The following is a 113,028-nucleotide window of genomic DNA, read 5'->3' on the forward strand; positions in this document are numbered from 1 at the left end:
TCAAAAATTGAATATAGATAATTAACTACACATAAAATTAAAATGTGGTAATTAACTATGACATTTGAGCTTATAGGGTGGTTATTAATGTAGCTAAAATTCATTATTTGTATTATCAATTGAGATGGGAATGGCACTTAGGTGCGTATTTCAACCCAAATATGAGTGAAGGATGAGTGTCGAATGGATTGTGATGATTTGTAGGGGGTTTTGCTACTGAATAAGATCAAGATCAGCAGTTTTATTTAGCCAGGATCATTTATTTAAAGCCCAAAATGATCAGGGTCACAGCTGGGGGTTCAGTTTCAAACCATCAAAAAGCTACTGATTTTTCTCCTGATCAATTACAGTACTATACAAGCTACAAAATATTTGATGGTTTATAAATAGTTAAACATCTTTTGGTAACTATTAAAGACTATCAAGTATATTTAAACAAGTTTTTTTGTATAAAAAAAAATGCTATCAGTTATTATTTATTACTAGCTGTGTGCCCGTTCTACGCACGGGGATCTTATAGTAGTCAGTTGAAACCTTCTTATATTAAGATTAAGAACAGCAATTAGTTTGCATATTTGCAGATATGCTGGCAAAACTATTATATATAAACCTTCGCAAATACAGTATCTGACAGTTCAAGCCAAAATAAATGCTTCGCAATTAAATGTCACCCGGATCGTGTTGGTCCATATGTCCAATGATTAAACTAAAAAATGTTTTATAGATCCATGAAGCGTAGCCCTAAAGTAGGCCTATAATTGAAAGTTACTTACCACATCGGTTAACTTAAACGTATTTAAAGTACTACCTCAACCTCACCATTTAACACTTTATTCCGGTTGACATTTTCAGTATCAAAGGTGCTCTTGTCCATTCCGTGAAACACTGAGAAATAAGGACATTAATGCGTTACCAACATACAACAAAACAACACAATACAACAATCCAACAAAGGCCACGAACTATTGATACATAAACAATTTAAAGGCGTAAACAATTCATGATGGTTTGCCTAACAAATGTTTTACTCAAATAGGTTATGATTTTCTTAGCATACCGGGTAAGCTAAGATTTGGAATCCAGACAGAAAAAGCAAAACTTATACAGAGTTAAGACATCACTTAAATTGAATACGGACGGCTCTAATAAATAAGGTGCAACACCAACGATATAAAATTTGTAAACTACCGGTTCTAAGGAAAAGAACCAGTACCTACGTAAGAACCTACCTAAGAACTATTAGTAAATCGGACCAATTAAATACATTAATATCTAGTCCCGAGGTTATTGATCTCTTGCTTTTGGATTTTCTCGTAAAACAAACAACTTTTTGTTATTTAATATATTACGCATTCTCTAAATAATGATTAGTATATCTATTAACATTAGAAGGAAATGTGACGAAAATCACACAATGTTGGGGTTTTGGTCATTTGTAATTTTATTTTTTAAGTAGGTAGGCCATGTATTCTATGGAAAAGTACCGGTATCAAGGATCGTCGTCAAAAAGGTTGTTATGAATAAATATGTAGGCTTACGTACCCAAGATATGAGCTATGGGCCTATTGGCTGTATGGTCCAGCGATTGCATCACACGGTGAGTAGAAACAGAAAGTGACACATCGGAAAAGCGAGTTTAGCACTTCCTCTGTTAAACCTCTGTTACAATCACCCACTGCAGGTGTGATTTTTTACTTTACACTTTACACAACCGCCATTGAAGCGCCGTCAATGAGTGGAAACCTTTTTTGTAAGCTATTGGCGACGATCATTTCAGTGTCACAGCCCTATACAGCACTGATTCAAGGTCTTCTTCTTTCTGGTTGTCAAAACTCAAGAAACATTTTATACTCAAAGAATTTCTGGTTCCGATTTGGACGATGTCTAGTTATTTAATTTCATTTATGGTTACACTATTAGACTATATTATTGCACTTGCGATTAATTAAATCCGTTATGTAAGAAAAACGTTTTTAATCTCACTTTGTTGGGATTTGCTTTCAAAACGTGATTCGAAATAGTTGCGGTATTTGTAAACAACATTTGTAAACATGTCATTGACAGCTAGAAAATATAATCTTGATCCGAACAGCTGTTCGCTATTTCATAGACGATTATGTGATAAAAATTGAACGAAAATTTGACAAAAATCGCACAAAACTACATTTTTAAACGTCCGTAATTTTATTTACAAAGTAGTGAGGCTATATTTAAATCACTAAAGACACTCTCGCCAATCCAGTGAATACATTAAAATGACTTGGATCTTGATATGTACTCTGGTTTTCACGGAGAAGATTGCGTAAAATGCCATCTTGAGTGTTACAGACAAAGGGACAGACAGACAGACAGACAGAAATTGAGATAAGACTCGTTTCTGCTTCTTTAATGTATAAAACGTAAAAATAACCTAAAAGTATATAATTCTGAGCAATGTACAGACAAAACTCTAATTTTATTTATATAGATGGTTCAAATCTGAATATTTGTTGTGTTTTTTTATGGAAGAAACCGCATAGGCCCTACTTAAAAGAGTAGGTAAAAAAGCTTTAAAAATGTTGCACATGTAGTTAAGTTTCTGATGGACGATGTAAACATAATTCAGTGATTTTCTTATATCTGAGCCATTTATGAAAAAGCAACCACTACCTACTGAAAAGTATATTTGCAAAATATTTATTGACAATTGGAATATAGAGAAATTACTGTACATGCACGCTTCAATCTCTAAACCACATTTTTAAGCAGAATTTAATTTGAAACATGTTGATTAAGTAAGCAAAGAATGTTTAAGTAACTTAAAATACGAAGTATGTTTTTGAACAAACTGTGTACATCTATATTGTAAAATTACAGGTTGACAGCAAACTTCTCATTCTAGTAATTGGTAAAGTGTTATTTTGAACTGAGACAACATTGACAACAATAGTGAAAGGACTGAAAGGAAAGCTTGAGGCGGAGGTTAATGCAGCTGCACTCAATAACCGACCCATTCAAGGCTCACCCGGGTATCATTACATAACAATGCATATCCCGCTTCAATACTGTATACTCCCTTCCTAACACAATCTACATACAATACCATAGTTATCAGAAAGTGATCCTTACGGTAGAATATATTATAATACACCAACAGAAGTAGGTGGATGTTTACCATCATTTTTAAAGATTTTAAGTGACATTTTTTTAAATGCAAGAATTGCAACTTGTGATTTTCCCCATACATAGGAGGGGTAAAGTTTGTTAGCTGTAGTAAATTGTTTTCCAACATCGGTGGAAAGGATAACTTTCATACATTGGTTTGAACAATTTTATGGTCAACACTGTTTGAAAATAAACGGTATCAGCAATCCAACACATGTTTTCTCCCATTATAGCTTGTCAACAACCCTTATGGACAGGCAGTGGGAAAGCCATAGTTATTTTGTATATTTGTCATATATTTTTTATGGGTAAAATCACAAAAGCTGCAATAACTCTTGAGCTGTAGTTTTTACAGCTAATGAGGGTCGCAACGTTTTGTTAAGAGTTAAAAGGTCTATAACATAATATAAATTTATTCAAAATCAGCATTAGAGGGGTTTAAAAAAAATGTTTTTTCTGTCCTTTTATGGAAAAAATCATCGTTAAAAACATAATTTACAATAATGAAAAACCCCATGTAGATACCATGGATTGGTACCCATGTACAAAATTTAATTTGAAACCCACTTTTTTGTTCAGTGGGACCGAAAATAATATAACCACCCAAAACTCCAACTCAAAAATGTTTACAAAAACAATACTCTCTCCAAATACTATATGTTTAGGGGGAGAGAGTACAAACTCAGGGTTAAACAATTCAAGTATTTTAAGAATCCTAACGGGTTACCATGTTGGTTACAAAATTAGCAACATTGTAAACGAAAGAAACAAAAAATCTCTGAATAGATTAACAAGTTAGCAAACAGTAAAGTACTATTTAATGGATTACAAATACATTTTTGAAGAACGTTTAGATAAATAGCGTTGAACAAGGATTGCTCTTGTACTACACCTATTTTTCCCTGTGTATGACACCCAGGTACTTTATATCATAAGTTTAGAGGTGTGACTTTTTAGTTTGTAGCCTCTTTGTCTCTAAGGCGATCTGAAGAAGGAGATAAGGATTGTGGCTGGTAGGAGAAATTACTAACATTTTACAAAAAAAAAACAGTTTTACCCTCCCTGATGCAGCAAACCTAAGTACTTTTTAAACTAATTCTATTTAATCGGGAATAAATGTTATATTTTTAAGTAGACATTTCAGTGTAAATCCAATCAGTCAAATGGAAATTCGCTTAGTCTGCAGGTTTGCTGCGGCGGGGGTATTTTAGATTGTATTTTATTTTAATTTTAGTTCAAATAACTGTATAAATAACTGTAAATAACTGTAATAATCTACAGTTATTTGAACTTATGCCATCAACTCTACAAGCGTTCAATCTAGTTTATTGTTGAAATAAATCTTTAAATCGGTTCTATATTCAAAAGCTAGGCCCAAAATTTTGATTGAATTGAAAACATCTCCGTAAAATCCAGCCAAGGCAATTAACTGATCAAATGTAGCAAGGCTCCTAAGATGTCAATTTACCCTTCTGATTAATGAACAAGCAGGACAATACTTCCATTTACGCTTTGTTTTCTTAATACTTGTCTCTTGTGAATACCTGTCTACAGTAACGACATTGCTAATTAAGACTCGCATAATTTTCACACGGAAACTTTCTATCCCCTTTAAATTTGTCTTGGTTTAATTCACGTGAAAATCTTATGTTTTATTTAGATACAAAGTAAAATAAATTAATGCAAGATTCGTTAATGATTCAAGTATTAATTTATACTAGAAGTCGTCCAGTGGTCGAAAACTCAACCAAAAATACGTAAAGTACAGACTTCTCTATTTTCACCCCACGCTGAAAATAAAACATGTGATTGGAATTTCTTCCATTTGTTTTTATTTTCTGCTCATATTTCGTTGTTATTTCGTCACTAGCATGGCAACCCATAAGCCTGTGTTACATTTTAAATTCATTTGTTGTGCTTATTTTTGAGCTTATTTTAATTTATAAAGGAACTGTGCACATCTACAGGCTAATATCTTTCTAACAGTATGCGTAGATTTCCCCTGCGATGCACACAAGCTGAAAAATATAATTTCAAGAAACATGTTTGCTTATACAGGGTGTATAATACTTCACACTACAATGTTTTAACGAACTTCCCATGCAAGGATTTAGTCCAGAAAACAGCTGTTTGCCGCCAGCTTAATAAAATGGGGTTTCATTACATAGGCCACTACTGTACTGTAATGAGTTTTTACCGGATACTAACTATAATATAGCTGATTATCTTTGGCAATGAGTGGTTAAAAACAAAAACATAACCTCTCATAGGGGTGATAGTAATGATTGTTAGTCCTTTAGTCGGTGGAAATATATAGCGATTTTTATTGTTTAGCTGCTAGAGTAGTATGGCGTAAATAGTATATTACGTTACTAGTCCTAAAAATAAGTGTTTGCCGGACGAGTGTGGTCGTTCCCGTGCGAGAAGTCGAGTACGGGATTACCATACGAGTCCGGTAAACACATTTTGGATTAGTAACGTACGATAGTTTACGACATACTACTAAATCTGTACAAATCCTTATATATTATCACTGACTAAAGGACTAACAATCACTAGTCATAACCTCGAAGCGAGAGGTTATGTTTTTTGTTTACAACCACTCATTGCCACCCAAATACAGTATAATCAGCTGATTGGTGTCCGGTAAAACTCATTACAGTACAGTAGTACGCAATGAAACTCCATTTGATTAAGCTGGTGGCAAACAGCTGTTTTCTGGACTAAATCCTTGCATGGGAAGTTCGTGAAAAGAAGAACCTCTTTAATCCGAACTAATTGGGACCGGGGGTAGTTCGGACTATTGAATAGTTCGGATTACAGAAAAACATATTGTTGTTTTTACATAACAATAGCTAGAGAAAAGTGTAAATTGCTTTACAAAGTAAAATACAGTGTTTATTTAATAGTGTAGTAAACATTGGGAATAAACAGTACTGTACATTACAGTTGAAATAATTACGGTGCGTATATCAATAAATACAGTATACAATAAAGAACTACTGTACTGTGTATAGAGTACAGCAATGAGGCGTTCGGATTAGTGGACGTTCGGATTACAGGGGTTCGGATTAAAGAGGTTCTACTGGCGTAAAATTAATGTTATCGTATAATTCAGCTGATTGAACATCAACAAACTGCCAAAACAATCAAACAAAATTTGTTGGTGCCAGGCAAAGTATGTTTGTGTAGCGGAAGTAATGTTTTTGTCAGGAAAAGTCAGCTGATCACTATTTGTTTTTGGTGTATGGAAATTATTGAAAATTTTTGAAGATCTCAGGAAATGGGCTATTTTCGAATACATAATTATGAAAAAAATCTTATCTAGATAGCCGATTAGTTGTTGTGTTCGCTTTAAATATGGAGGTCACTAGTTCAGTTCCGAACAATATCGTTTCTGAACCCAGATACCATTTTTCATTGGGCTATAAAGTAATCAAGCTAGTTATAATTAATAGTCAACATTATAAAATAAATATTTATATAATCAATGTATTAACAGCTATTTTTGTAAGTTTATATCCCGATGCAATGTGCGCGGCTTAGTAGAATCTTAAAATGAATCGGTTATTGTATGGACACAAAGTATAATATTTCCACACGACGTTAGAAGGGCAGTTTGAACCTTGAACGATAAACCTGTCAAGCGAGCATGAAAGTAACAAACGGTTAAATAACGTTATTGTATTTAACAGGAATTTATTTTCGTACGTCTAAATTAGGCTCTTTTAATATTTTCCAGTTTAAGTATTCTCAACTGACCAAATATTAGTTAACAAAAGGTCGACATTAAAATACCGGGGTTTGGACCGTTCCATAGCGTAAAAAATCCAAGTCGGGGAAGCATAACTTCCCATCCCCTATTCAATGTAGTTAAACCTTCGGAGAAATCTGAATTGATTCTATTCTAACGATTATAAGTGCAATGCACATTCGTCAACAAGGAATTGATGTGTCAAACGCTGTAGGATCTAGGGGTGTGTGGTGGGTGTGCGGGTGGACAGTATCGGCGAGCGTTCCTGCGCATGCGCCAGGACCAGAAGAGGCTGCGGTAGTATCCTCGACGATCTTTGATAAATCTACATCCACCAATTACCAGTAAGTAAGACAACTATTGTATGTTTTACAGATAAACCAACACCCGTGAGTGCAGAACGCGATGACATCCAATCGTCAGTCTGTGGACCAATCGGTAATTGGTTTGCGAGCACAATTGGTTTGGATCGGGAGTTGACTTGTCTGTTGTGTGTTGCTGGTCAACATCTACGGTAGCACTTTAGTGGGTGATTGTACATATCGGAGTTTTAACTGTAATATTTAGTTTGTTATTTTATTTTATTGTTTCAATCTTAATCTTTATCTTTACTTTGGGTTTGGAAGATTTTGCTGTACAGTTTTGGTATCTCTAATATCTTAAATCCACAATTAATTACTCGAATGAGTGTAAATACCCGCTAAATTTAAAGTAATAAAGCTTTTTTATATTATTCACTTGGAGGATTTAGCTTATTGTTTTATATTATTAGTGCCTTCATTGCCTACTCTTTGACTGCAGTGTTGTAGTTTGAATGTGAAAAAATCACATGAATGTGTAACACAAATCGGAAATAAAATAATTTTTGAGACGTATTTGGTTTTTGTAAATAAATATTTTTAAAATAAATCGCGGATTGGCCTAATTAAAATTACTTTACTAATTTTTAAATGGTGGTTGTCTTTTTTTCATAATAAAGTAGGTAATTATTTTACCTTTGTGAACATCATCGACCTAAAAGTTAAAATTGGAATTTGATTTGTGATATCAAGTAGGCTGATCCTATACGGCCTCTAATCGTAGACCGTATTTATATTATACTAGCAGAGTACCAGTCCTTCGTACGGGGTTGGCATCTATATATATAAAAGGCAAAGCCCTCACTGACTGACTCACTCATCACTAATTCTCCCACTGCCCATTTACCTAGGAGGCTGAAATTTGGCACACTGATTCTTTAGGCATTAAATAGGAAAACTAAGTGGTTTTTATTCTGATCGGACTCTCGGGCTCCGCCCCAGTGGCTCTGGAGTTTCCCATGTTAACCTTATGAGAAATGGAATAAATGAATCTTAACAGCTGTTTCAATTAAACAAGTTGGTTCTGTTCTATGATGTCCAATAGCATTAAAGTTACAAGAATTACCAACAGAGTGCAGCACTATTATTTTTTTTTAATATTTGACAACAGCTAATTTTAAACCTAAGCAAAGCGAACGAACTTCAACCCAGAGGCGAGTTAGCGTAGCGAACGAGCTAACCTGAAGGCAAGTGAGCGCAGCGAACGAGCTCCAACTTAAAGGTGAGTGAGCGTAGCGAACGAACTTCAACCAGGACGTGTGAGCGCAGCGAACGTGCTCCAACCTAAAGGTGAGTGAGCGTAGCGAACGAAATTCAACCAGGACGTGATTGAGCCATGCGAACGAGCTCACATATGAAGTTAAACGGGACAAAGCCCGCGGGTACAGCTAGTATAAGTATAAAATGCTTATTGCAGTTCTACTGAAGCTTTGCGTTTGCAATGGAGGAGGACACAGTTTGGTAAAATTTGCTTCTTTAAATTTACGGTATGCTTTAGTAGTAGTTAACATGGGGAACTACAGAGCCACTGGGGTGGAGCCGAAGAGGATTTTTGAGATAAAAATATGCCTATATGTTAATCGGGAATGTGAGCTATCATCATGCCAAATTTCAGCCCAATCTGTCCTGTAATTAATGTGTGATAGAACTTCAAACAAACAAACAAATTATATTGAATTTGAGCCTCCTGATCTCATTTAAATACTAAATAATTGGTGTAAATACCTGCATTTATAAGATCAATGTGTTGCTAAATTGCATTTATTTGTATACACTATAACAGTATGTTTTTTATACTGAAACGTATTTATTTATTATGAATTGACGACCTTCCAATCAAGCAAGAAGACATCTGTACTGGCCCGACGATGACTCCTTTGTGAGTCAAAACCGGATGCAATATTTAGCAACACATTGATCACATAAATGCAGGTATTTACACCAATTATTTAGTAAACAAACAAACATACAAACACACAAACTTTCACATTTTATAATATTAGTATGATTAATCAATTGCTTAATCTTTTCATTAAGCAGTAATGTGTTTGGTTTATGTGTCTTACTATGCTTAAGTTTTTAAAAAGGAAGGGTATCTTTAGGGAAGAATTCTCTTGCAATGTTTGTCTACTGATACAGTTGATTAAAGCTAAACTTAAATATGTATGAAAAACAATCGTAAGATTATTTATGTTTGGATCTTACCGTTGTCATCATTTGTGATAAGCTCTTTAATTACACAACTACAGCTCTAATTAATCAAGATAAACAGGAAACACAGTAATGAAATGTAGATATATAAACAAAAGGACATATTGCGCCCTCTTTGAAGACTGACTTAATATACGGACACCATCTTTAACTTTAACCACTATGACGAAAATGTACTAGACCAGCCCTAAATAAACTTAGACGACAAAAATAGATGGATCAACGTTGTTGATTTTGACATAAAATGTTATGTTTTTAATATATTCTTCTTCTCCACTGAATTAAGAGATGTTTTATCGTAGTGTGTAAACCCCGGATAATCCGTCTCTGAACTATTTTTGTACTTTGCATGTTTGTTATTTGAGGGATTTTTTTCGGAAATTTCCTTTTAAAATAGGTAAAAAAACACAAAGTTTTACATCATTTCGATATATGAAGTTTGATCCCATCCTCAGGCGTGATAACACCTAAACCACTTAAAAACTTATTTTACTACTTGTGGTGGTAAATATATGCAGTCCCTAAAAGAACATAAAATTACCATAACAAAAAAAATGAACTTCCAAAAAAGTAATTGAATTTTTATTTGAAGCCTAGGCACTGGTTCAACCCTAAAATATAATGTGCCGATTTCAACTCGAACAAGTATAGTTTGTTTGGGGACGTTGATATTGTATCCAAGTATTCTTTGCTGCAATACTGTGGAACTAGTGACCTCATTAAACGAAATGTCAACGTTCATGAGAAGCTTTTACAACAGTGGGATAACCTAAATACACTCTCAAGATGCATACACATTTGATATGTAGAATACATATTTATTCCACCGTAGGCCTACTGATAAAATAAATATTAGTGGTACTCAAAGTGGCACTAAACTTTCATGCTGTGAGATTTCGTATAGTGCAGTCTATTACAAAATCAGTTTGTATTTATCTTATTGGATTTGAAGACTGATGACATAAGAAGTAGGCTTGTAGTCAGTGACACGTTAGATCTTGAGTGATCCGTCGTTTATTTATTTTATTGTATTTGCAACACAAAAATATAAAATTTTACTAAACTTCGTATATTCAGAGATTATAATTATTTCGCTTTGAATAATTAAAAGCTAAGATATATCCGACTTAACTATGAATCGCAGTTTTTGGAACGTTTTTCAATGAGTACGTGGACTATCGTTAAATGGGTTAAGGGGATTCACCACTGAAAATAGGGGTAGTGAAAAATCATAAAATTTTCAAAAAAAGTATTTTTGCCTGATTATGTCATTTTGAACTTACTGAACAAGAATATAGTACCCTAAGACCTAATATCTTAACCCTTAGTATGAAAAACTAACAATTTTTGCATACACGTCAATGTCCAAAATTTCACATTTTTACTTTCAAACGCTGTTTTCCGAAAGCTTGAATTTAAAAAACATTGACAAAAATCGATATATCTTGAGAACCAATTGAGATAGAGGGTTCACATTTCCACCACATACTTAGTAGATCTTTTACTAAATATTTAGGTAGAATTAGACTTTTAGGTAAATATGTTGCTTATGAACATAATTTTATATATATATATATGCATGTCTTTTTAAAAAAAGTCTAAAGTTTACTCAACGATTTTTATAAACAAACCACTAATGCAACCATGATAAATCTACCTAAATGTTTAGATTAAATCATTATTTTCAAAATTAGACCATGAGCAGCGCAATATGTTGCATAGTTTCTTAGATATGTTACTTTGAAATATGGTCTAAAAACGTGAAAAACCAGTTTTTGTTTGCTGTAGCCTGTATGTGACAACTTTTTGGCCGTTTCACATTTTTTTATTTTTCGGTTAGCTTACTACACACTAGAAAAAATAGTTAAGCCATTTTTATTGTGTATTAAAAAAAAGTATTTTTTTCAATTGTGAATCATTTAGAGCGATAAACATTTCCACGTCAACTCAAACAAATTTAAAATAGTATTACTGTAATCTCGAAAATTGTTTATTAGGACATTTATCCAACCCCGATTTTACATTTTCTTTACAATATGTAAGGTCTGGTAAACGTTTAAATTTATTACTAAATCATATCCATACGGTACGTGCACAATCGTAAAAATAAAACTCCAGCTTAATTTATATTGTACCGGGCGACCGATGAAAGCGTGTGGCATTTGAATTTTGGCCAATCTTTTCAACAAATTTTATTCCATTACAAAACTAACTCTTCTTTAATAGGCTCCTGCTTTCTTTAATATTTCGATGTGGCTGGGTATCTGAGTGGTTATAGTGCTCGCATAATAATCAAAAAGGTCGCCGGTTCGATTCTGAGAAAAGTCAGAAGCTTTTTGATGGTTCGAAACTGGACCCAGCTGTTCCTGATCATTGGGCTTTAAATAAATGATCCTGGCTAATGAAACAGTTGAACTTAGTCAGTTACAAGCTACACAGGTCACACACCATTCTACACTCATCCTCCACTCAAATTTCGGTTAAATTACGCACCTTGGTGGCGTCCCCATCTCAATGATTGATAATTGATAATTGTTGATAAACCAATATTGTTGACTAACTTAATTGGTTAAAAACAGAAAGAGTGTTATTTGCAAACTCATACTTCCCTCCTCCACGGTGAGCTAACTTACTTGATTGATTCAATCATACATAATTTAAATTGTGAAGATTTTCGTTTTAAAATATTTTCTACTGAATGGTGAAGGATAAATAACGAAACCATGCAAATTTTAAAATTTCTCTCCAGCTTTTAAACATGGTTCTTCGTGTTTATTATGCCAAAACAAAAGCAATAACTGTTCCAAACAGAGGACAAATACGAATCGAGCTCGGATATCGGAATCGAATTACAGTATAACTTAACTTTGTGTTGGTCCTTTCACCACCAAACTGTTTATTCCGAAACTGATTTATCCCATTCTGAAATAGACTGTTGATTTCTTAAATCGTCCCTAGATATATAAATTACTTATCATTGACAGGGTGAAAATATATAAATTCTCGCATTGGTAGGCTTTTTGATGGACTCGTATTTTTTATTCTTCTGGGTTTTGTGACTAGAACTCGTTTAAAATCATTTAAAATAAACTAAGCCTATTGTCAAAAATATATTTTCAATTTAAGATTGAATTTATCCTTACGCTAAAAAATGTAGTAAATGGAATGAAATGAAATAATATTTATTTCCCAACTGCTTAATACAATTCGTGGTATTTACATAATTATATACAATCCTTAACTTAAAAAAAATAATTACAAAAGTATACTATATCTAAATGGCACAAAGAGAGAAAAAAAAATACCTTATCAAATTAAGGAAAAGGTCTACATAGGCAGGGGCCTGTCCCAGACAGCACACTTTCTCCTCAGGACATCCCACGGATATTGCGACAGGATATTCAAGATATCCCATAGTGGTCCTATGGTCAACCTGGGATATCCCAGGATATCCGCAGGAATGCGTAATGTCCCCGCCCGGGGATGTCCTACGGATAAGCTCACAGCATATCCGTGGGACATCCGAGGTCATCCCAGGGTAGTCCTCAGGACATTCTCAGGACATATGGGACTACTATGGGATGTCCCTGGGATAAAGTGTGGTCTGGGCCTGAACATAAAAAACACAAAATAATATAGATTTAGTATGAAAAGCTTAATTATAAGTTTAGTAAATTGATTAAATACCTATCAGTATATCCGGCGCGCGTTGCTGCGCTTAACAACTATTATTTTAAATGGTAATTTGTTCTTTACGATAAATAATAAATGTGTTTACCAAAAATAAAAAATAGAATACTTTACTTAATTGCCAGTGGATAAACAATGTTTTTTTTTTTTTATTAGGTGTATAAGTATATAAGTTTTCAGGCGTACCTACCACCACGTGAGCATGCAACATACAGCTGTCCGTCTGAAAAGCATGAATTTTCTAAATTTAAACCGACGATAATCAGGGATTGCCCTAGTGTCTTATAATGGTGATTGCGAAAGCAAGATTCAAAGCAAATGTAGTTGCTTAAATTGAGAGGGTAATTCGGATGAAATCATCAGTATTCTCGGGATTAAGACATTTTCTCCTTTAAACTTACCACTGATAATTTTTGCTTCAATCAATTTCGGTGTCTTTTTTAATCGTCAGTACTGTATAGTAACGTTGTACAGCTTAGATGGATTTAAGTTTCTCATTAGTATTATTGGAGTTCCTTCTTTTAATGACAGTAATGTGGTGGGTTAATGACAAATTGAGAGGCATTTCAATACCTGAGATATCATGCACGATTATTATTCACTTAATAATTTATGTTAGATTGTGTGGGTATAGAACAAAAGATAAAAATATTAAGGCGTTGGCATCCCTTTTATTGTTTATCATACTTTGATAAAGGTTTTTATGTTTAAATATTTAACATTGGAGAATTTAAACGTTGTTGAGTGCACAGGTGTGGTGTGATTGGGGTTTAATATATTTGGACTTATTCAAATGTAAAATAGTTTTCTGTGCTGCACTCTGTAGAAATATTTGTAGCACTATTTCAAATCATGACTATTACAGAATGTTGTGATTATTCAAACCTATGAAACAGTTGGTGAAAGTAAACATCTGCTTTTAAGTTATACTAGCTGTTATAGTCAATGCTGTTACCCACGGGCTTCAATCTGTTTCACTTCATAAGTATTAATAAAACCAAAGATTACATAATATGCAAGTATTGATTGGTTAAGTTACGCTGAAATAAACAAAACAGAATACATTAATACAAACAAATAATCACACCTGACCTGTAGGTAATAAATTGAAAGAATAACACAAATAAGTACAGCAAGGGTATTTTTAACATTAGGTATATGGAAAGTTCCCTTTTGAAAGCAATTCTGACCTTATAGGACAATTTATGAAATAATGGATATTTTAACGCAAGGTTTCTGGTCATTACGAACTTTTTAAGTATATGGTTTATGGGGGTGTGAATTGTAGTTTTCTCAAAAGTTCATGGGTACTTTGGTCTTTATATATAGATTTATTTGTAAACATTGTAGATCAAAAAGTCTGACATTGGCCCACTTAAAACCCTCAGGGGCGGAGCCCTTTTGACGGATCTGCACCAAACTTCACGCAAACCATCCTTGAAAGATGCTTAATAATGCCTGAAAGTTTTTTGGGAGTTATATTTTATAAACCTATGCCATTAGTATTCATGAATCAGCGCTATCGTAGTTTAGTTTACATCGGACAAATCCTGGTTTCAATGTAAAATTTTTTTTATTTACTAAGCCAATGACGAAGAGCTTGAAATATTGATTTTTAAAGCTACCTTTTTATCTATTAGGGGCCTTTAGTCCTTGATGTGAATTTCTGTCTCAAAATCCATTGAAATAAGAATTCTCAAGAACTTGTGTACCTAAATGGATAAAGACATAAGATCAATTTATCTCCTTAAAAACTTTAATAACAATTGGAAAAAGGTACCGATAACTTCTTTCCATGTTAAAAACAATAAAGACGTTTAATTTCATTTTATTATGAGCTCTTAAAAATTATATGCAAAACAAACATAATCATAGAATATACAGTACTATAGACCTACATATTTTTCAGACTGATATGAATTAATTGTTAAACCAGTCAAGAATGAACTTACAGTACGGTAATTCAATTTTTCGTACACTGCAATTCATAACTCAAAAGTTCTTATAATAGGGTTTAGGGGTTGAGCTATATTTATTTATATAATGGCAGAATATCTATAAGTAGGCTACTAATTTCAATATTCCAGATTAAACTTCTCACAAAATAAAATATTTACAAATAAGTTTAACACTGGAGTTTTTTGTTGCAGTCCTCCTAGCTTCTGCTAAAAATGAACATTAAAACTTATTTACAACGATAGAATTTTCATTGACAGGAAAGATACGATGCAATTGATGTAAATGCAAAGCTGCTATTCGATAAAAAAAACTATCGAGCACAAATAACCACATCGAAAAATTAGCTATCGATCGTCTTCGTCTGAACGATGACGTCATGACCTGCTCTGCTCTGTCTATATAATATTTCGCTCACATTCACCTATTCTATAAGTTAACAAGTTATTATAAGCCAATCACCGGGTAATGCCCGGTTCTCGGCTTTTCAAAGAATGTTTAAAAAATTAAACAAACTACTACTATGTCATGTTGGCTACGGCCAAGTGGTTTAGTCAGATCGCTACTCCAAAATCACTGCGAGTACCACCAGATACAGAGGGATTATAGTAAACTATCTAGGCTTTGAATCGCAAAATGGATCTATAGTTTAACACTAAGAGTTTTTTGTAACTAAAGCTAAGTGTTTCTAAGTGTTTTTATTTTAGCTTACTAACATTATATCATTAATGAATAAATGAACTATAAACCCATGCAGAAACCTGTTTTAGAGACATCTATCAGTGAATAGGCGAACTGCAGCGCACACTGGTGGCATCTAGCGGTGAATAGGCGAACTGCAGCGCACACTGGTGGCATCTAGCGGTGAATAGGCGAACTGTTGCGAACAATGCTGGTGAAACCAAGTGGCGTTTATGCGAACTAGCATAATTGAAAGAGTGAAATTGATTCATCATTTTGTCACGGCCATCAAACTACTGGAAAGTTCAACATACCCCCGCCGCAGCAACCCTGCAGACTAAGCGAATTTCCATTAGCCTGATAGGATTTACAATAAAATGCCTCCTTAAAAATATCACATTTATTTCATATTTAAATGGAATTAGTTTAACGAGTACTTAGGTTGGATGCAACAGGGAGGGTAAAAAGGTGTTTTTTTTTGTAAAATGTTAATAGTTTAGTAAGAAATGAACGTATTTTCCAAATTCGAAATTCATAAGAATAACATGGGAATTTTAAATTTAAATTTTTTTGGAATTTTATCCTTAACCATTAGGCGCACAATAACGCTTCAATATACTAAATTATTTGTTTTTTAAGCTCTACAAAATGGTCTGGAAAGAAATGGTGAAATTTTGTGTTTTTATGGGAAAATATGGGAAAATTTACCATATTTTGCAATTTTTACCCCGTGTCCATAGTCAGATCATGCTGGTTCACGAACTCGTTCGAATAAATGTAGGTTTACATGTTTGTACCAAAATTCATCAAAATCGAATCATTTTTGCTCGAGTTATCGTGCTAACGGACACACACACACACACACACATATATATATATATATATATATATATATATATATATATAATTGAATACAAAATACCAAAGTACCCTAAAAACATTTTATTTTATATTACCATTGACTATATACCTACTGATATTACTTACTGTCCGCGAGAGTAAAGAAGTCCCCTGAGCTCCGGCCTATTCGTAGTTTGAAGGCGTTACGCTTGAACATTTCGCGTGACAATTAGAGCAGTCTTCACTCTGCTATGTTAGTTGTTAGGCTTAATTTTTGTATGTAATATCTATATGATTTTTATAAATCTATGTCATAAATTTTTTGTGCATGGTCATACAATAGAAAGAAACCCATTTTCTAGTGTTACTAAGGCAAATCAATAACCTTTCTACTTTATGATTTTTGTTTAGTTAAATGTAACAATACCAATAAAATACAATACAATAAAATCCTTTTTAAATCCGAGTTTGAAAGCACTAATCCCAAATAATTAGTTGATCCATGAATATACTTACGGTGAATGCATATTACCGGTACATAATAAGTACAAGAGTACAGCAGTTTTAATAGCATTTATCAATAAACAACTTATTAAAGTTTTTAATCCTATTACCATAAACCTAAGCAAACAATCAAGAAAACAATTGCCAATATAGTATTTTACTTACAAATGCTGATATTGTAAGAGTTTAAATGTAACACCATTTAATTTTTACAGTGATCTTTTTCAAGAGTTTGCGACAAATTTTTAAATATATGTATTGTATACATATTATTTAAAAACATTAAGTTTTGTTCGTGATTAGTTCTTTCAAAATGTAAAATATTGAATAAAATAAGTAATTAATTAAAGAGTGCCGATAGAAAATTTCCCTTTTTTGCCCCCAGCGTTCTTATCTCTCGCAAATACTTAAACGTACAATTAACAATGTCAGGCATTTCAAACATTTTCTTTTGGAACCACATTTCTTCCACTTGAACCACATATCTTTTAAGAGACGCCGAAGTGCCCGTTCGCTCCATTTAAAATTAATTCTTTCTCTCAAAACAGGTAATAGTTTTTTGCACGTAGGGACAATTTTTTTGTTTGTGTAAAAATCGCGTATTACTACGATTACTGCCTATCAAAGCTATCTATTTGTACTTTATAGTGGTTAGACTTCTTGCGTTTTTTCCCGGGTGTACAGAGCTTTTCATCCGGAGTTTGTTTGCCGGCTTTTCTAATTCGTTTATTAGTTTTTTTTCTGACAGTTTACAATAGTTTGCGGCACGTTATGTTGCCTTTTCTATCGGCACTTATAACTTTTTGTCTTTACATTCGTTGTGACAACGCTCGATCACCCATCTAATCACCACGTTTTCTTAAATCCATAGCTACAAGGACCGTCCAAAACAAAACAGAACTCACTACGCAAACACACGAGACTGCACTGAATCAAATGACGTGACCACATGATGATAATCCACTTACCAAAACAAAGATATGAGTAATTATGTTTACAACAGTTGTTTACAGACAGACATAGAGGCGAGGCGCCCAGATGCTTAGCGCCTGCAAATAGTGTGCGATACCCTCACGATTACTAGAAAAATACCGGTATGGATCATAAACATAAACAAAATGACGTTGTTGGCCCGAATCCTACTAATAGCATTGAACATATGATTTGGCAGTTCCATTTAAGCAATGTTAAATAATGTTTATTTTCGGGCCAAAAACGTCATTTGTTTATGTTTATGATCCATACCGGTATTTTTATAGTAATCGTGGATACCCTCCAAACATAGCTGCGTATCGCCATATCGCTCTCGGCTCAAGGGACTTCTTACTCTCGTTCTCGCGGACAGTACACGTGTTTCGGACATTTATGCCATGATCACAGTGAGAGTACATACATAACCTATTAATTTATTTTATTTACAAACATTATTATGTAGATATTTCTTGTTTTAAGAATATGTGATTTTTTATGTCAAGGAAAGGTAATGTTTTTCTTTTAGATTAATAATTTCATCGAATATGACGTTTCGATTTTGAGTTCGTGTCAAATTTAGTAATGTCTTTGTCAGCAATATGATGTGTATGAATATAAAAGTCTTCTTTTAGCGAATTTGCCTATAGGGAAGTAGCTATTACCGTAGGTGGCACGGTAAAACTTAGGCCCGGGACCGATTTACTTTTTCATTTTGATGTCCCCAGAGGCCAAAAACACCATTCGTTCAAATTTGTATATATGTATATATATATATATATATATATATATATATATATGTCCGTGAACGCGATAACTTGAGTAATTTTTGTCCGATTTTGATGAAATTTTGTTTAAAGGTGTAAGGCGGGATAAACTTTTATGAGTTCGCGAACCAGCATGATTGGACCATGGGAACGGGGATTTACGGGAGGTTTTATGGGGTAAAAAATGGTTTTTCTCATTTTTGACCCTCAAAACACAAAATTTCCCAATTTCTCTCTAGACCTTTTTAAAGAGCTTAAAAAAACAAATAATTTAGTATATCAAAGTGTTTTTGTACGGTTATTGGTAACGGAAAGAATTAAAAAAAATTTTAAATTTAAAATTGTCATGTTATTCTTATGGAGAATATTGTAAACTGTTGTATTTTGCTTGTTTATGGATATATTTGGATCAAACTTGGCAAATTTATTTATTTTATACTAAGCTATTAATACTTAACTAAAAAAATACACTTTAATAGTTTCCTTGTAGCAGCAAACCTAGGTACTCGTTAAACCTAATTTTATTTAAATAAATTTAATTGAAAGTCAATTCAGACAAATGGAAATTCGCTTAGTCGGCAGGTTTACTGCGGCGGGAGTATTATTTAATTTATTTAATAACATTTAAAGTAGCCATCATTGGTGTATATAATAACAAAATATAATATATATGAATTTGAACAGATGGTGTTTTTGGCCTCTAGGGACTTTAAAATGAAAAAGTAAATCGGTCCCGGGTCCAGGTCTTACCATGACTACGGTAATAGCTTATTCCCTATATGGTAAATTCGCTAAAAATAAAAAAATGAACAAAGCAGCTAAAAATAACCAAAATACAATAATACAATGATAAAATACATTTATATATTTTCTACTATCAAATAAATTATATATATGTATATTAGTATAAATATTTAATAAACGTATAATTAGGTTTAAAATATGCCTTAGGCCTACCTACTTGCTAATCCGAAGTAACTGGTTGTTTCATAAAAACTTTTTATCATACCATAGGGTGGTCATAAATTATTGTATACATTTTAAGATTAAATACATAAATAACCAAGCAACTTAGAAAAATGGGAACATGGGAATATGGGGGTAAATAGCAAATTCAAAGCAGTATTATACAGTAACTGAAAACAAATAATAATAAAAATTTCAGTAATTATAAATACCCCCGCCGCAGCAGACCTGCAGACTAAGGGAATTTCCATTAGCCTGATTGGATTTACACTAAAATGTCTACTTAAAAATATAACATTTATAAAACTGGTTAGGTATGTATCAAATTTCTGTAAAAATCACTTAAACTGTTATTGTAAGTCATGTTCTTATCTGAGGTGAGGTGAGGACCCTTTAGAATGTTGGACACTTCCCGTTCGTTCAAACTGTCTGTATTTTATGGAATCGTTACTCGGAGAATTACGGCCATACTCTAAACAAAGGCTCCTTCGAACAGTTATTAGTTATTACAGATCATGCTTTCATAAAACCAATGAACACACTTGACTTATTAGTCAAAAATGTCATGTACTGTACACAGCTGGTGTAGAAAGGTCCAATGTTAGTTGGCTAGCTGACTGCGCCAAAAACCACAACACATGTCATTAAGAAGAAAACATAACGTACACACCAAAATAAACCATATACTTAAAATGTTTGTCATGACGATAAACCTTCCGCAAAACTATCCATTACTTCATAAATTGCCCGTTAAGGTCGTAAATCCTTTCTAGAGAGAACTTTCCATATACCTAATGTTCAAAATACCTCAGCTGTACTTATTATTTGTATATTATTCTTTCTATTTATTACCTTATAAAATCAGGTGTGATTATTTGTTTGTGTCACTGTGATGTGTTCTGTTTTGTTTATTTCAACTCAACTTAACAAATCAATTGTTTTATTAATACTTATGAATTCAAACAGGGTGAATCCTGTGGGTAACAGCTAGTTTGTATAACCACTTTTCATCATTACTGATATTTTAGCGAATTTCCCATAGGGAATAAGCTATTACCGTAGTACTCATGGTAAGACCTGGACCCGGGACATATTTACTTTTTCGTTTTGAGGTCCCTAGAGGCCAAAAACACTTTTTTGCCCTCCCTGTTGCAGCAAACCTAAGTACTCGTTAAACCAATTCTATTTAAATAGGGAATAAATGTGATATTGGAGACATTTTAGAGTAAATCTAATCAGGCAAATGGAAATTCGCTAAGTCTGCAGGTTTTCTGCGGTGGGGGTATAGTTTAAGGTTTTTGAAATTAACATGAATTTTAGATGGGAAAATTAAATTTTTGGTTTATGAGTCAAATACTAAAAGAAATAGACAGTAGGTATAATTGTGCACGGGTGGTCTGATTCACCCTATATAAAGGAGTTTGCAAAATAAACAGGGGAGAAATTGATATACCAATTTATTATTAATGTAGCTTTTACAGTGACTAGGCAAAGGTTAGTGGTAAGTAAAGGTTAGTTGAATTTATTGTGACCCTCTCCTCTTTTACAAGACAATGCTGTTATTGAAGTTGTTGTTACAGCCCTCAGGCCATGTGGCTAGCTGTGCTGTTGCTGGCATGGGTGACTATTGTGAGTGGATCCTCTTCCTCCCTATCACTCAACATCGGTTGTGATCTTCCCCTCGCCACCACCACAGCTCTGTGGCGGCCCAACCAGACTCAGGAGCTACTTCTGCCCAACTCGGTAAATACAAACCAAGGTTCAAACCACCTTTTTTGTGACCTTGTCTCCACCCGTCCCTTGAAGTTTAAAATTTGCGATAGATATAGCGAATATTTCTCCTTATCCCCACCTTATAGGATATATAACTTAGACAGTTAATTGTATTCAATTGCTATGAATGTCAAAGATAAGTGTTCCGGTGAAACTTTTGCCTTTTGATTTGTACAACAGTCTCAAACTGTTTTGAATTTTACTTTAACCGGTGCTACCCAGTTAACATTAACGATTTTACTCAAACAAAATATTAAACATTCTACAAAACTGAAAAATTACCTCACTCCGCTATTTCTGGTAAGAGTGCTTTTCATTGCGTTTAAGGAGGAATGATACATAATTATCATCCAGTACAAAATTTAAGTGTTAATTTCTTGGGCTGATTGTTTTTCTCCCTGTAAAATGTACGATTAAAATGCAACTTCCTGAAAAGAGAGACATAGTGTGCCTTTAGGGTTGGTTGTACAAACTCAATTGTTCATCTTAGTTTCTCCTGATATACTCGTAGTTACTCCCTAGAGAGTAAAAAATGCTATTAGACCCACAACGCATGCATTAAAAACAGATTTTTGCTGCAATATGAAATCAGAAAACTATGTTTGCTTTATTAATTGAAATGATATACAGTTAATTAAACATAACACAAGTACAGTAAAATATTTAGTAGCCAAAGTGTTATGAGGGTTGCTATATCCAAATAAACAAACCACATGATACACACCACGTGGAATATTCGGCAAAGTTGAAGGTGTTAGTCTTGACACCCACATAAAGGTGACACATTCCTCAGACAACAATGTAGAAACACTTATCCTGTATAAGGGAGGCAAGTAGATGGACTTAAAACCACAAAATGGCTTTCCTCTTACATTAGCTTGTGAATAATATGAAACTACCAGCTATTTAAATTATCTGCTAATAATCCTATACTCTAAGACTCAAGATTCAAGATTCAAGATTCAAATATCTAATACAAGCAAAGTATGTCCGTCTATCTGTATGTCTGTCTGTAATACATATCTCGAAATCCAGCAGAAGGATTTTTACAAAGTTTTGGAATTAGGGACTTGTAACCCTAATAATGTGATTTGAAACACCCACTACCAAATTCGTATTTTGCTACACAACTCATTTGAAAATAAAAAAAATTAACATTGTCCTTATGAATTGCCAAGTAACTATGTTGGTTGAACAAAATAACGAGTAAAAAGTAAATAAAATACTTGTAACATGTGTTTATAACAAGCCATCCCCAGAATACAGTACAAATTCCTTTTAGATAATTAACATTTATTAATTAGCTTGTACAGTAAAAACTATACAATTTTTATATGCAACAGACTGCCATGTATAAATTTATTAACCATGGAAATCTTTAGAATTTATATTTGCATTACAATGTTCAATTAGAGGGGAGGTTTAGTTTACCTGTTGCGTCAATTGATCCTTGTGCTATAAATGAAATAACTACAGCTGTTCCGTTTACAAATAATCAAACAGAATGAAAGTCTGAGTAAAATAAAATAGCTAATAACATATTATGTTGAATCAATTAGGGGTTATAGTATGATACTATCAATGTATATGGAGCTTCCAGTGAATATTGAAAAAAATAAACACATTGGTGACAATTTTAAATTCCTCCCAATATATTTACCCCAAATGAGGGGTTGCAGTTGCTTAAGGAGGGGGGAGGGGGGAGCTCTCTCCCTGAGTGCTTTTCAACCAAGAGCACTCAAGATAACCTTTGCTCAGGGATGACAACAAACTATTCCCATAAGGAAATCAGTTGGTAAACTGACCTTCTTGACTTGATGATACTATAATCTTTTGTATCGTATAGAGAATATACGATAATGTTTTATATCATATATGGAATACCTTAATTCCATTATTATTTCACCATCTAACAGATACCGTACTTAAACATATGAATGGTTTTCTTTTAGTGCATTACTTGAAAAAAAATATATGATGGTAGTCTATTCACATGATTTATTATCCGAAACATTTTTCACAGGATCGCAATGGCAAGTTAACTTGGGAGGGTTCTGTACATATGCAGAGTGGGGACATTCTATTGGTCAGAATTAATGACACAGCAATCCTGAAACCAGCTGTTACCACCACTTCGACAACCACAACCACGGTTTCTACCACAACCATTACAACCAAGCAACCGTCCACTCCCCAGGGCAACTCATCCACAACCAATCCTGGTAAGTACCTTAAGACCATTTCAGGACTTCCTAAGATCAATTCATATTAAACCAACTATATTTTTATTTTATTTAGTTTTAACTGTAATTGGTTGATTTGATTTCTTTCACGTTTCATGTGATATTTATTACTTAATTGATACTTTGTTAAATCATAATTGTGACAGCAAATAAGTTCAGCAAATAACAGGATTTTTCAAATTTATGTTTGAACTAAAATCGTGTTAAACAATGTCAAATGTTTCATATTAAACAATTCACATATTCATCCTACTAATATTATAAGTGAGAAAGTTTGGGTGTAGGTATGATGTATGTATGGATGTTTTTTGTGACCAGTAAACACGAAAAATACTGATCGGTTTGGGCTGACTCACATTCCCGATTAACATATAGACCCATTCTTATCTCAAAAATCCTTTTGGGCTCCACCCCAGTGGCTCTGGAGTTTCCCATTTCAACCTTTTGAGTATTCATTTAAAAGGAATAAAAAAAAAAATTTCAGCTGTTTCAACTACACAAGTTAGTTCTATGATAATAAATAGCATTAAAAAGTTACTAGGTGGCGTTCGCATAGGTATCCACAAAATTGAGCTGAGTCATCAAGGGTTCATATTATATTGTTTTTGTCATACTGCAGTAAAAACAGTAGTTTTTAATGCATGCGTTGCGGGTCTAAAGTAGCATTTTAGCGAATTTCCCATATAGGGAATAAGCTATTACCGTAGTACTCATGGTAAGACCTGGACGCGGGACCGATTTTTTTTTTCGTTTTGAGGTCCCTAGAGGCCAAAAACACCATCCGTTCAAATTCATATATATATATATATATATATATATATATATATATATTTATATATATATATATTTATATATATATATATTTATATATATATATTTATATATATATATTTATATATATATATATTTATATATATATATATTTATATATATATATATTTATATATATATGTGTCCGTCAGCACGATAACTCGAGCAAAAATGATCCGATTTTGATGAAATTTGGTACAAACGTGTAAACGTACGTTTATTCGAACGAGGTCGCGATCCAGCATGATCGGACCATGGGAACGGGGTTTACGGGGGGTTTTATGGGGTAAAAATAGGTTTTTATCATTTTTTACCCAAAAAACATAAAATTTAGCAATTTCTTTCCAAACCATTTTGTAGAGCTTAAAAAAACAAATAATTTAGTATATTGAAGCGTTATTATGCGCCTAATGGTTACGGAGAAAATTCAAAAAAATTGTAATTTTAAAATTCCCATGTTATTCTTATGGAGAATAAGTAAACTGTTGTAGTTTTCTTGTTTGTGAACATATTTTGAAAATGTTTTCATTTCTTACTAACTATTCACATTTTACAAAAAAAAAAACAGTTTTACCCTCCCTGATGCAGCAAACCTAAGTACTTGTTAAACTAATTCTATTTAAATCAAGAATAAATGTTATATTTTTAAGTAGACATTTCAGTGTAAATCCAATCAGTCAAATGGAAATTCGCTTAGTCTGCAGGTTTGCTGCGGCGGGGGTATTTTATATTTAGGGAGTAAAAATAGTTTTTTCCTACAGTTGCCTAACAATGTACATGTTCTCTCACTGATTTGAGAAAGCAAAGTGGCCAATTCGCTCATCAGTGAGACAATGTTAACATTGTCTCATTCTAATTACTTTGTCTCACTCCAGATTTGCAAAGTGAAGGCACGAAATAGTGAGCGCGTAACATGCAGACAGCGTCGTATGCGCGTGAAATACGTTGGCAGCACTGGCTGTAAATCAGCTGGTCAGCTGTTGTACTGTTGTATTTGTCACTTCACATTAAATGTTATATTAAAAGTTCACTTCTATGTAAAAATATGTTACGTTTCTTCACCAATTTATTTGTTTTATGGTAACTGTAGGAAAAATATAATGTGCAACTCGAGTGCAAAGTACAATTGCTTCACTCGAGAAACCATTTCTCACTCGCCTACGACTCGTGAGTAAGGATTTCTCTCGAGTGAGTCAATTGCTCACTTTTCTCACTAGTTGCACAAATAACTATTTACCTCTATGGAGTAAAAATCAGCTGTTGTCAACTCAGTTTGTAAATTTCGATTGTAAACGATTGCATGTATCGAAAATATGTATCTACAGACTCTTCCTGTAGCATTTTAGCATTGCAGATACATTAATCTATTACCAAACTTTACACTGCTCACCTTTACTACTACCTTCACCACACCCTACGTCGTGAACCTGTTTCCCTCTCTTCCCATAGCATTTTAGGGTTGCAGATACTGAGATACATGATATTGCCAAAGACTGTTCCCACACTCTGCACTGCTAGCCTTACTACCATTTACTACGTCATAGACCTGTTTCCTTCCTTTCTCATAGCATTTAAGTATTACAGATTCATTTATCTAACTGCCCAAACGGTTCCCCCACTCTGCACTGCCAGCCTTTACTTCTTCCTTCACCACTTCTTACGTCTTGGTGCCTGTTTCCTTCCCTTCTCATAGCATTTTCATTTTAGTATTGAAGATACATATTAATCTAACTGCCACAGACGGATCTCACACTATGTTGATGCTCATATTTTACTACTTCCTAAGCCACTTCCTATATCGTGGACCTGTATTCATCACTTTCCATAGCATTTTAGTATTTAAGATATGTGAATCTAATTGCCACAAACATTCCCACAGTCCGTACTGCTAGCCTTTACTACTTCTTTCACCATTTCCTATGTCGTGGGCATGCTTCCATCCTTTCTCATAGCATTTCAGCATTGCAGATACATTAAAACTGCTGCAAACGGTTTCCAGTTCCCACACTCCACACTGCTCACCTTACTACTTCTTTCACCTCTTCCTACGTCGTGGACCTGTTTTCCTCCCTTTCCGTAGCATTTTAGGATTTCAGATACCTTAATCTAATCGTCATAAACAGTTCCCACACTCCGGACAGCTCGCCTTGACTACTTCCTTCACCACTTCCTACATCGGGGACCTGATTTCCTCCCTTCACATAAGATTTTAGGATTGCAGGTACCTTAATCTAATCGTCACAAACAGTTCCCACAGTCCGAACTGCTTGCCTTTACTACTTCCTTCACCTCTTCCTACGTCACGGACCTGAGTGTTTTCCTCCCTTCCCATAGCATTTTAGGATTGCAGATACATTAATCTAATGGTCGCAAACTGTTCCCACAGTCGGGACTGCTTGGCATTACTACTTCACGGACCTGTATCCCTCCCTTCCCATAGCATCGTAGGATTTGCAAACACCTTCATCTAATGGTCACAAACAGATCCCACACCCCGAGCAGCTCGCCTTTACTACTTCCTTCGCCACTTCCTACGTCGGGGACCTGATTTCCTCCCTTCACATAGGATTTTAGGATTGCAGATACCTTAATCTAATCGTCATAAACAGTTCCCACACTCCGGACATCTCGCCTTGACTACTTCCTTCACCACTTCCTACGTGGCGGACCTGTTTTCCTCCCTTCCCATAGAATTTTAGGAATGCATATTCCTTAATCTAATCGTCATAAACAGTTTCCACACTCCAGACTGCTCGCCTTGACTACTTCCTTCACCACTTCCTACGTCGCGGACCTGTTTTCCTCCCTTCCCATAGAAATTTAGGAATTCAGGTACCTTAATCTAATCGTCATAAACAGTTCCCACTCTCCGGACATCTCGCCTTGACTACTTCGTTCACCACTTCCTACGTCGCAGACCTGTTTTCCTCCCTTCCCATAGCATTTTAGGAATGCAGATACCTTAATCTAATCGTCATAAACAGTTTCCACACTCCAGACTGCTCGCCTTTACTACTTCCTTCACCACTTCCTACGTTGCGGACCTGTTTTCCTGTTTTCCTCCCTTCCCATAGAATTTTAGGAATACAGATACCTTAATCTAATCGTCATAAACAGTTCCCACACTCCAGACTGCTCACCTTTACTACTTTCCTTCACCACTTCATACGTCACGGACCTCAAGCTAGTGTCGTCATTTGATTATAATTAAGATCCATACCGTTTCTGTTCTAATATCTGTGGAATAATGCTATCAGCTATTTCTTTATCTACTGCATTCACAAGTCAACAGCTGATCATATGTCTTTGTTTATGTGTCAAATACTGCTTCCATAAGGATTACATTGAAACTTTGAGACCCAGTGGGGCGGATTCCTGAGAGACTTTTTTAACGCCATATAGATGTTGGCACTCACCGATATGGTCTTTATCACCATGCAAAATTTGAAAACGATCGATTCAGCCGTCTAGGAGGAGTTTGCGTATTACGAAATGCATAACAGTCGACGTATAAGAGCTTCGCTCGCTCCGCTCAATAAGGTTTACCAACAAGGTGCAGCACTATTAAGTTTTTTTTGCATTTATGACAACATCTAATTTGAACCAACTAGCAACAAAAAGCTGTGAAAAATAAAAATTTAACTTTGTTTATTGTTTAGGTGCAGTGGTAGAACATTATGGCTATGGTAGATGTGCTATACCATAGCATACTGTAAATTAAAACAACCAAATTTTCTTAAACCGTGTCCTCTCCCACTGCAAACGCAAAGCACTGGTATAACTGCAATAAGCATTTTATACTTATACGCAAACCCCGTAGGAAGTATGGGTACACTGCTAGTAAATCGTATTTTTGAAAGTTAAGAAAACAGAAAGTTTATATTTTATTTTAATTTCATAATCCGATAATAGCCACTTGAAAAAGTTCAGATGATTGACAACAGAATTCATCACAAACTATGAAATTTTAAAAACCTATAGGACTAAGGACTTTCACGGTATATCTTCCAAACCCGCAAAAGGCACATTTAGAGGATAAGAGTTTAAAATTGATACCCAATATACCTATAAAATAAATATTTAGGAGTCAATTTGCTGCACACAAAAATCCTAATTTTTTTTAAATAATATAGATGTTTTTTGATGTTGTTAGATAAGAATTTGACTGCTCCTTCAACAACACCCTCCACCTCCGTGGACCATGTGAGTTCAGAAGTACATCCTGGTTTATACCACCCTCCCGAGATATCGGTATATCAGGTAAGTAGTAGAAACTAATGTACGAGCAAAGTTATACTCTGACATTTCTTTGGTAAATATGGCTTTAAGTCATGATTTGTGTAAGTATTTTGTGGTGGATAGGTTTAACATCAGGTTTACCTTACAGACCTTGTTTTTGGTCACTATTATTAGGTTACTGCTGAATTATACTACAAATTTAACTATATTTACAAGAGCCTTAAGGACTGTCAAGAATTTTGGAGTAGGGGGTTCCCCACCGGTGGGAAAGTTCCCATCTTCTCTGTTGTGAGGAGATGTAAAAAAGCAAATGGCATAGACTACATAGATGAAAAATAAATACAAATTGACATAAATGCTGAAACATGCTCACCAAGTCAACGATTTGGAAAAATTAAGGCATTTATTAACATAAAATGTCAAACAAAATCTTAGAAGATAAACATGAGTTGAAATTTTCTACTTTCCTCCAACAAGTTTACTCTGATGAATCTTGAGCCACAATAGACAGAACGGTAAGCTAATGTAGACATTTTTGCAGGCGACGCGGCCCGGCCATGGCAGCTGTGATATCTCGGAGGGCGTTCTACTGGACATAACACCACTCAGTGTTGAGGGCCTAAAAGTTGTGGCTTTGTATGACAAGGACCTTAGTGACGGCCTCAACTTCCTCATAGGTAAAATTACGAGGATTTTTTTTGTATCAATACCTTTCTATACCTGATACAATTTAGGGATTTTGTCTGTAACATTCCTTTTTCTAGCCGTCCTACTTAACCGATTTTTACAAATGAGGTGTTATTTTTCTCCGCTAATGACCCAGTGGAGAGATGAATGGTAACTAAAAAGAGAGACGAATGGTAAAGGTAATTTCTTTTAGGGCTTTGCCCCTTCACGTTTAATTTATTTCTAGTAGAGTTAGTGTTCAAATACTTAATACTTTTTAATAATTTTCTTTGAAGTATTAAAAAGTAATCTACAAAGATCAAGTGATACTGAGCAACTTTCCTTATCATGGTTTGAATAAATGTGAACTGTAATTTAACCGCTGCTCCTTCAGTTGAATGTTTAACCATAGTCAGATTGCAAGCAATAAGAGACTAAACAGATTGTGAAAATATTTTTCAAATAATATGCTTGTTTTTTTTACAAATGTGACCTGATCTAAGTAAATCACTCTCTATAGGGTTGATCTAAAATCAAAGATATTACACTGGATTCATTTTGTCTTGGGAACCAGTTTTGAATCTAATTCAAATGCACAATTTGTGCATGGGTCCCACTCGTATTATTTGTTCTATATGAGGAGGTGAATTTGTGATAAATGTTTTCATACAAGATGAGCAATAGGTATGTATTTCTGAGTTTTGTCATGGAATATAAACAAGATACAATATGTTGGATTTACAGATGTGTGGAAGAGTTGTTAGAGTTGCCACCTTACAATCTGAATGCCATCACCTAGTTCAACTCTGTTTTGAGCAATTTCTTAAGTTTTGAAACTTTTTACATTTGGTGGATGCTCTTTTGGATTACATTTTTATTGATGCAATTATACCTGTTGTTTTACCATCTTGAAATGTGCAAAAGGAAATCAGACTTTTCATAAGATTTACTATGTAAAAACATTTAAAATTTTTAATTATGGTTGCAAATGTTTTCATCACAGTGACCTCGGATGCATGGAAGGACTGTATACAACTGAGAGTGTCTGTCAAGTCAGACAACTGTGGAGACAGTCAGGACTGTTCTGGCAAAGGTGTCTGCTACTCAAACTCATCCATGGTGTGTAAACCTGTCAAGCCACATTTGGTAGTTTTCTTTTAAATTTATACATTCTATATCCTATAGAAGTAGTAGTTGGAATGTATATATATATATACTCTAGAGTAGAGTCTTGACCATACAATCTTCCGTTACCTGACCTTCCTGCAAACAATGGTACTATGAAATTGTTTGCTATAGTTCCATTATGTACACCTTAGCAAGTACAGTCAAGAAAATTCCTTCCTTCCTTCATTGCTTATCTTTTCCCAGCCAATTATTCTTTTTATTTTTTGTTATTCTTTTGCTAAATCTGCTTTAGGTCAAGATGTATCGAACATATGAGGTAGTCTTGACTGTGTTATGATGTTACTGATTACATCCCTGGTGGCGACAGCCTTGCCTCGTGATCCATGCTGGGAAAGAAAGAAAAGTAGCTGCAGATTTTGTACAAGGAGCCAATGACAAAAATTCACTCTAAACATATCTCATGAGGCAAGGCCACCGTTGTCGAGGATGCAGTAACGTTATCACTCTGAAGTAGCAATCAATCCCAACTCCTAAACTCCATACATCTAGGATATAGGTAAATTAAACAAGACTCTGCTCTCTCCTGATGGAATGGCCTCTGGATCGTCTGAATGAACTAATATTGGTTTAGATTACCTGGTTGCTGTCAACATGTTCCTTGGTAGTTTACAACAACTACAGATGATTCGTGATGTAAAAAATATGGAGCATATTTCCAAGTCAGAATATATTAGTACATTGTTGCTTAGTTCGTTTAGAAAGCAACCAGGCAATCTAAACCTATTTTAGTAAGACTCAAACAGCACACTTACAATGTACGGTATTAAAAACAACTGTTTTTCCTCAGGATGGGTACGAGTGCCAGTGCTGTCCTGGGTTCATTGGACCACACTGTGAGGAGCAAGACGCTTGCTACCCTAGTCCCTGCCAGAATCATGGCATCTGTGTAGACATCTCCCAGGGCCACGACGGCACCACCTTCCAGTGCTTGTGTCCTTATGGTCAGTGCCACCGTGACTTTTGGTAGAACTAGACATTCCGTCCCCATGTTAAAATTGTCACCAGTTATAGAATAAAATGGGCAATTTTCTTGGAGTGGGGATGATCCAATGTTGAATGGCTTGTTTGTGAGGGAAGTCGGTGGCCTGGAAATATACTATAGTCTATTGTCTTTCTTCTTGAGATTTGATTTGATTCAAATAAATGTTGACTGTTTGATTTTTGGATTCCAGACTGAACTAAAATTTTTGTTTGTTATCTATATATCTAATTCCGTAAGCCCAAAAATTTACAATGAAATTGTGAGTGAACGGGAGGCCGTAGAAAGCTGGGAGAGGTCTAATTTTAAAGGTCTGGGCATGAAATTTTGGGGAAAATTAGCCATTTTCCTTAATTATGCACCAAAAGGTTATTACGGAATAAATTAATTCACATTTAAATAGCATGGGATACCAAGGTCATGTCTGCTTTGTTTACTTTAAAACATGTGGTTTAACTTTATTTAAAGCATATGGTAATTTGTAATATGTACTGTAATACGTATACTACTGTATTATAAAGCTGAAATAGACTTTTTTACAATTTTAAGGATCTGAATCAGTTAGTTAATGGAGTACGATTGGTTGTGTTAAGTATGTCTGAAAAAAGATAGAAGGAATTACTGGAGTAGGCAAAGGGAACATATTTTTGATGCTAAAATAAAACTAATATCTACAGATGCTAATATGCCGTTTAAGTTTACAAGGATTCAATTCCCATTGTGATTAGCTTTCGCTATTCTATATAAAGCACAAGGCCAAACCTTCAAAAAAGTTGGCATTTATTTGGAAAAAAACCAATGTTTACCCAGTGGCCAGCTTTATGTTGCTTTTAGCCGGGTAAAGCGGCCAGATGATGTTAAAATACTACCAAATAAAGACCAAGGAATCTACTTTAATATGGATACTGTAAAACAGAGAGTTTTTGCATTTTACAATTTGGAGGATCTCTATGTGTTTTTCCGAAGTGAATTTGTCTATATTCAACGAAATTTATATGTATTTAATTAATAGTCATGAAGATTAATATTGAAAATGTTCTTTAGTTGTATTACGATTAGAAAGTTTAAATTATAAACACACCGCATAAACAGTCCTTTGGAATTTTTATTTTAAACAGAGCAGACATCAAAATGCTTAATGCAGCTATGTAATAACTATCATACATATTAGGCTATAATATATAAAAATGTTAAACAATTATTCAAGTTAGGGTAACCCATGAGACTAATAATTTGTACAAAATAATTACTAGAATATTATAGGGGCCAGTGCCCCTACAAGCCACTAGTAGTAAGGTAATTGTGCAGTATTACAAGCTGTCTAGCACTCCCTGTGTACAACTAGTGTGTCATCAATGTATTTAAAGTACAGTATGAAAGAATCTTTTCTTCCACAGATTATGGTAATAACTATAATCTAGAGGTTAAATACCTTATTGATGCTAACGTAATCTATGGTAGTCTTAATGGCTACCGGTTTTAACACACTTATGGTGTTACTGTCAAGCCTAGATGTTGTTGTATTAGGACGTCATAACGTCTCCAAAATACATAAACAAGGGGGAACATTCATGAAAGAATAATACTGTATGGCCATACAACTCTCGGCACGGCTGCGGGTTCAGGGTGTAGGTCAAGGCTGATGAGTCTAGACCTATATTCGTTCGTAAAAATGTTTGTTTGTGTTCGTTTTCGTTATATATTGGTCTCGTTTATGTGTTTTGAAGACTTTATGACAACCTCCTAGGAGCTACAACCACGTCTAGACCTGCAAACGACACCATAAGTGTGTCAAATCTGGATTAATACTACCAAGGATTACGTTGGCAACAAGGTATTTAACTTCTAGATTAGTAATAGATAAGTAATCCGGAAGTCAACACCTCAGAAAGTATGGTAATAAATTAACAATCCAACTACCTTGTATTGCAGGTTTCACCGGAAAGGTGTGTGAAGACACGTCAGACCCTTGTGAGTCCAACCCCTGTCAGAACCGAGGGATCTGCAGTCCCAGTAACCTTACAGCCGCTCAGTTCAAGTGCGAGTGTCGGCCGGGCTACAGCGGACCTCACTGTCAACACAACCTGGACCAGTGTGCGTCCTCGCCTTGTCAACACGGCATCTGCGTTGACCAACACGATGGCTACCGCTGCTTCTGTCAACCAGGTGCGAGGGATAAGTTTTGATGAACTTTGACCTGCCTTTTGTAGCACACTTCAAATCAGTCTGTCTACCTGAATGCTCTTACCGAATTCGAGGCCTTTATTTTCCTTTTTGTAATACAAGTATAACAATGGGCATAAAAAATGTTTTCTAAGCTTAACATCTTCTATATTTAAAAGCCAGTGAGAATGGAGAATCTATTTAAAAATGGGAAATTCTTTTTATGAATTGAATGTATAATGTCATCTATGCTGTAAGCCTAGTCATGAGATATTTTAGTTATTTTATGGTAATTAATATAGTTTGACAAAATCTATTATAACATAACATATGTTATTTAATGGTTAATAAAGATTTGAATTCTCAAATAGATTAGAGACACAATAAAAACACATAAAACAAAAAAAGTTGAAGAATAACAATCAAGCAGTGATAAAAATGATAGTATGCATACATATTGTATATGGACAGTATATTTAAACTCACCTTTGATTCAACTTTAAATTCAATTTTCAAACTGTCCTATAGGGCCTACACCGATATGATACATAAAATAAGAACATGTCACAAAATAGACAGAGATAAAAATTTTTTAATGAAAAACATCTTACCAAGCTAATTCAGCTCTACAGGTTCTTGCCAAATTTAATTATAATCAGACTACAATTTACTTTACATACCGACACTAATCAAATAAATTGGTTAATTATATCTACCAATTTGGGATACCTAACGGTTTTCTCACCTTTGGCCGTATATTCTCCTAGAGGAATTTTCTCACCTCCCCTTAAGAATACTAGAATGTAAGTAATATTGGCGTAATGTCTAGGTAAAATGACACTGTTCAAATCAATTGGCAACTGGTATTGTAGGTTTTGCTGGGGATCAGTGTCAGTACGAGTACAATGAGTGTGAGTCGTCACCTTGTCTACACGGAGGCACCTGCACTGACCACATCGGCAGCTACAGTTGTACCTGCGGACGTGGTTTTACCGGCAAACGTTGTGAGCAAAAGGTACTTTGATTTTTATGAGTTCATATTTGCAATCACTTATGCTCTATAACAGAACAAAATTTGAAAAATATGAGTACTGTAGGTTGAGTGTGATAGCTGTCCAGGACTATACATTAGTTCTAGTGCTACAATAAAACAACTTAATACTACCTTTTGATATGAGACATTCCATCCCCATGTAAAAATTATCGCCAGTTTTTGTTATTGAAAAAATATTAGTTGACGTGAGTCACAGCTGGTTTAAATTACTGGTTTATGTTAAAATCAGAACAAGAATTCTAGACAGACTAGAATTTTAGAAACTAGCCACGGCCACCTTTAACTCCAGGCCTTCGAAGTGGCAACGTCGCAAATAGGGTTGTAGCAGCTGTTTTCTTTGAAAGCAGCTAATGGTATTTGTGTATTTACGAAAGCTTGGTTACTGGACTATGAAAATATTGACTCCGCTTTAAATGTACAGATATAGATTTTCAATTCATATTGTTTTGGTTTTCAATTCCGTATGTTTTATTTTCAATATTTTAATACATTTGTGTTCATAATACATGAATTAATGAGCTGGTGTCACCTGTATGTTACCTTAAGGGACGTCTGACACTAAACAACACCACTTGCGACGTTACCAATTCTACCAGGCCGCGGCCTGGAGTTAAAGGTGGCTGTGCACTAGCCCTTCTGTGACTGGCTCTCTCAACTATGTTTCTTTTAAATAAAAAAAATTGTGACAGCTGGTACATGTAGATGGGATGTATACTTCAGTATCCAATAGTCAATACAGTAATGGTACAGTACTTTGAATTTAGGTAATGATAAATTTATGAATTTGGAAGCTAAAAAACAGGTAGTAACAAAAATTATTGTTAAAAACTTTAGTGATGTCTATTATTGTAGTATACCAGCTGGTGTAAAATTATCACCTGATTGAAATATTAATTACCGTATTCAGTTTTTTTTAGTCCAGATGTTTTTTTACTAAGATTAAATAAACATCTAACTGATTAAAATGCAGTAAATTTGATTTCATCAATCCAGTTGGACCAACATATTACCTCCAGTCACTAAATCTCTCGGCTTGACTAAAACGTATATACACGTTCTATGTTGTATGATTAATTTGTTTGTTTGTTTTTTTGCCACAGGTAGACCTGTGTGATCCCAACCCTTGCGCTCACCGGCACATCTGTGTTGACAAAGGTAACACGTACAGCTGCGAGTGTCCCAAAGGCTTTACTGGTCCAGACTGTCTTCTGCCTCGTAGAGCTGTGAGTTCTTAGGGTTTTCTATTTTATCTTAGAGTTTTTTTTTTTTTTTTTTTTTTTTTAGGGAGAGGAGGGAAAATGCTTTTACGCACACAGGTAGCCAGCCTGTAGTGTGAGCTCCTGAAAATTGTCAGACTACTCACTAAAAAACCCCCTCTACTCTGTTGGACACAGACCTGGAATTGTTTGTCACATTACTTCAAGTCAGGCCAACATGTGACCTAAGCCCTCAGGGCTCGCACCGTTTCTGGCATTTCGATTCTTAATGACCTACAACCGCATCCCGGTCAAGGTCGATCTTCTTGGCGCGGAGAATACCCTGGATATAATGTGACACACAGGTCCAATTGTCCTCACCCTCCGTCATAATCGGTATGACCGTGTCCATTTTATCTTGGAGTGGTGAGCTTTGGAGTGGTGGTTTAGTGGTAAGAGCGTGGGACTTCGGTCCGTGAGGTCCCGAGTTCAAATCCCGCCAAATCACCAATGGATTTTATCTAAGTGATAATGCCGCAACCCCTAGGTATAGCCTGAAGTAATGTGAAAAACAATCCCGGGCTCGTGTCTAGCATCCTAGGACAAATTTTTTTTTATCTTGGACGCTTACAGGGGGGAGCTAGCGGTAAAAGACTAAATTTATAAAACTATAACTTCTGTATCCAAAAGTCAATGATACAAGTCTGTGTAATTTATATCTAATCATGATCAAGTGTGTGTGTGAAATTAAATTCATAAACAAAATAAAAAGAAGAGTTAACATAACTATAAACAGGGACCTAAATTAATAAGTACTGTTAGACAGTGTCGATCCGATCGCCTTAGACTATTGTACTTAGACTATAATATATTGCCAATTTAATAGAAACTAGAAACACAGTCAATATTTGGTTATTTTGAACGGTTATTTGCCATTTATTTAAATTAATCATTTATCGGTAAAAAGGTGTAGGCCCTAACTATACTCTTCATTTTTACTGTGCTATCAAATTTTACGTTGTTGTGATTAGTTCAAGATTTTTGAGAAAATTATAGAGACATATAAGTATATTATAAACGTTGTTAAATGTCAGCTTTAAGATACCGTAAGCCAAAAATATGTGATAAAGAGTTTTATAACAAAATTGTTTTTGAGTGGGACTTTACCCAGGACTCCTAGAAAAAGATACATAGGTTTGTCTCTCCTGAAAAACTTTCAGTGGCGCCCTAGATTTTTATTCTAATTTACTTCTACGTTTTTATATTTTAGGATTTCATTGTTAATACTGTTTGACTGTCTCAATATACACCAAAACTATATAAGATGTTAGCAACTCATCTTCAAGTGGTTGGAAAGGCGAGTGTCCAAGTTAGATCCTGAGAAAAGCCAGTAGCTTTTTAATGTTTTGGAACTGGACCCATCTGTGCTTGATCATTGGGCTTGACAAATATTACACTCACTTTGCACCCATATGTTCAGGTGAAAATACTTACTTAATACGTTTAATTGAAATGACGACAGTACGGAGGTAGGTATTTTAAGCCAAGTATGAATGGAGATGAGTGTAGGATGAGTGGCGCGATCTTGTAGTCTTGTTACTGGCTAAGGCTGGCATGTTCCTTAGACAGGACTATATATACAAAGTGCGTTGGTGTCTAAGAACAATTATTAAATTATATAGAATGTTGTGTTTTTGCAGGCTTGCAGTGCCAACCCTTGTCACAACGGAGGAACGTGCTGGAGTAGCGTAGACTCATTCTACTGCGCCTGTAGACCAGGGTTCACTGGCAAAATATGCAATGGTAACAATCCTTAACTTTTCTTTATATTCTATGACGATCGGATACGGGCCGAGCGGTGTTCAGATGCTGCCGTAACCGATCGGATACGCTCGGCAATGCCTTTCGTATATCTTCGTTTTTGCTCTAGCGTCAGTCGAAGGCGGATCTATACGACGTTAGCGTGTAGTGGGTGACTTGCTTTTGGATGGGGTGTAGGTTGGTAGTAGAATTTCCCCATAAAATCCCCGTCTGGCAAACTTAAAATCAACTTGTTGTCCCGTCTTCCTCCCTCCAATTGGCCATACAATGGGACCGGCTACGTTCCAAGCAGTGCTGCTATCTATGGGTGTTTAGCGAACTACGTCGACTCTTGTCGTAAAGCAGGACATCACTGAAGGTTATTTGCTATTCGTCATACCGAAATTTGAAAGCCAACCACTCGGCAATCGGGTTTGTTCGATGCCTGCCATTTGATGGGCCGCAGCGAACATGTTAAATATTTCAGATTTCTGGTTTGTTATAATATAATAACTTTATGATGTGTTATGTGTCATGAGGTATAAATTTTGATGTGTTTGTGAACTTAGTGGTTAGCTATTCAGACTTTGGGGCCCGGGAATGTTCACAACAATTTGAGGGCTTTGACGGCTTTTCCTAAAAGAGTTTGTGATTATGTAATTTAGACCACTGGCGTCTAACCATACCGTACTGGACTGTAATTTGTTTGTTTTTCTTTCTTTATTTCTTTTTATTGCAATTATTGAATTATTTATTTATAGTGATTATTTTAATATGTACCATTTTAATTTAAGTAATGACACCATTTTATCTATACAATGTGTACTTAATGAATAAAGATGTTTTCAATTCAATTCAATTCGATGTACCGTAAACTATTAAATGTTTATGTTACTAACTATGATGCTAAGTTATCAAAAACTAAGGGAGAACAACAATTTGATAGCACACTCTCAATGATTCATTCAACTATGCTCAATTTAAATGTAAAATAGTCTCTGCTAGCCCATATCTGATGGGGATGTCTACTTCAACATCTCAATTTCAATGGTATTAGTTACAGTTCCCCAATATGCTTGTTGTGTTAACCTACTGACAGTAGTTGTATGTTTTCAGAAGAGGTGATTATTGACGTTGTGCCCAGTACTGCCGGAGCTTTGGATGTTGACAACAACGTCCATCCCATGGATCTGCAGATGCCCATCTCTATTCATCTGGACCATCTACACAACATCTACGTGGCGGCTGGCACTCTTGCCTGCGCACTGCTCATTGTTGTACTCACGGTAATGTCATGTCACAATAGCTGTGTAATTCTGATGCTTTTACTCAACATTAATAAGCCAATTAAAACCAAGATCGATACCCGGCGTCTCCACATGTAACGGTAGGTAACCCCAGCTAACTGGAGGTTTACCCACTGTAATTTTGGGTAAAGTAGCTCATGAATAAAGTTCAGCACTCGCTTGCAAAACCGAACTTTATTAATAGCCTACAAAACAATACAAAGAACATATCAGCAATCTGACACATGCTTTCTCCCATTTGCTTGTTAAACCCTTATTGTGACCAAGCGGTGGGAGTAATTATGATATTTTATGGGAAAAAAATCACAAAAGTTGCAATAACTCTTAAACCGTGATTTTTACAACCTTGTGGATTTTATTTTACCATTTTATTTCTCGTTAAAAAGTACAGTTTGAGCCATTTTTGTAAACATTTGATTTTTTCAGTTATTTATTTATGGATTTTTTGGGAGTATCACCTTTAAAAACAAAATTTCAAAACAATAAAAAAAAAACTCCTGGAGATAGGCATGTTATGGATCAGTATCCACCACATACAAAAAATTTCATCAAAATCAGACCACACGTTATTCTGTAGCTCTGTACACGTCCACTCATTACTTTGAAAACCACTTTTTTGGGTTCTGGTAGACCCATAACAGATATTTTAATATTTTTAACTCAACCCAAAACTCACTTCTTAAAAAAAATAGTTTCTCCGTATACTAAGTATAGGGGTAGAAAATAAAAAGTATACGGTTGCTTGGTTTTTAATGACACATTTTTCAAGAGACAGTTTTGGAATTGAACTGACTGTACTTATTTGTTTTAACAAGTTGTCTATTTTGTTTGTAAACTGTTTGCAGTTATTTGGGTACAGGTTTGGTTAGATACTTGAAGAGAGGTATTTGATTTGATTAGCAAAGACAAAAAATTAAAGAGTTTGTTTAGTCTGGTATGACTGTATTAATCTTATTCTGATGGTTTGTACTTTAAATTTCTGGTTAAAGACCAAATAGCAATAAGAAACTGAAATTAACTGAAACTAGTGTACCTGTTGCTCGAATTCGAGCAATTGCTAAGTATTACAGGTGTTATTTTAAAATGAATACCAGTCATAATTTCTGATAACTTTAAAATATTCAACTCAAAGATTATGAAAATACTCAAGATGTACATGACAGATCGATATAATCAACATTAAATGTAAATAGTGTTTTCTACAAATAGCCTTACTCGTGGCCACATTAGGTTTCCAGACACATTATGTGTCCAAAAGCCTAACAGCACGACTCCCTTACCCATACCCCCCTGAGCAATAGGGATCATTGAGATTCGCTCTAACCTTTCCTCTCTCCTTCATGGGCAAGTTTTAATTCCTTTTCTTTCTTATTTTTTGTTTGTTTCTTTTTTTAATTTTAACTCCTGTATGTATCCCTGGTTTTTCCTATTTCCCTAGCTACTTTTCTAAATGTCTCAATTGTTTCCTTGTCACTCATCATGTTTTATTTTCTCATCTCTAGGCCTATCTTATCCAAGACTTATTCCTGTTCTCTCCTATTTGTCTCCTGAAGTGAACAATTTATAAATACGTGACTCGTGGTTTTTATTTCTCCACATCTACATAATTCCTCTTCCACCATGTTTAATCTTCACAAATTCGCATTGAAATTTTCCATGTCCTTTGACAAACTGCGTTTCATAATGGCCCATCTCCCAATCTTGTTCCAGTCTCTATCTGATGTTACGTATATATACGAACGTTTACCTTTAAAACGTTAACATAAAACACTCTGCTCCCAACGCATTTGCCACTCATCTAATATCTCCTCTCTTCTGTTTCCAATGTAGTCCTACCCGCCTCCTTGTCTTCCAAAATCAACAGCTTATGCAGCGATTATCCAACAGTCCTAAATTGAATATGAAATCTTCAGGCGGCTGTTGGAGAGCACACTTAAACCCAGTACGGAAGGGTGCTTGCTGTATTCGGCTATCAACGACAATAGTATTATTTGTATTTCGTTCTCATATACCAGTTAAAATTCGTCGGCTTCCTCCTGTTGGCTGTCCTGGTCAACGTCTTATAGTCTCCATTATGTCGAACGTTTTTTTTGGTTATGTTTTGATTTTGTACAAAATTTTAGTCTAACCAGCCGTTTCAAATATTAGTGTCAATTTGAAAGTATTCATCAGTTCAAATGTAAACAAACATTTTCTCCATAAGAATTCCAAAACAACATAACATGGGAACATAACACATAACATGAGCATAACATGGGAACTTTGAAGGCCACTGGGGCAGAGCCCTTATGGAATTCCAGAGTTTTTTTTGTTTGATGGAAAAACTACATGCTAAGACCTTTCTAACGACACCTTGGACATGGTGATCGGTAGCACCACCACTCCAAAACAATTATGACAAAAATTTGCCTAGCGTATTAAATATATAGATGAGAAGGGACAGCAATTTAAATTTCATTTTACATAAGAGACTGAGTTTATGAGCTTTTGTGAAATTATGAAATCACTTAACTTTTCAATTTTTTATTGGTCTTTTATTAAATTTTTCACGGAGTTTTTTCCCACAGACTTTATGAGGGGTTTGTACTTAAGTATGAAATTTTAGTCTTACTTTAAACTATTTTCAACTTCAGGTCGCAGCATGTCACTGTCGTATCCACGAGACCTACAAACACTGTTTCCTACGAGCCTCGCCACTGCTGCCGTGTAACATCAAACGCTTTGACACCGACACCAAACCTACCAGGTAAAATAAAATACTCTATTAAACTGTAATAAATTCTTTCAATTTATCATAAACTGTCTTATAAGTGAGGTTCATAACACACACTCAGAAGATGGCATGATGAAGTAAAATTTTTAGATTGGATTTGATTCTATAAGATTGTTTTATTATAATTAAAAGATTTTTAAGAACCTTCAATTTATTCACATGTATTTCCTCATCATATACGCAATTTCCTCCAGTATTTTACCAAATTAAGCTGAAATAGTAAATTTCTGAAGATCGAAAGATCAAACAGATTTGACAATGTAGGTAGATCACTCTAAATGACGATTCTTACACTCACTACACCTGTCCTAAGATAGTTGGAGGCAGCTAATATCTGCTGTCGGCTGGCAAACCTCCTTAGTTGAAGAGGCCAATTGGAGCCGAAACAGGAACTATTTAAACAAAACTAGGACCGTTAGGTCTTGCTATATTTGCGTTGTTCCTGTTTCGGCTTCGATTCGCCTCTTCAGCTAAGGAAGTTTGCCAGACGACAGCAGATTTCAGCTGCCTCCAGCTTACCTTAGGACAGGGTGTAAGAATCATAGTTTAAAGCTGAAATAGGTACTTCCTTTAATGTAATGTTGGGATAATTGTTTAAGAAGATAGAAAATCGTGCAGTCATTAGGAGACAGTGGTTTGATTCAGCAGATGTTATTTTAAGATGAGTTACATGTTACATTACGTACACATCTATGTTTAGGCTGGAGGTAGACAAGGAGCATATGCAGCCTCTGGCAGCGGCTCGGTCGTACCCTCATCTGGACAGTTCTGATATGTACTACGCCCTGGACTTCAGTGACAGCCAGAGTTCTCCTCTCATACAGTAGCCGTCTGTCATGTCACCAAAGGTCCACCCCGCAAGCAGCAGACCTGCTTAGATACCTCACCTCGCAATGAGGTTTGAGGTTGCTTTTAAGGGTTTATTTTGACTATTCAATTCTGAAATACACCCAGCAGTCTCTGTGATTGGACATTGATTGTTCAATTTCAACAATTGTTATGACAATTTTTAAGGGGTTGGAAATGGTTTTTTAGCGTTGAGAACAATTAAAAATTGTTTTCGTAATGAGTTTTCTTGGCTCTTTGAATAACGTTTTTTTTAATTGTCAAATGTACGATTGATGCTATGCAATATAATGAAACGTTTAAGCGTAATTATAATAATTGAAACATGAAAAAATATCTCTTTGGAGTGTAGTGATCATTGTTTTATAAGGTAGATTTGATTACTTTGAATAATAACATAAATAACAACTAACTGATAACACTTATAGAAATATTCGCAAATTTAGACATTTTATATTTCCGCATTATGAAATCTATTGGATGACTTTTCTGCTATTATGCAAGAACAATCGTGAAAAACAAATTGGTGTTTGTTGACAGTACAATCTTACAATCATTTCAGTGATACAAAAAACTGGTGCTAACTTTGCAGCATACTTCCTAATAAGAGGGAGAAGATTTTAAATTGAAATTAAACAACTTGAGATCATTTGAAAGTAGGAAACCCTTTGTTATTGTTTGTTATATTTATATTTATTACATTTAATACTAATTGTATCTTTCCATTACTATTAAGAGACCATTACTTAATTATTTTTACAATTAAAACATTAAATGTTTTTGTATTTTTTAATTCAGAAAATCTTGTTTGTTCAGTTTTCTAAAGCAGTTACAAATTTATTTAAACTTCCAGAACTGTACAATATTAAAATCAATTTCGTTTTCTTATTTTAACCTGAACAATGAATCTGTTGGTCTGTGTGGTGGACTTAAGATAGTTCAGTACTGTTATGGTATAAGTCGGTTGGGCAATGTAGCGGTAATCGCAGGGATAAAGTATTGGTCTTGAACCAGCAACGTCTGACATTTCAGCCCAAGACAGTACCACTGAGTGTACAAGCTATTGAGCAAGTTATATGAACCTATGCACGTTTCACAGAGTTGCAAAAATGGCGCATTTCCTACAAAACTGCATGGGATGGTAAAAAGACTCTATCAAAAACTTAGGCAAAAATGGTGATGTATTTTAATGTATAAAAAAAAAACTCAATTACTCAAAAATGGCCAATAGGATAGTGAGTCATTTGAGTTTTTATTGTTGAGTTCCAGGTGTATGTAAAATTGTATTACTTTGCAATGGACTCTTTATCGTTTTCTTCTCACATAATATTATCTACAAGGTTAAAGGTTGTGATTTAAAATAGTATTTCTACCCAATTTATACCATTTCCCACCATCCCCACACGTTTATTTTTTTTTAAATTATGCAATAGTGTACTTTTAAATTACTAAATATATGTTTTTGTAAATATATTCATAAATTGTATATGAGGTTATGACGGAATTTTTAAACCGGTGTATATACTTTGAGATAATAAAACCTCGCTAATGCTCCTACACAGTTATACGTACGATTTCGACAAAGAAAAGTATATAATTTGAAGTTAAACATTGACAATGTGTGTTCTATTATTGATGTCTATATATAAATGGCCTAACATTTTATATTGTTGTTAACAAACTGAATGTTATTATATGTTGATGTTATAATTTTAAGTTATAAAAGCTTTAGTTTTTTTCAACTTGACACAGTTTTTGTTTACTAGGAGGTTGAGCCTATAGTCATTGTATTTTTAGTTGTGAAAGAAATCAAAGATCTAGCCGACTGTTTTGCCTCTGAGCCTCTAATGACAATAATTTAATATCTCACTCAAAATATTTTTGTTTTAAACTTTTTGGAATTGGTTTTATTTTCAAAAATGTATAAATTGCATTGAAGTATTATATTCCAAATCATTTGCTTTCAAACGATGAGTAAATAAATATCCTAGAACATCTAAACTACGGTACACAATGCCTAGTAGTACAAGTGGGATACAGATTTAGTTGAAATATACAATTTATCTTGTTTAAACCATGATGTAAAAACAGCTAGGTAACTAGGAGCAACGTAAACCAACAAAATAGAAGGAATTGAATATGCACATTAAATTTTCTTCAAAGCAATTATAAAAAAATTAATTAACCAATAATTATTTGTATCCACATTAATTTTAATTTGTTCACTCCCATCACTTTCTTTTAGAGCTTGGAATTATATTGTTAAAGAGTACAAATTAAATTGACGATGCCATTGTAATGTTACATTGAAAGAAATCTTTGGTGATGCCCCCTGCTATGCCACAAATTATATAAACTATTCACATCATATTGGTATAGCAGAAAAAAATATTATTATTTCCTTACAAGATGAATTGGATTGCTGATTAACCATACAGGGGATCTAATTAATTATAGTTATAATTAATGATCCTGTATATAAATAATGATTATAAGAGAAAACACTAGTATTAAAGCAATATTTGTTATTTAGAACACCGTTTTACTATTTAAGTATTTTTTAAAAATATTTATAGTTTTATTAAATTTTTATAACACCAATTAATTATTAATGCATGAATAATGCGCTCATAAATATTTCTGCAGAGTAAATAAGGTGCTTATTGTACTTGTATTTTACTACTTGTTTTATAAAATTATCTCGACTATTCTACATAACATAATATATTTCATATTTATTTATGGCAGTTAATAAACACTTCACACAATATAAACTTGAACATAAATAAATGACATTGTGTCATTTATGTAATTTCTAGCTAAACAGCACAAATAATATAAAGTCATGTTAAACTTTTATTTTTTCATATTGGTATTCTTGTTTTGCTCAAGTTGGGCATAAATACTTACCTTACTTTAGGCCATAATACTATATTAGGTAATAAGAATTTATTAGTGAATTGTTAGATTTTAAAATAAAAAGTAAAGTAGATATTTAAAAATTCATTATGTTTCAACTGTTCAATTGTTATTGTACCCTGCTTATAAGGATTTCCTTTGTTTTTGTAAAATGCCAGTTTAAACTACACTAAATTTCTTGTATTATTGCACTGTGTATGATTTTTTGCTTCATACACAAAAATACGAAAACATTATTTGTACTTACATAATTTTGAAACCTTATAATAAAAGTCAGTTAAAGTTTGTTTCAAACAATTATTTATATTTCTAATGCTGCTCAAATAGACGTAGTTGAAAATTTGTATACTGTTGTCTGTTAAAACTGTGCATCCCAGTGTTAAATATCAGTGTAATAATTTTAATTATTTAGCTAAGCTTTTGTCAATTATTGTGATCACTGTTCATGTATTTCTATCAGTTTGATATCACTTTGCTTTACGGAAACTCAATTCAAATTAAAAGAAAATAAATTACTTTAAAACAGTAGTGTGGAAGTTTTTATTTCAAGAATTCAGGATTAAAAAGATTCACAGAAAATATAGCTGACGTTGCAGTTACTGTTAGAAAAACTAAGCGAAAGACCCCCTTTAACTTCAGAAAAACATATTTTGGCTCTACTATGTCCTTTTGTAGATGAGATCAACATGTGAGAGAAAAACTGCAGTAGGTAAAAGAATAATTTATAATATTACATTATTTACACAATCCTACCGCTCATAGTCATAGTATAAAACATTACTAAATTCCCTTGCTAAATCTTCAATACTTATAAAACCTAATGTCAATGTTTATTATCCATATTATCAGGTACATCAATGTCCTCAACTACTTTCAGTTTATTGTGCAGTTCATTTATAGCTTCCTCTTCTTCTGGTATTGAATCACTAAAACACACAATAATAAGTTAATATATCAGCCATTTAAAGTAATAAAAACAAATAATAATATGTTTTTTTCAGTTTTCAAAATCTGTTTTCTAATGTTTTATTCACAACATATTTAGACTTGTTAGACTGATTTGTTAGGAGTTTTCGCTTGATATACAATTTGTGTGAGAGACATATCAATTTGTACCAATAGGCCTATTAATATACAAAAAATGCTTGTTTACTTTCAGGAGACAACAAAGTAATTTTTGATTTGGTGAAATTAATTCATAAGTTTACAGTTACATGATCATCTATAACAATAATACACCCACTACGGCAATCCTGCAGACTAAGCGAATTTCCATTTTGACTTTAATCAAAATATCCACCAACAAGCAAACTACAACAGGTTACTAATTCCCATAAGATCAGAATACAAATTTTAAATTTATATTTTTGTAAATTTTCTCTACAACCAATAACTGTACAAAAACAATTCAGGTACACAATATATTTTGTAAAGCTCTACAAAATGGTTTGGAGAGAAATTGTGAAATTCCATGTTTTGAGGGTCAAAAATGAGAAACACAAATTTTTATACCATATAACTGCGTTGCCATAGTCCAATCATATTGGTTCGCGAATTCGTTTGAATAAACGTATCTTTACATGTTAGAACCGAATTTCATCAAAATTTTGATAATTTTTACTTGAGTTATTGTTCTAACGGACACATAAAAATACTTATATGAATTTAAACGGATGCTGTTTTGGCATCTGGGGACATCAAAACAAAAAAGTTAATCGGTCATAAATTAGACAACAAACAAGGTAAATATAATAATTATTCTACTTATAAAATATATATACCATTTTATATTGGTCTATTGATTGAACATTTAAGACGTACAATGACTTACCTACGGTTTCGGTACTCCTCGATCGGCGTGTTCTTGCTGCTTTTTCGGTTTGACTGAGGAGACGTTAATGCAACGGTTTCGTTGTTTACCTAGTAACAATAATTAGATTCCCACATTCATTAATTATATTTAGAAGATATCCATTGTGTAAAAAATAAATTAGTATTGGGACTTTTCCTGATTTTAGTTAAATATAGTGAAATATGTAGATAAACATATTGAAGGGGAAATCCCCTGTAAAAAGAAGTCTTTCAAGAAATGCACTAGTGTTTTAGCAAGATATTGATTTTTATGTGCCATACGAAGTTTAAGTCAATAACGTTCAACAGATGAAGGAAAATACCATCCTGAATAAACATCACTAAACAGTCTACCAATTAATTTTAGAAATATTTATGAAGTTATTAGGGAATCTGCTTTCCTTATTAGACTTGTCAATTACATTTTATGATTGTAAAAAGTATGTTGATTGAAACATAATTTTAAGTAGGCAAATAATAAAACTAGTTTCTGTGTCATGGGTGATATTTTATCTAATTTCTCTACTGTAATCTGTTTTGTCTCTTTAAAATACTTTGTACAGTGATTTTATTTTTTCAAAATAAATTATGGTCATGCAACTTAGCTCTATGGATATGCTACAACCCAATGCAGGAGTGTTCAGGCAGTATTTAAGACGATGAGAATTTCATGCAAAGCTTCTTAAGCTCGTAGGTTTAATGAATATTCTAAAGGTGCTAAAACATCTTTGCAATTCTGTATATCTTTAGTGAGTTAGATTACATAACCAACCTACTGTTAATTAACTATACACTTTTCAACCTCTACACATTTGTTTGGTAAAAATCAACATTATTTCAAATTTTTAACTTCTTCACTCCTTATTATAATTAATTGTTTTTATGTTTGTCAATAGAAACCAGGTGAAAATCACTGGAGAGTATTGGCAATAAAATATATTTCTCAGTAACTAAATTGACAGAGTGTGTTCAGATGTACAGCAAGCATACCTTGGTAGTATGCCTTTGCAAAGGTGCTGGGGCTGGAGGTTTACTGTTAAGCTGAGGATTGGAGCTCTTGTGGATATGACCGAGCTCTATCGAAGACTTGAGCAAGTCAATCTTGGGACTGCTGTTTGCTCTAGTACGAGCTCGCGTGAGCTCTATCGTAGTACTGTTGCGTCTACTACTGTTAGTCCGGTAGAGGTCTAGGCGCGAACCTCTGTCCAATGACGTCAAGGATCCTCTATGGTTGAATCTTATCATCAAACTCAATCTTTCCGCACTCCTCATCTTTTCTTTTAACGTTTCTTCAAAATCGTCATCTTGATTGAGCCGTTCACCCTCTCCGTGATCTGAAATACCATTTCTTTCTTGCGTGTGACTTAATGTGTAGGGTGTTAGTAGTTAGTAAGATGTCACTTGGTTTTGAAAGTATTTAAAGGATGTTTTTCAGAATAATTTATTTATACACTTTGGTTTGATTTTTCTCTACTGTTCTATTGTAAGAGAAAAGGAATCTTAAGAATGAAAGGTATGACATGCAAACCAAACAAGATGAATATGATGTAGCTGCATGAAATGTAGTTGTCAATATTTTTTGTAATTCACACTAAAACTTGGAGAATATTATAAAATATGTTAGGGCGTTTTAGCAGAAATGAAACAGCAACAGCAACGGTTTGCTCGAGATATTTTCTGTTGTTGATGTACCGGGAACGCTGAGTGTTTTTAGTTTCTTTTAAAAAGTATAAGTAGTTTCATTCAATAGACAGAGTTTCTACTAACTCATGTTTCTCTTAACAAAATTTGTTTCAGGGGCCATTGGTTGTATATTTCTACTCTTAGTCTTAGTATTTGGTATTCTTAGAAAGCGGGGTGATCTTAAATCAGCTTAGAGGTGGCACTGAGCAAAGCCCAGTTCTGGTACTTCCGTACTTCAAATTTTTTTGAAAGAAGCGTCAAATCAAGATTGTTGATGTTTACAAGTGGTTTTCAAAAAAAAAATTCAAACAAATCCCAATATGAAAACTTTGAATGAACAAAATATGAATGAATGTCTAAATCCGGCAAAGCTGTTTGTAAGATTTGATAAGATTTTACCTGAAGGTTCCTCAATGCTTTTACTCGTGTGTGTCTCATTGTACTTGTGAAGCCAGAAGAAGTGCAGCATTCCGTACACGACGCCACTGATGGTTCCCAACAGTCCCATGATCTGGAAAGCTTCTCTGGTTCCGTAGGTTCCGATCAGTAGACCTCCGACAAAACTACCACTTCCTCGTCCTATTGTGAAACAAAGAAAAACATTCCAGAATTACTCCTTGTTGTCAAATAAAGCCATTGTGAGTTTGAATATATTGATATACTGATCTACACTATGATTCAGGCTGGTTTTGAGCAGGAAAAGGTGTTAGAAGTTTACAATTTCAAACCAGTTTGTTAAGTCAATTTTTTTTAATTTACTTTAAAATCAAACAGTAAACTTGCCTAAACTGAAGTGAGACATTCCCAAAACTCCAATGAGAGTTGCGAGTAGTGTTTTTGGTGCAATGATTGCACAATATGTTGCAGCAGCAACCCACATGAGGTGCACCGAGAGAGCTTCGATGGCCTCAAAAGGAAAACACCACCAAGCACTCCTGAAAACCAAAATAAGAATAATGTATTGGTCTTAAAAACCACAGCTCAATAGACATAGTCGACATTTAATTTATTAAACAATAACACAGAATAATTCAGACAACGTTTCAGTGCTCGTCTTCAAATCTGAAGGTTGCTGGTTTGGTCTAGAGCAAAATCGATTCTGGAATCAGATGTCATTTGACACTGGGCTATCAATTAACGATTCTATCTAACAAAAAGCTGTAAGTTACAAGACTGTTACATATGGTTTGGACAGTTCCATTTACGCAATATTAAATAATATTTACTTTTGGGCCATCAGTAACATTATTTGTATTATGATCCATACCGTGTCTGTTTTAGAATCAACTGTTTAGTTGAAACAGCTGACAACATTCTTTAATTCCTTTTAAATATGAAGAACTAGCTGTACCCGCGGGCTTTGCCCCGTTTAACTTCATATGTAAGCTCGTTCGCATGGCTCAATCATGTCCTGGTTGAAGTTCGTTCGCTGCGCTCACTTGCCTTCAGGTTAGCTTGTTCGCTACGCTAACTCGCCTCCAGGTTGAAGTTCGTTCGCTACGCTCACTGACGTCTTGATTGCAAAGTAGCTGTTGTCAAAAATAAAAATAAAAAAATAATAGTGCTGCACCCTGTTGGTAATCCTTGTAACTTTAATGCTATTGAACATCATAGAACAGAACCAACTTGTTTAATTGAAACAGCTGTTAAGATTCATTAATTCCTTTTAAATAAGAAAAACCATAAGGTTAACATGGGAAACTCCAGAGCCACTGGGGCGGAGCCCGAAAGCCCGATTAGAATAAAAACTACTTAGTTTTCCTATTTAATGCCCAAAGAATCGGTGTACCGAATTTCAGCCTCCTAGGTAAATGGGAAGTGGGAGAATTAGTGATGAGTGAGTGAGTGAGTCAGTCAGTGAGTCAGTGAGGGCTTTGCCTTTTATATATTTAGATACTCATGAGGTAAACATGGGTAACTACAGAGCCACTGGGGTGAAGTCTAAAAGGATTTTTGAGGTAACAATATGCCTACACATTAATCGAGAATGTGAGCTATCATCATGCCTAATTTCAGCCCAATCCGGCAAGGAAGCTAATGCAATATTGAACTTGATTGAAACAAAAAAAACAAACACACAAACTTTCACATTTATAATATTAAGTATTAGTATGATAGCGTGTCTGTTTTAGTATTCATGTTACCTATTTTAGAATTTTACATTTTTTTTTCAAGAAACAATACTTACTCTATGAAAGAATAGCCCATCAGTCGAGCAGCGTGAGCAAAAAATGCAATCACAATTATGTTGACATGACCAATTTTCTTTGTTATTCTTTCAGCCCCATAGAGGAAAGGAATACTGCTTAATGTCCCCACAGTGACTGTGATACCTGTATAGGAAAATATAAACAATAAGGAAATGATAACTCCCCTATTATCATAGAATTTAAAAGAATCTTATTTCCTATATTTTTTAAAAGTTAAGTTATGAAAGGTTTTTCATGTAAAATGTGAGCTTATGAGCTCCCGAAATGGTTGAGTTGTTATGTATGTTAAGAATGTTTTGTTATGCATATTGTAGTAGTTGATACCAAAGTTGTAAGTTTTAATTCTGTAAGATACAATACATATCCATTAAAAATTGTAACAATTGACAAAATCCTTATGATAGTATTTGAGAACTCATATAATATATAAATATAATCAACAATGGTGTAACTACCTGCTGAAGTCTAGACTTTTATTTTACTTACAGAATCAGCTGATCGAAAAAAAGTTTATGTTCTTGTTTCTGAATATTTTATGTATTTAAATACAAATATTTTTAGAAGCATGTCCATGTACAACCTAAAATTGGCACCAATTGTCCAGCTTCCCTGGGAAATTGGTTGCTGAATACAATTTAAGGGCTTAATAAGTTATATTGTTTACAATATTTAATTTTCCGACTGATAAAGTGAGCATTCTTTACGGTCCGTCACATTACTCGCCACCTGAGTGTCTAGTAATCTTTTCCCTCAGTTTATTAAACTGCTTTATTCAAAATTAAACTGCGTACAAACCGTTTCTTCAAACACCCGACACTTACCCAACAGATAATTCGGAGCACCAAGTTCCTTTAAGTAAAGAAACAAATACGATTCAATGAACCCCCAGCAGTTTCCGAGGAGGAATAAGAAGAAGATGAACATGATAACGTGAGGCAGTCTGAAGAGCCTGATCAAGTCTCTCATGATGTTGTCAGCTGGGACCTTGGCTCCTATAGGCATCAGCAGTAGCGAGATTGTGGAGATGATAAGAAGGGTGTCGTAGGTGTAGAATGCGGCCGAGTAGTCTGTGTAGCCTGGACAGAGCGGGAAACACAAGTAGTAAAATAACCTTTAAAAATACTTGACCTTGTACTATTTTTGGAAACTAAGAAGACATCCCATCTATATGGACCAGCTGTCGCCAATTTTTTTATTAAAAAAGAAGGTAGTTTTGTGAGTCAGGCACAGTGTGCACTATTGTCTAAAATAATGTTGTGTACCTTATTTTTTGTTACTGAGATAATTTACATGACATAAAACATGCTATAGCTTAACAATAAGTCAGTGCTAAAAAGTCTGCATATACAACAGAAATTAGTAGTTTATACATGAGTGAAAATTTAAAAACGTACGTTTTCATGTCCCTGGCCTTTTACTTCGTAGATACTGGAGTTATAGTTTATTATTATGTGTTTTAATATTTTTTGGGACGGGGGCAACATGTTACACACATTTATTTGGTTTTAAATAGGATCTAGGTATTTTTTTCGTATTTTTAAAGTCTCGAAATTCACGACCATGACGTGTCCCTAGGGTACATTTTCCAACTTTCACGCTGTTTTTAGACTAATAATTCATGCCGAAATATATAAAGCCATATGTTTATGTCATCAATGGTTATTAAACTTACAAAAAAGGAGCATATTATAATTTTATTGTCATTGCAGACTGACTACCATGACAAAATAAGTCTGTCCCTCGATTTGGCGTCACGACCATTTGGGAAAAATTTTCAACTTTGGAGCACGACAGTGGCAAGCCTGGCGTCGATGGAGTCAGTTGGTTTTATAGACTAGTTCGGGGTGTACGTCAGGATTGTAGTGCCGGTCGTTTTGAGTTGAAAGGAGGAATTACAAGATTAATAAAGGAAAGATTGTGTTTTTTGTATTTTTGGTGTGTCCATGACCGTACGTAGTCATTCGATGAAGTAGACATGGTGTTAATTTTTGTTTATAAGACATTTCAATTGCTAGATTAACCTAGAAGTCCACTTTGTATCCTCGAACATGAGGTGCAGGGCTACCGCCAGAACAGAGCCAAATAACACGTAATTTCACGACCAAAGTTTCACGACCATCGCGGTTTTTTTCACGACCAATCCAGCCTTATGGATTATAGTGTGTTTGGTCGTGACAATAACTTTAATATAATTGTAAATTGAACAGTTAAGTTCAATTGAAACACATAGTTTTATTATAACTAACAGTCTAATTGAAGGATTGTTTAGAAAGATTTTGATTATTCCAGAGAATTCACGACCGTACCGCTTGTCCCTGACCATCACGTTTATGATTTCTATCATAAAAATTTCAAAAATTAAAATATCGTCATATTTCAATGTTTTATACACAAAAGAAGCACACCTCTATACAAACATAACGATTTTTTGGGTCTCAGGTAAGTTTTTTCGGAGTTATACAAACTTAAAAAGATTTATTGGCTTTTTTCTATTTTTTTAGTTTTTTTTATTTTTTTCTAGAAAGACCAAATATACCAAAAGCTCAGTGACCTTTTTATTGTATAATGGTCATAAAAGTAAATTAGTTTATAGCAAAACATAGTTATAAAAATAATATTAACTATTTTTAATATTCATTTAAACGTCCGTTATGGTCGTGACAGGATTTTGTGTTTTTCTACGAAAGATGCTCTTTAAAAAGAAAACTACCAAAGATATTGCGTTACCATGGACATTTTATGAAACTTCAAATGTTAATGAAATAAAAAAAATAATAAAATTTTTGAAAAAAGGGGAAAAAAATTTGCAAAGTGCTTTTCCTGAAAACGTACGTTTTTAAATTTTCACTCACATACGCAATCTGCCAATTGCTCAGAATAACTAAGTACATTTTGATTAAGAAACTGGCGACAATTTTAACATGGGGATGAAATGTATAGTTCTATCAATAGTCTAAGCCACTAATACTAGGATAAAACCCGGTAGCCTATGGATCATAAACATAATCAAATGGCGTTGTTGGCCCGACCCTATACTAAGCATTAACATATGTTTTGGCAGTTCCGTTTAAGCAATGGTAAATAATGTTTATTTTCAGGCCAAAAACATAATTTGTTTATGTTTATGGTCCAAACCAGTTCTTTTCAAGTATTCGTGGTCTAAGCTTTTGGATAGTTAAGTAAGTAGACATCCCATCTAAATGGACCAGAGCTGTTTAGCTTGAATATATCAAACCATACAGGAACTAACAATAATGTAATAGCATAGATAAAACATACTCCTTTAGTAGATATCTCATCCTAATGGAACAGCTGAAGCCCATTTTATTGTTAGTTCTGTATGTTACACTGTAGAGGTCGTGTTTTATTTACAATCTGTTCCTAGTTATTTCAGTCATTTAAAAAAAAACCTCGTTAAACCAAATAATAGACTATCCAATCATAAACAATAACTCGTCCCCTAGTTATACAGGGTGTTCAAAAAAGGTGGTGACATATTTTACCTAGTGATACATTAGGTGAAAATAAAGAGAAAATCACGTACAACATTTTTTCCAAAGTTGCTTCGTTAAGCAGATATCAGCCATTTTGTATTTTTTACATAAACATTTTTATCTTTGGACTTTTTCAACCAATCTTTATAAAACTTGGTATGTATGTTAAGGTAGAAGAGACCCATGTTAGAAAAATATCATTTTGATTCAACTTAAAATTTCAAAATAGCCACCATTTTGCAATTTTAAGTTGAATCAAGATGATTTTTTTCTAACATGGGTCTCTTTTATCTTAACATACATACCAAGTTTTATAAAGATCTGTTTATGTAAAAAATACAAAATAGCGGATATCTGGTTAACAAAGCGATTCTGGGAAAATTTGATTTTATCTTTATTTTGGCCCAAGGAATCAATAGGTAAAATAAGTCCCCACCTTTTTTGAACACCCTGTATAACCAAACAGTACAGGTAAAATCAAGAAATTTAACCTAAAACAATAGAAACAAAATTTTGTCGACACTAATGCCCAGTGTCACCGTACATGAACTAGACACGAAAAACAAGCTTCAACACATTTACAATGGGATGAGAAACTTGTGTTGGTAAGTCTATAGTAATAATATGCTTGAGATTACTTGTGTAGCTTTAAAACAGCAATCAAAATTTTAAACTTTTACCTTTGCTTTTACCCAGTTTATAGCACTTTTGCTCTTCGAAACCAGCTGTTTAAAGCTGTGTAACGATCAGTAAGAGGTTGACCAGTTTAAAAACTTTATACAGACAAATCAACCTGTCTAGATAGTTTAAAATATATTCTGCTAACCTAATTTTCGACTCTTAAAGTCAATTAAGACACCAGTAAGAGGAGAAAACACAGCCATGCCCAACGTGGAGAACAAGCGCTCTCGTCCGAACTCTCCTCCGTATTTCTGAAAGCAGAATAAAAAACGTCACTTGATGCATTTCCACTATTAGAGTTGAATGATGGATTCTGATCTGATAATCAAACTGTAATGGGACTGGAAATGGTATGGAATTACTGTACTGAAAATGTCTGATTACCAGAAATAATACTAAACTTTTGGGCACTCTAAATATAAAGTTTACGCATTATTGAAAAAGAATATGCACATGAATGCTTGTAGTGCAGCGACTCAAAGGAAAAAAAACTGATCATCTGCTATTCGACTGCAATTATTTTCTTGAGGTTAAACGGGCAATTGAGTAAGAGGGAGTCATCTTCCTAAGGAGGAGCTGATCAGTGGAATTAAGACATTTTATCGTGTTTCTGGACATTGAAGGTCTCTAAAAATATCGACTGACTGGTGTGCGCAACATTCGGCAATCTGTATAACACGCCTTAGGATCTCAGCATTTCCCTTCCAGATATATGGATAAACATTGTTTACCGAATACAAAAACTATTTGAATTAGTATATTAAATCCAGCGTGAAGCTGTAGGCCTATCGGAATATTGTAAAGTATAACTTACACTTTAAAAAAACTAAGGACTTCCTTCATTCCACAAGCCATTCATTAAAGGCTAAACAGTCAGGACTCAATTGACCAATATGTAATTAAGTACAGTAATGAACTTCTTCTGCCAAATAATTCCCAAAATATTCACTTCAAGGACTGTAGAATCGGACTGTACAACTGAACTGAAAAAAACTTGACACTCCTGCCACAACTGGAATCAAATTCCAGTACTGTACAGATAACAGCTGATGAATCAACCAGACATAAGATTATTGAATGTGGTTAGCGTCCCTACATGAGATTAGTTAGAAGCTAGTGGTCAGCGACTTGGCTTAAAATACCTACATTGTATGGTCGCCATTTCATAAGAAAGTATTAAAGCGTCTTGGACTTTAGTGCGGGAGGGATGGGTACAATTGCCGCACATCCACAACACATTGGGTTTGGTCTGCTTGCCCAGCGTTTAAGTACACTGTACATTACTACATCGTTCTGTAAAAATGCTACCGGCTTAGTCATAACGTAAATGTAATTGAAATGACCTGGATCATGGTGAGAGCGATGGGATCCATCACTGTCACACTAGCTGATAACATTGTAGTTCCAACAAATCGCAGGAAGAAGTAGAGCCAGAAGACGTGAGGGGCAGACTCCTTGTAGTCCGGAGGGCAAACATCTGGGCCACCATCTCTGGAAACAATGTACATCAGTATCATGGCAATTTGTAGACACATTTACTAAGTTACAGTAGAAGTTAGGCAGGTAATCCTTTAGGTGAGAGCTTTGTAGGTTTGAGGTATGAATTGGACATTAGCCAATGAATGTTAGAATTACGGAGTGAGTTGAACAATCAAAGTGTCAAGTCACTGAAATTATAATTTTACTTTGTATCTCTTAATTGTTTTAAAGCTATAATAACAGTGTAAAATATCTATTACTGTAACTCAGAAGTTCCCTGTTTCCTTCTCACCTGAACATACACTTCTGCACCATGCAGTCCGCGGCAAGCTCTTTGAGAGTTTTGTACGTAGCGTCAATCGTTAGGTTTGACGACAACACGACACCACCACATCTCAAGTCTTCATTCTCCAGAGCTGCAAAATTGACGCCTGCTTTGACGAGGAGGTCTTTACTAAAATGCTGCGTGAAGTTGGTCACATCTTCGTCCTCATCTGGTAATTTTGATAGTCCTAAAGTTAAACAAAAAGATTCTGATAAAATGTTTGTATGATTGGTCATAACTAAATTTTAATCTTCAGGAGTATACGATTAAAATTAATCTGAGCTAACTGTAGATGTTGAGCCAAAGCAATCATTTTGAGGACATCAACTCCATCAAATATCTTAAACAGTATACTTTAAGTCATGATTGATTTGAAATTTGAATACATTTATTTTGAATACTGATTCATGTTTATACAAGATTTAAATTTTTTTAAAGGGAGAGGGGATTTGTGCTCTAGATAATTATTGTTACAGTGATTTCAATGACCAGAATCAAATCACCATTTCGTATAATATCATAGACTTTACAAACAGCTGAATGGATTCTAACGAAACTAATATTTACCCAAGTTCTCAATGGCTTCTCCGAGATCTGGATGCATCGTGACCAGGATGTTTATTGCTTGTTGAATTGTTTCATTCTGCTTCGGTAAATTGATAGTCTGGAAGGAAACCGTGGCTTCAGGAACGGTAGTATCAAGACCAAAGAGAGACGGGCTTGAATCGTTCAGCAATAAAAACTGTGCCCTGTCAGATCTGGTCCCGTTGCCGAATTGGAATTTTCTGAAATTAAAATAGATGGATGTTAACCCCTTTTAGCGAATTTCCCTATAGGGAAGTAGCTATTACCGTAGGTGGCATGGTAAGACTTAGGCCCGGGAACTACTGTATTTACTTTTTCATTTTGATGTCCCCAGAGGCCAAAAACACCATTCGTTCAAATTTTTATATATGTATATATATATATATAGATTTATATATATATGTGTCCATGAACACGATAACTTGAGTAATCTTTGTCCGATTTTGATGAAATTTGGTTTGAAGGTGTAAGGTGGGATAAACTTGACGAACCAGCAAGATCGGACCATGGGAATGGGGTTTTATGGGGTAAAAATGGGGTTTTCAAATTTTTGACCCTTAAAACATAAAATTTCCCAATTTCTCTCTAGACCTTCTTAAAGAGCTTTTAAAAAAAATAATTCAGTATATCAAAGTGTTTTTGTACGATTATTGGTTACGGAGAAAACTAAAAAATATGTAAATTTAAAATTCCCATGTTATTCTTATGGAGAATATTGTAAAATGTTGTAGTATGCTTGTTTATGGATATATTTTGATCAAACTTGGAAAATTTGTTAATTTTATACTAAGCTATTTTACTTAAAAACACACTTTATTAGTTTCCTTTTAGCAGAAAACCTAGGTACACGTTAAACCTAATGTTATATAAATAGATTAATTGCAGGCAAGTGGAAATTCGCTTAGACGGCAGGTTTGCTGCGGCGGGGGTATTTGTATATTATATTTGATAAAACTATGATAAAGTGATTAGGGGAAACTAATTTCATCGAATTAGAAGAGCCAACATTTTTGTAAGTAAATAAGTCAAATAAATTAATTGTAAGTAAAGTATCGTTTTGTAAACAAATATAAACATATCATTTTATGAAAACCACAATTATTAGTAAAAAAACCCAAGAAAGGACTTTTTATTTTGACATTACCTTGTGCTGTTTTTCTTCTTTTTTCCAGGTACAACTGTAAAATTCATGAGGTCAACATTTTGATGAGGTGGCACTGGTTTGCAGTTTGGTTGCTGTAAATGCATAACTTTTATAAGGATAACACAAATATTTTCAATACTATAATTTATTCTTTACATGAATTGAGCAATAATATTTTGTAATTATTTATTTTCCTATTAGAGTATATTTATCATCATTCTGTACAGAAAGTGATCTAATTTAAACAGCCGCTGTAACTAGACGAGTTACAACGCGAACCACTTACTTGCACGACTAGATGTTGACTGAGATGTTTCTGCAGGCAAATACCAAATTTACTTACCGAATAGCCCTCGTAACAGAAAATAATATTAAATATTGAAGACTTCTTGACATGATTGCATTGCGTTGTTATCAATTTCGTTAATAAAATAACACTACTGTAACAGACCTACAGAAAATATAAAATCTTCGAATATCACCAAAATAAGTCATCCCATACCCATGAAAAAGACTACCAAGGTAAGCTGAAAGGACAACTAATTGTATACTACAGTGTCTTTTATGCCACATCAACTATTGTACTATCAATAGCACACTCTGAAAGTTTATCTCTCAATTAAATTCTATTTGAGTATAAATTGGCAACAGCTGGTCCATATACATTAGATGTCAATTCAGAATTCCAAAGTCAATGATTAAACTCCCTATAAAACCTGTAGCTAACGATACTTAGCTTACGTTTTTGTTGGAGCAGACGATGGGAGGTCGCGGAGGAATGTTGGGGAAGCTGCGTTGGTAGACGCCGTCGTGAGAGATGTTCTTACGAGGCTGGCGGAGACAGTGGTCCACGCAGTCGTGCAATACTAAGGACAGCTGTTCTTCATCAGGACACTCTCTACTAGGACAGGGACTCCACCACACCTGGACAGCAACCATAAATACCCACACTGAAAATTGAGTTTGACCCCTTTTATTCAAAGGATGGCCAAGAATTAAGGTTTTTTTTAAAGGGGGTGGAGTTTAGCTGCTGCATCCTTGGGTAAGTTTGAGCCCATTTACTAAAGATACATAATAAATGTCAAACAACATGTCCTCATGTTTTGTATCCATTAAGGACTTCTTTAGACAGTTTGTTGAAAAGTTTAAAGAGAAACATTATTTTAAATTCAAAACTGGAGTAAACTTCAGTCTTACTAGTTGTGGCCATCGTATAAAAAAGGCTAAACACTATGGTGCCAAGTAACATACACACAATAAGAAAATAAGAATTTATTTGAACTAATGGAGAAAGTCTTGAACAATGTAATCAAGACAGAAGGTTGCGGTTTTTAAAGAATAGGTTAGAAGGATATGGCTATAGGGGGAGAAAGTAAAATATCAGAAATCAAGTGGGATTACCTCAACTTTCTCTGTCGAAGGATCCCTCATGATGTATGCTGCAGGAACTTCCCCAGGTATCTCCATTTGAGGAATCAACATGAGGGAATGATGGAACACTAGGTTGAGAACCAATGAGAACAAGACTACCGGCTTGTAGTGACCGAACTTGTCTACAAGGAAACCTGAAATAGGCATATTATTTAGTTCATTATGTAATATTTTGCTGTAATGTTAAATGACTTCTATCTAATGTCAAGTGATTCTGGGGGATACAGCTGGTCTAGTGGTAGAACTTTGGACTTCAGTCTCTGAGGTTCCAGGTTCAAATCCTGCCAATTTACCAACGGATTTTATGCAAGTGGTAGTGCTGCAACTTGCAGGTCTAGCCTGAAGTAATGTGCAAAGGGATGGCAAGTCCAATTGAGTTTGCATGGAGTGGTTGTAGGTTATAAGGTATGGCACTCTGCATGAAGGCCAAATCGTCAGTGAAGGTTAGTGTAAACGCTTAAAAATAGCGCTGTGCGCTTAAACGCGCAGTGTTTTAAATATTTGCTTGAGGGTTTTGTCAAGCTTAACACGGTCCTCGCCAGAAGACAATGATTCTACAATAAGTTTTGCTGCTCAACCAGAATCACCATCATCATGGTTTTAAAATCTGAACCTCTAAATTACTCATTTGCCAACAACTCATTTGATAAATAAATGCTTACACAATTGGCCATCTCTTTATTAATTAAAAACAAAATTGAAATGGTGTGGACTCACAAAAAGTACTTAATACATTATTTAAATGTTGAAAGTGTTTTACCTTACCAGTAACTGGAGGGCTGAGGAAGGTGGTGAGGGGCAAAGCCAGGTACACAATTGCAATCTCCTCCACTGTAAGGCCTATACTCTGCATGTGAATAGTTAGGAATGGCAGAAGTGACCCGGTGGCTAAAACAAAACATTTTGTAAGAAGATAGTGAAATTCATCCTCATTAAAAACTGTCTTACTTCCTCTTCACCGCCACTGTTTGAAAGCTAGATTTTCTAGGCGTGGAAGCAAAGTACGGAGAAGCGATTTACATGGCAGTCCGTTTTGCTTCTAGGAAAACAGTAACATTAAATTACCTGAGAAAAGAGAAAAGCTGACCCAACTCCCTGCGTTCCACGCCTAAGAAAACCCAGCTTGAAGACTGGATCCATCAGCTAAAATTACCTTTATGGTGAGTTAAATGTATAGTGCAAAACCTGTGTATCAAATAGCTTTGACAATCTTGAAAATTTCCCTTAAACAATATTTTGAGTTAAAAATTTGTTATTTCAACAAGCAAAGATAGGGCCACCTGATCCTTTATTATTCTTAACCTTAATTGGCTACATAAAGAACAAATACCCCCGCCGCAGCAAACCTGCAGATTAAGCAAATTTCCATTTGCCTGATTGGATTGACATTAAAATATATCCTTAAAAATAGGCTATCACATTTATTCCCTATTTAAATAGCATTAGTTTAACGAGTACTTAGGTTTGCTGCAACAGGGAGGGTAAAGACGTAACATGTTAATAATTTAGTGTGAATAAATGTTTTTAGGGTCAAAAGTTGAAAAAAAACTATTAAAAAAAACCCTATAAACACCTGTTCCTATGACCTATAGTCCCATCATGCTGGTTCGCAAACTCGTTCAAATAAATGTTGGTTTACACGTTTATACCAAATTTCATCAAAATCTGATCATTTTTGCTCGAGTTATCGTGCTAACGGACACAAATATATATAGGTAAGTTACGGTATATGAATTTGAACAGGTGGTGTTTTTGGCCTCTAGGAACCTCAAAACGAAAAAGTAAATCGGTCCCGGGTCCAGGTCTTACGTATGAGTACTACGGTAATAGCTCTTTCCTTATATGGGAAATGCGCTAAAACAAAACTTACACCTTTAAATAAAGAATTACTTTAAAAATGACTCACAGACGGAGTCAGTAATTTATCAAGCATACAAACGCCCCTGGGACTCACCAGCCAAGGGCATTCGCTCTAAGTGTACAATTTATACAGTAACACCACAAACTAGGGACGACTATAACGCATCAGTATGGAGATAGGGGAAATTGTTGCATTTTCATCCTTGTAGAAACAAGTATACTTCTCCCAACATATCAATATAGGGGCTGTCTATGATTTAAACATTTTAGTTTATTAAGATAGTGACAAGTCACGTTACAACTAGGCAATTATTTATCCCAGTTAAAATTATTGTTGTTTCACATGCAATAATTTTGAATCCAAGACACCTGTTCAAAATCAAGTAAATAAATTTAAAGTTAGGTTTAGATTTTTTTAACTTGAAGAAATGGTCATGGAAATAGTCATACCAATAAAATGTTATTCGAAATTTTATTTTTGTACACAGTGAAATAATATTTTTAAACAAAACTCCAACAGTTCTATGATTTTGAATCATTTATGTAGCGTAAACCATACAAATCAAAACTTAAATATTAACCTATGAACAAATAAAAATGAGACTGGTTCATTTAAAACCTTAAGGTCCACGGACGGTAGGAAAAATATCAGAAGTGTCAAAAACTACCCGTGCCCCACAAGCCGCCAAAGATCCAGACATTTTTAATGGAAGTACTGCTACGTGTTTCTATAAGTTGTTTTAAATATACCAGCTGATGTAAAAATTTTGTATTTCTTTGTTTAATGATTTTAGTGTTCTGTTTTTAAGTTAGAATTACAATGGTAATCCAGTGTTGAAATGTATCGCTTACGGGGAAGACCACGACTACGAAGGAGAGTATTTTAGGAATGGTGCACAGCATAGAGAATGGTTAAGGCCAAATTACAACGGAGGTGAAGGGCAGCAATTGCTGCAATGGGCTCCTAGTAATAATTAATTTACGGTGGACAAAATCACATTCTTAACAAAAATACAGCACTCACCTCCATACATCATGAATAGTGTGACTTTCAACATAAACAAATTAGGGTTAATATTGAACTTTTCACAGTAAATTTCAAACCGGCTCCGGTTTAGATGAACTGGTTCCTTCTCTTCATCAGCCATTGTCAATCCTGTACAATACTCCGTGTTGTAGAGGGTTTAGCAGGAGTGTGTTGAGGTATAATCTAGAAGCCTCAATCTTCTGCTCAAAGTTTGCACTGGAAAGATAAACCGGTTGTAAATCCCTCCGCCATTGTGGTACAATGTATTTATGATAAGGGAATATTTGAGGTTTTGCTGATTACAAATTTTGCAGATGATAAGGAGGACTCTGGGTTGAGATTGTGTCAGGGCTAATGAATTAAATATTGTAAGGATTAGTTTTGCAAGAAATGTGAGTTTTATTGATTTTTGTTAGGGTATCAGCCTTACCTGAATGGGAAAGTCCACCCCAAAATCACCAAATTAAACCTCTCTACACCAAAGTATGAATATTTTACTGTCACTCTCAACCAAGAAAGATGTTGAAATTGGGCGTGTTGATGGTCTAGTGGGATCATCACACTTTGGGAAGGAAATAAGTTAAAAGTATCCTTAATACCAAGCAAGAATTATTCTTTTTCTTCAACTGCCTTTGCATTGATCTAAATACTACTCAATTTTGATTGTTTTAATCATATACACTATTGATCTTTTATCAAAGCTCGATACCAAAAGTTAGTTTGGAGATTAGATCAATACTTCAGACACTATTTACTGTATATAAAAAATATCAGTTTAAAAAATGTTTAATAAAATATTTCTCTTTAAGTACCAGTAAGTAATAATGAAACATACCTTTTATTCCAAAATAATAGTCCCACTGACATAATGTCTTCTTCTAGAAACCTCACAACACAAAGCACATGGCCAGTCCAAATTCATTGCAGTTTGTTGGATTCAGAACTATTTACAAGTCCAATTCATACTTTGGATCAAAGGAGGCAAGGACCGACCTTTTTCACCTTGTTACGTGCTCTAACTTGACACTATGTTCTCGATTGTTCAGTGAGTGCTATGACACCGTTTGGACTGTTCTTATCTTTATTACAGAAAATGTGGACTTCTGATAAAGATCTGTTGTGTTGTCAGTCGATATTTGAAGCTAATCTAAAATTATCACATGACTAACGTCATGAATGACAAAATTAGGAACTCCAAAAAATACAATATTAGTTTACTATAAAGCATATAGCAAATTTCCCTAAAAGTAACTGTTACAGTATAGTCTTCATGTTGAGGTTCTGCACATTTTGTTTTAGGATTTCAGAGGGAGAACACACTATTTTATGTTCAAACAAATAAATAAATATTCATTTGCCTAGCTGTATATCTGTTGGATAGAGAACTGTTGTAAAATAACCAACTTTTTATGAAATTTGTATTAATATGCAAACCTAATCCATTTGCAAAACAAAAAACACCACATTTCATAATTAGATTATTCTCTATAAAAAGTTACGGTTTCAATAAAGTACAATATAATTTTTTAGAGAATGTGAAAAATAATTGTATTGATGAATTTTGCTAATTTCCAACGTAGTCTGTATTGTTAGAACTAATTAGAAACTTTAAAGCAGCAGTTCTCTCTAACTGTAGAGAAAAATATTTCAAAATGCATTTTAAATTTCTTTTTACATGTCTACTACGTTCTGTAGACATAGTAGTAAAAGTATTACAAAACTGATAATTTCTTTTGAGAGGATATCATAAAAATACAAAAGGTAAATGCAAGAAAATGTACAGCTTTTAAGGAGAGTGGTGGTTTATGGCTTATGCTCTAGTCCTAAGCTGGTAAACATCTTGATATCCAGACTACAGGGGAAGTAAGGTACAGAAGAAACATTTAGTGGTATACTTAAGTGGTGTCTAGCACTAGTGCTGGTGTCTAGGGCAAAGTCCAGCACTGCCCCCTTTGCCCACATACCCTCTAACAACCTTGAGTACTACAACGCTCATGGTGGAGGAAGACCCTGTGCAAAAGGAATTTCCTCACAGTGCTCGCTGCTCAGGCTCTACCAACCTAGCTTCTCACAAGTATTATTACGGCACTACAGAGCTGAAAGCGCATGGTCGTCCCATAAGCGTATTCCCTCTGTACCTTACTTCCCTGTGGTGGAAGTAAGTCTCTACCAGAGGACCCAATATCAGGGTCTAAAATCAGGTTCTATTCTACAGAAACCATTAAAAAGTATGTAATTTATTTTTTATGTTATAGCAGAGGTTTTCCGGCTTTAAAATGTGACTTGATAACTCTCCCCACACACAAGCACCTACTATGTTGTAAACTGTCAATTGCCATAAGAGTTAAATAAACTGTTAATTTTATTTGTATATTGAAATAACGCTACTCTCACGCTCATTCTATCAAAGTTCATCTTCTTCTTAAATTAGGCACTATGGTGTGGTGACAAAGTAAAATCTATCCACAAGCAACTCCACCATGGTTAAGGGAGATAGTCCGGCTAATAGCATTACTAGAAACTTTTGTATAGTAGTAGAGAAGTGCGAGAAAAAATTGAAAAGTCAGGGAGAGTTTGTGGGTTCTTTATTTAAAAAGTGCAAGTCATTCGAAATACGTGGCTTACGGCCCTGTACTTCACAGTGAAGGAGGAATGGAGTCAGGCCCGCAGTTTGTGTATGTTGCACTATGGGCCGGAGAGATTATTGCTCCGATCCCCCTAACAAGGGGGGGAATTCTTTTACTTCATTCGCCCTAGAGAAAACTAAAATCTTTGACTGTTGTTAAAGCTAGACATTCAATCCCCGTGGGCCGATGACAGGTTGCTCTGATTCAAGCTACGAATTTCTATCGAATATGCAGACTTTTTAACCAAGTATAATAGGACAACTTAAAGTAAGCTATAGCATCTTTCATATCAAGTCAAATAACTATCTATATCAACTATCTTAGAAACAGTATTAATGGTAGAAAATAGAGTTTTGGGAACTAGTGCAACTGTGGCTGGCTCACTCAACTAAGTTCTTTAATGGTAAAAAAGTGATCACAGATGGTCCATATAGATGGGATGTCTACTTCAGTATCCAAGTTTAACCTCTTGCGCCCTAGGCTAGGGCCCATCTACTACAGTGACCCTGAATGGAGTATTGGTATATCTACTATCATGGATCTCTTTTTAATCATGAAATTTGGTTTATATGGATCTGTACTGAAACTAATTACATGGTTTGAATTACCTTGAAATCTAATATAAAAAACAAACATAACAAACCCACACAAAGGTTAAACCTTTTACTTTTACAGATGGTAAGGAAACATTAAGATACAAAAACAATTTCATAAATTTTTTATTAAACTCAGGAACATTTTTAATTTTACAAAATATATATCAGGATAACCCACTTGAGGTCACTTTCTCGACCGACTGCGATAACAAACGATATCACTATATACAATCCGATCTTCCAGTGCAATATACAAACTCAATGTCCGAACTTTATACGATTCACACGGTCAAAAATACCTTTATTGTCACTATATACACGCGTTATTTACATCCTTATTCCTATTTGGTTGAAAAGAAGCACTTCCTGAGCCCTATAGCTCGTATGACAAAAGTACATTGTATATACAGTTTTACCTCAATGTTAATTGTGTAGGTGTACATATAAGTGTCTATTAATAATTCATTGATATTTGTGCTAAGCATAATATATTATTATAACATAAACATAACAATACTTAGTTAATTCTTTTGGATTAGTTTGATTAATTAGAATACGGCTCTGAACTGTAACTGTAATATTTTCAACAACTTAAAAAATTAACAATTTTATATTTAAAAAGTATCTTGTTGATTTGACAATCTACAATTTTTTATTGGGATAGTGATGTTGACCGAAATGTGATGAATATTAACAATGACATTCTTTATAGTATAATAACTGTTTGTTTTCAAGAAGATTAATTATTAACTGTGATGTCAATTTGAATCTTTCATACTAAAATAAAGACATTATATTACACAGTTCTAGGTCAATTATGTTTTTTATTTATCAAAAGGTAAATTGAAATACATATTAAAAATTATAAATTATATTGCTGACTAGTATTAATACACCTTATCTTAGTAAAGACAACAAAACAACTATCTATTAATTTTTAGAAAAATACATCTAAGTCAAACATAAAATTATTTTTTCTAATTTTTTAAGCTATTTCAGACTAATTACGTATGTAGTATAGAAGATTGAAACACAATTTTCAATGAGGTTTCAAAAGATAATCACATTTCTCAATTTGGATATACTCTGAAAGAAACATAACTTAAAATGAAATATCAATCGTTCACTGAGAAAAACATAAACGGGTTGCAAAATCTAACCTTTCCTTTGAGACAAATTCTATTATCATCTATAACATTTAAAATCAAACAATACAATTTTTTTAAACAAAAAAATCGTATAGTGTATTTTTTTCAGAAACAAAGTAAATTTCTTTCAAGCATAATTAAAAGCCATTTGGGATAAAAATATGTAAACACATTTCATGAAGTCAGAAAATCATTTAAGATTTTACACTATAATTTTAAAACCAGTTAAAATTATATAAACTCTAAGATAACAAAACACAAAACAACCTTCAAACAAAGAATTTGTATAGCACACTATTTTCTGAATTCGTATACCAAAATGATTTCAATAAAATTTTAAAAGAAAAACTAAATTTTAACATGAAAAACTCAACTAAACATAAACTTAACCATTTATGACTACCATTACAATATAAAATGTAATTCTAACATTAGCACAGCCATATATGTTTTTAAAATCATTTGACCTATTCCTCACCAGAGAAATAGAAAATACTGTAGCAGTAATATTTTCTACAATAAAAAATGGATACCCTTTTACAAAGAAAATATAAAATGCCCTGATCGAAAGTGACAGATTTATATAATAATGTATGATTGATAAAACTCCAAGATCAAAATTATTGTGTTTAGAGTTTTGTCATTTACCACTATAAGATATGGGCCTTTTGTTTTATGACAGGGGATGATTTCATTTGTTTAATTATCAATAATTATAGATCGAGGTGGCATAAAACACTTTTCACCCTCAATTTTTCATGAATAGAATTTTCAAAAAGTTAGTTGACAAAGCATAAATCATTTGAGGGTTGAAAATGTGTTTTTACAATCAATTTATGTGTTGTTTTATTTATTTATCTAACACACAATTTATATTTAGATCTAAATTTACATAAAAAAGTGTTGTTTTAAAGAAAATATATGTATAAATTAATAATTAAATTAACTTTAAATTAACATCATTTTTATTCTAATTTCAGCACCTCAATGAATTGGACGCATTCAATAAATATTAATAGCACGATACCAACCGACATCTTAAAGCACTTTTGAATTTTAAATTTCAATGACATAAGTGGATAATTTCAATTAATTGTCACTGGTTGGTTTAAAAAAGCTTTACAACCCCAAAACCATCAACCCCAAAGATCTATTAACACCTTTCTTTCAAACATTTTAAAAGCCAAAAAATCATACCCAGGACATACATTAAAATAAATAAAAGATATTTCACATTGTTAAAATACGACTACTTTCAGGATATCTAACATAATAATTTATTAACATAAACACGAGTGATCTTATGACACACAGCTAAAATTGGACTAGGTTAATGATAACAAATTTATTGTAGGTTAAAATGAAAGAGCACGGTATAATATATACCAGGCTAGGTTTATCGGTGCTACAAGCAGCTTACGGGTTGGCACAGGGTAGCAGTAATATGTACAAAATAAAGCTTGTTGCAAGCTAAACCGTAAAGTTATAAGTCTGTTTAAGGCGCGCTGCTTGTTGGCGGAAGTGACGCTAGTTGCGCCAAAGTCTCCGGAGAAGCGTTCGCCTTGAGGATCGCGTTCTCCATCTCCAACTGGTTTATCCTGTCCATCAGCTCGGCGATCTTCTCTTTCAACACTTCGACTTCTTCTCTGACAGCGAACATGAGGTGGCTCTTTACAAGATCCTGCGACAGACAATGACAATTACAACACTGTAAACTGAGAATGTAGCTGCTCACCTACTTCACTGTGTGAACATCCTACATTGGTAGTCTTTGATTTCTCATCTATACCCATGTTTCCCAATATGTGGTACGCAGAGGTTACGGTAGTGGTGCATGGTGACGTTTAAAGGACAAGTGTTAAATTTCAGGACATTGGACTAATGCTTCAGCTTCTCTTTCATACCCGTGATAGGTCCAATCAAAAGTATTATTTATTTATGTGTCCGTGTCCTGTGTTAAGTGTCATGTGTGTAAACCAACAACGAAACTATACAAGTGGATTTTTTAATGTACATTCCTGGACTGTATGCTTGACAATGGCATCTCGCCGAAACATGTAGCATCTACGAAAGTTACAATTTGGAACTGACGACAGGTAATATAAAACCAATATTAGTCATTATTACAATTATTATAGTTGTAGGGGCTACTACAATACATTTTTAGCTATTAATCATTAGGTTTTGTTATTTTTATTGTATTTTCCATACAGTCTGGATTTCTTATAATTAATAAAATATAACTCTACACAAAGTTTTATTTTCCATATCCTACTTATGGTTGGAGAATACATTAGATGTAATTCCAAAATAATAAAATAGTAAAAATATTCCATCCACAATTACCTCCACGCAAGATTAAGTGGTGACAAAATATTTTTGTATTATGGAGTGGTAAGAATCCAGGAAAAATAGTTGGGAAACACTGATCTAGACGATAAGAGAGTGTTTTAGACTGCCTGGTCACTTATTGAACCTAAACGATGAACCAGGGATGTTAACGCAATAGTAGGTTCCGACTTGTGCACAGAGCTAGTTACAAGCAGGTTACCTGCCTGAGGTAACTTGAAATACATTAACTGAGGTAGGTAACCTACCTGCCTCGTGTAAACCCAACTTTATGGATGTAATATGGAGCACAATGGACCAGATATTTAGCATGATTATCAGATAAGCCTGCTATCTTAACAATAGGTTAGTTTTAGATTTCTCATCTAGATGACATATCTTTAAGCTTCATGACTTCCCATAAGCTCTAAAATCCAAACAAGTGACAAATATACTATACCTTTAGCAATTCGGGAGTGTCCCTGAACGCCAGGTAGGCTCACGCACACACGTTCAGTCCTCACACACACAAGGACAGGGGATTAGGACCGGCCACATACTGTCCCGCGCTCCGTAATTAGTCACAAGTGGCAATTCCTTTATCAAATGTATAGTTTATTAACTTAAATATCAAACTTAAAATAGTTAGCAGTGATCGATTCTGCTCATCAACACGAGAACATTGATACCAAACACAATGTGCCTTTATAAAACCTGAAATATATTACAGTTATGTTATGTGAAGGAATATTTATGCAAATCATGGATTGTTTGGTATCATTTTATTTTAATTTTCAGGGGAATTTAAATTTATTAACAGTTTCTATTTAAAATTACATTTTGATTACAAGTGAAGTCTAAAAGAACTAATGAAGGGAAAGTACGGCCGGTCTAGGGTGGCTAGGGTCGGTCCTAATCCTCTCTGCTCGTGAGGGTGAGTGTGCGTGCGTGAGAGCGGAACTGACCTGGCATCCAGGGACACTCGCAAAATGCTAAGACTATAGAAGAGTCATACGTTTTTATGCATGTTTCTTGGTGTTCATTTTTTTTATAACTCATGTGCAGTAACAGATTGACTTAACACTATACAACTGACACAAGGACTGTTGATTTTTTTCAAATAAAAATTACATTTAAAAAACATTACGTGATTTACTATCTAGGCATATTTTATATATTTTGGCTAGTGATGAAATAGTGATGAAAAAAAATTTTGAAAAAGTTTTCATCACTAGGAGCGAAAGTTGCTCTTTTTGGTATGCAACCGAGATTTACTAGCAAGGCGCAGCCTAGCTTGGAAGTACGATTAAGTATCAAGATGACACTTTTGCTCCTTGTGATGAACAACTATTTTTATCATACTGTGGAAATAATCTTCTAATCGTTACAAAATTAGACCACATGATTTGAGGTTATACAAAGTCGTCAGCAATGTTTACATTCTGTTGTTTACGAACATAACTGAAACGTGTAATGGAATGGGCACACGGGAGGGACTAAGGCTAAAGGTGTAGTGACGTCATACCTCTAGTGGCTAATGTCTTCTCTTGAGGCAACACGATTACCGTAACGAGACGATGTGATTTCACCGGCATTCGTGGCATAGATGGTAGCGTTTCGGATTGATGTTCATGAGGTCCCGGGTTCGGAACCAGTCGGCGACATTAACTTTTTGTCAACGATTTTTGCTTAGAATGCGAATACTTCTTAACCGTACGTACATCTTTTGTTAGAATTTGATGCATTTATAATTTTATTTATGAACAGAACTTTTTTTAAATATTGAACCTTTATTCAATTTTTATCTTTATCTTTATTATAGTATCAGCAAGTTTGGTTAGTTAGGTTTGGTTATGACAATTTAATTTTATAATACTAAATTTTAAAATTAATTTTATAATTAAAAATTATAAGTAATCATTAATTAGATTTTTATCTTATACAGTTTTTATATTATTAGCAAGTCTGGTTGGTTAGGTTATGTTATGACAGTTTAATTTTAAAAATTTAAAATTTATTTTTATAGTAAAAAAAATATTTTATAGGTAATTAAAAAGTTAATTTTATAACTAAAAATAAAAATAAAAATTTTCAACTTAGCGGTTCTAGCAGCGAACACTGACACTACAAGATATGTTAGCCTTAGTCCCTCCCGTGTGCCCCACTTAACATGTAATTAGTAGCTTTTCAAACAAATTTTGAGGTTAGAGTAACTTCCTTGTCACTAAAACAAATCGATGGCACAACACTAAAGACAGTATAAAAATAGAAGTGGGATTGTGTCAAAATTAGTGTAAACAAACAATTTGGCAGGAGTGCTCTCTAAACAGCTGACAACCATTAGGCAATCTGCCTTTAACATAATTTAAAAGTTAGAATCTCTGTCATTTACCTTGAATTTCAAAGGTGTGTCAGGTCTGAACTTCAGATTAAATCTTTAATTGGAACTCTCATTAAGATATGTAGGTTTATTTGTTTACGATGTTTAAACCAGAAAAATTGCTTCCACCCAATATATGCATTACCTTATATACTATTTTAATTTAGGAGCAAGAATATGTCGGCTAATTTGTAAACACTGTAGTCCATTTGGTTAGATATCGGTTGAAATAGACATTGATGTGAACATTTTATGTTGAAAATCTCATTGGTAAACAATATTGGATATCTATATAATTAATACGCTACATGAAACTTTGTCGGTTGAACTCCTCCGTCATTTCTTAACCGATTTTATCCATTGACGTCTCATTGGAAACAGCGTGTCGCGTAGATTTGCAAACTGGCCTTACATTTTTGAAAAAGTCGCTTGGGCTCTGCCCCAGTGGCTTTGAAAGTTCCCATGTTATCCTTATGAAGAACATAATTGTTTACATTTTGATCAGCTGTTTAATTTAATTGCTGTTATTTATTTTTCGATTCCAGGTCTTTTAAACTCATTGGAAATTATGATGAGTTTTATTTGTTTTTAAATAACTACTATACTTCTTTGCAATTGCTCGATTTCGAGCAACGTGTTTACTAGTTTGTTTATATTACATTACATTTGATGTTGTAGCCTTTAGTTCTTGAGTATGTAAGATGTTTGTGTCACCATATGCATTTCACCAGCTTGTGTGGTATCTTCAGGGATCTTTTTCAGTTATCTTCATACCACTAACACTACAACACTGTATTTGCAAACATATTTACACACACTAGTATGAATTGTTGTTGTGTATCAAGCAACGCTACATAGATCAAAGGACCCGCTCATCCATAAACCAGAAAAGTACAAACTACCCGCAATTGTCAAAAAGCCCAAATTAAAATTCCAAAACCCACAGTCCTAGAGGAAGAAAGACCTCCTGCAAAGACCCTGCCGTGTGACTGTCATCACGTTGTCCGATTGACCCCACCGTAATACTAATGACCGCGCATGTGTAAATATGTACGTTACTACAGAATAATATAGTGTAGCTGATAAGAAGATAACTTATGAAGATCCCTGAAGATGCCACACAATCTGGCAAAATGGATAGGGTGGCACAAAACTCTTACCTACTCAAGAACTACACACAACAACAAAAGTAGTCTAATATAATTCAAGTTCTGGGAACTGGGATGGAAAATAAATATTGCGTTGATTTGGTTAAAAAAAATTAACTAAATCAAGAATTTATTTACTTTTCTTGCTTGTACCCGCGGTTTTGCCTGCGATGGTATAGCAATAAAGCAATAAATACCTATTATATCCTACTGTATAAAAAATAAAATTTGCCTGATGGAATTTTGGATTGAATTAGCACATTAACCAGCCAATCATTGTCAAAGGCATTGCCGCGTATTGTTGAAATACAAAGAGTCGGTCTCAGCGACACTCACACTAAAATAGCATTATCATTTTAAGCGTCTTGTTAAGATGAACAACTTCCTAATTTATACCTACTGTCTATTTCTTTTAGTATTTAAGTAATAAACCAAAAACTAAATTTTCCATATAAAATGGAATTACAGTAACATGCATTTTATATGGAAAAATTTAGTTTTTGGTTTATGACTCAAATACTAAAAGAAATAGACAGTAGGTATAATTGTGCACGGGTGGTCTGATCCACCCTATATAAAGGAGTTTGCAAAATAAACAGGGAAGAAATTGATATACCAATTTATTATAACTGTTTAAAGAATAATGGAAATAATATTATTTTGCTAGACTGATAATGTTAACACATTCAATTTTAAACAATAATTACAGTTTCTGCAATTTTATTAAATGTTTGAAACACAATAATCAAATTTCTTGTATTCAAAATATCTGAAAATACATTAGCCTTTCAAGTCCACTGAATTATTGATCAGCACAAACAGACTTGTTTGGTGGTCAATATGTTTGAGGAGTTGTAACCCTTAGCGCACTGAAAGTATGTCAACATAAAAGTCTTTTTTTATGACAAAAAATAATTTTTTTAAATCACGACATATTACATTTTACAGTAATTTTAATGCCTTTCCTCTTAAACAGTATATGGCAACACCATGGTCAGACTGGGCCGATGCAAGGACCATATGAAAAATGCGGCCTCATGGGGCTTCGTCAGGGTCTATGGTGTCTCAATATTGTTCCAAACCTTTTTTGAAACTTTTTTCGGCCGAAAAATGTTTGTTTATACATGGCTGCCTTTTTTAGGAAGACCACTGAAGAGGTTCACGATTTTTGAGTGACCGCAGAAGGCTTGCACGATTTTTTAGTGACCGCAGAAGATGTTCATGATTTTATAATGACCACAGAAGATGTTTTCGATTTTTCCGGGAAGTCAGAACATGTTCTTAATTCTTCTATGACTGCGGAAGACGTTAAAGATTTCACCATGACTGCGGAAGATCATATCAAGCAAAGAAGTGGGTGAGCTGGTACAGTTCAATAATTGAATTTTCACCCAGTGCTGATAAAGTTAGGTGAACACGCCACGAGGAGAGCCTACAACATCGCTGCCTCGGTTTCACGGTCCGCCGGGCTACAGACTGAGCCACCAACTCACACAGAGACTTTGAACACACTTGAGCAGTAATATACTTAGGCCTTTTTCTATCACCAACACACTATTTATACCATTCATTTACAATTTTCCCCAAACGAATTATATTAAGACTAGGAAGGGAAAGTAAAACAACTTACCATCGCTTGTTCGATTTTGTTGTCTATAGCCACAGCACTCGCCCCCGAAGCACTGAAACAAAAAGAGATTAGCTTTTTTGTTTAGACGAAGGGAAAAATGAGTTTTATAATGTAATGAATACAAATAGAACTAAACATGTTTAAGTTGAAGCCAGTTTTTGAATAAAAATAAATATAATTGATTTGAGCCATAGACAGAGTGTACTGATAAGAATTACTGATTTCTGGTAAAAGCACACACTTTTTAAAATCAAACCAAAATGAAATTACAGCTTATCGTAAACTATAGCATCTTTCATGTTAAATCATAATTTGTAATATAAAATAGGGGATAAATAAGAGTGGATCAACTATGTTTTCGTGTAATGCAGCTGGTCTCTAAAGATGGGACGTTTACTTCAGTAAGGCAATGCTTACAGAATTTAATAGAGTACACGAGTGTTTTTGAGAGTATTATGAAATAATTAATGGAAAAAAGACAATATAACTAGTTGAATTGCATAGTAAACTGCCTGGTTACATAAAGAACTTTTTTTTCAAATTAAAAACAGTTGAAGTGCCACTTGTTGTCAATGTCTATTTATACTCCTTCACAGTAATGTTTCATTTTAGTTAGCCTTTTCAAGGTTATGTTTTATACCTATAGTTTTGACAGTATTAAATGTACAACTACCAAATTGAAGACTTTTGATTTGGTGTGAACAGTCTTTTATTTATAAATAAAAGGTATTACTAAGCAATTATCTTAAATATGTAATAATAACCTAGAATTTGATTATAATACAAGGCAACATTCAATCATTAAGTCACAAGGTGAAAAAGAAACGCAAATTTAAAAGTGGGTCACGAGTCTTTTTCAGACATCAGATGAAATTGAATCAATTACTTAATGTAGGTCTGAGTCACTACTGCAGGCAAGCTTAACTCCAGACAACTTATGGGACAACCACACACAACACTCCAGTTTGTTTGACCTAACCTTGTAACTGTATTGTAGCTATTACTACTCTGTGAACTTGACGAGGATAAATAAAAATAACTTTTTGTTTGATAAGTGGTTGATGAAAGTTTACAAAAAAGTATACCAAAGTAAACAACATAAAGAATCTGAGTCAAAATGTTTTATTTTTAGTTTAAAAAATAATATAGACAATTATTGTGATCAAGGTGCAATATAAAGTTTCATTAAATATCATAAGGATTTTAAATAAAAAATTGTCAAGTTGTTGTGTATGGTTCTGTTGCTTTCCAACAATGTTTTAACGTTCACTGTGTTCTACAGATCCTGGAAAATAACTAGTTACATTAGACCACCTATTCAGCGATTAACATCAATTCCAACAAACTGTGAACAATTCAAAAAGAAAACACAACACCTTCGCCATGGGACAAATAACATCACAATCATCCTAAACATAAACTTTTGACTAAACAATATAAAGCACAAACCCCTCAATTATTATGTATTCCCCTAACTAAATAAGAAATTAGTGACTAAAATTAAGTCGAGTCGCCAAATCGTAAAAAATCCCCCTAAACAAAACGTCTGTGACACTACAATTTCCCACCTGCAATACAGCAAAACACTCCTCAATTGATGCATCTTGCTTAACTAAATCAACAGGTTAGTAATGAAATAATAAAGATACTGACGTGGTAGACCGCAAAGCGTCTCTGTACGGCATTGCTTTCTGCTTATCACTGACCACACCTCGCCTCGTGATCGTGATCACTTAACTTTGGGTCAACAACGAGAGCACGAGCACGCCACATTGGACTGATTATCCCACTTGTAAACTAACACTCCACCGAGATATCTGCCAGTGAAATGATAGGTATTTATAGAAAAACTGCTATCAGTCTGTGATAAGAGTGTTTAGATCAATTTGTGAACTGGAGTTATTATTGTGTCATCATTTTATTTTGAATGTTTGTATTAAATTTGGGTTGTATAAATATATTTGTGGTAGAAATCGTTTTAAACATTAATTAATTATTGTTAATAGTTCATAATGTTTTTAATTACTAAAGAATACTGAATAGTTTTATAATAGCCATACAGTTAGTAAAGAGCTTGATCTTAATAAAATATATTTGACACATCGGCTATTATTATCAGATGGTTTGACATTTGATGTATAGAATAGTTTTAGATATTCAAATTCTTTTCAACGTCGGCCCTGCCACAGATACATAATCTAATTTAGCTTTCTAGACATTTTAAAACAAGTAACATTTGAATTAAAAGCAACAGTTTTAGCGTTAACTTCGTAGATATTTTACTTAACGCAAATAATGAAGAACAACATGGGAATTATAAATAACAATATTTTTAATTTTCTCTGTAACCAATAATTCTACAAAAACACTTTGATATACTAAATTTTTTTCTAGCTCTGGAGAGAAATTGGGAAATTTTGTGTTTAGAGGGTCAAAAATTAGAAAAACCAATTTTAACCCCATAAAACCCCGTTCCCATGGTCTGATCATGCTGGTTCGCGAACTCATTCAAGTTTATACCGCCTTACACTTTCAAACTAAATTTCATCAAAATCGGACAAAAATTATTCAAGTTATCGTGTTCACGGACACACGTATATAAAAATTTGAACGAATGGTGTTTTTGGCCTCTGGGGACATCAAAATGAAAAAGTAAATCGGTCCCGGGCATAGGTCTTACCATGCCACCTATGGTAATAGCTACTTCCTACAGGGAAATTCGATAAAACTAATACAAAAACAACAGGGTAGAACAATCCTTTTGATATAAGTTTTAAATTATGACTTGACTACCTTAGGTCTCATGCTAAGACCTAGACCTGGATTTTTTTGTTTTGTTGGCCACAGAAGCTGGCTAAAAGCACCATCTGTTCAAATTAATATATACATAGCCTATATGTGTGTACCTATAACTTAAGTAAAAATTATCAGACTTTGACTTTGATAAAATTCAAAGCAATTGAGAAACCTACATCTATTTGGACGAGTTTGAGCTACAGCGTGATTGGACTATGGGAGCAGGGTTTTAAGGGGTAAAAGTTGGTTTTTCCCATTTTTTCTCTCCAAAACATAAAATGTTACAATTTCTTTCCATACTACTTTTTAAAACATAAAAAACAAATAATTTTGTATTTTGAAGCGTTGTTGTATGCCTCATGATTACAGAGAAATTTCTAAAAAACCATAAATGTAAAATTCTTATGTTATTCTTATAGAGAATTGATTGAAACTGTTGAAGTTTGCTTATTATAATATATTTGTTGGTCAAATTTTGAAATTTTTTTTTTTTTATACTTAACTATTATTATTTCAACAAAAACACTTTATTTTCTTAATTGTAGCAGCAACCTTAAGTAGGAATATTAAAATAATTTTATTTTAATAGGAAATAAATTTAACAATTTTTAAGATATAATTTAGTTTAATTTATTTTATCTACATTTGTAGGGAAATTTTCAAAGATATATCTAACAAAGTAAAATCGGTTTCACCCCAATACATTTCTTGTTTCACAAACTGCTATATAATTATAGTAGTACACTCACACTTGTATACATGACCCACATGTGTGCTATAGATTCTATACTTTGATAAGAATCGATCAAAAGAAAATAACATGCTCAAGGATAAAAACTTGTATCTTTCATAAATGCTGGAGATTATAATAATTTAAAATATAAACATAACTCGTGCTGTCCTGTTTGCATGACCAATAAAATAGATGCTGCAGTTTGATAATAAATTAATGTATTCTGTGTATTATAACAAATTTCTCTTAATGAAATTTGAAAAAAAAAGAATGTACTGAGGTCTGAGACACATCATTTTATTCAAACTCCTAAATCTAAATCAAGCTCCTAGACCATGCCTTGTTGATTCATAGTTTTGTAGTAAAAAGCATTTCACCTGCGAGTGAAAAAAATACCTCTCTGAGTTTTTAACAATAGGCTACTGTACTGTAGGCCTACAGGGTGTTATAAAAAAATTCACAACTTTAAACTAATAGTTAATGTAATAAATAGCCCAGAAATATAATGGAAAACGATTTTATACCGAACAAATTATTCATACATCTTTTTAACAATTACACCAAACCAAACCATAACATAGGTACAAAAGGTAAACCAGACAATTAATATTTGATCAGGTGATGATGTAAAGACAAGATGAGAAATATTACTTCTCTAACACCACCCCTTAATGTTTATCAACTTGATCCAGTCCGATTAATTGTACTAACTCTGGATGCATTGGGCCAGGAACACCTTTTGTCTTGTTTTCTTGACACAACAAAGTTTTCAGTCAGTTGAATATAGGGCTTCTTTCCGCGGTCTGTTCAAAAAAACAGTTGACAAATCCAAATGATGAATTGGTGTACGATCATGAACCACATTATACGCTTGAAATGGTCCAATGTCCTTTGGTTTCTGTGTTCATTATGAATACCTTCTCACCTCTGGTTCTGCTTCATGATCATCTGTTGTACATCTCCTCTTCCAGATTTGATACATTCTCAGCAGCTATGACATCATTAACATCATTCTCAGTTATGGCTCTACTCTCTGAGTCATCATTTGGCAGATCTAAAATCTTATATGATTTGTTATCCCTCACTCCCCCTTCAACTGGGTTTTCCTCTAAGAACACAACATCTCTAGATATGATTACCTTAGAGGGATATCTTGGATCAACAAGTCTGTAGGCTTTAGAGTTTTGGCAATAACCAACAAAAATCAACTCACGACTTTTGGGATCGAGCTTCTTTCTTTGTCCACTTGGTACATGAGCGAAAGCTTTGCAACCAAAATCTCGCAAATGACTAAGATCAACCTTCTTGTTGGTCCACACCTCTTCCGGTGTTCTCCCAAAAACAGCTTTAGTAGGAGACCGATTCTTCAAATAAATTACAGTATTAGCTGCTTCAGCCCAATACTTTTTGTCTAACCCAGAATCATGCAGCAGAGAACGAGTCTTCTCAAAAATTGTACGATTTGCCCTCTCAGCAACGCCATTTTGAGACGGTTAGTATGGGGCAGTTGTTTGATGTTGTACTCCAGAAGCTTTAAGAAAATCTTCTAGCTCTTTGTTCACAAATTGACCTCCATTATCAGTACGGAGTTTCTTCAATCTTTTCCCAGTCTCATTTTCTACAAGCAATTTCCATTCTTTATTTTTTGGAAACAACTTCATTCTTTTGCTTTAAAAAGTAGCCGAATGTCTTTCATCAGTGAGAGTTAGTAAATATTGAGCTCCTCCAAGCATAACATTCACTGTACATCAAGGAGAAAGAAGATGGTAAAATTGTAATTTTTGTTTATAAACACCCTGTATAGTAAATTAAATACAGATCCATTGTTATATTCTAATCTCTAACTCCAAAACACCCACAACAAATTTTCTCTAGATAAATAAAACTTTCAAAACACAATTCCATCAGAGGTTTAAAACCAGTAGGCAATAAACAAACGGGTTTACAGAATTTGACTTGTTAAGACCAATGTTTTGAGGATGCATTTTCCTCACATAAAAGTTACCATAGATTGATATCACTTGACTAAAATGTTGTTTTAAAAACAATTTTAAAAACCTGAACATTTAAGTATTTAAAACAGGCATCCTCACCACCCAGCTTGCAGGCCGCATGCATCCCTCAGACTGTTTTTCGTTACTTAAAGAAAAATGGGCTTCAGGTAGCTTAAAACACTAAAGTTGACTTCTTCAACGAACAGTTGTCTTCCTTCAGAAGGAAATCCTCTAACATTATCTTTGTTATGCCTGTTTTGTAGCTGATGTATATGTTTGTTTTGTTCCTAAATATCTTTCATTCTTGTTATTCATTCATAGATTTATTGTTGTTTGTTGTTATTTGTTCACATAGAACTTAATGTCATCATAGTTTATATATTGTTAAATCTTGAGGAGATATTTGTTGTTGTTACTTTCAAAATAATATACTTTTTCTGAATCCAAATTAATATTAAATATTTTTTGTTATTATCTGTACAATACTTTGTTAATGTTATTATCTGTTATTTTTGTCACGTTGTTGTCTTGTTATTATTTTTTATTGCAATGCTGCTTTGTTTCATGGTCATTATGTAACTTATCTTGTTATTTTTTTTTTTATCTTTTCATTCTGCTCATGTGCTTAAAACACATATATTTTGTAAATTACTTCTATTTACAATCAGAAAATAGAACGCATCACACCTCTAATAAACAAATGTAACAAATATTGATTACAATACTTTAACATTGTTGTATTTATTGAGATTGTGTATAACTTTAAAAAATTTAATAAGGAAAATGATGATATGATTTAATGAATGAATAAAACACATTTTTAGGCTTATATTTTCAACTATTTTGAAGGGGGTGGCCCTCGTATCCCCGTTTCCACTGGTATTCCATAATCTCCAGATCCCCGGTCTTTAAGTGATAGACTCCCCCCCCCTCACAAAGTGTTCACAAACCGCTACTGCTTGTGGCCCTGAGGAAAGAAATCCTCTAAAGAATCCTAGTGAGGATCCATGATTTAAACTGTGAAATAAACAATTAACCTGTAAACTTAATCTAAATAATCAAAGTTCTGAAGATGTGTTTTTCCTACATTGAAATGTGCAAGCTATATATTGACAACAACTGACCCAAACACATTTCCACCCCATATCAAAGTCAAAAATCAACAAACAATAAAATAACGAACATTCAAAAAATCAACTTGTTAAATACCTTATCTTCACATATCTAACAGGGGCAGGCCAAGACCATAAAGCACTTCATCCTAAAAGTCAAATTATTGTGCACCCCAGACAATTGTTTCCTAGAAAGACCTTACAAATTCAGGCATCCGATGAAAGCCTGTAGTCTCCCAACTAGTTCCTCCTCGGGAAGATATCTACCTCTTATCACATTGCCAAGAGTTGTCCTTCTAGCATCAGCGAGCTTATCACAATCAAAGAGCAGGTGATCAGCTGTCTCCTCTGACCTATCACAATGCCTACAGATCGGTTCACCATCAAATAAGCCCATCCATTGTAAATGTTGCCTGAACCGCCCATTGCCAGTTATCAGTTCTAACGTTAGTTTAATTCTTTGCCTGTCTTGTTAAATAGGTACCTAAGTTCCGAAGTTGTATTTTTAACATAGTTTCTTCATAGTATTGCCAAACGGCTAACTCATTATAAAAAATAAACTATTCACACTCTGTTAACAAGTTGCATTTTTGCCACATTGAATGGCACATATTCTTTAGATTGGTAACAACTAACCAAAACACTTTTTTTCTTTGACTCTAAAGATGCAAGTCCTGAAGACACATTTTAGCAGCATACATATTCTATGGACTAAAATAGGCAGTTTCTATAGTTTAGCAACTGACCAAAGATGCATTTTTGCTGCATTGGTAAAGACTGGTCTTACCCGATAAAAATCTTGAAAAGCTATTATTAATAAAAAAAATATATATAGAAAAATCCAGAATACTCTTTTAGAGGTTTAGAAAACACATTTTAGCTGCATTGGCGGCAAATGTTGGACCCCCTGATAAAGTTCCTGAACAAACAAATTACCATGTATCTATTTAAACAAAAGAGTAGGCTATTTAAAAAATCAACCCGTTCAAGACACTAGTCCCAAAGACGCATTTTGGCAGCACACAGATTCAATAGATTGATAGCAACTGACAAAACGAATTTTCAAGGGGAAATTTGGAAACCCATAGTCATTTCAGGATTATAAAAACCAACAAGATAAACGTCTCACCTAAGATTGTAAAGACGCATTTTTACCGAATTGGCGGTAAATTATTGTTTGTAAATTATTGACTTAACCGAGGACGTCCTTAGAGTTAAAAACTCATAAACAATTTTGAAGAAACAAGTAGGCCTATTAAAAAATCGTCTGAACACCGATTCCTAAGACGCATTATTGCCGCATTGGCGGTAAACGTTGGACTCACCCGATGAAGTTCTTGATGAAGTAGTACACGGCGACGAGGGTTCGCTCGCCGAGGTCGGAGGCCGCGAGGTCACCAAGTGAGGTCGCCGAGGCCACCATGAGGGTGCTGGTCATGTCTCAACAAGGGCCACGGTGGGCCAGGCCACGGGCCATCACAACACAGACACACACACCTCAGACAGCACAGAGCCCTAGATTGTATTGATCAGTCTGACGCGTCGGACCTGCGCCGCGCCACACGCCGCCGGCCGCACGCTTCGCGCACAATGCACACTGCACAGTGCACACAAAATATATAATTTAGACTAAAGTGTTTGGAACCAGATAATAGTGTAGTGAAAAAATATCAAATTAATTCCATATCATGGCGGGTTAACATGTCACGCGCTTCACACGCACTAACAAAATAATAATTTTGACTAGTTATGTGAAAACGCATACGAGATGCAATATTGTTAAACAAATTATCGTATTAGTTTTAGTAAAATATTTTTTAAAAACGTGGTTTTTCCTTTGGAAATTTAGACCAGAAGTGTGTGAAGATTCCGACGAAAGGTTAGTGTAAAAATCATCGTCTGGGATTTATAGTAGGGAGATTCTGTAAAATGTATAAACTTGTTCTATTGAGGGTGGACGAAACAGCAGATGGATTCAGAATCGCGTATCGTGTTATCATCACGTGACTAGAAAACATTGGTATTTTGGGGGAATTTTAACTGTCTAGCCTTCAGCAACATTACAAAATGGAACACGCGATTGTATACAAAGACAAAATGAGTAAACTTGCGAATATCGAGCGTAAAACTTACATGTAGCATAAGGTAATAAAAAAAACTAGGGTAAAATGTTCAAATAGAAGCTAAAAAGCATTCACTACTGTAAGTAACTTACTAAGAGGTTGACAGCCTTCGACGATCTAGCGTTTTCCTGTAAAATCCGTCTACGCTTTTCTCTAAAAGAGATTTTAGATTTTAAAAGACGCCCACCTACCAACCCGATGCATGCGTGATTACAACATTTAATGTTGCTTTAAATTGTTTAGATACACTTTTAGTTTTGGAACGGACTCTCCCACGAATCGTCTAAGAATCATCCGATGTAGGTTTTTATACATCGACAGTATAGCAATCACTTCCGCTCACTTTATCAGCCAATTAATAACACCAGAGAAATAGTGTAGGACAATATTATTGTGCTATGTACACAATAACAATCCGTTATTTTCAATCGATATTACAAAATAACAAAGAATGCGTTGTCATTTAGTTTGAACGAAACCTCCTTTCAATATGCATTAACAAAAATAGAACGAGGACAAAATTGTCGACTGCCTTTTTACGAGTAGACAGTGAATGATTTACTAATAAACATACTAAACCCGGTTGGATTCTCAAAATTAGCATTTTCGATATACAGCTGAAATATTCCTAATTCATTCAAAAATTTAACTTTGGTTAAGAAACAACAAATCTGGAACCCTTTTGAACAGTATTGCCTGAAATTTGATTCCTTACGATATTTAACATTGGCAAAGCGGAAATCTAGAGTGCATTGTTCAGGGGCATCTAGAGTAGGATATAGTTATATATAGTAAATGGTAGGATGGAGAAGCGCTCAAATGCAGTTGGGAGGTTTCAACCTCAGGTTTTGCATGCAATTATTTTTACCAACCAGCGCTACAAGCACGTGATTGTCGAAGGGCGTTCGTTGCCACGGGACTACTTTGTATACCGCACCTGCCCGACGTTTTCAGCTTGCGGCGTAGGCTACACTGAAAACATCGGGTAGCAAGTGGCAAAATAAATATCGTCGATAAGCGGTAGGTTATAATAGGGTTTTAGATTTTAATCATTCAAGAGTAATTTTCCTGAAAATACTTCGATTATTTTTAATTTTCTTTTCCGTTTTATACACAGCCATGTTTATTGGAACCATCGATATATACTGGTTACTATTGGAAGAACAACATATCGGAAAGCACCTTGTTAATTTATCAATTAACATTCGTTGAAACATTTTACAGCATTGTATACCTATAACGTAATATATACACGAATTTCATCTTTCTAAATGTACAATAGCTCCAAAACTAAATTGCACATGGGGAAAAAGTGGTTTTATATAAATAAAATACATACTTTAGAAGAAAGCAACGTATAAGCATACACGATTGATCATAAAAAATATGTTCTCCACTAAGTAAAAATCTTTTAGAAATGTATATAAAACAATTTTTAAAACAATCTCAAGTAATTTTAATGGTAAAAAATCTCAAGCTAGAACGTTATCTAAAAACACGCTTAAACCCCGATAGCGTACCAGTCCCTATATAAATATAGATTTAAAATTATCATTACACGTAATGAGTAATGAAATATAAATTATTTCTGTCAAAAAATTGAAACCATTTCAATGGGTCTATGATATCGACGAGGAAATCATAGGAGCAAACAACGATGTGGTAAACAATAACGACGGAATACACAACCTACACCAATCACAGCCCCGCCCAGTGACGTCATATCCTAAAGTTACAATCTTCGTCACTAGGTCACTGGGCGCCCTGTCCTGCCCAACCAGGTTTTGATTGAGGGAATTTTATCACAAATAAGGGATATTTTTGTGTATAATGGGACTCCTAACTGAAACCCCTCAGAGGTGTGGGGATATTTTAGGGTAGTGTGGGATCAAAGGGTATTTTCAAAGTGCATTACGAGAAAAAATGTAATACTGTCACCTAATAGGTATTTGTTGTAAAAATCAGTGATCCAGAGGCTATACCATAAAAATGATATTTTGTTTTGATTCGAAAATACAGGAAATAATCATTGTATTTTACAAACCTTGCAATTCCCGTCATTCAACTGCATTTTTCCAGAGGCACTTTCACTACAATGCTGTGAAACTCTTCAATAACCTCCCTTTCCCATTACAGGCTGAACAGGCTGTGGGTAAATTTAAAAGGTAGTTAAAGTCCATCCTGTTAGATATGGCAGTATACAGTGTCCGTGAAAACTGGTTGACTTTTACTTGTAGGCACTTGTCGAATTAACTTGAGTTAACTTAATTGAGTGGTTGCTTGTGAGTTTGTTTTCACTGTAAGATAATCAATATGTTTTATCAATTAAGATTAATTTGACTTGGCTAATGCATGTATATGTTGATCTGGCCTAATAAATGACTTATTGAATCAATCCTTTTAAACAGCAATGCACACTCAGGTGAAAATTTTAGAAGAAACTGAAGAATGTGCAGTCAGGGTAGAATTTTTCGAAACTACCTGTCTTTTAAAGATTTTTTATTGACTATACTAGGTTTTTAGCGAATTTGCCAATTGGGAAGTAGCTATTACACGGTGGCACGGCGAGACCTTAGTCCGGGACCGAGTCAGGGAGTATTTTTAGTCAGGACGATTTTAGGAAAAAAATGACCTTAGTTTTCATAAATCAAAATGCAACTGACTTTTCTCAGGATCGATCCGGAGAGTTGTTAGTTATTTTGCAGCAGTATAACCACTTAGCTAGCTTTCATACATCTTGCATTACATCGCAACTTTAATTACGTATACATTGCAATCGCTATCTCCGATATAACCTTGTTGATATTTAAATCCACCGACACTCAATGTGAAGCTTGATAGGATACTACTCGAGTATTAAAAATGCATTATACAAATTGGCTTGTGCATTTCATGTAGTGTATGGCTACTCATTCGCATACAACCACTAGTGTAAATATAGTTTGATTCTGACTTCTTTGCATTCCCTGTTGTAATAGACAAACTGTATAAAACTAAAAATTAAGAACATTGTCAACTAAGTTTGAAAAGTGAGCAAGTGACATCCATAGGATGTATTATTTATATAAGCATATAGAAAGGGGAAGGATGAATGGTTAGGCGCAACCAAGAATTCAGAGAATTGTTTAATCCCCCAAACATATTAGGAAAAGCGGAGAGCAGAAGACACCATTGATGACGTTTCTTTGAGGAAGACTCGAGAATCGCTGGAAGACCAGGTGGAGAAAGATATGCCAAAATTGAGAGCAAGGCAAGAAGATTCAGAGACCAGGGAGGAAAGTAGGAACTTGTCGAGGCCAAATACCACCTAGAGTATCCATGGCCATGGGAGTAAGAGTAAGTATATAAAATATCGCACGTGCACTGAGTGAATACTAATTTTGGCTCAGCCCCAGTGTCCTGACTGAAAGTTGCAACTCAGCAAAAATGCGCTGTATTCGCGTGCCAACAGTGACCGCGGCCTACAGATATCACTATCTAGAAGGTCGCCTCTATTTTTGTTTTGGGGTCGTGTTTGACTGTTTTCAATCATACAAGTTCTCAAAACACCGACCCGAGCAGAGCAGTGTATATGTTACCGGCAAAGTATAATCGGGCACTCTATACATTGTCTGAAGCTTTTTAGTCAAATAATGTAATAGTCATATACTGAAGTAATATCTAGGCCTATATGATGTTATACATTTTAACTAGCAAGTTATTGTGTATAATGCTTAGACCCAGTGGTATCAGGCAAAGTAAAAAATAAAGATATTTGAAAAAAAAATACTTCACAATGTTGAAATATTATGTGTTTGGTTACGTTAATTTTATAATTGATTGGCTGATGCCAAAACAATATCAAAGAGTCTAAGAAGGTCCTTTACAATAAAAGTCATATTTTTATTTTCATGGATAGGTTATTTTAGATCAGTTTATTTTAGATTGGATTAGTTGTCAAACAAAGAATTACAAGTTGAAAAAAGTCCTAGCCTACAACAGCTTATTTTATACTTTACCTGATGTGCCCCAACGTAAAGTCATTCTATAAAATGGCTTGGAAACATAGGACGAGCTTTATTTATTTAATACTTAGTCTGATTCGTATTGGGAATTCTATAGAATGTCTGGTTATAAACTTTTTCTGTAACATATAGTTCTACAATACGAACATTTAACTACCGTCAATAACGTTAACATTAAAATAAACTACACGAATAAAATCAAATGTGTCTACCAACACATTCCGATACATCTACACTATACGTTTAGGACAGTAAATAATTTAGATTGCGATCGATTTCGAGCAGTGACAAAGGTTATAAAGCCCCATCGAAGACTGTTGATAGTCAACGGAGTGATTAGCCGAAATCGATCGTCATTATAACATAATGTATGATTACGTTTCTCCTTATTGTACATATTTACAGTTTAATTGTGCATGGAAAGGTATGTGAAGACTTATCACATTAAATTCATATTTTAGCACCAACACGTAAAATACTAATCTAGAATTTAATTAAAATTGAACTGTAAAAATTAAGTTTTTTGTGAACATTTATATGTTATGAATCTGTATACACATTTACCTATAAAATCATTACTCACTGATACATCTTCGACGGATTTTTGATAGCACCTGACGCCTGATCCCTTAGGCTATATTTTATATGTGATTGTATTAAATATAATATTTATATAATATACTTGTAGCATCACGGCATCACATTCAATATATTGTAACATCGAAATTTATAACGTAAACGAAATGCCTAGGATAAAAAATTGTGCATAAAACAACAGTAAACCTTATTACCTCATAACCCACCAACTTTAAATACCTATATCAGGTAACTGGAGATAGCAAAACGTATGTAATTTCTAGGTGTTTAAAGATATTGCAAAGTTTTAACTGAAAAAAATTAAAGACAATTAACTAATACAATTTTAATAATTATATTTTCAAAATGTTTCTAATATTTGCAGTGGTCGTCAACCGGGTGATTCACAGAGCTGTGTATGATTCACGTTTCTCCCAAATCAATGCATATTCTTGGACGAACTGGTGAAAGTCAATGTGAACCCTCTAGACAGCACAGAAAAGACATTTCTATTCTGTGCTCTCCGGTACCCTCGTGGTTTAATAGCTTTTTGATAGCGTCTAGACAGCCAATGACAACTAAATGTAACCCAACTCCAAGTCATACAAACAAACACATGCAATTCATCTGACGATAATTACTTAAACCATAACATTCACAGCTCAAAACATGCAAAACAATAGTAAGCAAACCCTGTCATGTTGTACTCAAGGTATAGAAGGCGACCAACTTACGTGCGAACCGTCGCAATTTTTCAGCACCCACCGAGTTATAATTAGAAAATGAGACGTAAACAGAGCCAAAGCCAAAGTTATTGCAGCTGGCAACAAAGGAGTGTCCCCATTAAAAACAATGACTTCATTAAGGAGTTTTCGTTTTAAAATGTATGTTACGGCCTAATTTCAACTTCAGACGCCTAATTTCTTTTGATAGACGCTTACCACTAAACTCACCAGCGTTTACTATTTCTATTATAATTTCCAAAATATTTAGTCTTAAGTAGTGATACAGGTATCTGAATATTATTTTTTCTCAATATAGGCTAATCAGTGTGTACGTGTGTTCTCTCTATTTTCGTCTCAAGTTCTCAAGACAGATATTTACAGCTAGGCTAACGAGTTACCGGGCACGTAATGCTAAAAATGTCATTATTGCTTATATAAATTAGTCAAACAATTAGAGAAGAATATAAACATATTATAACTATACAAAAAAATTATTTTTCCATCTGCAGCTCCATACAGCAGCAAAATTCGGATTCAGAAGCTACGGTATGTGCACCTTTCCCCCAACTTTAAAACGTCGACAAGGTTATCTTTAATTAACCGATGGAAACTTGTTTTTCCATTTAAGTGATCTCAGTCTTATCCAATTTAAAAATAGTAAATCTAAATTTAAAAAATAGTCTCGACCAAACTGCAGCCCAATCCATAAGCTAACGAAGCTTTTGGGACCAATTTGGAACGAAAGTGTCACATAGACTCTCATTAGAGTCTGTTCAGTTTTCTTGCTGTCCTTTTCTTTTTCCACTCCCATAACGACAGCGACATCCAATTTAAAAAGCAAACCCAAATTTAAAAATAGACTCGCCTAAACTGCAGTCCAATTGGCAATTGATGAGCTAAACGACGCACTCGGTGCGGAAGTGACTAATATCAGTGGCAGTGTGGGCGAGAAGAAGTCGAACATCAGACAGGACAAGGCCATCATGATACGATCAGCTGATTTGTCAGTCTAGACATTGAGGTTAGGTAACGCGATACTCTAGTCTGACGATAACCGACGAGGAAAGCGGTTTATGAAGCGGAAAACCGCGAGGGAAACTGCACAAACCCTACAACAATCTCCACACTGTACAATAATTAGGATGCAATGAACGCGTCCTGTCGTTTATAGTAAATTTCGTTCACTAGACCTCAAGTGACTTTTTTTTGGCACGAGTTAAAAGTTAAAAGTTTACAACTGAGACAATATTGAAAAAAGAACTATAGGTGAAATAGACTTTTAGGTCAGCTTGATTTAGTTGTATTTCATTACACTGCATTTTCCCTTTAAAACGGCGTTTGCAAAATAAATTCGGGTTTCCGCGAGTTTGAGGCTTGTTTAGGACGCGTTTAAATACAGGATTTATCAACAAAATCTTTTGACATTTTGTTTTCAACCTTTAGGTACCAAAAACGCTTCCCACCTAATTTTCATATTAAAGACAACCAGCTGTTATTTAGATGAGCATCATCCTACTAATATTATAAATGAGAAAGTTTGGATGTATGGATGTATGGATGTATGGATGTATGTTTGTGACAAGTGAACGCGAAAAATACTGGTCGGATTGGGCTGAAATTTGGCATGATGATAGCTCACATTCCCGATTAACATATAGGCATATTCTTATTTCAAAAATCCTTTCGGGCTCCGCCCCAGTGGCTCTGGAGTTTCCCATGTTAACCTTATGAGAAATGGAATTATTGATTCTTAACAGCTGTTTCAATCAAACAAGATGGTTCTGTTCTATGATGTTCAATAGCATTAAAGTTACAAGGATTACCAACAGGGTGCAGCACTATTATTTCTTTTACATTTATGACAACAGCTAATTTCAACCAAAAGGTGAGTGAGCGTAGCGAATGAACTTCAACCTGGAGGCAAGTTAGTGTAGCGAACGAGCTAACCTGAAGGCAAGTGAGCGCAGCGAACGAGCTCCAACCTAAAGGTGAGTGAGCGTAGCGAACGAGCTCCAACCTAAAGGTGAGTGAGCGTAGCGAACAAACTTCAACCAGGACGTGATTGAGCCATGCGAACGAGATAATCTTGAAAATTAAGAAGTTAAACGGGGCAAAGCCCGCGGGTTACAGCTAGTTTTAACATAAAGAGGCGTTGTCATAACTTTATACCAATTTTTTTAAATGGAGATTTTGGGAAATTTAGATTTCACTGTTGTAATAAAAATTTTAAAAAAACCTAAAAAGTATAGCTGATATCCTTGTCTCAAGCTTATTTACACATTGAATAACAACTACTTCAGTCGCACAGCACAAGTATTAACAAAAACGTTGCACTGCGACAACAACAACAAAATAGTTAACGCCATAAAAATAGTGTTTGTGATCTAGGTGGAGTTCTACCAAGGCCCCACTAGAAAAAGCGTGGGGCCTTGGTTCTACGCTATCTAGAACAACAATAATGTTGTTCATATGCATATACGACAGTACAAATAAGATGCACTGTACACTGTGCTCTTTATCTTTTAAAACTTCCTTATGTATTGCAATGCTATACACAGTCTTCCCCTACACAAGTTCGAAAGCAGATATATTGAAATTCACTTTCAATAAAGCTTTTATATATATATATTTTTTAATGATTTTACATTGATCCAATATGTTTACATACAGTAGGCCTATAATTTACAACGGGGTTTTATTTTTCGCGTGTCAGTGGAAATTGCTTTAAATTACCCAAAACAATTGTAAGGTTACGAGCCAATGACGTAACTATTCGTTCAAGTCGATAGAAGTTTAAGGCTCGTCACACACTGTAAGGCAATCCGATAAGAATTGGCGCCAGAAACAGACGAGATTACAAAAATGACTAACCGCCAGGAAAATATTTTAAAATTACCGAATAAGTGACAATTCCTATCCATCTTAAACAAACGTACTAGTTACTTTTAGTAAAATAAAGCTATATTTCATAGAAATCGCATCATTTTTGCTCAAGTTATCATGCTAACGAACTTATAAATGAATTTGAACGGACGGTGTTTTGGGCCTCTAGGGACCTCAAAACGAAAAAGTAAATCGGTCCCGGGTCTAGGTCTTACCATGATTACTACGGTAATAGCTTATTTCCTATAAAGGAAATTTGCTAAAATGATAATTATAATTTTGGGTAAATAGAGATCGATCATGTAGGCTATACTTGGAATTCACACATTCCTATTATTATTACTATTTTGAAAACTGAGTTTATTATAATAAACTTTGCCTATTAGAAACAGTAACAATAAACTTAAATTTATGATCTAAATAATAAGTATAACTTAGATTAATAATGTTGTCCATATAAATGATTTTGAATGATTTTACATGATCATTTTAACACTTTAATGACTAGGCCTATTTATTTGTTTTAATTTTGATATATTACGAATTACAATATTTTACATTATTCTGAACCAACAGTTTAAACGTGTTGTGATAGGTAGGAAACCACGTGTTATTAATTAAGAATATTTTTTTCTGAAAATAGTTATCTAGTCTATAAAACGCTGCCTTCACTTCTTCCATTCTATTTCGTTGTAGTTAATTATTAATATTTACGTGTCAATGTACACCAATTCCCACTTCCTCCCTACTTTCTCCCGTCTAGACCTAATTTACAATCCAGAATTCATCAGCGAACAATTAAACGCTCGTTATCCACAGTTAATTGATCATGTTAAGTAGGTCGACCTTGAGACATACTGTATCAACCGATCGCAATTCGCAATACTGACCTTACCATTTGTACACACTTGTACCCACACAGTAACATTGAGGAAATGATACATCTTCGTATTTTCAACTAATCGTCAGTAAATTCGTCCATAGTCTTTAGATTTGAATAACTCCTAAAAGTATTTTTTCCAGAACTTTGAAATTGAATTTTCCATACAATAATTTTAAGTACAACTTTTTTATATTGCTGAACAAGTATACCACGAAAGTATCAAGGTAAAATTTTATACAAATATACCTATCTTAAACAGATGAATGCATATTTCAATTGATGCAGAGATAAGAGGTTTAAATTACTCTTTCACTGTCAAAACAATTCTTAGTAGTTTACAACTACAGCTGTTTCGTGCTGTCAAAAAAAATCAGATTCAATTTTCTTTAAGGTAGATTGTGCTTAATTTTTGACAACACGAAACAGCTGTAGTTGTTGTAAACTACTAAGAATTGTTTGGACAGTAACCAGGTAATTTAAACCTCTATTAGTTAATTTAGACGACCCGGCCATTCAATCATGAAATATAGAGATTGCGTCATAGACGAGAGACTACAATATCTTGTTTACACAAGTTGACATTTCTTCGGGGCACTAAATGGTAAACAGTTGATCATATAATATACGCGATAGTCTCTTGCAACGAGCGATATTTTATTGGATAAAAAACCAGTTAATGAAAATAATCACACAAAAATGGAATAATCGCGCAATACAATATTATGAAAGGCCAATTTTAAATTACTCATTTTAACGTGCAGCGCAAATGTTAAGTAGCCTAACCCTCTTCGAAGTGGGTAGGTAAACAAAGAGTTTATATCCAGTCATTATTTTGGTTTGTTAGATTTGCATCGTAAATACGAGATATTTGATATGGAGTAAATCGAACTCAACATTACTAAAAAATAGTGCCACAACAAAACAGCAGTGACAAAATTTCGGGTAGGCCTACTGTAGCGCGGGATAAAAAATCTTCAACTGGAAACAACGAGATAACTTGGGATTAAAACGTATTATATACAGATGAAGTGGGATTTTCGCGCGCAATACACGTAGACTAGATGAAAACACTGACACCACAACTTTTTACTTGTTTGTCAACAACGCGTCCAAGTATCGAGTGTTGGCAAAACACCCGACAACACAAGGTTATCTAAGAAAAAAGTTCTCTCATAGGCTTGCAATAATGCGCCAACATCCAACATGTAGAAATCGAACTGAATCACTGTGTTATTAATATTTCGTATACATTCTAAATTAAAATGTCAAACGGTATTGATAAATTTACATAGTTATAGACTACTGCAACTATTCTACGACCACTAAATAAAAACCAATGTTAACAGCTTACACATTCGGTTTTGGGGAATATTAAATAGCATTTCGTTTACTAACCTACCTATAATTAATAATTATTGGTCTATCATTGTAACCTGATGACTCAATCATTCTCTTCCATCTTTCCATTCTGTGACGGCGACAAGTAACTACACTACCGTGTCAACTACGTCGATCGTACCTGCGTGTGTGACGTCATAGCAGCGTACAGTGACAGTAGATAAGTGACCAGGATGGTACGAAAGGTCGAGGGTTGAGGAGAGATCGATGATACAGGTACCACCACAACGTAGTGGGGCTAGGTACGGCGTCTCCCGTTGACTAGGACATACCGGCGAAAGAAGCTTTTTAATCTTGGAATGTGGACCATGATATTGCAATGATCGGAAAGGAATTGCCAAAAAGCCTTAAGAAAACCCCATAGGTCTGACTTTTACTGCACAATTTGTTATTTGAATATAAATACTTAGCCTATATATATATTTGAGAGAATAGCAATGGCAAAGCACTAAACGCCCTTTTTAGGTGAATATATTTGGTTTTCTATGCCAAAATCCACTCTAAACGTTTGCCTATAGGTTGATTAACCTTTGTTGTGATTGATTGCAATATTTATTAGACAAGTATTGATTACTTTCTTCTCATACACCATTAGTATCTGGAGAAAGTATCGCTTTCGTCAAACATTTTTTTGAGTGCATATTTTCGTTTTGGGCCCAAATGAACCCAAAAATATCATATCATATAATAGAATATCATCCCAGTTACTATTGTCAGTGATGTCATGTTATGGTGTAAAATAATAACTAGATAAGACCAGGGTTTGGACCATTCTTGTACAAATATGTAAAAAGTACTTATCGCTATGATAAAATCAGTGGCATATAACAAGTATAATGTGTTCACCAAGAAATATAAAAATAAAAATAAACGGTATCAGCAATCAGACAGAATGTACGAAAAAATCATACAGTGAAAAAGGCGTACACCTCGAATCTGGCGAAATAAGCGTACAGGATCAGTTTTGACAGATGACGAGGGTAAGCTATGACGTCGAGACATTTAAGACAGGCGAAAAATGCGTACCGGTACAACCTTTAGGGTAAAAGTTCTACTGGTTCTACATCTTTTTAAAACCATTGGACAATATGAATGTAACTCTAACCTAAATATCATTTTCACTTAGTTTCTCGGTGTTGGAGATCATTTAAAAACTTATTTATTTAACCTGATTTCCATCACACTTCTCCTAGTGTGTCCCACTTCAAAATAATAATAGTGCTAAAATATTATTATGAAGTTATAATTCTAAAATTATAAGACCATACACATACTAATTTTAACTATTTAAATTATTACAGTAGGCCCTACTTATTTTTGATTTTTTATATGGGGAAATAACCTAATTTACAATAACCTTTGAACCGTAATTTATACAGCAATGGGAGTTGTGCCATTTTGAAAATTTTCCGTTATTTTTGGGGGTTTTAAGGGAAATTCAACATTAAAAATAAGTCTCAAAACAAAAAAAAACCCCTGGAGATAGGCTAACATGGATTAGGACCAAATTTAATCAAGATCGGACTAGGTACAGGTGTGGTACTACACATACATACATACACACAGACAGACAGATATCTCTTAAAAACCACTTGGCTCGGTCCAGGGCTTTTTCATTTTTCTGGGACTTTTGATTTTTAATAGGCCTAGTAATTTTCCTATAAAACACAAACTAATTACGGAAAAATGGTCAAAATGGTACAGCTACCATTGTTGTATAAATAACGATTCAAAAGGTTATTGTAAATTATGATTATGTTATTTTCCGACATAAAAAACATAAATTAGTAATAATTAAAATAGTTAAAATTACTAGTAGTATGTTATGGTCCTTATAATTTTAGAATTATATTTTTAAAATATAATTTTAGAATTCTAATTTTTAAACTACAATTAATTTTAGAAATTATAATTTTAGAATTATATTTGAGCACTACTATTAATTTGTTTTGACGAAATAGTGTAAACCACCATTGCTGTAAAAATTAAAGTTAAAAAGTTATTGCAATTTTTGTAATTCTCCCTATTAAATATTAAAGTTACACCCACTGCATCCAATTTTGGAGAAATTTGGTTTTTTTTTGGAAGAAAGAATATGTGTCGGATTGCTGATACCGTTTATTTTTACATTTCTTGGTGAACACAATTTACTTGTATGCCACTGATTTTATCATACCTATGCATAAGTACTTTTTTACGTTTTTGTACAAGAATGGCCCGAATCCTGGTCTTATCTAGTTATTTTACATCATAAGATGACATCACTGACAAATAGCAACTGGGATGATATTCCATGATGTGAATACGTGTTTGAATTGAATACTGAAGAATGGGACAATTAAATGTTTGTGGGAGCAATCTTAAGTTATTAAACAGATAAAGCTATTGGGTATTTTGCTACCCCATGTTGAATATGAGAGTGATAACGTAACTATTCAATAACATAGCTGGTTGCAGTCTGGTTTATTTCCTCGGTCTCAAGAGGTCAACGGTTCGATATAGAGAAAAGTCAGTAGTTTTTTATGGTTTTAAAAACTGTGCCCAGCTGTCTTTCATTGTTAGGATTTTAATACATGGTCGTGGCTGGGGAAACAGATGGTCTAGTAACAAAGCTACACAAGGCATCTCACTTTATTCTACAATATTTCTTTCATTCATATTTTGGGGCTGAAACAAGCTCAGCTGAGTTCTCATGGTAAATAACACTAATAATAACTAGCTGTTACCCACGGGCAAGCCCCAAAGCCCCGTTTGACTTCATGAGTATTAATACAACTATTGATTGGTTAAGTTAAGCTGAAATAAACAAAACTGAATATAGTAATATAAACAAATAACCACACCTGATTTTTTAAGGTAATAAATTGAAAGAATAGCAAACAAATAAGTACAGCTGAGGTATTTTTAACATCAGGCATATGGAAAGTTTCCTTTAGAAAGGAATTACGATCATAAAGGGCAATTTATGAAATAATGGATAGTTTTACACAAGGTTTCTCGTCATGACGAATTTGTTTAAATATATGGTTTATGGGGGTGTGACTTATAGTTTTCTCAAAAGTTCATGGGTAACTACTTTGGGATTTATATATGAATCTCACTTAGTTTGTTATAGACTCAAAAAGATTTAAATTATGGGTTGGAAATATTTATCCAATTTTGTTTTAGCATTGTCACAGTTTTAATAGCACAGATAACGTTTCTTTATTTCTCAGAATGTAAAGGCGTTTCATACTGATAAAAGTGCAGACTTGAATTTACAACTCAGATAACTGCTAGAATCAAAAACAAATAAAAATAACGAATTATTCACATTACTCGCTTCTTTCATTCCTGTTCCATTTTTATTTTAAAAGATAAGCTAAGGAATATTATGTACCTACTAATTACTACTAGATGAATGATTCCTGTAACCAGTTTGTTATATTGTTTATATAGGGTGTTTTTTACACACAGTCCAAATTACAGTAGACTCCCTCTTATCTGGATACCTTTTAACCGGACATCAGTTTAACCAGACTACTTTCGGCGTAAATGACATCTCTGTAACCGGACAATTCCTATCTGCACATTGGTTTAACTGGACTAGATCGGCAGGAAGTGGGCTGTACTGAAACGACTGTTCTTGTGGGAAAGATTTAAGACCAGTGATCACGTGTCTAAATACAAATGCTCTCCTAAATTTAAGTAAAATATTTGGGTTACATAACAAGTTTTTGGGGACGTTGTTTTAACCGAAAAAACCGTTATCCGTACTGGCCTCGGTCCCGAGGAGTCCGGATAAGAGGGAGTCTACTGTACTAGTACTGTACTGGGAGACACTGTTTAACTACAAAACCAGCTCATATATTGGTATCCCAGTACTCTTTACTTCATTACTGATCAAATATGCATTGTTGCCTACTTACGAGGTTTCGTGTTATTGGTAATTTATTGTAAGACTCAATATAGCCTTTTGGCAAGCTCAAATAGAGTAGGTATGTATTGTGGGTACGTAATTTTTGTTGTTGTTTTCAACCTATCCGGTCTCTATAAATTATTTAAAGTCTATAAATAGTTGATTTATAAGGTACTACTAGTGTCCCTGTTGCTCGAATTCGAGCAATTGCTAAGTGTTACAGGCCTTATTTTAAAACGAATATCAACCAAGTCAGCAAATATTTGTAGCAAACTGTTAAATTGACAAACTTTGACTGTTTAAAATTAACATATGCTATTCTTCTCACTTTTGATTTCTGACAGCAGCTGGAGTTTCATAACAATTTTTGTTTCCAATGTTAATCTTATGGATAAATACGAAACTTTAAAGGGCTCCAGGGCCTCACTCTCTCATTATTTCCCTAAATAGAAAGTTTCCTGCACAACTTCACCTTACGCTCTTTCCAATGACACCAAAAACATGTCAATCGGTTCAGTAGTTTCGGAGGAGTAATTGTCACAAAAAATCTGCTTGCGTATTAAATAAGTATATATATAGATATAGATATAAAAACACATGGAAACTGAATTAAATACCATTCTTCGTAAAGAAATAATTATTTAACTTTTATCGTGATCTTCTTCAGGTTTTTTTTAACGCAACTCGAAAGTATCGGGAGACACTTTTTAAGACAGAACAAGCTCATATGTTAGTACTCCTTTCATCTTTACTTCATTACCGATCAGCTGATGTGCATTTTTTTTGTTATCTATGAGGTTGGGTGTTATTGGAAATTTATTGTAAATAGGACTCAACATGGTGTTTTAGCAGCAAGCTCAAAGGTGTTGTGTTAAAAGTAAATTATCATTTTCATGCCAAGAAAGATTTTAAATAATCTTTTTACTTAACCGTCGACTACCTAATAAATCAACTATTTATTGACTTGTTCAAAGTTTTAGGAAACCAGATGGTCTATATCAGTAGAAAACAAAAATAAACTGATGTATCATAGGTATACTCCCACCAGGTAACTTATAGCCGTACTCAGATAGTTAGCCATTTGAGTCTTGGCAGTCTAAATATCAAAAATTTTTGTCTCTGGTGTTACCTAATAAAGTTCATTTGTGCAGTTACAAATGTGAGTTTTATTATATTATAGTCTACCTTCAAGAAACGTCATAAACATTAAATTCTCTATATTATTTGAGCTTGTGAAAACCCATTTTGAGTCTTATTTTCAATAAACTCCTAATAACACTAAACCTCATAAGTATGCAACAATGCAATGAATAGGATTGGCAATGAAGTGATGAAAAAAGGAATACCAACATATAAGCTTGTTCCGTCCTTAAAAAGTGTGTCCCAGTTCTTTTAATTTGGGTTGGGTTTAAAAAAAAAACATCCTATATAACAAGACTTTTTTAACTTTCTTTAAAGCCTTTTGAAATGTTCTTCTTACATTTTGTCCTCACAAAACGTTTGTTTTGTAAATGTGCTAAATTCAGACCACTGTACCTAAAGACTTGCTTAATTTGAATAACCAGAGAGCTTTTAGCGGAGGCTGATACCCTCGCATGAGGGACCTATATTTTTAACGAATTCCCTTATTGGGTAGAAGCTATCACGGTAGGTGGCACTGGCACAGCAAAACCTAGACCCGGGACTGATTTACTTTTCATTTTGAGAGGTCAAAAACACTTTTCACAAATTTACGTATATATGTGAACACAACGACGCTAGCAATTTAAAGTATTTTCAGTGCTGGTCTAACTAACAGCTGGTTATAGCCTAACTGTCATTGAAATGTTTATGATACAAATTGTTTGTTTACAAAAAATATTGTTCGTCAGTGTTTTCCTACATACCACTACTATTTCACTTTAAAATGTAGTTTTTTTACCTACCGTGAAGGATCTGCGTTATCGGGAAAAAATGTGTTATTTTGAACTATACATCTCAAACAGTTGTGTTTAATCTAGTTTTGTCGTAATGCAATCTGTGTAAGTATTTAGTTTAAGCCGTGGAAATTTCAACAAATTTGTGAAATAATTTTTCAACAATTTATCACTTAATCGTTTAAGATACTGTATAGGAGTTTCCGTGTTGATACTTCATTTTCTGTATGTTCAAATGTATGTCGACATATTAAAATTTTGGTTAGTAATAAAAGCGTCAATGGGTGTAGTAGGTCTCTATAAAACTGACCAATACAGTAATCTGCAGGGCGCAGTAGAAACTAAAGTCAACTTATGCCCTACCATAACTATCCCCAAAGTAGGCCTACTGTATGATTCAGAAACTTGGGCACTGGCCAAAGAACCGAAAAACCTTAATACTGCGTTAGAGAATAGAGTGCAGAGAAAATATACAGACCATAAAAAAAGGACAGAGTGCTAAGAGAAATGTGTAAATACCCAGATATAGGGGTGCTGTCCAGAAGTAAAAGGCTTGGATAGGCAGGCTATGCGTGGTAGTATATTCCAAGGAGTACCACAAGAGAGACGAAAAACAAAGTTATGAAATACATCTTCAGATTGGAATTTAAATTAGAAGAGGCAGGGGATAGAAGAGAATGGGAGGCCAGAATCTTCATAAGGTTTCAGTGGTCACGGAGATAAGATAAGGTACGGTAATTCGAGGAGGCATGTAGCTACTCTACTCAAAACCAGTGTGTGAATCGGTCGCCAATCTCACTTCTAGGTTTTCAAATCAACACAAATGCGGTTTTATGGTAAAATTATCAGATTTAAAATGCATATCGCTATCTTTAAGGTCTATAATCGGATGGAAAAAATAAGTGGTCACGTGACATTTGTTTTTAAGGTGTTTTTCCCAATTAAAACGGCCAGAATTTGTCTCTATGCGTGTAAACTAGAATTTCTGAATTACTCCGTTTTAACTGACCACTCGATTCCCTTACGTAGGACGGGCGAAGAGCTTGTGTTATTTAAATGAAGAACAACTTTGTCTTGTGTATGAAAACAATGTCAGTCAAAATCCAATCATATTGATTGAAATTTGCTTGGTCTGTAGGCTTGCTGCGGAGGGGATATTTATAAATGCAGTAGGTGGACCTACAACTTGAGGTAGATTCTGAAACATCTGGTCAAGGTATTATCACATATAAATTGGACAGGATTTGAACCCAGGACTACTACCCAGAAGCCCTGCACTGTATGGCGATTATTTATGATTCGTTCTGCAAACATACTCTGTAAAAAAAACTAAAGCTCTGTCTTGTGAGGATCTAATGTTTTAGTTAAAAGTTGAAAATAGTTCTACAACTATCACAAGAGCAATTTGAGAACTAACCTAAGAGTAGATACGACAACAAAAGCATCTCAAAACAGTTCAAAACTCATTCACTAGATTACGCCAGCCGAGCAGCAAACTGTGAGTGGGAATGAGAAAACACAAGCTGGACAAAAACAGATGAGTGAAAAATCAAAAGGGTAAAACTCATATTAGTTGAATCGGGCAGATGATTAGGTTGTGAGATGGGGGGACACAACCACCTCACCTTGAATCGTAGCTGAGAATTTTGGGAAGCGGACAGTCGAGTGATGCGTGCCTCGACCTCTCAACTAGCGCTAGGGCAAGACCCCGAATGCTACAGAAAACAAATCAGTTCTAACCATGTCTAATAAAAATTAGGCTACTTAAAACTTCTATAGCTTAATGATGTTAGGCCTAATGGTTACAATACACAGTAGTCCAGTCAACTTTGAGCAAAAGTATAAAGAAATCAATGCTTGTACAAAGAGAAATATGTAATTGAACATTTTAAATTGTTTTCAATTGTAAAAAAAAAGGTTGAAGAGATATATTTTGCAGAAATGTTTGCAAATACTTTGTTTTACAAGATAGCAAACTATCATGGTAGAAACAATAAATTTGTTTACTTTGCAAACTTAATTAAAACGTCTTAAAAAATTAATATCCATAGGTACTGGTTTTGTCTCTGAGATTTTTTCATACATGTTCTATTCATTTTTAATCATAATCTCTATGGAACAACAAAATTCCTAACTAAAAAGCTTTCTTTTTATTTCAACTTTCTGGTAAAATACAATAATACTATTTGACTGGAATACTGACTAAATGAGATACTGTATATTAATTTTGGCAAAGACTAAAATGCATTTAAAGAAAGAAATTAAACATGCATCAAGATGTTTTTCAATTTTCACTGGGTTAACAATAGCCCCTTTTGAGCACTGGTAAGCCTAATTCTTTGTTTTTAGCGAATTTCCCTATAGGGAAGTAGCTATTACCGTAGGTGGCACGGTAAGACCTAGACCCGGGACCGATTTACTTTTTCATTTTGATGTCCCCAGAGGCCAAAAACACTATTCGTTCAAATTTTTATATATGTATATATATATATATATATAGACTTATATATATATATATATATATATATATACGTCCGTGAACGCGATAACTTGAGTAATTTTTGTCCGATTTTGATGAAATTTGGTTTAAAGGTGTAAAGCGGGATAAACTTGAATGAGTTCGCGAACCAGCACGATCGGACCATGGGAACGGGGCTTTACGGGGGGTTTTATGGGGTAAAAATTGGTTTTTCTCACTTTTGACCCTCAAAACACAAAATTTCCCAATTTCTCTTTAGACCTTTTCAAAGAGCTTAAAAAAACAAATAATTTAGTATGTAAAAGTATTTTTGTTCGATTTGTAACGGAGAAAATTAAAAAAATTGTAAATTTAAAATTCCCATGTTATTCTTATGGAGAATATTGTCAAATGTTGTAGTTTGCTTGTTTATGAATATATTTTGATCAAACTTGGCAAATTTATTTATTTTGTACTAAGCTATCAATATTTTACTTAAAAACATACTTTATTAGTTTCCTTGTAGCAGCAAACCTAGGTACTCGTTAAACCTAATGTTATTAAAATATATTTAACTGAAAATCAATTCAGACAAATGGAAATTCGCTTAGTCGGCAGGTTTGCTGCGGCGGGGGTATTATTTTGACACAATAGGTTAAAAAAACTAGTTAAGGCTGCAAAAGATTGACAGAAGAAATTGTGCATCTACAAGATAAACTCATTTAATTCCACAATCTCTTTACCTACTACATTTTTGTTTATATATCTAGGTAAGTATAACAATCCAGCGAAGTGACAAAATACAAATTTTAAAAGGATTCATTTAATGGTTTCATGCATAAAACTGTCAGCTAGGAGAAGTACCTAGCATCAGTTTGTGCTTTTAGCGAATTTCCCATATAGGGAATAAGCTATACGGTAGGTCGCATGGTAAGACTTGGACCCGGAACCGATTTACTTTTTCATTTTGATGTCCCTAGAAGCCTCAAACACCATCCGTTTAGATTCATATATATACAGAGTGCAGCAAAAAACCAATCTATTTTTTGCAGCGTACTGTTCAGCAACAGGTCATCTGAGGGTGGTGGGGGTAGGCTCGTTGGAAAGCCTATTCGATGCTATTATCTGTAGTCATAGAACAGTGGTTACCTTAGCAACACGCGATTGTTATAGAGCCGTTTTAAAAAGTAATGATTAAGTCATTGCAACTTGGCGGCATTTCCATGCATTCTTTAAATTATGTCGACATGGAGAGGTTCCGGTGCGATTATCTGTATGGATAATCAACTAAATTAATCTCTAGGGATAAGAATTAAGATCGAACCTCAAAATTAGTTTTACCGAGCGGTCAGACATGTTCAAAGCAGATGTTTGTTTTCGGGCATGCCTGCGAGGCTGTTTTCCACAGCAGTACGGACTCAATCAAATGTTAGTAATATAACGTCCTATCTGGCTAGTTAGCTTCCTTTTGAACGCAGAAGCCATTGTTCTTAAGTTGGTAACAGACCACATGATTGTGCCACTTGACAGAATCAACGTCGCCCTAATTAAAAAAAAGGTACTTTCCTGTTAACCCATTGGCGCCGACTTACGAGCGTTACTCGTACGGCCGCTGCAGGCCGACTTACGAGAGCCGCTCGTGTCACCGCTAGGCAGCGCCATTTTTTATTTAGTTATTATTATTTTTCGCCCTTTTTGTTTCTTCTTACTATTATAATGTTTATAAATATCTTGCTTCTTGATTTGTGTATTTACTCATTTATTTTAGCGAATAACAAACAATTTTGTGTTGCCATGGAAACCACATATCACCAAAAATCAGCTGCGGTAAGGTAAACAAACAATTTTTTTAAAATGTTATTACTTATAAAAGTACACAACTTTTGATTTTTCTACGTAGGGAATCGATCGACCTTTATAATAGTAGTGTTATTTGGTGTCTGGATTAATCTTGGAATTTGTATATCAAGTTTACTTTCAAAATATTGTTCTGAAAATTTTTATTTTTATAATCTTTATATATAGGCTATATTTTTTTTTAGTTTAGAACTTTGACTATCCAATTAACACTTTTCTGTAGACAATTTTACTGTGAACAAAATGGTGAAAGAATTATTAATTTATTACCTAAGGTTTTCTTTCTATAGCAGTTAGAATAAAAGTCTACAAATTCGGTAAAATTAATTGCCGCCAGAGGGTGCTGCAGGTAGCGGATTAATTCCTTCCCCAATGGGTTAAAGGGAACATTCATTATTATCATTATCGATGGTTTTTTTCTCGATATATCGATATTTTTGTTTTCCGATCTATTACAAATTGACAACAACTAACTGATCTTGTTTAGGCTAAAATAGTCTACTATGGATTAAGAAATGGAACTGTTCTAAGCTAACCTAATTTAACCAACCAAACTTGCTGTACCATTTAAAAATTCCGTTTGGGGTTGAATATAAAAGGCAAGTTATAAACACGGAATTTTTAAATATTACAGCAAGTTTGGTTAGTTTATTTTTAAGTTTGGTGTATGTTAGGTAATTTTTTTTAGAAAAGTTTCATTTCATTAATGTTTGTTGATACTGAACAATATTTATTGTAGTTGTCAGCTGATATGTTTCAATTTGTTAATATCGATATATCGAGAAAAAAATCATCGATAATAATGAATGTTCCCTTTAACAGGAAAGTACCAAAAAAAAAAAAAAATGCACAGAACTGCAACTGAGTTTTCTTGTGTCTGACTTTCAAAACTTATTCCCAAATTTTCTCTAGACCATTTTGAAGAGCTTAGAAAAATTATTTAGTAGCCTATATTGAAGTGTTTGTCTGATTATTGGTTACAGAGAAAAATGTAAATCAAAAATTCCCATGTTAATCTTATGGAATAAGTAAACTGTTGTAGTTTGCTTGTTTATGGATATATTTGGATCAAACCTGTCTGGCAAATCTATTTATTTTACACTAAACTATTAATATTTTACTAAAAAACAGACTTTATTACCCTCCCTGTATGCAGAAAACTTGGGTTAAACCTTATGTTATTTGAATGTATTTAGGCTAATTGAAAATCAAATCAGGCAAATGGAAATTTGCTTAGTCTGCAGGTTTGATGCGGCGGGGGTATTTTCTCGTGTGTCAGTGCAAAAGAGGCCCAAGGCAGCGATGTCGTGTGTTCCGTTCCTGGTCACTGCCTTAAACATTGTATCAGTACAGTTCACCTTCGTACTGTATCGGCTCACCCCTTGCTTTGCTCGATACATTCCACGGACAGATCTGTAAGTCTATGTAGATGGGCAAATGCAAAGTTAAAAAAGGCCACCAACCTCTTAAAAAAAAAATTTCTTCTGATCGCGGCAACATCCGTTTATCTTCCAAGCGATCATGTGAGCCCCTTTTATTATTTTACACAACCACGGCAATTTATTGTGATAGATACTTAAAAGGCTTAAATTATGTTTTCAATTTCTGTTACTAATTTTTTGTGATTTCAGGAATTTCGTTTTGATTTCCCTTGATCGCGGCAATACCTGTGATCATTACTTGCAATCACGGCAAGGCCAGAATTGAAGTAACGTTGTAAGTGTCTTATACGATCGCAAAAACATCCGTGATTTAATCTCCTGCAATTACCTCAATATCCGTGACTATTCATTTTGTTCGCAGCTATATCTGTGATCATGTTTTAACCGCAGCGAAATTAGTGATGAATTCTTGCAATAGTAATGGTGGCATCTTCCCATATTCGTGATAGTTTCCCGCGATTGAGATTTTCAAAACGAGAGAGGCCATTCGGCAAGTGTTTAACTAATTTTGGAATTTGTTTAGAAAAACTAAATGGGAGAAGGGTGCCCTGGGCTCTCGCCCCATCTAACCATAGGTAAGTTTGGCTCTGGAGGAGACTGTGAAGTTTGTTAGTAGGTAGGACTTTTTTAAACACTTTCTAAATTAAGCATTAAACTCTTGACGTGCCATTTTAAACCCAAATACCGTATATTTAACACGAAAGATTAAGTTTTACAGAATACCCTACATTGTCCGAACAAGGGATGCGTGTGGACAGTCTAGTCAAGTACTGGGTAAGTTGAACAAATCACCAAATAATGGGCATAGTAACTGGGCCGAGCAACTTGCCTAACATACTTTCTGTGTAAACCAGGCTTTAGGCTAAAAATTTAGTTATGAAAGAACCTTTTCAGAGTTTTTGTCATTTTCGATTACAGTAGACCCTCTCATAACTGACCCTAAACCGACCGGACCTAGGTCGGATAGCCCAAAAAGTTGGTTAAAACGGGCAATCTCTTAAAACATAACAAAATTAAGTGCTACCTATTCATTTGGAATTATATAGCCCAATCATTTTTGAAGGCGTACTTTCATTATTCGTTAAATAAACTAGACCCTACACTTATCTCCTTTTTTCGTAAATTATCAAGCTTTAGGCCTAGCCTATATTTAAAAAATGTACTTAAAAAATGGTAAGTTAAGAAATTGTTGCCTCCTACTTTTTTAATGACTGGTTTGTAATAAATAACTGGTAGGCACTCTAGGCCTAACTTTAAAACAAAACTTTTCCAAGGAATAATAGTTTATACAATATATTAAAACAGTACAGTAGAACCCCTCATATCCGGCCCCTTCAAGGAAGCCAATATTAAAATGTTTTTCTCACAGCTTACAGACGTTTAGATGCAAGCACTAGTCTTTGCGACTGCTCAAGTGATAAAATAAATTGTTCTAACTACTGTATTTAACTGTTTGTTTATACATTTATTTGCTGTGTCACTATAGCCTACTCAGTTGAACTAGTAGGCCTAAACTCTGATCAGTTGGTTGATTATTTCCAATGTGGGGTTAGTAGGCTACAGTACATTCATTTTGGATTTCACAAAATTTATAAGAATGTTGAAATATGCATGTAGGCTACCATTGAAGTCCTAATGATCCTGAAGTCCAATTTATTGTCATTTTTACCTCCATTTAATAGTTTTTGTTACCGTACCCGGAATCATAATATTTGTACGTTCATTGCTTAACAACTTTAACCTACAAATAGGCCTATTTTTTTATCTTTGTACAAAAATGTTTATTTTTATAAAAATAATCCCAGAACAGACTTGAATGATAGGCCTACTTTTCATTGCATATATTGATTGGGTATATTATTATTAGGTAGGCCTATGAATTATAATTTTCATAGCTAACTTAAAGGATTGTTAATCTGGCCTAATTGTTGGCTGGCCAGGGGCTTGGTACCTACCGTGGTGGCCGGATAAGAGGGGTTCAACTGTCTTAAGATTTAGGCGATACCAGTTGGCCTATCGTATCCCGCAATCGCGGCAATACCCATGAGCATATTTCGCGATTTTGGCGACACCGGTAATCAACTCTCGCAATATCCATGAGGATATTTTGCAATTCGGCTACACTGATAATTTTTTCCCGCGATCGTGGCAATTCCCGTGGCAATTTCCGAATTGAATATTTTGCGATTTCGGCGACACCGCCGATTGTATCCCGCGATCGCGGCAATACCCGTGAACATATTTTACAATTTCGGCGACACCGGTAATCGTCTCTCCCGATCGCGGCAATACTGGTGAGCATATATTGCGGTTTCGGCGACACTGATAGGTAGCTTAATCGTTTTCCGCTATCGTGACAACACCAGCCGTGCATGTGTGTTGGCATGTCTTTTGGTTAACCGACATTTCCGATGACCGAGCTCCGGATTCCCGGAGGTTTGGATTAATTTTTGGAGTTTTCCAAGATATTTCAAGGTAGGCCTACCTAAGATAAAATTTCTGAAATTTTCTCGGTTTTCCCGGTGAATAGACACCATGTCATATTATATTTATTGGCTAACAAAATTTTACATAACATGGAAAATCTATCCTCAGTAAAATCCCCAATTAGTAGGCCTAATCTTCAATCAAGCAAACTGGTACCGGTAGCCTACCTATTAAAAAACAAAAAAGTTAAAAGGCATAATTTTGAGCCTATGGCAATGGACTCCGGGTTGCCGTGTAATAGGCCTAGGCTAATACCAGCATATTAGCAGGTCAATTTGTTGTAAAAGTGATAGGTCTAACCTCGCAATCAAGTTAAATACCAAAGAGCAACTTAGGCTACCTATAAGTTATATATTCGTAAATCAAGTTAAGACTAATAACTGAAATCCACTAACCTTTCTGCATCTTCAAGCTGTTGTGCATCTTCAACTCCGACATTCTCAACCAGAGATTCGGCTTGTTGATTGGTAGGGATCACTGACTGTTCCACAGGAATATCCACAGGGTAAACTTGAACATTTTCCATTCCAGAAGGCACGGCATTAACTGCACTTGAAGCGTAAGTTTGAGGTACTCCACTCGCCACTGTGGGTGCCACAGATGCGGCAATTCCTTGAGTTACATACTGGGGCTGAACTAAAGTAGGTCCTTGGGAGGTAGCTTGAGGACTGATGACAGAATTTTGAGTGGCAGGTATTGACAAATTTGCAATTCCTGGCACCGGTTGTGAAGTCACCATAACTGGGACACCCGATGTTGGAATTTGGGACTGAGGAATATGCTGAGGTATCGTATTAACCGAGGGAAATTGTTGAGGAATTTGTTGTTGTTGGGTCTGGTTGATCGATCCGACAGGATAACTTTGCTGAATAGCTATATTAGGGTTCGGTTGACCTTGTGGTTGTAGTACCGTGTTAGGTATAGGCTGGACACCTATGCCTTGGATCTGAGGGTTGGTAAAATACTGTGTTTGTTGCACAGGTATTAAATTTGGCTGGCTTTGCATACCTTGTTGCATTAAAGGTTGTGATGTCTGAATGTTATGATATTGTTGTTGCTGTGTGTTCTGTTGTTGCATAACTTGAGGGCCGGTCCCGATAACCCCTCCCATGGGAATCTGCTGTACAGCGACATTCTGCATATGTTGTGCTTGATTTTGTTGCATCTGAGAATGCACCGTCATCTGGGAAGTTTGCTGGGGTAATTGCTGACCTTGGTTTTGTAACACGGTCTGAGGCACCTGCATGGGTATCTGGTTTTGATTCATCTGCTGCTGGACAGGCATCGAAAGATTATGCTGATGTTGAACAGGTTGTTGCTGCATGTGCTGAGGCATGGGTGTCTGTTGCTGAATCATTCCTTGGGTGGTTTGCTGAACCGTTTGCATGGGTGGTTGTTGATGGTGCATTTGCTGGATTTGAGGTTGTTGATACTGCTGTTGAGGAACCATATTTCCACTGTTTGGAGGTTGATGCATTTGCTGATGCATCGGTTGCATTTGGATACCTTGGTGTTGCATTTGCTGCATAGGTTGTTGCATTTGCTGATTTTGCAATGAAGCCTGTTGCCCGTGCATGTTTGTAGCCGATAAAACTTGTTGCATCTGTTGAGGTTGCAGGCTTTGATGTTGATTGGTTCCCATTAGTGGATGTTGATTTTGGACAGAGCTTAGACTTTGGGCCTGTTGCTGCATCACTTGAGGTTGGGACGTATTCATGATGGGCTGAATATTTATGCCTTGGCCACTGTATTGCATTGTTTGTCCAGGGGACACTGAATTATGTCCAGTAACGCCAGACACAGAATGGGTGCTGAGGTTAGTCTGATCTTGATGTAAGCTATTTGAATTCATATTGTGGTCAATGTGAGTATGTTCTTCAAGAGTTGATGCAGTATTAGGATGAGACATTGAAATTCCACTATCTGCACACTGATTAGTATTAGATACATCAGATGATTCAACTTTAGCTGCATTAGAATTAACCACACTACCTTGTGATTGAAGCTGGTGCTGTTGTTGCTGCTGCTGTTGTTGTTGCTGAAGCATAGTGTGATCAAGATAGTCCATACACATCCATCTTCCTCGCTTAAAAGGTTCAGTACTTTCGATTTTAACAACTTTAAACCTTTCGTTTCTCCCTGTATGAGTATGCAAGTCTCTCATATCGCCTTCTAAGTGTTTGCTACCAACAATGCCAAGATTAATAACATTATCACTAACATTTACATGTAAATCGTTACCTGCAGCATTATTCCCTCCACTTACATTGGCATTTAAAATATTACTACAACCTTCTGGTGTTGAGACAATCGCTAACCCATACTGTGAACTAGTAGGGATTACTGGGGCAGTACCTAGGGATGTTGATGAATTGAAAAATACATCATCTTTAGAAAAGGTGTCCTCTGAATAGCTAGGAGTTTCATTTTCTATATCTGTTGCTCTTGAAGTATCAATTACATCAGAAATATCCTCTGCATGAGACTCGTCTAAATCATCTGCTGAGTCGTCACCCCCATCGTTGCTCGTGTGTCCACCTACTGTCACACTTGTAATTTGAAATGAAGTCTTCTTCTTGGGAGCTGACAATGATGTAGGATGGTTCAGAATTTTATCGGAGTCACTTAACCTTATTGATTCACTTGTTGTACGATTAATCATATTCGAATATTTGTATTTCTCCACTACTTTCTGTGGGTTTTGGCTAGTACTGTCAGCCATGTTAAATGTGTCTACAGAACTGCTTATCCCTAGACATTGTAAGCCACTGAATAACCATTGTACTTCCTAATTTATAAGTCGTTAATGCAAACGTAAAATGCATGTTAAACACTGAAATACAATCATAAATATTAAAATATATTACACCAGATATCACAACACAAACACTAACACCACAGAAGCTCTCTTAACTTAGGTCAAAAGATGGGAAAACTCCATCCATCCACAAAGTTGACCGTCATAGCAGGTTGACAAACAAAACCGATGATAAAGTGGGTTTTTTTTTTACTAAACACTATATGAAACTACATTTACGAGGCGAATAGTACAAAGACAATCTCAATAAACGATGAGTACGAAAATAATGTACAATATTTATCGTATGTTGTTATATTTAAGGAAGATTGCTGGTTTTATATTGCTGGAGTATGTTTTATCTATGACATTATTTATTCACCATCCCCGTCCCGTTAATTAGTTATTTTGAAGAATGGTTTGAAGTATTTCAAAATGTTTTATCATAGATTAAACATAGTATGTTTAAACTATGGTTTTATTTATTTTACGGGCAATAGGTTTGTCGCCATACCATTAAGAGAGCATGTTGAAACTAATGAAACACCATTGGCCAACATTTTCTGCATGGTGTGCCATTTCGGTTTAGTTTATTGTTTCTACTTGGTCTAGTCATAGATAAAACATAAGTTACTCATCATGGTCTAGTGCATAATTTTCATGACTTAAGAGAACTGGAAATTTAAAAAATACCCCCGTCGCAGCAAACCTGCATACTAAGCGAATTTCCATTTACCCGGCTCGATTTCTGTTAAAATATTCCCTAAAAATTTTCAGATTTATTTCCTATTTAAATAACATTAATTTTAGTGAGTAGTTAGGTTTGCTGCTACGGGGAAGATGTTGAGGTGTGTTTTTTCAATTGAAATATTGATAGCTTAGTATGAAATAAACCAAATTGCCAAATTTGATTAAAATATATCCATAAACAAGCAAACTACAACAGTTTTTTTATTCTCCATAAGAATAACATGGGAATTTTAAATTTACAATTTTTTAAATTTTCACCGTAGTCAATGAACATTCAAAAACACTTCAATATACTAAATTATTTGTTTTTTTAAGCTCTTCAAAATGGTCTAGAGAGAAATTTAGAAAGTTGTTAGGGTCAAAAATGAGAAAAACCCATTTTACCCTATAAAACCCCCCATAAACCCCTGATCCCATGGTCCGATTATGCTGGTTCGCGAACTCGTTCGAAAAATGTAGGTTTACACGTTTGTACCAAATTTCATCAAAATCGGTTCAATTTTGCTCGAGTTATCGCGCTAACGGACACATATATAAATATATATACATATATATATATGAATTTGAACGGATGGTGTTTTTGGCCTCTGGGGACCTCAAAACGAAAAAGTAAATCGGTCCCGGGTCTAGGTCTTACCATGAGACCTACGGTAATAGCTTATTCCCTATATGGGAAATTCGCTAATAAGAGAACTGGCATGCTCTGTATTAACTGGTTAGTACAGTATTAGTGATTTGTCCAATTGTTATGCTACTGAAAGGCTCAGTAAAA

General features: G+C 34.4%; 3 protein-coding genes across 5 annotated transcripts; 1 reads left to right on the forward strand and 2 right to left on the reverse strand.

Annotated features, from left to right (window-relative positions):
• The first annotated feature begins 7,069 nt into the window (after positions 1-7,069).
• LOC128989176 (delta and Notch-like epidermal growth factor-related receptor) lies at positions 7,070-46,725 on the forward strand. Its single transcript, XM_054411047.1, has 14 exons — positions 7,070-7,242; positions 21,422-21,584; positions 23,638-23,836; positions 28,821-28,927; positions 29,448-29,583; positions 30,576-30,691; positions 31,548-31,701; positions 33,672-33,905; positions 34,775-34,917; positions 36,057-36,179; positions 37,853-37,955; positions 39,069-39,238; positions 41,893-42,005; positions 42,733-46,725. Exons 1-14 carry the CDS (start codon positions 7,070-7,072, stop codon positions 42,857-42,859), a joined length of 2,061 nt encoding a protein of 686 aa, XP_054267022.1. The 3' UTR covers positions 42,860-46,725.
• LOC128988671 (uncharacterized) lies at positions 46,503-64,605 on the reverse strand. Of its 2 annotated transcripts, XM_054410184.1 has the most exons (17): positions 64,403-64,605; positions 63,565-63,783; positions 61,446-61,568; positions 60,651-60,814; positions 59,991-60,173; positions 59,250-59,341; positions 58,088-58,305; positions 57,488-57,707; positions 57,060-57,207; positions 55,862-55,967; positions 52,363-52,617; positions 51,520-51,664; positions 50,115-50,266; positions 49,731-49,910; positions 48,639-48,982; positions 47,629-47,717; positions 46,503-46,723 (listed from the first exon to the last, which is right to left on the reverse strand). In XM_054410184.1, the coding sequence occupies exons 2-17, from the start codon at positions 63,686-63,688 to the stop codon at positions 46,621-46,623; spliced, it is 2,646 nt and encodes an 881-aa protein (XP_054266159.1). In that variant the 5' UTR covers positions 63,689-63,783; positions 64,403-64,605; the 3' UTR covers positions 46,503-46,620. The 2 variants fall into 2 exon arrangements, with proteins under 2 accessions (XP_054266159.1, XP_054266161.1); XM_054410186.1 differs by lacking the exon at positions 48,639-48,982.
• A 2,291-nt stretch (positions 64,606-66,896) lies between these two features.
• On the reverse strand, positions 66,897-111,644 carry LOC128988792 (protein bunched, class 2/F/G isoform-like). 2 transcript variants are annotated; one of them, XM_054410435.1, is made up of 4 exons: positions 109,105-111,644; positions 102,091-102,180; positions 75,425-75,476; positions 66,897-69,619 (listed from the first exon to the last, which is right to left on the reverse strand). In XM_054410435.1, exons 1-4 carry the CDS (start codon positions 111,429-111,431, stop codon positions 69,434-69,436), a joined length of 2,655 nt encoding a protein of 884 aa, XP_054266410.1. In that variant the 5' UTR covers positions 111,432-111,644; the 3' UTR covers positions 66,897-69,433. The 2 variants fall into 2 exon arrangements, with proteins under 2 accessions (XP_054266410.1, XP_054266411.1); XM_054410436.1 differs by lacking the exon at positions 102,091-102,180.
• Positions 111,645-113,028: the final 1,384 nt, after the last annotated feature.

The sequence above is a fragment of the Macrosteles quadrilineatus genome, unplaced genomic scaffold, assembly GCF_028750875.1.
Source record: "Macrosteles quadrilineatus isolate MER2022 unplaced genomic scaffold, UCM_ALF_1.0 Scaffold_3__2_contigs__length_128488019, whole genome shotgun sequence".
Lineage (NCBI taxonomy): Eukaryota > Metazoa > Arthropoda > Insecta > Hemiptera > Cicadellidae > Macrosteles > Macrosteles quadrilineatus.

Coding starts and splice junctions, on each gene's coding strand:
- LOC128989176 (XM_054411047.1), top strand. CDS start 7,070: ATGCACATTCGTCAACAAGGAATTGATGTGTCAAACGCTGTAGGATCT. Junction 23,837..28,820: donor CTCATCCACAACCAATCCTG/GTAAGTACCTTA, acceptor TGATGTTGTTAG/ATAAGAATTTGACTGCTCCT. Junction 33,906..34,774: donor CCGCTGCTTCTGTCAACCAG/GTGCGAGGGATA, acceptor CTGGTATTGTAG/GTTTTGCTGGGGATCAGTGT.
- LOC128988792 (XM_054410435.1), bottom strand. CDS start 111,431: ATGGCTGACAGTACTAGCCAAAACCCACAGAAAGTAGTGGAGAAATAC. Junction 102,181..109,104: donor CAGCTTGAAGATGCAGAAAG/GTTAGTGGATTT, acceptor TGTTTTCTGTAG/CATTCGGGGTCTTGCCCTAG. Junction 75,477..102,090: donor ATTCTCAGCTACGATTCAAG/GTGAGGTGGTTG, acceptor TTTTTGTTTCAG/TGCTTCGGGGGCGAGTGCTG.
- LOC128988671 (XM_054410184.1), bottom strand. CDS start 63,688: ATGGCTGATGAAGAGAAGGAACCAGTTCATCTAAACCGGAGCCGGTTT. Junction 58,306..59,249: donor AAGAAGAAAAACAGCACAAG/GTAATGTCAAAA, acceptor TTTTAATTTCAG/AAAATTCCAATTCGGCAACG. Junction 46,724..47,628: donor GAGGAGTACCGAAACCGTAG/GTAAGTCATTGT, acceptor TGTGTGTTTTAG/TGATTCAATACCAGAAGAAG.